At 34.8% G+C, this 144,179-nt stretch overlaps 2 pseudogenes; both read left to right on the forward strand.

Annotated features, from left to right (window-relative positions):
* The first annotated feature begins 1,268 nt into the window (after nucleotides 1-1,268).
* On the forward strand, nucleotides 1,269-2,317 carry LOC136127886 (DNA (cytosine-5)-methyltransferase 1 pseudogene; annotated as a pseudogene).
* Nucleotides 2,318-2,503: 186 nt separating this feature from the next.
* LOC136127887 (serine/arginine-rich splicing factor 3 pseudogene) lies at nucleotides 2,504-3,091 on the forward strand (annotated as a pseudogene).
* Nucleotides 3,092-144,179: the final 141,088 nt, after the last annotated feature.

The following is a 144,179-nucleotide window of genomic DNA, read 5'->3' on the forward strand; positions in this document are numbered from 1 at the left end:
GAAACGGTGCTTTGCAGATACAAAGGAGAAAGGAATTGGATCAACAGTCTCCAATAAACAAATGATATCCTAGTATTTAACACTGACTTATTTTAATTTATTTCTTAAAATTACCTATGTTCATTGAGAGTAAAAGGTCAAAACTGAATTTGGCTTTCTCAGAATGGTGTATTCTAGGTAAATTAATAAAGTCATTAATGCTTCCATATTTGCTGATTTAACAAATCTTATTTGCTTACAAACTATGCACTATAGAATAATAGGCTCTATGCAAAATCTGCCCTCCAAATTTTACTATATTCTTTTAATAATTGTGTTTACAGTAAATTATCACACAATGGGGGAACATTCTTTCTTATTTGATAATTTATTGGCAGATTTATTTGGTTAATGTTAAAAATTAGTGTGGAACTTTAGGCGTATGGCATTCAAGGCAATTCCTTATGTTTGGTGGGAAGAATTACAGTGTTAGACTAAAAAAAAGACTTAACTGAATAAATTATACCATACATCATTAGAATTATTTTACTTATTTATTCATCCATTTATAGATTTTTTAAAAAATTCCTAAAACAGCTTTAAAAAGCAGTATTTGTGTTTAACAAAACACAGTTAAATACACTAGATATCAAAACTTCTTTCAACTATTTAAATTATCCAATCTGATTCTGTGCTTCCTTATTTGTGAAATGGAATTTTACTGTGTACTTTATAGTTTATGGGGATTTTTAATTGAATTTAGAACAATTTTGAACCTGGTTCAATGTAAGTGTTCAATAAATAAATAGTTTCAATAAAAGCTATAATAATGTGATGTTCAGTATCCAGCAAGATTGTACATATTAGGAGTAAGTAAACAGTTAAAAGAATGGCAACATTATGTATGGAAAAATTTAGTTGAACTTACGCCAGATGATTGAAGAGAGTATTTATGATTAAGCAAAATTAATATTATATATATATGGCCTTTTAAAGAATAACTGCATAAGTAGACAAGTAGAAACCATTAAGGAAAACACTAATTGTTTTAACTACATAAAAATTAACATTAGTTGTGTGCAAAAAAATTACAAACAGTGTAAAATCAAAGCAATTAACTAGAAAAATCATTTGCTTAATTTATTGTAAACAATAAATTTCTGTCTCTGAAAACGCTCACAAAGCAAAACCAAAAAAAATGACAAATATTCCAGGTTAAAATTGAGTGTAAGGCCCCGCCCCTCCGCCCACCGCCCGACTGGCCTGGTGCAGCGGCCACGCGCGCAGACATGGCGGAGAAGCTGGAGCTGAGGCTCAAGTCGCCCATGGGGGCAGAGCACGCCATCTACCCGTGGCCGCTGCCGGTCTACGACAAACTCCACAATGCCGCTCACGAAATCATCGCGCCCATCCGGCTCAGAGATTTGGAAAGAGATAGTTTAACAGAAAAGGAATGCGTGAAGGAGAAATGGAATCTCTTGCCTGAATTTCTGCAGACAGAAATAAAGAATCAGTTATGTGACTTGGAAACCAAATTACATGAAGAAGAATTATCAGAGGAGGGCTACCGGGCTAAAGTCAAATCCCGTTTAAATAAAGATTTGTCCTTGAGAACGGAGCTCATGGTTTCATTCGGGAAGTGAATGGATGTCTAGAAAACGGGAGCCAGACAAGTGGTGAGGATCGCAGAGTGGAAATAGCAGAGAAAAACTAGTCCCCCAGACCTGTTTCCAAACTTTGCATGTCCAGGAGAAGCAAGTCCGATGGAGAAACAAAATCAGCTGAAGTCTCATGTAGCCCCAGGATTACAAGGCAAACTACCAGGCAGACCACCATCACATCTCATTTCACAAGGGGCCCTGCCAAACAGAAACCTGAGGAAGACCCTGAAAAAGCAAAATCAGATTATTCTGTCGATGAAGACGAAAAAGACCAGGAGGAAGAGAGACGTAGAGTTACATCCAGAGAGCGAGCTGCTGGACCGCTCCCTGCAGAAGAACCGGGAAGAGTAAGACCAGGAACACACGTGGAAGAAGAAAGAGATGATAAAGTAAACCCCGGTCACCTCCAGGAAGAAAAGAGACTCAGAAGTCAAACCGAAGGACTAACACCTAAACAGAAATCTAAGGAGGAGCCAGACAGAGATGAGAGGCCAGGAGGAGCTCAGCCTGAAACGAATGAAGGAGAAGACTAAGTTGAAAAGAGGCATAGAAGTGAACCCAAAGATCTAGCTAGCAAACGGACACCAGAAGGGAAAGAACCTGAAAGAGTAAAACCACAACTTCCTGATGAGAAAGATGAGGATGAAAAGATAAACAGATCCCAGATATATTACTGAAATATCTACAGAAGTGCTTCTAAAAAGAGAGGAGTCTCTTCCTAAACATCACCACTGGGCTTCCCTGGTGGCGCAGTGGCTAAGAATCTGCCAGGCCATTTCGTGGATGATGGGTGTGCAAGAGCATCTGCGGGTGCCACGCGGGAGGGGATTTGAGCCTCTGCATTTCTAACCCAAGATCTCGAAATGCATCGTGATTCCTGTCCATTGGAGTGTAAAGTTTATGTAGGTAATCTTGGAAACAATGGTAACAAGACTGAATTGGAATGAGCTGTAGGCTATTATGGACCACTCCGAAGTGTGTGGGTTGCTAGAAACCTTCCTGACTTCACTTGTGTTGAATTTGAAGATCCCCAAGATGCAGCCAATGCTGTCCGAGAACTAGACGGGAGAACACTATGTGGCTGCCGAGTAAGAGTGGACCTGTTGAATGGGGAAAAGATAAGTCGAAATCGTGGCCGCCTCCTTCTTGGGGTCGTTGACCTCGAGATGATTATCGGAGGAGGAGTCCTCCACCTCGCCACAGATCTCCAAGACGGGAGAAGCTTCTCCTGCAGCTGGAGCAGGTCCCTTTCTAGATATAGGAGAAGAGAGGGATCACTGTCCCAGGATAGAAATCACAAGCCATCCCGATCTTTCTGTAGGTCTCCTAGCCGATCCAGGTCAAATGAAAGGGAACAGAAGACCACTTTGCGAGAGGAGTGGTGCACAGGGAATAACTTCATTCAACAGGTGTTTGTACAGAAAATTCAAGTTTTGTTTGAGACTTCATAAGCTTGGTGCATTTTTTAAATGTTTCAGCTGTTCACATTTGTTTGTCTCTTGGAACAGTGACACATAAAGGTGTAATTCTCTGTGGTTTGAAATGGATCACATGAGGCATGTAATATGAAGAATTGTTACTTTACAATGTTCCCTTAAGCAAAATTAAATTTGCTTTGAATTTTTAGTCTTGCCTAGACTGATAATAAAACTCTAACTCCTGACCAGCTTAAAAAAAAAAAAAATTTTGAGTGAAAGACACTAATAAACACACCAAAAATAGAACAGCAAGGTCAATAAATACTTGAAAAGATATAATAAAAATATGAGTTAAAGTAAAATATTTTATTTGTATTATATTGGCAAAATTGTTAAGAGTTATTACGGATGCAGAGGAAAGATTATCCTGCTACACCTTCAGTGAGGGGATAAGATGGAGGGCAAATTCTTTCAAGAAGCAAAAAAAAACCAAGAAGTGTGCAGAAAGCCGTAAAAACCCCTTGATCTAACAATTCTAATTTCACTTAATTATTCTGAGAACATGTTTAATAATAGGAATAGTTTGTACACTATTGTTTATAAGCTATTAAAGAATAAAGCGTTTGATTTGTATTTATTGTCATGAGAATATGTGCATGTTATGCTGTTCATTTTTAAATGATCAAAAATGTATTCAGAATAATCTCCTTGTTAGAAATAAGACTGCATACATACATACACACATATATACATACCTTCTTATAGTAGCAACTCATATACATACACACGCACATATATATGAACATATATATGTGCCTATATAACAGGTTGTTAACTAAAAATAATTATCTTTAGGTGGTAACATTGATGGGTTTAATATATTCTTTATTTATTGCATCTTGTCATTGTTTTAGTGAGTCTCTATAGCTTTTAATAAGAAAATAATACAAACTATAATAAATTATGTTAAGCAAAGGAGTAGGTGAGGGTAAAGAAGATAAGCTACAAACAAACAAAACAAAAATGTAGTCAGTTAATTTATATCATGAAGTCTAAATACCTGAACACCAGTCATCACTGGTATTGTATGAATTCTTCATTTATGTTTGCTAATGTTAAGGGTAGTATAGTCTTGTCTGTTGGAAAGTATTGATGAAACAAATTTAGGTTAAAAGTTTTAATAAATCTATCTGCAGCTTCCCATAATTACAAACACATATGTGAATCTTTTGTACATAGGGATTATATAAAAGATGACACGGGCTTCCCTGGTGGCACAGTGGTTGAGAGTCCGCCTGCCGATGCAGGGCAAACGGGTTCGTGCCCCGGTCCGGGAAGATCGCACATGCCGCGGAGCGGCTGGGCCCGTGAGCCATGGCCGCTGAGCCTGCGTGTCCGGAGGCTGTGCTCCGCAACGGGAGAGGCCGCAACAGTGAGAGGTCCGCGTACCTCAAAAAAAAAAAAAAAAAAAAAAAAAAGATGACACATGCCAAACAATTCTTCCATCACTGTTGAACTTGAAAAGGTTCCTTTGCATCTGAAGTTTAAAGAACCTCTGATATGTGATTATGCATTTTTGCTTCATGAGGTACATCCCTACTTCTACTTTCTGCACCCTTCAGTTGATGCACTGACTGCTCAGTTCCCCATAGTCCTTTGAACAATAAAGTGATGTTAAGGTTAATGTCTGCTATATCATTCCTTTTGAGCCTCTGTAAACATCTTGCTCCAAACTATTTCCCATAAATATTTATTTAAGATTCTAATAGCAGGCCTTTCCCATTTTACTATATCCTTGATTTCTTGCTTGGCAGGTTGGTTAGGTTATGTGACTACATTTTGGGTTATCCTTTTTGATATTCAGCGTTGACATATGACTCATAGGTGGCCTGGTTTTGTAAAGACATGCAAAATATATGAAAGGAGTATTTTGAAAGGGTTACGTAGTATGACATAATAACAATAGAAAAAGTGTTATATGGCATGACATAAAAAGAAAAAATAATATTTTTTGAGATACAAAAGAAAGTAGAATTATATTGGTGACAATACTCTTAACAGAAGGACATACCAATCAGTGTTTTCAGTTATATAAAATTCTTCCATCTGGTACAATTCTAGCAAGAAAATAAATATTAAGGTGGAGTACTGAATCTCATTTTACAGGGTTAATAATAATAATAAAATAGAGTGGAGAAAATCTATTCTCGTGTGCTCATTTCTTTTGCAACAGCATACAGCTGTGTTCTATCTTTTATTGTGTATATTATTTAAGAATTCTATTTCTTTAAACTTTGATCATGTAATTTTCTTACATCTGGATTTATTTGGCACTTGCTAGAGAGTGTGTATAAAAGGTTAGTTGAACATGTACACTCAACTATAGTAAAAAGAGTGTAGATCTTTCATAAAATATACATGTATAATATTTATATGCAATTTAATTGCTATTTATATTGACAATAAATATCTGTCAGTGTGGTTTAAAATGGTTTAAACTAGTTAAAATTATAAGATGTTATTTTAATTCTGAATCTTACTTTTGGTTGTTGCTACCAATCTATTCCATATATATTTAATCTACTACCACATATATCTTAAAATATGTTTATTTTTTCTGTATCTTAGCATTGATCATTAAGCACTGTAATTACAGGTTGAGACTTCAGATTCTGGTCAACTCTGTGACCCTGAGCAAGTAACTAAACCTCTCATTACTTAGCTGAAAATGGGTTTAATCATAGCATTTACATCATAGTGTGATTGTAAGCATTCAAAGTGATAAGGCACATAAACTATTTAGAATGCTGGGTGGTATGTAAACACTCAAAAATGTTACCTGTCATTATTATTTACCTTTACGAATACATTGCATGTGTCCTCTTGTGAAGTAAGAATTTACTATCTCCTTAGAATCAATTATTTTAGGTTAAAGTGAATCTGTAATAATTATCAAAACTGTGTTATTCAGCAAAATTTATGAATATTGAATTCCAGGAGTTGCCCAAATGCTGTATTGTTTTTTCCAAAGTAATTGTTCTAATCTTTACTCATTGAAAGGGCATTTATTTGAATAAAACATAAGATACACAAGAACAGAAAAAAGTAGAATGGTATCGCTCTGTTATAAAAAGGAAAAATAAGATTATTCATATATGAATATTGAAATATGATATTGGAGATGAAAATAAGACCCTTAAGAGAGTCTTAAGAGTCTTAAAAATAAGAATATTCTTAATAGAATTTTTACTTTAGAACCATGTAAATTTTATATATTTGATTTATAAAAATTAAAAAGAAAAAAATGAGGCTAACACATAATGTAAACATGCACGAGAATGCATTATTTCAGATAACTTTGAAATACAGTATGGTGACTGTGCCTTAAGGCAGCTAGTCTCCAGGGAGATATATTCCATTGCTTGAAATGATAGGTACTATATAGGTTAGAGATATGTTCAATGATTTGATACCTGAATCTTTCACTTCAGTACCACAATATTATGTTTTTAACTTCAGGATAACCCCCATGAGATCTTAAGAATTAAATGATGTATAAATGAATGTTTCACAACACTTGATTTTCTTCACTTTTCAGAAAAAGATATTAATGATAAATATTTTAAAATATGTTAAAACCACATGAAATGTTACCACACAACATGACAAAAATCATTTTCAAGTGTCAAAGGCAACTGAAACAACATACCACGAAGAAAATGAAAAGGCAAGTCACTGACTAGGAGAAAATATTCACAACACATACATCTGAGAAAGAACTTATATCTAGAATATACAAAGAACTCTTACAGCTCAATAATAAAAGGACAAACCAATTTAAAAATGGTCACAAGATTCTAACAGACACTTCATAGAAAAAGATGTACAAGTAAGCACATGGAAAAGTGTTTGACATCATGGAATGCAAATGAAGCTGCAATGGGATACCACCGCGTATTCACTAGAATGGCTAAAATGTGTTTACCAGTATGTATGACTCTCGTACGTTGCTGCTGGTGATGTAAAATGGTACAACCACTTTGCAGATTTATTTGCAAGTTTCTCCTAGAGTTAAACATTCACTCTTTTTTTTTTTTTTTTAAACATTCACTCTTATAATGCAAGAGAATTAAATACATATGTTCATAGAAAGACTTTACACAAATAGTCATAGCAGCTTTACTTATAACGGCCAAAAACTGGAAAGAACTCAAAAGTCCATCAACAGGTAAATGGATAAACAAAAGCTGGTATATCCATACAAAAGAATACCAACCAGCAATGAAAATGTTTGAACTACACACAACAGTGATGAATCTCAAAATCATTATGCTAAGTGAGAGAAGCCAGATATAAAAGAGTACATATAATATGCTTCTAACATGAAATTCTAGAAAAAGCAACTCTAGTTTATAGGAACAGAAAGCAGGTCAGTGCATGCCTAGGACTGGGAATGTAGGGGATTGACAGGGAAAGAGCACAAGGAAACCTATAGAGTGATGGAAATGTTATATGTATATCTTGATTGTGGTAAAGAGTACCAGAAATATACATTTGATGAAACTCTTCAAGCTGTGCATTTAAAATGGGTACATTTTATTATATGTAAATTAGAGTTCAGCAAAGTTGATTAACATCTTCTGCACCTTATGAAAGGGGGGTTGAATTCCCTTTGACACTATTTCCCATGTTGAAAGTCAGTTTTATTCTTTTGAATATAATATGTGTTGACTTTGAATCTAAAATAGCACTGAAAATATTTTCAGAGAAATTTCTCCTATTTCTCGATCTATCTATATCCACAGCTGTCTTGTAGACATCATAAATATCTGCAGCCATTTCCAAGGACCTATATGTTTGAATTAAAGTTCTAAATTTGAAAAATTATGGATTTCTGATTAAACAGGCATTTTAAGATCACACATCATCTTATTTCACACAGAGCAATAATAGGCTAAAAATTAAAAAGAAAAATAAGAACTGCCTAGAGTTCTTTTAAAAAAGAAAAGACAGTTTCACGGGCAAACAAGAAGCAAATGAAATACAAAGTGTGTGTGTGTGTGTGTGTGTGTGTGTATGTATGTGTATTTATTTATATTACAGATCACAAAATATACTGATGTGGTAATTCACAAAGCCAGTCACAATCATCACAGTTTTTCTATATTAAGCATCCTTTTGGTGGCATGGGACTTTTACTATCTGTCCATGTCTTTATTATCTGTCCATGTCTTAAAGTAAAGAGCATACCCTTGGACTCTTTTTTGAAAACAGCATCTTTGATTAATGAGTCTACTGTACTCATTAATCAAAGTGATGTATTACTTTTTATTTATTTTAAAATTATTGGGAAAATAATTTTTCATAGGATCTGAAAGAAATAATTCAGAGAGAGTTTATATTTGTGAATGACAATAAAGACAATAAAGAGTTTATATTTGTGAATGACAATAATGACAGTAAAGACAATGACAATGACAATTTTATTTTTTTAAAATTTCTAAACACCTTATCAAATCTACAAAATAAAGAAAAAGGATGCTTCTTGGGCTTCCCTGGTGGCGCAGTGGTTGAGAGTCCGCCTGCCGATGCAGGGGACACGGGTTTGTGCCCTGGTCCGGGAAGATCCCACATGCCGAGGAGCGGCTAGGCCCGTGAGCCATGGCCGCCGAGTCTGCGCGTCTGGAGCCTGTGCTCCGCAACGGGAGAGGCCACAACAGTGAGAGGCCCGCTTACCGCAAAAAAAAAAACAAAGAAAAAGGATACTTCTTTTGATGACACAAAAATTCCAATTTTAAAAGTAACCTACTCCCTTTACAGAAAAATTTAAGAATTACAAAATGATTTAAAACAGAAAAAAGCCACTATAAATATTTCATTTAATCTTTTAAAACTATTTTACATGCTTAGTTGTGATATTCCTCATATATAAATTTATATCCTACTTCTTACCTTAACGTGACAGAATAACATTTCTATGTTAACTCTATTTTAATTCTTTTAAAATAGTTACATAATGTCATAGTACAATTTCTTACTTAAAAATTCTTGTACTAATGTACATTTAAGAATTTCCAAATTTAGCTCTAATGGGTAACTTGACCTTTTATTTTTGTATTTTAAGCAGTTTCATAAGAACAAATTTCCAGAAGTGAAAATACTGGATCAAATGGAACATTTTTGAAAAACAAGTGGAATACAAAACTGACCTTTAGTTGTTGCCGTTTACTATTCTCCAAATTACTTAAGTATCACAGCTCAAATGTTGTAGTGTTAAAAAGGTTTTCTATCCTTTCCACATCTGTACAGCTTTCTCTTTGTCATCAAATTCTACTTTTATATCCACTCATAATTCCAGCCTCTCATGAAGATGGCCATCAAAAGAAACATATAAATGCAACGAACCAGTTAGTAATTGGATCATGTTGTAAAGGTTTTTGGAAGGCAGCTGCAGAAACTGTCCTGAGTTAATTATTTAACTTTACTTTCCTCACTTGGAAAATGAGGCTAATAATATGTCCCATAGGGTAATTGCTTAGATTAAATAATATTAGACAAAGCTGCTCTTGTGCAAATGTCATTGCCTTCTCATTCCCTTCTCAAAATAAGAGAAGGCGGCTAGTCTATATGTGTATTAAACATGAACTTTGGCTCTTTTCTTTATTGAAGAAGCACTCAGGAAGGGTTTCTAAATTAAGGACCAGACTTCATAATTTAGAACATGGATAAGTGACTCAGTTACCAGTGTGTCCAGTCAGACTTCAGAGGATTCATTTGGTAATGTTTACATGTGGTCCTTTTCATGAATTGACTGGATAATGAAATTGCTGAAAATGAAGATTGTTTACTTTCTCACAATTTAAAATTGCTAAGGCAATTTTCTCTATTTTTTAAACGGAATTACCTTTATTCCACACTAAGTTTTGTTGTTGTTTTTCTGGAACTGAGGGGACTTGGATTTTTAAAAATTTTCATGTATATCCAGTTATCTTAAAATAGCATATGGTTATCTAGAAAAATAATTGAATTACAATGTCAGTATGAATATAACACAAAATTGAAATAAATGTTTACTTTTGAACTAAATATTATTTTGTAGTATTTCTATTACATACACACGTTTAAAAACTCAGTGCAAATCATTATTTAAGGAGTCTTTATATTTTGCTGTTTACGTCTAGGAAAATAACTTCTGTTAAAAGTAATGCCACTACTACCTGAAACTAACACAACATTGTAAATCAACTATACTTCAATAAAAAAATAAAATAAATTAAAAACAACTAAATAAATAAGATTTGTTTAGCTACTTAAAAAAAGTAATGCACTACTTAATACTTTAGTTAAATAGAAAATTTTTATATTTTCTGTAATTTGAGCCCATGAAATTTAATAAAACAGAATAATATTGGGGATTACTTAGGTTTATTTTTAGACTACTCAATTGTGTTTTGCAACAGAAGTATAGAACTATGAATCAAAAGGCCTGAGTTCTCAAAACTGCTATCACTTTATTATAGTATGATCTTACTTAATTCTCACCCAAAGTCCTGACATTGTTTTAATACAAAATTCACTGGTAAGACAGCATAGACTCCCAGAGATTAATTTTGTCTAAACAAATCCTTTATTCTTCCCTCGTGCTATTTTGCCTCAGATTAAATATTGGGTACAAAAGGAGTAATATACTGAGCCCTAGACTGAAATATGAGGTTTTATCATGTATATTAATCTTGATACTTCACTGTGTCCTATCATGCTCTTCTCTATATGGACCTTTTAATATTGTCTTGGAAGAAAAAAAATCAGAGCAAAGGAAATGGAGGGAGGAAGAAAAGGAGGAAGAAAGGAATGAAGGAAGGGCTAGAGTGAGACTATGGACACACCTGTCAGAACTTGAGAGCATTATGGAAAAAAACATAACTGGGGTAAATTATAAATAAAATGATAAAAGGCAGTTGACAAGAGAAATATGAAGAATAAAGAAAATACAGGAAGAAATTATTTTTAACGTACTTGATATTTTGTAAGAGGTTATGAAAAGACTGTGTATTCCACTACACACGGACTTAATGAGCTGGACCTCATATGCTAGATTCCTTCACTCCCACAAAATTCAGGCTTTCTTTATAATACTGTCATTGTCTGTCTAGATGTCTATGTCCTATCACTGACTTTGGGAAAATTTGAATTTCCTGGGATATTGAAAAAGATGGTTGTCTAGAAAGAATAATTTGAGCAAAATATTGGGCCAGTGGTAATCATCAGTCCTATTGGATAATCACTGGGCAACTGCCAAAGAGAGATCCTCCCCCAGTGCCTATAGAACTACAGACATACTCAAAGGCCCTGGAGATGGATGGTGCTCATTGGTTGCTGAATGCACAGTCTGCAGATTCTAGAAAAAATTCTAGGCTTCTTGTGCTTGGGGACAATAAAATTTACTTGGATAGAGATAGCATCAGTAGTTACTCTACTTCTTTCCATGAGATATAATCAGGTCTGGATTCCTAGTCCTATATAACACTAGCCCTTCTCTCTCTTTATTTATTTATAATCTCAGAGCTTGGAAATTTCTTAGCAAGATACCAAAATTCAGAAAACATTTTGGAAAAAATTGATCAATTCAACTAAAATGCAAACAAACCAAAAAAACCTCTGTATATCAAACAATAAAAATAATAACAAAAACCCTTTGTAATGCTAAAGATTGGCAAGAAACTCAGTTAATAGTTTATGAAGCAAAAATCTCATATAACTTGATATGACAAAAACAAATAATCCAATAGCATAAGTGAATGATGAAATGGTCAGGCACTTTATAGAAAAAGAGATTCCAGTGGCTTATACATATAAAAGAAAATACTAATTCCACTAATAATTAAATAGAAATTAAAATAGGTTTTATCTATCAGATTGGCAAGTATGCTAAGAGTTTTGATAAGTGATAGCAAAACTGTAGAGAAATTGTCACTCTCACACTGTAGTTGGAATATGAATTGGTACAGTCCTTCTACATGGCATTTTGACAATATTCGTATTTTATAAACCATATACATTTATTCACAGCAAAGCACAGCTGGGTATTTGCCCAATTAATATATTCCCAAAAGATAAATATTTAAGAAGGACTTTTGCGGTATTGTTTCTATCATCAAAATTCTAGAAAAAAAATCAAAATATTCAATATAAGATAATAATGTTTAGTATATATTGCATTCTTATGATTAAACATTTTGCTCTTTTTAAAAGAAAGAGGAAGATTTGTACCTCTGAGATGGAAGTTTTTGAGCTCTAAGTTTTAAACTTGGAAAAAATAATGTACAGGATAGTGTGGATAGTTAACTACCTTGTTTTCTTTCTGGGCACATAATACATCCCAAGTGCTTGTCTACATCTTTCACATAAATAATCACCTTCTGTTTTCTAATCCAGTCTGTTATCTGTGGCCTTCAATTTGTTCTGCGATTGGTCATCATGGGTGTAGTTCAAAATAAGTATTTGGTAACAGGGCTTATTTGTGTTCCTTGTTTTAAATCACTAATTTACAGCCTCTTAAATATTTTGTACTAAGCCCCATGTAAACAAAATAGCATACCACTGCATACATATTTAATGCCCTTTGCCTGCTTTTTTGTTTGTTTGATAAAGCCTTGGGTAATTAAACAGGTAACTAATTCAAATTACTAATAAAAAAAGTATTTTTCTCTGTACTAACCCACCAAACATGATCCATCAACTTTGAAAAATAACAATACTATGCTTTCATCCCTGATGAGCTAAAAAGTACAGTTCTTCATCCCCCCAAATTTGATAGCTTAAAAAATAAACACCTATTTCACAGTTTCTATGGGTCAAGAATCTGGGAGCAGCTCAGCTGGGTGGTTCTAGCTCTGGGTTCCTTAGGAGGTTGCAGTCAAGCTGTCAGATGAGACTGCTGTTATCTCAAGGCTCAATTAGGACTGGAGAAACTGCTTCCAAGCCCAGTCATGTGGTTGTTGACAAGCTTCAGGTCATCCTGTCTGTTGGGTGGAAGTCTCCATTTTCCCCCCCCATCCCTGCCTAAATCTCACAAGGTTGTGATTGGCTTCCCCCAGAAAAAATGATCTAAAAGAGAGTGCACCCTAAAGATGGAAGCTGCAGTCTTTTTATAATCTAACCTTGGCAGCGATACAACCCATAACTTGTGCCACATTCTATTAGAATCAAGTCACTAAGTCCAGCCCATACGCAGAGTTAGGGGAGTTAAGTCCCACTTCTGGAAGCATGGAGTGTCAAAAAACTTTTTGGACATATTTTTAAAATATCATTGCGTTGTCCTTTTTCTCTTTAACATGTCATAATTCAAGCTTTAGATAAGGCGACTGTGGATGAGAATTGATCTATAATAAACAACATAAAGAGCACTATTCTACCTGAACATTGCAGTGTTATTAGTTAATCACTAATATGAAATTTCCAGCCTTGATAAATATTTTCTTATTAGATATGAATAATATAATTTTGATGTAGGTAATTCCCTTAACACTGAAAATTTTTTATTTTTGCCCATCAATCAAAATAGCGCTTTGGAGAATATTTGGTATCTATATATCTGTATAGTTTTTAGAGAAATTGAAACCTCTAATCAAAGACTTCCACACATTTTCATAATTCTACAATTTTATTGCATCTTTCATATTTTGAAGTTAACTTGGAAATATATATTTATATATATAGTACATACAATAGTATATACATATGTATAATATATATAATTTTGTATATTTGGATAGGAATCAGTATTTTAATATTGACATATGACACAAAATACTTAAACTTATTCAAAATTAAAATGGCTCTTTATAAAGTTACCATAACTAAGTGACACTCCTGAAATATAGATATTTGAAGTTTTATTTAAAATTCGTATAATTCATTTCTATCCACAACTTTCAAATTGGATTGTTTCCCACACATATCACGAGTTAGGCAAAACTTCAAATTAATTAACACATTTTTATCTGAGGATGTTTTTATTTAGTAATTTACATTAGTATTTCCTTCTTTGTGGCACTTAGCCTATTATAAAGATAAAGTTAACTATTTTACTGAACTGCTTGTTACTCTACTCTTTTCTTTTAAACTTAGGAAAGTACATCATGATGTTGCTGTTGTTTTAACTATACACACCTGGCTCCTTTTCATCCTCATATCTATTCCTTGTCTATCGTAGTTTTTTTATACAAAATTCGGAGGTAATATTGACAAAGGAAATTCAAGCAATCACCATTTGAAACTCTTAAGTTAGGATGTCTCAAATGAATATTGGCTGGAACACTAGAGTAGGAAATCTAAAGACATAAAATATCAGGAAAACCAGGAGGAAGAAAGGGAAAAGAAAGTAGTATTTCAGCAGGATTACAAAACTGAGAAATGGCCTTGAACCAAGGGGAGAAGAATAATCGTAGTCTTTAGTTAAATTACAAGAAATGTTTCTCATATTGAGTAAATTACTCAGGTTGGGAGTTAGAGTGGGAGAAACCCAGGAGCTGGTTACTGGATCTTCACAGTAAAAGGCCTATTCAGTGCAACAAAATAAACATTCATTGGCTTGATCAGATGCTAGAGCAGTTGGATTGATTCGCTGCAGCATAAACCAAGTGCTGAATTAAGGGTTTTTTATATTTTAAGTATTTATATTATATATTTAAATAGAGAAGGTAATATATGTACTATACTGAGAGCATGAAGGACTAGTTTAAATTTTAGATTTACTACCAATCTTATATGGTACATCCAAAGATACATATATATTATTTTGGTAGCATCTAGAGATTTTCCTACATGCTTTACTGACCCATGTCAGAGGTTGATTGCCACTCTTTGCTGCAATCAGAGCCCTATCACAGCTACTTGGGGTGAAATTGGCCATAGTGGGGTATCGATGTCTGTCCCCACCCCTGTCTCTACCTGGGCCTCTGAATCTCAGGAGGATAGTGCTCTCTATCAAAGCCAGTCTGAGGTCTGCTTTCGCAGCTGGTTTCTGCCAAAAACTTAAGTTTGGGAAACTGGATTACAGACCTCCCTTCTATCTTTTTGGGAAAATTTCTTTTGTTGTACCCTTGCTTTGCTCGAAATTAAGAGGTAATTACACACTTTCTGTGTAAAAACAGAAAACACACTTTCTGAACGTTTATTTCTCCCTTGCACGTCACACATGCCTATAACTAGGATAGATTCCTTGTGTCCTTCTTTAATTCTGGTTCGTGATTGCTGCTATTCCTGAGTTACACTTTCTTTCTTCATTTTCCTATACTTTCTATCCCTTCCTACCTGTCTCACCAAAAGTTCAGGTGAGAACGGAGTGTCAGACCATGCTCCTGATAGCTACTGCTGACAGAGGTAAAAGCTTTGTACATACAGGGAGATGTCTGGGAATCTGATTCTTTCTCTGATGCTCCTTCACTGGATCTTATTTTCTACCCTGGCTTTAGAAATTTCATTTTTGTAATCTGTGAAAATGGAGACAGTTGGACTCATTGTGCATTTAGAAATCCAGTCTCTGCTGGATCTGAATTATATGGATCATTAATTGGGAATGTGAAAAAAAAAAGTTTTCTTGGCACTATAACAAAACGCTTATTTGAAAAGTTGTAGTGAGTCTGTCAGCATGACTACATGATGTCACAGGAATTGACTTGGTTTTGAAAAGTACCTGAATCAGCCATTTATTCTGAATTTAGTTAGATAGGGTGATGATTACCAACTGAATTTTTAGCTGAAAACACTGAATGCCTATACTTATTTGCCTATATATATTTCTCTAGCAGAATTTAATGTCACATAAGCATATTTATTCTTTCAACATATTTTATTATTAATCTAATTTCAGCAAGCCTAATTAATTTATGAATATTTTAAAACTTTTCAAATAATTTAGAAGTATAAAGATATACTAAAGTCTTATTCACCACTGCTTCATCACAATTTCACTGTCTTATCCAAAGGGGTTATTGTCAACAATTTAATATAAATCCTATTATCTAAATACCTTTCATTTCATGAAATTAAGTGCTTTTCATAAATAGGGCTTTATTATATACATTATTTTATAACCATTGCATTAAAAAATATATATTTTTGAAATTTTCACTTCATTATATATAACACTCCTTAATTGGATTCATAGTGTTTTATTTTAAAATGTGGGTATACCACAATTTATTTAATCATTTGTTTTTTGATGGATACTTAGGTCATTTTAATTTTTTACATTATAAAAAATCAAAGTTCAAAACTTTCAACGTAAATGTTTTTGTGTACTTTTGTAAAATAAATTTCGAGAAATGGAATTACTAGATCAAAATGAATATCATGTTAAATTTTGAGAGATAGTTCCAAATTGTTCACCAAATGAATATATATACTTGTCCTCCTGTGAAAATTATATAAAAATATCCACACTCTACCATTTTGAAATGGTCAGTATCCTGTTCTAAATACATTTTTCTACTCATTGTCAGTGAGAACATACCAATTTATAAAGGAAAATGTAATATGATGATATAAAATTATCACTGATTTTCTCCTCTCTACTTTTTAAGGAAAAAGGCATCATACAGCATGGGTGCAGGGAATGGAATGGAAAAATCCAGTATTTAGTTGACCATTGGGACAATAGAAAAGAATGAATGATCTGCAATGCAAATGACTGGAAGTTAGTGCTGCCTGACAGACATGTGTAAAGAGAAAGATGAGTGATAAATATTTAACACAGAAGTAAATAACACTTGGACATAACTGATAGTTTTTCATAAAGATGACATGCCCAAAGTTGAAGTCTCAGAATAAAGATGAAGAGAGATGAGTGTAGTAATCAACCTGGCAAGTTGTAGTTTGGAAAATACTGAGCATGAAGAAGCATGCCTCAGTGTGTGGAGAAATTGTAATTTAACCGTGAGGAATCCCCAAAGGCCTTCCACCTCCACAAATGAGATATTAAAACCTATATTGTTAAATAAGAGCCAGGATGGATTAATGGATTTAGTGAAGAAGTGAAAAATGGTCAGGCAGGATAAATACAAAAGAGCTAGGTAAAAATGTAATAGAAATATTTATTACTCCCTTTTAGGGAGATTGCTTATAATAATATCCAGAACTATTTGTTGAAAAGACTATTCTTTCCCCGTTGAATGGTCTTGGCACCTTTGTCAAAAATCAACTGACCACAGATGTATGGGCTTATTTCTGGACTTTCAGTTCTATTCCATTTGTCTATATATCTATCCTTATGCAAGTGCCACACTATTTTGATTACTATAGATTTTCAGTAAGTTTTGAAATTAGGAAGTGTGAACCCAATTTTATTCTTCTTTTTCAAGATTATTTTTTGGCTTTTCTATATCCTTTGAAGTTCCATATGGATTTCATGATTAGCTTCTACATTTCTGCAACAAAAACAATAACAAAAAGTAGAAATTTTGGTATTGATTTTGTTGAAAGTATAGATCAATATGGGGAGTATTGCCATTTTAACACTATGAACTCTTCTAATCCAAGAACATGAGATGTCTTTCCATTTATGTAGATCTTGCTTACTATCTTCTAACAGTGTTTTATAGTTTTTGGTGTACATGTCTTGCATTTTTTTGGTTGAATTTATTCCTATTTCATTCTTATTGATGCTATTGTAAATAGAATCGTTTTTAAAATTTCACTTTTGGGATTGTTCATTGTTAATGTAAGAAATGAAACTTTTTTCTTTTAATTGTGTATCCTGTAATTTTGCCAAGCTCATTATTAACTCTGTTTTGCGTGTGGGTGTGTGTTTGGATATTTTAGAGTGTTCTTTATATGAGATCATGTGATCTGTGAATATAGATACTTTCACTTCTTTTCTTCCTATCTGGATGCCTTCTATTTCTATTTCTTGTCTAATCTCCCTAGCTAGGAAATTCAGTACAATGTTTTAATAGAAGTGGTGGAAGTGGACATCCTTGTTTTGTTCCTGATTCTTGGGGAAAAGATTTTAGTATTTCACTGTTGAGTGTGATGTTAGGTTTGGGTTTTTAATAAATCCACTTATTATATTGAGCAAGTGCCCTTCTATTCACTCAAATTGTTGAGTGATTTTATTGTGAAAGGGTATTTGATTTTTATCAAAAGCTTTTTCTGTATCCATTGAGATAATCATGTGGATTTTTTGCCTTTGTTCTACTAATACTATGTATTATGCTGATTAATTTTTATACAATGAACCACCCTTGCATTCCTAGGATAAATTTTACTTGGTCATAGTGTATTATCCTTTAGCTATGCTTCTGGATTCAGTTTCCCAGTATTTTATTGAAGATTTTGCACCTACATTCATAAGGGATATTGGTTTATAGTTTTCTTGTGATGTCTTTGACTTTGGCGTCAGGGTAATATTGGCCTCATAGAATGAGTCAGGATGTTTTCCGTTTTATTGTTTTGAAAAAGTTTGAAAAAGGATTGGTGTTAATTCTTCTTAGGTGTTTGGTAGAATTCCCAGTGAAGCTATCTGGTCCTGGACTTTTTCTAGTGGAATTTTTTTAGATTACTAACTCAATTTATTTACTTGTTATAGGTCTATTTATATTTTCTATATCTTTTTGAGTCAGTTTTAGTAGTTTTTGTGTTTATAGGAGTTTGTCCATTTCATCTAGGTTATCTAATTTGTTGGCTGCTTCAAGGTCAGCAGAAGATGAGACCTTAGAACCTCATCAGGTCTTTCCTGAGCTTGCTAACAGCTCTTAACATGCATGTGACCTTCCAGGTTCCTAGGAATATGTTGGAGTTTTTCAAAGCCCTTAAAGATATATCATTCCCCAGCCTTTCCTCCTAAGCATCACTTATCAACTGTTATCTATTTCCTCTGGCAGCAGCATCTAAGAAATTAAAATTAACCTGTAAATATGTTTTTAAAATGGCCTTCCCCTGCCCTCTGGAAGCGACTTTAGCACTGGAATAGTTCTGAATTAGGCATAAAAAAAAGATAAGTCTTTTGAGCTGTTCTTCCAGGGAGCTACCAGCCAGATCTGAATAAATAATTAATTAAAATTCTTTGTGAATGAGGTCCATTGGTGAATGAGGTCCTGGTTCTTTTAGTACCAGGAATATGGACTTTTATTATTTGCCTGCAGCTAGGCGGAGGAGTGGAAGATGGGACTAGGGTAAGTTAAAATGCCACAATTTTAGTATTCTTACTTGGAATCAGCTGTTTTCTTGAATGGGTATTACCTGGGTTAATGTAAGCTTTTGACAACTTTCCAGAGGTCTGTTGACTCTGACAGGTTTTGCCCTTTTAAAATTACTTTCATGGAAGGATGTATTTTGGAGGTCCTTTCTCTGCCATTTTTCCTGATGTCACTCTTATTCAATTTTGAAGCCCTTAGCAACTTGCTCAGTAACAAACGCAATAAATGTTGGTTGAATGAACACTTTAACACATGAATGAATTTCAGGTGGCACACTTCATGTAAAAAAATGAGTTCTTTATAGGGTAAATAATATTTCAGTGGAATAGGATGTTTAAGATTTAAAATTACTTACTCCCAACATTTTAATTCCTAAAATAATATTTTCCATGAGAGCTGCACATTTTTAAGGCTGTCATTATGTATTGCTCTGACATTGGTCATTAGAGAACACAACCAGTTATATAGCTATGTTCTGTGTGCATAGATCATTCTTTTTTTCTTTTAACATCTTTATAGGAGTAGAATTGCTTTACACTGTTGTGTTAGTTTCTGCTGTATAACAAAGTGAATCAGCTGTACATAGATCTTTCTAAAATCTGTTTATAAGTAGCAAAAGGTCAATCCAATAGGAAACATAAGAAAACATGGTCAATTCTTGAAAACTGAAAAGAGAAGGGTAAGCCGTGCACAATTCAACAAAAGGAAATATAGCTGTAATCCTGAAACACAGAATTTTCAAAAAGTTCTGGCAAGAGTTTGAGGAGAAGGTCTATGCAGTGAGCATGATACCAGGAATATTGTTTTATATTTTAATAGCACACTAATGCTATTAAAACTATTGGTGAAGAAACTTCTGGGAGCTCAACAAATATCTCAAAATAAATCCATCTATTGTCTAACTATCCTGGTACCTTTAATTTATTTATTTAATTTATTCATTAATTTATGTTTTATTGAAGATGGTTGACTTACAGTATTATATTAGTTTCAGTTGTACAGCATATGATTCAATATGCACAATACAAAATTAATGCAATATTAGTGACTATATTCCCTGTGCTGTACATTGCATCTCTGTGACTTATTTATTTTAGAACTGGTAGTCTGTACTTCTTAATCCTCTTCTCCTATTTCCCCCATTTCCCCACCCCCTATCCTCTGGCAACAGCTAGTTTGGTCTTTGTATCTATGAGTCTGTTTCTGTTTTGTTAAGTTTATTAGTTTTTGTTTTTTAGATTTCACATGTAAGTGAAAGCATACTGTGTTTTTCTTTGATTTATTTTACTGTTAAATAAATATATTTGGAAAGGCTAAAATATGAATGTTTGAAATATGATTACTTTCAATGTTTTATACATGACTAGAGCCTTCTAAAATGGATTTTTGAACTAACAAATAAAAATAAGTAACCATGTAATAAAAATAGCACAAATAATAATGGATGAAATCTGATTTTAGTTGTAAACCTTATAAAGTTTTGTGAAAACTTCTTTCTAGGCTAATTTTGACTATAGTCACTATTAGGAAACTCCTAGTTTCCTAACAATAGAGTTCTGCCTGCTCTCACATTAGAGCATATAATCATTATTCCATCATTCAAACATAAATTGATCAAGGGTCTTTTATCTTTTTTCATTGTGTAATGGATAAGCCATTTTCTTATTACCATTATTGATCCTGTGATTTGCTACATTAGAAGGCTTAAATCACTGTAATATAGTGCCCTCCCCTCTACCAATTGTGGCCTAGAATTTATGATCAAAGGAGTAGATAATCTGCATAAATGGAATATCATTATACTTATACTCTACCTTACTGGAAGTCTTCTGCAAGCTTAATTAGACCTTCATTAATAACTCAGTAAGAGATATTTGTGTGTTGTTTCTACATTGGTCTATTGTGGTTCACATTGGAATATCAAGCAACTCTCTTCCTCTACTGTTGCTGATCCTGGGAGCCTCATGTTTAATGGATGGAAAAATTGAGGGGATAAGCAATTAAAAGACTATTCTTGCCCACGTAAGGAAGCAGCATCTTGTTTTATGCATATGAGAAGCAGCAGCAGGAGAGTATAACCAGGGTCATGACTAACCAATACTTTTCCTAAATAGAGTCACCTCTTCTCTTCTGGATCACCTGCATCCTGGAGGTTCTTTCTATTTCTAATCAGGTTTCCTTCTTATGCTCCAATTTTGCTTTTTGCTATTTTGTGAGAAAGTCTTAAACTATGCTTGAGGAGGTAGCTGATAGATAAATTAGGTGCTGGGTTGAAATGAGTGAAACAAATAACACCAATGTCTTTCACACAATGATGATTAAGATAATTAAGACCACCCCCTAAAAGAATAAGGAAAATTTGAGAGCAAAGCTATTCACATTTATAGTTCTAGAAAAGAAAAATCCTCTCAGATAAAGCTTCCATTAGGCCTAAACCAGCTGTACTAAATTGAATTGATTGTATTCCATGTAGTGAGTCCTTTGGATATCTGTATCCCTAGTGTCCTCTTTTTATTTTTTAATTAATTTTTTATTGGAGTGTAGTTGATTTATAATGTTTTGTTAGTTTCTGCTGTACATTAAAGTGAGCCAGTTATACTTACACATATATCCACTCTTTTTTAGATTCTTTTCCCATGGAGGTTATTACACAGTGTTGAGTTCCCTGTGTTATACGGTAGGCCCTTGTTGATTATCTGTTTATATATAGTAGTGTGTATATGTCAATCCCAATCTCCCAATTTATCCCTCTTCCCCTTTTTCCCTTGGTAACTACAAGTTTGTTTTCCACATCTGTGACTCAGTTTCTGTTTTGTAAATAGGTTCATTTGTACCATTTTTTTAGATTCCACATATAATCATATCATATATTTGTCTTTCTCTGTCTGACTTCACTCAGTATGACAATTTCTAGGTCCATCATGTCACTGCAAATGGCATTATTTCATTCTTTTTTATGGCCGAGTAATATTCCACTGTATATATGTACCACATCTTCTTTATCCATTCCTCTGTTGATGGACATTTAGGTTGCTTCCATGTCCTCGCTATTGTAAATAGTGCTGCAATATATCTGGAGAAAACCATAATTTGAAAGGGTACATGCACACCAATGTTCATTCCAGTGTCCTCTTTTTAAATTTAGATATGTCGCCTCTGCTTCCCTATCAAAATAGAAGGATCAGATATGACATTTACACTTGTTTATTAATAACTGTACTCTGAATGAAACCTACTCATGCAAATGTGCTTTTATAAAACAAAGTTTATTAGCTTTTGTCACAGTTGTGGAATAAAAACCATGATACATGAAACTTGCTAGATAATTGATTAGAGAAACTCATGAGAGAGTATACATAGAGAGGAGAGGTGATTGGTTGGTTTTGTGGTATAGTGGTATAGTCAGTTGAATACACAAATAAGCCTAAAAGGCTCCCTTAAATATGAATAGAGTTCTTTAAAAAAAAATATATATATATATATATATATATATATATATATATATGATTTGGTAACCAAAAAGCACCAAGCCTCTCTTCCAGCTGACTGAAAACAAATTTTCTTTGATCTAGCTGCAAGGCCATCAATAAAGAAAGTTAAGTCTAGCATGAGAATTGAAGGATGAGGATAGAGTTCTACGTGTGAAAACTTAGAGGGCAAATGGAAATAAGAAGGCATATGACCTCGGTGGGTAATACATGTCTCAGCAATGTTTGCCTATACTAAATACAACATGGTTTTTCTTGGTTGGTTATCAAAACTTCTTAGGATGTAAGCTAATAACATAGTATCAAGCTCAGCTTAATAAAATACATTTTATAGGGCACTAAAAAGATATGTTCCAAATACAAGATTCCCTGATGAGCTGAGTATTTTCAACTTAGGCTGATTTCCACTTTAAAAAAGTTGAAGCATTTAGCCTGAACACATTCATCAATAGAAGGCTACCTTATTTCTGGAAGTATATGCACTACCAGCTCTATGGTCATGGCAGGATCATTCAAAATTCCTTAGATTCACTTTCTTTGATTTTAAAATAGTCTTCGTAACCCTAAATTGGCAGTCATGTTTTGATTATTATATATCATAACATATATGTTGAAACTGGCTGTGTCTATTCTCTTTAGAATGGAAATCTGAGCCTCATTTCAACATAATTTCTGTTTGTCCTTGTCTTATGTATTAAGTCAGTCTACAGAATAAGCATCCTAAGAAATATCTAGAACTTTAATTGATTCAGTTGTCAATAAGTATCACTATATTGTCTGGTTCTTCTGTGAAATGTGCGTAGTCTCAACTCATTTACTTTAGGGTGGTTTCCTATGCTCTGGAAAAGGCTCTTATTTACAACAATTATTTAGAAAATAAAATGTAAAGAAAACATAGCTGTAAGATAATATAGTCCCAAATGTACTACTGTAAATACTTAACAAATCTCAAATTAATAGCTGTTATGTTTAGGACTACCTGAATTTTTTAGTGGTTTTAGCAAAATCAAAAATTTGTCAAAAATTACAAAATAAAACCCATGTCAAAGACACAAATGCAAAACTGGCAGAGGAAAGGGAGTCCATACATCAAGACTTTGGGTATTGGAAATTACTGCTTGGGAATTGAAAGTGAATTTTGTTCCAGTGTTCTTTATCCTGCTTTGCATATGAATGATTCCATATTTTTGGATTTATAATTGAATTAACTGTGGATTAATGATTGGATTAAAGATAATTTAAACTTTTTAAGGGTATTTCTCAAGACGCATCTATTCACTGTAGCTTCTTATAACCAATAAGAAATTCAATATCTTTTCTGATGTATGTTTTGTGTAATATAATGAGCTCATTCCATAATCCATGCCAAAACATTATTCAGTATCACAGTTCACTCTCAAGGGGTAGTACTAGTATAGCATGAGGCCATGTATAAAACATGCTTTTTTAAGAATTCTTTTTCTTTGGTGTTAGAATCAAGACATATGGGATGCATTTAGATCTAGTTTGCTTTTGTAAAACTTGTCTAACTTAGACAATTGTTGAAGTCATTCATCATTCTTATAATTAAAGGTTGTTTATTTTTCCCAGTTGTAATGAACGATTGATACAAATAATTGTCTTTATTTGTAATAATTAAGGCTTTTATATCATCACAAGCTAAAGAGTCCCACTTTTAGAGTTATATTTTATTACTAAAACACTTTCTCTTTAGCAAGTTAAAACCTTTAGATGAATAGCATTAATAGCATTAGAAGTCAAATCACACATAGAATACTGTGTATTATAAAGTGGATTCATCAAAACACAGATGAGTTGGGTAATTAATTAGACTAAACAATTATTTAACCTTAATAAAGTCCTACTAAAAGCTTGATAATGCAGACGTGAAGAGATATAAGACATATTATCTAATCTTAATGTTTTTCAAATTAGATTGGAGTTGGTGGTAAAATTAAAAAACAATTAACAAAATAATAATGCATATTCCAAGATCTTCATATAGGTCGTGAGAATTCAGAAGAAGAGAAAATGCATACTGTAATAGAGAAAAGGTGCTTCATGAAAAAGCAGGGAACTGAGTTTTTTCAAGAATGGGCATGGTTAAGACAATAGAGAAACACTTAAAACGGGGAAATGGTAAAAGTAGAAGTTAGGATGTGAAACCAATATGTTTTTAGATGATATCAAATCTGGTTTCTTTCAGAAGTTTGATTCAATTAGACAGGTTTAGAAACTGAGACGACAGACTAAGTTTATAGACATTATGGAGCCATAGTTGATCAGGAAAAGAGTACAATCAAAATATTCTTTAATGGACAGGATTATTTAAATGATTTGGACTATGGGAAGAATTGGATAGGATGGATTTAGAAGTGGAGAAACCAGTTAAGTGCGGGTATTGGTTTAATAGTACCCTTAATACAGATACAGAAAATATTTGAATTATAGGTTGAAAAGTTAAATGGTTCTATTATTATTATTAACATTTATGAATTAAAAATGAAGTGAATGAAATCTATGTACTAAAGTGGTACTATAATTTTTAATATTCCAAAATACCTTCAACTAATTAATGTTAAATGCATATTTAAAAAGATAATTTGGAAAATATTTTATTTAAAACCTTATCCCTGTGTAAGATCAACTTAAATCAGAGCTGTAAATAATTTTTGTAAGTATATTGTCTCAAGTGAAAAATTCTCATGTTTCCAAAGGAAACTGAGATGAAAAGAATGCTGAAATTATATAAGAATGTACCTTTTAATTTATCTTTTCAAGCCACTGGCCAATTCATAATAAAAATGCTTGAAAGGAAATTATATAGGTTATACTATATCTAATCTATTAGAAAGAGGTAAATCACTAACCAAAGTAGGGATGTATCTACTCATAGTAGATACTTAGTCAACAAATCTATATATCTTTAATACTCTCTGATTGTAAGGAGCTCTTCCTTTGAAAATTATAACAATACTTTAAATATGTTCAGATTTTTTAGGTGTAAAGTTTGTTGTATAATAATGTCATGTAATAATTTATTAGTTTATTTGGCATAAAAATGATTATTTATATAATGCATATATTTTGCTATATAAAGTCCCCAAATGGGTTTGATTTTAAATTGCATTAAGTATTTTTTTTTTTTGTATTTATGACTAGGAAGACAACACAAAGTATGATGATGATAAAGAGCTGAAACATCTTAAAACGTTGTAATTTCCCATTGCTCCTTTCTTTGGAAGTTTTTATCATTCCCTGGCTGGTAAATCCTTTTATATTTATAGGGTAGAGTGCAAGCTTTAAAAAAAATGCCATATTAAATATAAAGGGTCATTCTGAGGTAATCCTTCAGAAAGAGATTTAAAGTTTTAAGTTAGGAGTTTAATGACTAATGATTTTTTAAAATACTATAAACATTGACTGTCTCTTCTAGCAGTTCCTGTTAGGATTTACCTATTTAAGCTTTTTGAATTTTAATATTTAGCTTTACTTGGAAGATTTTTGCCTAGTGATGTGTTAAATTAAGCACTGTTTTAGGATGTACTGTTGATACTTACGATGACACGATGCCAAGAAAAATGATTTTATTTAATATTTCATGAGGAAAATAATTTATATTGTTCAAAGTGGCAATCTTTTATCCTAAAAACATATAAATATTGTTAGAATGATTATATTAATATAAAATTTAAGATTTCAGAAACTTCGTTTACATTTAACAGTAATCTATATGTCAAAGAAAGTGGCACCATGTTGCATATTTTGACTTACTCTGTGCACTAAACAGAATGCTGAAACCAGAGTTATGATTGCTATTTCCTGTAAATGAATGAGGAGAATTGCCTGCATTCTTTCCTTTTTTTAAGACTTTTTTTTTTAGAGCAGTTTTAAGTTTACAGCAGACTTGAGAGGAAGGTACAGACCTTTCCCATACATTCACTATTTTCACACAAGTACAGCTTTGCCCATTATCAACATCACTCACTAGAGTGGTACATTTGTTACAAGTGATGTACCTATATTGACACATCTTAATAATGCAAAGTACATATTTACATTAGGGTTCTTGGTGTTGTGTACTCTATGGGTTTGGACAAGTATATAAAGGCATAGAACATCGTTATAGTATTTTCGCTGCCCTGAAATTGTGCTCTTCCTCTTTATCCCCCCCAAACTCTGGCAATTATTGATTATTTTACTGTCTCCCATAATTTTGCCTTTTCCAGAATGTCATATAGTTGGAATCATATAGTGTATAGTATTTCCATATTGGCACTTTCCTTAGTAATATGCATTTAAGTGTCCTCTGTATCTTTTCATGGCTTGAAAATTCATTTCTTTTTAGCACTGAATAATATTCCATTGTCTGGATGTACCCACCTTTTATTTATCCATTCACCTATTGAAGGATATCTTGGTTGCTTCCAGACTTGGGCAATGATGAATAAAGCTGCCATAAACATCCATGTACAGTTATTTGTGTGGATATAAATTTTCAACTCCTTTGGATAAATACCAAACCCAAGAAGTTGACAGTGGTACAGTATTGTTAACTAAACTAAAAAGCACATGAATCTTAAGCGTGTAGCTCAATGGGTTTTCACAAGTTGAATATGCTATATAATTTCATGCATACAAAGTTCAAAAACAGGCAAAGTGAATCTATGTGGTTGGAAGTTAGGACCCATTGTGGGGGAAAGGGGAGGTGACTGGAGGGGGCGTGAGTGTGTGCTTTGGGGGTAACTACAAACTTCTTTTAACATTTCTTGCAGGGCAGTTTTCACTTCTGCTCAAAAGCTCTGCTCAGGTGTGCCATGATGCCATGTATTTACCTGTTTCTCCAGTCTTGGTGCAGTGGTTTGTCCGGTGTCTTCACCTCTCTTCTGGCTCCAAGAAAAATCGATTTTTCAGTTTGGTCAGCTTTTTACTTGTTGTTAGGACAGAATGGTGACTTCTAAATCCCTTACATGTGGAGCCCAAAACCAGAGTCCATTTAGAGGCTTTTTACAAACCCTTATTTGTGTTCTTTATATATAGTCGGGACCCAATATAGAACAATTTTTAAATATAAAATTATGTTATATTTTGATTTAGCTATGAAATACCTTTGAAAGTGTAAATGGAGTGGAATTCTACATTCTTTATTTAAAGTTCGAATATCCTTGGAGGGAATTTGGATAAATCAAATTCTCTGATTAGTGTTCCAAACAAGATCCCAGCTGTGTAATATCCAAACATATATATCTTTCTTCTTAACTATATTTGTCACAGAACGATTATGTATGTGAGCAAATAATATAGTAAGCAAGTAAGAAAAAAATCAAAGTAAGCAAAGCAAGCAGGTAGTACTAAGTATTACTTCTGGATTCAGATTCTAGAAGCTGAATTTTGTTACATATCTATTTTTATCTCTTTATTTTTATAATCAATTATCAAAACATGTAACCTGTCAAAACTAATAGGGAGGGCTTCCCTGGTGGCAGTGGTTGAGAGTCCACCTGCCGATGCAGGGGGCACGGGTTCGTGCCCCGGTCCGGGAAGATCCCACGTGCCGCGGAGTGGCTAGGCCCGTGAGCCATGGCCACTGAGCCTGCGTGTCCGGAGCCTGTGCTCTGCAATGGGAGAGGCCACAACAGTGAGAGGCCTGTGTACTGCAAAACAAACAAACAAACAAAACTAATAGGGACGTAAAAATATGCTACTTACAGTGGTCACCAGCTCTAAAAGAATAAAAACTGCTTTACCAAGATTGTGGATGGACTGGACCAACATCACAGTTCACTCTAAGTATATATGAAAGTTATGAAAAAATTAATCTTAGTTCAGTAAAAGGTGAAAAGAGAGGCATTGGCATAGAATATGATGCTTTCCTTTTACAACCAGTAAATTATTCATGTTATACCTTTACTAACTTTCATGTTATCCTTATATTTCTACAGACTGCTGATTTTGTAATCACTCTCTACTATGCTCTATAAAACTTTACTGGTATATGAATGAAATGTAAAACATGTGTTCATAGGATGAGATAGGTTATGAATAATTTTCACAGTCTGCTAGCTTTTGTTTTCCTGGAACTTATTTTTTATTATTTGAAGAATTCGGTTCAACTTACTCTTTGGAAATATAGTATTAAAATGACCTCAGGCCATTTCCTTTGCAATTTTTGGGGGGGTCACTTTTTGTTTTACTTTTAAGATGGAAAATACTGTGCATCTTTGTAAGCTTATGGGAATGTTTAAGTATAAAGAAAAACTGACATTTCAGGAGAGAGGAGAAACCTGAAAGACTGATACCTTTAGGTAGTCAGGAAAAGAGTGGGATCTAATTAGAGAGGCTGGCTTTACATGGGTCTTAAGAATCATTAAAGTAATAGGAGTGTGGTGGAAAATATGTAGCAATTCTCTTCTGATTGCTTCTGAGGCTAATTCATGGGTTGAGAGCAAGGAGAGGGGAAGGATTAACAGGTATTTGAGATGGAAGGAGAAACTATGAAATTAAATCATGGAGAGTAAGAGAGTGAATTGACTAAGGAAATTTAGTTGGATTGCTTGTAGCAATAACAGCAAAATTGATGTTGGGTAATCATGACTGAAAAGTCAATATAATGTTATGAAGAAAGAGTTTGGCAAGGGAGTTGAGGAGGCGTATGAGGATGTTATTACAAAAATGGGCCATGGAACCTAAGCCATGTGTGGAGGGTTTAAGAACAAAACAGAGGTGAGAAACAGTGTAAACTGTGTAGGTCCTGAAAGAGTGAAGACTATATTTATCAAAACCCATCTTATGACCATGGAGGTAGATACCTGAGACGGGATTGGAGATGACATCATTGGCAAGAAGGAGATCAGGAAATGGTGATACGAGATTGGAAGCATCCTTTCCAAGTATATTGAAATCATCAAGAGCATTTACAGGACTGATTAAGAGAGGAAATAATTGTTGTTATGAAGTTGTGGGTGTTGGTGGTAACTTTCTAGGAGAATGAGAGTCTCTGAGGGTCTCTGCTTTAGTCAGCCTCTGATGGCAGAATTGAGGTCTGTAGAAGGTGGGTGGCACTGAAAGCATGAGTATCTAGATAGAATCACTCAAATTATAATGAATTATTAATATAGGTATAAATATTAGCGTATAGATTGATCTATATTCCAATTTTGCTCTTGAAGTTTAGTTCCCAAAAAGTTCCTGATAAAAATTCCTCATTAACTCAGTTTTATAATTCTTTACATGTTTCTGATAAAACAGAGAAGAAGTTTTAAACATTTTCAAATAGTCAAAAGGAAGGGTCAATTTCTATTTTCTATTGATTGCATAACTCACACCAAACTAGGCAGTAAATATACAAATGAGCCTCACAATGGCCAAACATTGTGCTGTTACCATGTTGCTATCTTGGTATTTTAGCCTTAGTTTGGATACAGGGACTAAAACTCATTTAGTGGAGGTCTAGAAAACTTTCATTTTAAGAATATAAAGAATATAATGAAAGAAAATTACTGAAAGAAAGCTGACTTTAGTGGAAATTGGACTGTCGTGGAGCAGTTTTCTTTTCCACTCACTTGCTCTCTCTCCTAGGCTTCATTTCGCTCTGATCTCAAACTGTCCTTTCGTGCATATTCTTCCTTTATTGTCTTTTTGCAGACCAGTTCATTACTGCTGCCCAAAAAGCAGCAGTCCTCACCCTTGATTCTCCTCACAGTAAATGCATCACAGCCAACTAACTCTTTGTCTCATTTTCAAACACTTAGGCTAGAAAATTTGTTTGGGTGGCTCAGTGTCAGTCAATTGTTTATCATAAACTAACCATCTGGATCCAGCGTGAATGGGGTTGATGATGGAAGGAAGAATTGATGCAGAAGTTGTACAGCATTCAGTCTTATTGATTCCAGATGATGCGTGGGTCAGGTTCTCCAAGAAGGGATGTTAGGTTGAGAGGGAATGACTGACCTCATAGAAAAGAAAGAATTATAAGATGGTATCAATAAATCAGAGTGGATTACCATTTTGGAGAAATAAATTTATGATGCATGCACAGTTTACCAATGACATGATATATAGTTTGTTAATCTTTAACAAAATTTATTTTAAATTTATTTATTAAAAATGTCTTTAATAAACATAGTGTGTATTTATGAACAATATTGACTTTAAGTGGAAAAATGTGTTTCCTGCTCTAATTTAAACTTACTACACCAAATTTTCAGAATATGCCAAGTAATGTCTCCAGGGCCCATCCTTGAGGGAAGATAATATAATAGAATTCATAATTAGAAAAAGAAATCTATGATTGATTTTGACTGAAGATACCTTAGTTCTGTAGTACTTTATATATAGCACTAGGTATTTTGCAGAAATTAAATTTTTTCTAGTTATTATATACCCAGACTCTATGAGTTCTGCTAAATCCAGCATCATTGTAATCTATTGAATTTATTGACCTTCATGCGCTTGTGAAACATAAATTTCATGTAAGTCTAATGGAATATATTGTTCCCTAGGAGGCTAAAGATAAGAATACGTTACATGCCCACAAGTAATTATAGACCCTTACAGTTAGTTAGTTGTCACTCATAAACTCCAGCTTTTACCTGCTACTACATTACCTGACTCCCTTTAAAAAAAAAACCAAAAACTCATTTACTGTCCTTAAGAACTTCATAATATGCACTCTCACATTTACTTTTTACTTGTAATTTGATCTTTCCAAGGAACAGAGGGAGAAAAACTTCAGAGATGTTTTATGTTGAATCACTATAAATGCACATTCAGGTTATGTCTACTGTAACCAATACTATGCAGAAGAAAAATGGGATTAATTAAATCTTTTGTTCTCACCATTATGTTCAATTAAATGATTCTTTTATGGCTCTTTTCTTGATGTTTATGACTTTGAACAACATTTATGGACTCCATCTAATGAAACAAATTAAAACAGAATAAGAGGTAAAGAGAAAAATCAGAAACTAGACTCTGGACTTTGATTGTAAGTATACAAACAAGAAGAACTGACTAAAAAATTCTGATTGAAATCCACTACTTGTAAGATTCAAGTTGATTACCATTCTTAGACCTCAAACCTGTAATTTGGGAAGCTATCACCATAAAACAGTTGCACTTTGGCTAAATAATGGAGTAATCATAGCAGTGAATTAAAAAATATATTAACATGATCCAGTCATATAACTTCTGTATTAAAATACTCAATTTATAATTATTTGTGCAAATTAAATAATTATTATAACAATGCTTATACATCAAAACAAATAACATATAAAATTTTAGCATTTTAAGACTCACATGAATCCTTGGTCCTACCATGTTTTTACCAGTGAGGAACTAGAAGGAATACTCCTATAGGATGTCATATTTTATCTATCATCATCAGTCATTATCAGTTTTTAGTTTGCCCTGGCTATCCATGTCAGGCTGTATAGAATTTTTTTCACAGTACCTTGAAGCTATCTTACTCTGCTTTTTTCTTTGTGGCATTTCATCAAAAGTTCCACAAAGCTTCTGATTTTTTTACTTTCTGGTCCTGACTGAAGAGTCAGGTACCAGAGTTTCACATGAACCATGAGGTACGAATTGTTGTGTGAAGACTTTAATTACAGTAGCTGTATCTTATTGATCAAAGTCCTGACAATTCCCAGTGTGGTTGAAAATTTAGTATAAGTCCTTATTGGTTTTAAGGAAATGAAAATTAACCATACAATGGTGCTCCTGCCCCTAAGGAATAACATTCTAGGATCAGAAAAATCATATTGAAATAATGTGACATAACTTCTTGCTTGGTTTTATGCTCTTACCTTGAATAAAAGCATCAACAAACATATTTATTAAACCCTGTTCATTGATCTCTAAGATAATGGGTAATTTCCCAGATAAAGCTCCATGGAGAAAATCTTCTTCAGAGTGCATTTTTTCATCTATTAATGATATACATTTTAAAAAGGTAACCATGAGTGGAATCGAGTGGATAGTAGAATAACATTCTCAAAAGCAATCTTACACTACACTTCAACTGCAACAACAAAGTAATTACTTTTTTTTCTGATGTAGAAAAGGTAGTTAAATTATCTTTCATTTCAAGGTGCTGAGACAAGGCCATCTTATGAGAACATAGTGTGGATTATATAATTGTTCTTAAATGGTAAGTGAAATAACATTTATTAACAAATGTTTTGTGATCTCTCCACAGATATGGAATGGATCTCATCCCAATTAATAGATTGGATGCAGAGGCTGATGCAACTTCGAGCAGCAAAGAATTTGAAAGAAGGTTTATTATTCACACAAGGGACTTCTGGAGAGAGAAAGGTAGGTGCAACACAGGGTGGAAAGGCATGTGCAAAAAGCATAGTAAGAGTTGGGCCTTTTTGGTGACTAGTGAGTGGGGCTGGACGATGGTTCCATCCAAGGCAAGGGCTGCAGTATTCAAACTTGCCACCAGTGACTAGCTTTTTTTATAAAGAAAGTATAAAAGGAAGTACCGGATATGTATTGGTGGAGAAAGGAAGAGTGGAAGCCTAAATGCTTTTGTCAGTAGGTCAATGGTCGAACATCAAAAATGGAGTCAGGCTCTTACACCAAGATAGGAAAAATACCGTGTGTGTGTGTGTGTGTGTGTGTGTATTTGTGATTTTGTGACTTTTCATGTTACTCATAAAATGACATGTTTAACATCTAGCAAATTTTCAGAAAAATGGTATCATAGCATTTAAGAACTTAAAGAGGACTTTGAAATCATCTGGTTCAGCTGTTTCATTTTACAGAGGAAAGTAAAATCTCTGAGTTTCAGGGACTTATTGAAGATAACCCAGCTTGAAAATGCCCAGATTTCCAGGTCAAAACCCTGGGCTCCTAATTTCCAAGCCAGCACTCTTTCTAGTTCCATATTATTATTGTGAAATCCATTCAGAAACGCTTGCAAAGAAACTAACTTCATAAATTCAGATGTGTATGAAAAAACTCTTAGTTATATAATATTTCTGATAAAACACTTAAAAAAATTCTTTTAAGTTTCTACATTCCAATATATTGTGAGACCATTTATTTAAATTTGGCTCTGACTTACTTTTAAATAAGTCTATTGTGCTACTTCCTGGCATATTTGAGTAGTTTCATAAAAGAGCTGTATAAGAGAATTAAGCATAAATTCTGAATAGATATAATAATTAGACTGGACTCTGCAAAATTGTCAGTGTTTTCCTAATTCAAGGTGATAGGATGCAGTGCCCATAGAGGCAACAGGTACCTCTCAATATCTGTATGTGAAGACATATTTCCCTGGAATGTGGTCTAAAATAATCACTGCAGGGAAATATTCCAGTACACTATGTACACGTAGCTCTTGGGTAACTGAAGAAGCTCCCCTCAATATTTAGAAGTCTTTGATGCTCTTCATCCCACTGAGGGGTTTGCTTTAGATGAATTGTGAGCAGGTGAAAATTATAGAGATCCAACATTATTAAATAATTATATAATATATTATTTATATAAGTGCAGCTTATGAATAGAAACTAAACTTTCATTATTAATTTTATGATTAAAATGTTTGAAAGACATTTAAAATTGCATATTAGATCTCTCTTGATACCCAGCACCTAGATCTTGGTTTCTAATACCATTCTTCAATGAAAAGAACCAGTGCTCCTTGGAGAAATAACTGAATCTAGGATGGGGGCAGGAAATATACAAGATGAGCCTAGATCATCTTGTGTGCCAGGAACTAAGGAAGTGATCATAAAATGTTAAAACCTGCAATGATGGAGTCAAATAGATACAAGGGGCATCCAAAAGAGTTCCCAATGACCAAAGGTGGAAAAATTTGAGCAACAGAATAAGTAAAGTGATATTGGGTTATAATCCAAAGTATAAAATAAATATCCATAAATTTATACTGATGTAAATTAATTAATTAATCAGTTAGCTAGTTAGTAATTAATAAGGTAGAATAGGTAAATCTCCCATTGAAAAGAATTCCAAATAATTTATGTAACTACTTCAGTCTTAGGGAGGGGTAGGCATAATTCCATACTCCTTAAGTTTTAGCTTCATTTAGAGACTTTCTTCCAAAGTGTACAGTATGGAAAGTGAGAAAACAAAGGAATAACTTGACATGGAGAAACCAGACAAACACTACATCAAGCTAGGTAATCAAGGTTAACAAGTGATAAGTGATAAGTTATGCTGATACTATACCCTTGCTATGATGTGATGAAAATGGTACTTGGCCTCTGTGGTCTTCCTCCTTAAAACACACTATTCCTGTGTACTCATGTCCCAAGTTGAGGGGCATTCTACAAAATATCTGACCAGAAATCCTCAAAACTGTCAAGGTCATCAAAAAGCAAAGAAAGTCTGAGAAGATGTCACAGCCGAGAGAAGCCTAAGGAGACATGACCATTAAATGTAATTTAGTATCCTAGATAGGATTCTGGAATCAAAAAAGAACAGTAGAGAAAAACAAATACCGTACGCTAACACATATATATGGAACCTAAAAAGAAAAAGGTCATGAAGAACCTAGGGGCAAGATGGGAATAAAGACGCCGACCTACTAGAGAATGGACTTGAGGACACGGGGAGGGGGAAGGGTAAGCTGGGACGAAGTGAGAGAGTGGCATGGACATATATACACTACCAAATGTAAAATAGATAGCTAGTGGGAAGCAGTCACATAGCACAGGGAGATCAGCTCGGTGCTTTGTGACCAGCTAGAAGGGTGGGATACGGAGGGTGGGAAGGAGGGAGATGCAATAGGGAAGAGATATGGGGATATTTGTATACGTATAACTGATTCACTTTGTTATAAAGCAGAAACACACCAAAAAATAAAATAAAATAAAATAAATTAATTTTTAAAAAAAGAACAGTAGGTAAAAACTGAGGAAATCTGAGTGAAGTATGGACTTTAGTTAATAACAGTGATTCAGTATTGGTTCATTAATTGTGACAAATGTACCATACTAATGTAAGATGTTTATAACAGGGGAAATTGGGTATGGGGTATATGGGAACTCTCTGTAGTATTTTCACAGTGATTCAATAAGTCTAAAATTGTTCTAATATAAAAAGCTTATTAAAAATACTTTTGAGTGAATGATACACATATATTTAAATATGTTTCCATAATGCATGCTATTATAAAATTTGAATATGTATACATATATTTATTTTCTTTTAGGAAAAAAATAAGAAATTCTAAATACCTCTATTGAAAATTTCTTTAGGTTTGCATATTTTTCTTATTGATCTCACTATGATTTCCTGGTTTAAAAATAGCTGGCTTTGTATTCAAGTTCTTTTTTCTGAACAAATTTTATATGTCAGATAAATGAATGGCTTTTTCAGCAGTGAATAGATGTATGGTATCTGGTAACTCCTTGAAGTTGTTTTTTTTTTTTTTTTTTTTTTCCTTGAAGTTTTGACAATAGTCTGAGTACAACTGGGAATCTTTGTAAAAGTATGATTATTAATTCTTGTAATAAATAATTCTAAAGTTATATAATATTTTTGTTTTGAATATTTTGAATATCTTTGTTCATTAGAAAGGTGTTTCTTAATATCAGAAGACCAGGCACAGGGTTTTTCTAACTCATGTTTATTGGTTTTTTTCTTCCAAATGTTACAGAATTAAAAGTTCTTTTCAAATGTGAAACAGGTTTATAATTTGGAGAAAAATCCACTTAGCACTTAACAACTTATGTCTTGTATATGGGTGAATATTTGTGTATCATATGTGTATATTTATAACTCTGAGTATCATGTTCTTTCCAGTAAAATAATTATGCAGATTTAGCTGATAGAGACCTTAGACTCCAATTTGTTTATTCAGATGGTTTGTTTAGGGCAACAGAGGGTAACTATTTTTAGGTAAACTGAGTGAAACTACAACTCAGTCTTTCTTGAGTCACAGTTCAACGATCCTTCCACTCCATCTCACAGAACAAGTTAGCAGAATAGTATTAACTAGCCTGGTAGAAAATTCTATGAAGAAGGTGTTAGATAGACGATTCTTACATCACCAAACATGAGTGAAAAGTATACACCTTTTTCTGACAAGCACACTGATTTGAACTTTCATTGGTCTATGAAATATCTATATTCTAAATTCCTATAGTTAATTTTTTGTACATTTATCATTAACAATGTCAAAAACTTCTGCTTTCATATTTTTATGATTGATTCCCACTCAATCAAAATAGATCTTAGGGAGAGTCATGAAGGGAGTTTATAAATAATTTTATTTTAGAACAGTAGTGGTATTTTTTTTTTCAAATGTTGAGCCTTCTTTTAATTTATTTTTTTTTTATTTTTGGCTGTGTTGTGTTTTCATTTCTGTGCGAGGGCTTTCTCTAGTTGTGGCAAGCGGGGGCCACTCTTCATCGCGGTGGGTGGGCCTCTCACTGTCATGGCCTCTCTTCTTGCGGAGCACAGGCTCCAGACGCGCAGGCTCAGTTGTTGTGGCTCACGGGCCTAGTCGCTCCGCGGCATGTGGGATCTTCCCAGACCAGGGCTCGAACCCGTGTCCCCTGCATCGGCAGGCGGACTCTCAACCACTGCGCCACCAGGGAAGCCCAGTAGTGGTATTTTTAAGTGATAATCTAACTTTAGTTGCACATGTATTTGAAACTACTTCGTAACTGTCCTGTAGGATGTGAATGATTCTTGTTTGAATTGTTTGTTTCTTCTTGCCTTTTTTGTTTTTTAACACCTACTGGAAGTCTTGCATTTTTTCCCCCTATTCAATAGTACCTTCAAAAATGACTAGGAAAGAAAAAAGTTCCGAGGAGTGTAAAATTTACATGGTTGGGATTTTAGAAGACAAAGGAACCTCAGACATATTCCAACTGGAGAACAGAGTCTCAAATAGATTAAGTGGCTGCCTTTGTACGTAAAATGGCAAGGTTGGAACCTGGAACTCATTTTCAACTCCTGGTCCAGTACTCTTTCTGAACATTTGCATTACTGCTAGGTAATTTATAAAGATTATAATCTCTCTTACACCTCGCACACACACACATTCACAAAAACACATACACAAATATGACACAGCAACAGCTGTGATTTTTTCTTTCAGACTGATGTTTAGAAATACTTTACACAGATGCCAATTTTATATTTATAGCCGTGTAGTTTAATTCCTAGAATAGAAATATGAATACATTCTTTAGATGGCAGCCAAATTTGTATATATGCTGTTTGTGTGTGTGATTTGGAATGTGTTATTCTTACATTAACATTAAAGGATCTATAGCTGACAGACTTTGGGAAATGTCAGGTCCCTTGATAACTTTTCACTGTTGTCCACTTTCAGAATCAGTCTTGGTCATTTAAAAGGGGATTAATCCACAATTCTCTAGAGTGTGTACATCTTGTGTAAGTAAATTTTTTAAAAATGTTATCAGTCTGCAAAAAAAACCCCAAATTTAATTAAAATGATGATATTCCAATCCTCAATGCTATCCAACATTCTTTGGGGATAAAAGAGTTCCAGAATATGTAATGAGTTGTTTTTTCTTTTGTGTGTATATGTGGTATATGTGAGGGAGGAGGCGGGGTGTGTGTGGGTGTGGGTGTGTGTATGTGTGTACTCTCTAACAAACAATGAAAGAAAACCCTACTAAGGATATTTAGTCTGTCTAGCTAAAGGGCAGAACATTTATAAAATGTTGGGAAATGTATCTGAGAGTTCTCAACTTTTCTCTTAATTCTCACAGTTATAGTTTACAGGGACAGGCCAAAAGCTCACGTGGAAGGAATATTCCATTTGGTTATATAAAGCATCAAGAAGACACAATTAATCTTTGTGAGATATACAGCCTGACTCATGTATTCTAAGCTGATCTCAGTCTTATCCTAGCACAGCAAACTCATACTCCTTTTTCTGTAGAAGAATAGTTTTAATAACAAATTGAAACCATAAAGAGTGAGCTAATTAAGAGAAGAGACTTTTGACATCACCTTGAGCCTAATGGTGCCTTAGAGATGCATTTTCATCAAAACCCCACCTAAGGGTGCATGTTTTAAAATTTGGCTATTTTCCTTGCAAATGTAGTGGAATGTATTACTGGCATATTACATTTTTGCTTTTTATGAGTTGTGTGCTCCCTTCCCTAATCTCATACAGTTAAATGTCATATCCCTGAGGATTCTGAAAATATTATTAAAAGTTGGCACAAATATTAAATTTAATCTCTATTTGTACCTTAGTTATCATGGCCAATTCTAGTAATTATAGAGGAGAAAGGGCCTGCCTTTGTCTACAAGATACCTAAGAGTCTCGTAAATTTACAGTGTATCATAGAAGAAAAAGTCACATTGGCTCATGTCTTCATGTCTACCACAAATACGCACACACACATACATGCTTCTAAAGAAATGTGTATATCATGTAGAAACAAACTACTTTAGGAAAAACATTAATTGTAGTGAACAATGCTTGATTTTAGACTGTCTTATGTTTATCAAGTAAATCAAAATTTTCATATTTAATAAGCAAACTTTAATTTTATTTCTCAGAAAGAGGGATATATACCACTATATAAAGGTCTTGCCCATTCAAGCTGGGCAGGCCTGTAAACTAATCTTGACTTGCCACAAAAGAGTTGTATGATCTTGGGCAAGATTTTTAACTTCTTGGAGACTCAGTTTTTTCTTTGCTAATAGAACTGACGGGATTGTTGTGATTGTTAAATGAAACATGATACATAAAAGTCTGGTACAGTAATGGCATATAATTAAATGTCAGTGAATATCTTCTTGAGAAATAATTTTGCTTATCATAATGACATTTTTAGTTAGGCTGCTTATTATTAAAATGATATCTAGATACTATAAGTACTTTGAGGATAGGGCCATATCAGGGCAGCTTGAATTAAATTGAATTAATTTTATAAAACTTTTACTAAATATGTGTTAGCTTTTGCAAGATTCTCTCATTTGAAGGATAGTGAATTTCTTTTTCATTTCTAGAGCAAATGAAATCCATGCTTGATATGATAATTATTAATTAGATTTAATTTAAAAAGACAGTCAAACTAGGTTTGTGACTGAAGTCCCACACTGAGAAAACTTCAGTGAGAAAAGGGAAATAAATAAATGATGAGGATGTTGAACAATGGAACCTGTGTATAGAAAGATATTCCAAGGTCTTCAAATTGTTTAGGTATCCTAGGTTTATTTGAAAATGATCTGTAGATTTTATAGACATGTAGAATATTCCCACTGTAATTAAATCGGGACAGGACAACTTGGTCCAATTTAAGTGATGCTTTTATATTTGAATCTTCCTCAGATTGAATAGATGACTCAAAATAGTCACTAGAAGATTCCAAAAGAATTTACAGGAATGTTTGGTTCACTCTAATGGTCACAATGAACACTGAATGCCACTATCATTGCCTTGTATTACAGGGAGCTGATTAAATAAGTGAACCCTAGTATACATGTGCTGTGAGACTAATACAAGTTAAATTATTCTTGTAATAAATTTTGTGTTATATTTTTATAAAACCAGGAATGCAAACCAGTTTTACATAAAATAAAACTGGCATACTTTCTATTTTCATGCAGAATGAAAACCTTAAAAGTATGTGTTAAATTTTAAGGAGTATGTCTGAGACAGTTCTCCATAGTGATTTTTTTAAGCCTAAAATTCAAACTTGTCTTGCCTCAAACGTAGACTGTAGTAGTGATTAGGGTATGTGAGAATATCAGGTGAGAAACCCAGCCACTCTCAATGAGATCTCCAAAAGTTACATAATCCTATTTAATTCATTGAAGTCAATAGTTTGGACCAGGCTTATAGATCAAACATCCTCATTTTTGTCCATAGAGTTGACTTGTCTCTTTGGGATTGGCTTGTGCTTTTGAGATTTATAAGTAGTATATAAATATAAAAACCTCAAACTTCAAAGTATTAATTTACAATGAGAAGTTAGAGAACTATATTTACCATGCAATTATAGGAGCCCCCAACCATCAGAAGTATATGGCCTCTTGAGTCTAGAACAACCCTACAAGAGACTTCAGAGTATACTGTGGGCTTTGATGTGGAGAGTCTTGACTGTGAAGAAAGGGCGTGCCTCTGCACTCTTCTGTCTGACTTGCAGTGGTTGGTTGATTACTGGATCTAATACACACACACATGCACACATTTGGTGCCAAGATGATTAAATAGAATATTTTAGATTGTTTACAAATTACTAATTATTACCTTGATGCATAGTTTACAATGATTTAAATATATTTTTCATCTTCAAATATTACCTTGATATTTTAAAACTTTTATATTGAGTATACCTTGAAGAGAGAGGTAGTAGAATTGTAAAGCAGATAATCCTTAAAAATGACTAAAAATTGTGTGTGTGCACGCATGTGTGTGTGTCTGTGTGTGTGTGTGTGTGTGTAATGAAGGGAGAAAATGCAGATATTTCAGAAAATAGGAAGTCTATGTCAAGGTAAAATAATATTTAAAAAAATTATACTTCCATACATTTGTTAATCCCTTAAATTAGAAGAAAACTTTGCCTGAAGAATTTCAGAAAATCACTAAGAGAAAATATTTCTGCTAAATCCAGGATACCAGGCTCTAGTAGAAGGGAGTTACCTTCTGAGCCATAATTCTGCATCATTTTATGGCTTAGATCCATAGAAAATAGTTGATTTAAAAAAAATTTCTGTCTTGTGGTTAACAGATTTTTCTGATGAATCAGCTAGTTCTGGCTTTGTATAAAGCTCTGATCTATAGAGTTACTCAGCTTAGAAGTCTCAAAATATTTTCTTAGCAATGTGGAAACCAAAGAGTGAAGGCAACAATCATATACTATATCCTTTACGCCTTTCATAAAAAATATTATTACATAATTCGATCATTTGCTTTTGCTTAATGTTACGTTTATATAACTTGTATTCCTTATTCCAAAGTTTTGATGTCAAAACTTACATAACGTGGAAAAGAATGTAAAACTCAGAAGTGGTAAATGAATGTCTTCAAAGCCCAAATATAATATAAAGATTACTTTCTGAGTTTAATTTTCTTTATGAAAGACCATTACTTCTGTACTATTAGTGTATTACAATCTCTCATTTAAACACAGGTAATTTTAGGAAAGAAAAATAAACTTTGCATATTATTATAGACCTTTATTTAGTCATTGAAATAAAGAAAAGTTAGCAAAATTTGAGTTTCTTCAAACTACAGGCTTTCCTCATGGTACATCTACCCTTCTGAATTATTTCACCAAAGTTACTTATGCCCACTTAAAGAATAATAACTTGTCTAAAATTCATATTTCTAGTTCAGTCCATTTAATACCCATTTCTTCTTTGAACCTTTTTTCTCTCTTGCTCCTTGCAGTTTGTATCACCCTGAGGTCAACAGATTTAGTAATTTCTTACTTATTTTATAAATATTCATATTCAATACTAGTAAACATAAATAAATAACAGTGAAATAGATACTGATTGTTGTGTTACCAAATTATTTAGTATCTAAACTTGAACAATTTTGAGAGTGGGAGGGAGAGAAAATAATAAATGCTCTGGGCCTCGGGAGTAAACAGACTTTTTTCCCAGGCAAGCTGCCTTGCATGGCCATCCTAATTATGTAAATTCAACGAAGGTCAAAAGCATAGAACATATTTGAAACATTTAAGTTGGAAAAAGGAAACACATACAAAAGGTGAAAAAAATTGTAGAGTAGTGTGTTTTATTGAGGACTAAATAAGTGTTACAGTCTATATGTGTTCTCACAGGTAATAGATATAAGCATTTGTGTTTTCAAAGTGAAAAACGAACATGTTAGAGATTTTGGTTGTGAATATGCAGAGGAAGTAAAAAGAAGAGTATGGAAAAAAAATGCAGCATCAACATGAAATTTGAAGTCACTGACATCAGTCAGTTGAGTGCCAGGCATTTTGCTATGTACTGTAGATGGAAAGAGTCCATTTCATACATTGTCCTTGAAAGGCTTATTCTAGTGAGAAGAACAATAAAATTAAATATTTAAAGAAATGGTAAGTGCAATATTCAACATTCATAAAGTTCTATAAAAGCATATGTGAGGGAAAAATGTGTCTTTGAAAACTGGGAAGATGGTTCAAAGATGTTTTTTTTTGCTGAATATAGATGAAGGATGGGTAGAGGAAAGAGTGTGGGATTGCTGTATTCCCAGAAAATGAACAGCATCTTATAGGCCAAAAATGTGCCTTTAGTTATGACTGCAGTATAGAGTACATGTTTGAAAATAGCATAAGGGTAGAGATGGCTGAAAGGTCATGTAATGAAAGGTTTTTGTGTGCAGAATTGGGAATTTTACTGAATTTGAGATTTTAGTGAACATGATGGAATGAATATATTTTTATAGAATTTGAGATTTTACTGATTGTGGTAGGGAAGTTTTAAGTAGAGATTTACCTTTGAACTTCAGAAATATTACTGTTACTTTGACTATAAGAATGGATTAGGGAGTTACCATACCTGAAGCAAGAGGACAATTTAGAAGGATTTTGTGGAAAGCTATGCAAGAAATGATAAAGATATGTATTAAGGGAAATAAAGAAATATGCAAAACAGAGAGATAGCTTAAAGAGATATTAAGTAGGTCGAGTGAGCCAAGTTGGCTAAAGACGACTCCCCAGAGTTCTGGGGGAGAATGGAGATCCTAGGTGGTTGTGGTGTTTCTCAAACAAGAAAGGTTGAAGAACCTACAACATATTTTAGGTGGAGCTGTCTGGTACAAAATTAGAAATCTAGAGCTCAGGAAAAAACTTAGGATTAATTGTCAATTAAAAACTATACTTCATATTAATTTACATCCCACATATTTCTGAATATTATCCATCACCAGCCAGGACCATCTTCCATGCTCATGATTTGTTTTCAGTTAACACATTTTTGCTGTGCTGTGCTGTGCTATTGACTTGATTCTACTCTGGATCTTTTACTGATTTTTCAAGACTCTAATAATATGCCCAGTTATAGACACTCACTCTAGACTACTGATGTGAATTTCTTTCTGCGGGGAAAAAAAAAAAAATCCACTACTGCAAGAAATAAAAGGAAGACGTATTTTGCTGTCAGTACAAACAATTTTCCATGATTAAACAAAGATTTAAATTTAGGTCAACAAACATTTATCGAATCTTTCTATGTACTAGGCACAATGCTGAGATAAAGAAAAGTGTATACTGTCATTGTTGGTCCTCAAAGAGTATGCAGTTAAATAGAGAGGAGAATTGAAATTTAGATTTATCAATGCAAAAACAGAAGTATGTAAGGTATCCATGTGCTGCAAAGAAGCATTGATCAACTGTTTGGATAGAGTTCAGTTCAAAATGGAATCGACACACAATGCTTCAGTTTTTTCATGCATTTCTAATAATTTTATTTAAAACATTACAAAATACAACTAGAGAAGAAGACATATTTCTTAGAAATATCCCATAAATTTGTCCTAAATTTTATTGACAAACCACTAGGAAAGTGAAGCTTAACAGTTATCTATGTATAATAGTGATCCCTATAATTTTGCTGTAGATCGTGAAAAATGTATTCATTGAAACACATGTTTTAGGTTGTTTTAAATGCTGGGTTAAGTTTTATCAGCATCCTCTTACTTCACTAAAGGAATCTGACAGCATACATTATAACCATATGGCTTTTCTCTCATCTCAAGAATAATGGTTCACATGGGATTTTATTATAAAAATTAAAAAATTGGCTACAGAGTAAATGATTTCTTAGAACCACACCTAACCATGGTATAATATGAGATTTAAGGAGAAAGTAGCCAAGTTTTTCATAATAAATACCTAAAAAGAAACTTTTCATTCCAAAGAAGAATTCTATTTCATTTTTTACATATAAACATTCTCTCCTATTAGAATCTAAAGTAACTTAGAAAGTTGGCATAATTGTTAGTATTTGATTAAAAAATAGTTTTTTGTGGAAACACATGTAAATAGATTAAAAAGACTCCTATTGGTTCTATAAAATCCAATAAGCTACCCTGTGTCTCAGGTCTATAAGAGAACCATCAAATACTGAGATTGGAGACACTGTACCTCAAATTTAATTCTCAGTACAATCATCTATTATAGTTGTAAGAAGTATTTTTGTACTATGAATTTTATATAAGGTAAAACCAAAACACAGTGCTACTTTTTATGATATACACCAGAGGTGTCATAGTTCAAGTATGATTCTAAATATAGTTCTCTTGAGGAAAAAGTCAATTATAAAAATTATTTATTATGTTTACATTTATTTAAACTATTTGATTTTATATTTGTACTTAAAATAATGTTTAATAAAGATTTTGTTTTAATGCTTCTTACAAAGCCCTCTTATCTTTCCTTAAAATCCCCAATCTCATGCATTTATTCTACTTATATTTAGAAAAAAATTAAATATAATGGTACACACTCAGAATCAGTTTCTAAAAAATATAATGAATGCTGTGATTGATGGGTCATTTTGCTGGAAACAAGCAAAGAAGTTATTTTTGCCTTCAAATTGGTAGTAGAATTGTTATAACTTTCATACCATTAAATTGGCTCCAATAATTCTTTTCAGGATTACAATTGGAGACAGATGGTTCTGTGTCTCTGACAATTGATCATATGATTTTGTAAACAGATAAGATAATATCAACCTGGCAGAAATGATAGACACAACCTTTCATTAGCCTTTCAGAAACTTAGCCCCTAATCCAGTTTAGGTGGATCAAATTTAATGTGGGAAAGGACCCTTTCACCTTGCTAAAGAACACAGGCAAGAGGAAAGAGCTGCTGCTAAAACATTTGCATGTGAATGCTTATATGAATTGTATCTTGCCTGTTTTTTTCATGTCATGAAGTCCCTGTTAGGGATATTTTTATTTATTTATTTATTTATTTATTTTTGGCTGTGTTGGGTCTTCCTTGCTGTGTGTGGGCTTTCTTTAGTTGCAGCGAGCAGGGTCTACTCTTCGTTGTGATGCGCGGACTTACTGTGGTGGTTTCTTTTGTTGCGGAGCACAGGCTCTAGGCACGCGGACTTCAGTAGTTGTGGCACGTGGGCTCAGTAGTTGTGGCTCCTGAGCTCTAGAGCACAGGCTAAGTCTTTGTGGCCCACCGGCTTAGTTGCTCCGCGGTATGTGGGATCAGGGATTGAACCCATGTCTCCTTCATTGGCAGGCGGATTCTTAACCACTGCGCCACCAGGAAAGTCCAAAACAGGGATATTAATAGCACCTATTTCACAGGGTTGCTGTGAACAGTGCCTGTTTTATAGGTAACTGCTATGTAAGTATTAATGACCCTATTTCTCCATTTTTTTCCTCTGATAGTTCCTAGGAGCTCCAAATTCTTCTCGCTCTATTATGCTAAGCAGTTAAACTCCCCACGCTTTAACATCCAGGTTTTGTACATCTCTTAAATGCTCCTGAAATATTCTGAATATCTTCTGATATAATACTTACACTCTGATGAAATTGCCTAATTCCTACACTGTAAGACCCACTAAGACATGAACTGTGACTGTCTTGCTTATAGTTGTATGTCAAGTAGCTAACATTGATCTACTACTTAGTAAATATTTAAGTAGAGAAGAGAGTGAGGAAGGCAGGCCAGCAGACTACTGCAGCTATTAATTCATCTGTTAAGTGGAACTACCCAAGCCCTCATTTACTTAATTCTGATCTTCTATAATCCATTTCACTATAGGTCCAAAAACCTTAGACCCTTTCTCTTCACCCTTGGTGACAGATGTGTTTCAAAATTCAAATTTTAAAAATATTTTAGAGAGTTATATATGCTATATATTATGGAATACCCCTTTAAAAGAGTGTAAGCAGATCTATAATCAAAATACTAAAATAATGACATAAGAATATTTACACTAAGCTGTATAACAAGTAAAATATTGTAAATAGCCTCATATCAGTCCAAATCAGATCCACTTTCTTTTTTTTGTCTTCCTTCCTTCCATCTTTGCCCTCCCTCTCTGTCTCTGTCTCTCTCTCTCTCAACAAGTGAAAGGTTTCCTCAGTCTTTGCTACCGATGGCATACATTAAAAGTAGGTTTCAGAACTTTCTGGATTTGGGAATTGCAAGTAAAGTATTGTAAACTTGTCATGTAAGAGGAGTTAAGAAATCACAAACTGAAAATTTCACTTGGATTGGAGGACAAATATAAGTTATCAAAGGAAAGTTTTGATAAGGATTAGATTTTTTTAAAGTTCTCCTTGAGTATAAAAGCTCTTTATATGCTTAATTATAAATATAGCTACTCAAGCATGTAAGCCTAATTTATTCGTCATGTGGAATGAAACACAGACTGAACACTTTGTTTAGTATAACCCAAAAAGTCAACTGTTAAGTGAAAAACCTCCATGCCTTCCCTGCTTGGGGATAACAATGATGTTACCTTATCAGTTATATGCAAAAGCCTCTGATTTAATAACTTATGCCAGATCTCCTAATCTTCTCTTAGGGATTACCTTAGCATTATTTCGTATCTTCTCTTATACCAGTCTGAATCACTACTGGAATTCCTCTCACTTTTCTTCAAGTTTTCAGCCTTATCTCCTAAATAGCCCCAATACAGCAAGCCACTGAAAGTATTTTCTCCCCTAGATCTTGTCATGGACAGTCCATCAGATAGGATTTTTTCTTTTACCATGGAGATTTTCCAAAGGGCTTTCATTATTGATCCATATCCCTCACCCCACCATGGCTCTATCTTAAATTTTGCTTTTCAGTGCCTCCTACCCCTAGATATTGTGGACACACTTGTACCTGCCTGAAACCATCCATATAAATTATTGTATTCGGTTGAAGTTCTCAGATATATCATAGCCCCAATTTTGATATGATAGAGGTCCTCACTGTTAACACAATCATACTCAATAGAGGAAGGGGAGGGGAAGAGTGAATAGGTGGAGAGCTTAGAATTAGTTGGATAGTTGTTTTAATTTCATGCTTTGCTCAGGAGAGCTGGCTACAGTTCCACATAAGACAACTTGTGTCTCTTCTATCCTGTGAAGAATCATTGTCTTGAAGAGTAATGGCTATTGATGGGAGAATGGTTTATAGGTGCTGCATTTTTTTTTTTTTTTTTTTTTTTTTTTTTTTTTTTGCCGTACGTGGGCCTCTCACTATTGTGGCCTCTCCCGCTGCGGAGCACAGGCTCCGGACACGCAGGCTCAGCGGCCATGGCTCACGGGCCCAGCCGCTCCGCGCCGTGTGGGATCCTCCTGGACCAGGGCACGAACCCGCGCCCCCCGCATCAGCAGGTGGACCCCCAACCACTGCGCCACCAGGGAAGTCCTATTGGTGCTTTGAAAAGACTGAAAATCACTTAATCAGCTGTTGAGTGATACCTATAAACTATTTTACTTTGTTTAAAATTATGAACTCTTAGCTAGCTACTTAAATAATCCACTTTTTTTACCAATTATATTATCTGTATTGTTCTACCAAAATATACTGTGCATTTGTAACCTTCATTTTGACATGAAGAATCAATACTCACAGCTACAAAAAATATATATTTTGAGAGTCTAGCTAGGGTCAAATTCTAGACATAAGTAAACTATTTTTTCTTGTGTCATAAAATGTGTTTGTGATTTTGCCTATTATTAAAGGAAACATATCAAAATCACTGTTTCTTAAGCTAGTAAAAGAAATGTATGATGAAGTGTATTTGTTTACATTATATTAATCCTATACTCATTAATTACTCCTGAAGTTTAATGTAGAATTTTTAAAAATTATATAACTGGTATAATTAATTGGATAGAAGTATATTTCTGTACAAAAAGCATATATTTATATATGGCTAGTACAACATAATTCTTCAGATGAATAGGTTAATAATATGTATATTTACCTCCAGCTTACAAAGAGTATTGTATTTCAGAGATTAATAGGATTATGGCTCTTGGGCAACACCTGCCCTTATTTACTTATAATTATTAAGTTTAAGATACTAAAACATTTGTATTTCTTAAAGACAAATATTTCATTTTAAATCTAAAGAAAAAATTATCTAGAATAATTGTCCATAATGTTTTGAGCCTCAACCAAATGACCCTTAAGAACAAATAAAACCAGATTCAGGTGTTTCCAAAATCATAAGCAATACCAAAATACAAAATTTGAATTGACCTTTTCTCATACACAATGGGTATTAAGATATTTAAATAACAGATTAAATTCAAATTGCTTCATTTCAAGAAATCTGACTGTAAATACGTCATTTGGTGCTACACTTTCGGAAAAGCGAAGCCTGCTTTTTAAGGCACAATATAAACTTTAATGTTTTAAAAATCAAAGTGAATTTATTTGAAAGGTTAAAATTCAGAATGAGACTCAGCAAGGCAATGAGTAAAATTAACAAATAAAAAAGTCAAGAGAACAGCTGGTACCCAAGTGTATACTGAGAGACCAGAGCTCAATAAAGAGTAACAGATAAAATCCAAGTAAATTGTTAAGATTCAGAATTTTTTAAATGCAATGACCAATCTTCTTTCATTAACGTTTCCTGCTGTCATTAATGTCCAAGCTTCGCCACTGAGTACACTGTGATTCCCATATGTTTTATTCCAGTCCTAGACATTAAATAACATTACTTCTAGCCAAGGGTTTTAAGGAGTCATAAGCCCAATGGTGTGACAACATGTCAGATTCCTCTGCTTCTCTAATAACTCAAAGCTAAGTTTGAGTACACACTTTCTCACTGTCTTTCTTGACAACACAAAACATTTTGAGACTTGCTTCAAGAAACTTGACCTCAGTCTTAAACTTTTGATGAGTACTTCAGTTTTTACAGAATTGCAGCCCTGTTTTACAGAATTGCAGCCCTGCTTTGTTTTCTTTAGAGATGGGAACATTGCATCTGAACCTGGTCCTTATGACTTCTGGTTACTGTTATCAGTTGCAAGGTAGAGTTGCCAGATAGCACACAGTACACCCAGTTAAATTTGTATTCGGATAAACAATGGAATTTTTTTTTTAGTATAAGTATGTCCCAAATGTTGTTTATACTAAAAATTATTTGTTGTTTATCTGAAAGTCACATCTAACTGGGTATTTTTTACTTGCTGAACCTACTATCAGGCCTTCCTGGCACTAACAACCAGTTTAATCCTCAGTTTATTACCAGAACTCAATCACTGGACCAGGAGCCAGCTGATATCCTCTGAATATTGTGATCAGTGTTGTACTGTATCTCTAGAAGCTTCTCCTGGCACCTTCTCTGTTTACCTATTCTACTATAGTCCTGGCCTGACAGAACTTTATGTCAAAAGTACTTTAGATTGCTGAAGTAAATAACTGTGATGGTCCTTCCAACACAGGCAATTGATAAAGCTCTCAAATTAATAATAAAATTGTTTGAAGAATTTATCTTAAAGATAGATTATGATCAAGGTAGGGTTATATGAGTCATTATAAGCTATTATATGGAGACATGACTTTGGTCTAATTTTGCCTCTGTGCCTTGCCCTTCCCAGCTTAAAGCTCGGGGCAAGAGGCAGTTTAATAAAAAAAAATAATATTATATATAATATATATATAATTATATATATAATATATATTATATATTATTATTATTATAGTATACAGTTTAATAAAGTTGTATACTGTAACCAAAACAGGAATACTGCATTAATTGTATTATATAATATATATTAATATATATAATATATATAATTTATATATTATTATTATTATACAGTTTAAGAAAGTTGTATACTGTAACCAAGACAGGAATACTGCATTAATTTTTGGTTTCAATAACTCAGAAACCATGATAAAAGTAACAGAAGTTTTAGAGAAAGGAAACCAAAACCTTACTTCCCTGTTTAGGACATCTGAGAACAGTTTTAAATACATACACACAGATTTAAATACATACATACAGATTTAAATACACACACATGTGTATGTATGAAAACTAGGTCATATGTGGAAAGATAGTTATCACACATTTAGTTTCAGCATATAATATCCATGCTAGCTAGTTTAAGCAGGAAGTTTTTTAGAGATAATTAAATAATAAATTATAGAATCATTGGGAAGACTGAACAAGTATACTCTGTTTACCTTCCAGGAATGACTACCAAAGACACACCATTCAATTCTGCCACCAAAGTGGCCAGTGCCACTTCTACTATTAGGAAGCGACCACATACAGAATCACACCCTCACTGCCAGAATCAGGAACCTGACATAGTCAGGCATGTTCCATAATCAGGAAGCCCTAGCTGCTACTGCTGCCATTTACATAACTACACCTCACTTATTATAAACCACACTTGTAAAACACTCCCAAAACTTAAGACTGGATACTGAAACCACTGTTTATTTGCTTCAGAAAACTAAATACTTTCATCTCTGCACTTGCCCCCAGAAACAGTGGTTGCATCAAAAGGTTGGTCTCTGCTCACATCCATTTTCCAATATCATGCAAGGCCAATCTCATTGCCTGAATTTAAATCCCATTTGGAACCGCAGTTCTAAAGAGGTCTGGAAAGTGCAGTCTGTAATTTTCCATCTAAATGCAAGAGGTACTAGAAGGAGAGTAGAATACTTACTGAATGCCAGTCTACCATATCCATACAGAATGCCATAATATTTTTTTAAAAACCTGAAAGCATATGTTTATATCATATCCGGCAGCCACCAGACTACAAAACAATGACATTAAATAAAATGATTTTAATTAATAGTATATTAAATTTGTTAATTGGTTGTGACAAATGCTGAAAGTAAATGCAGATTGGGAATCTAAAGCTTCAAGAACTGCTTAGGTGCATTCATGGATAAGTGATCGGTTTATTACTAGAAACTGTGGATATTTTAGGTTTCGTGTTTACAACCTTTTGAGATTAATATCCGGGACAGCATCTCTCACTTCTGGCTCCTGGTATAATCACTTAAAGAACTTTAAACAAAATATCGGTGTCCAGACTACTTCTTTGATTTATGCAATCAGAATCTCTGGGTGCTTACAAATTCGTGGGTGAATCTGATATGCATCCAGCTTGATCATCATTTGCTTAGCATGAATATCAGTCCTTCTGGAAACACATCTCTGTTAAAAACTTAAAGGTGTTTAACCCATGGGTCTCATCTAGAATTGTATTTATTATGATTATTAAAAAGGGACTATATAGAGAGACTTAGGTTTTATTTTTAGGTACATTATCACTAGATTATAAGTGGGAGACTGTATAGAGTATTGTATGATCACAAATTAGACTTGGTTTGGAATTAATTTCAGAGATGGAAATTCTTATTTTGCATGGACTAATGTATTTCTTTAGAGAAAATGCATTACATTTTGGGAAAAAAAACTTTCCTTAAAATAATTTCTGTGACTTAAGAAAAAGTTATCTTACATCATTCATAAAATATGATCTATAAAAACAGGCTGTGTATTTTTATTAAAGCTGTATAGTCTCCCAGTTGTTTCTTGATTATTGCATATTAAATATAAATACATATTTTAGAATTAATTATGATCCAACACTTAAGGAAATTGTTAACATTTTATAAAAATTAATTATGAATTCTAAAATTCAACATCTAGCATGGTGTATGGCATACTATAAATATCTAATAAATTGTTTTTTTAGTAGATTCATATTGGAATTATGCAACAAGGGAAAAGAAAATCACTTCCAAGAGAGAAAAAGCACATTACTCATCTTCTTGAAATTCTCTTTACATAAACCAAAGTGTATTTCTACACAGTATTAAACAGTTTTCTAGGGTGGAGTTGCATTCCTTGTATTTTTCTGCATTCCTTCATCATTTATCAAATGCCCCAACTTGGATTTTGTAGATATTGATCATACATTTTGCTTAATAAACCTTTCAAACTTTGATTAAAAAGTCAAAAATGGAAAGATTATAAACTGTAAAATTAAGGGAGTGGTACAATGATGAAAGATAAAGGAAATATTAATTAATGGATCTTAATCTCTTCAATGATTTATAATTTTAAAGAAAACAATTAAAAATAATCCAAACTTTTCATGTTTTTCTTTAAGATTTAGCTTATTCTTGTTTTCAGCCATTTTTTAAATGTATTAACCTGAAATTTTTATCAGCCTAATTTAAAAAGTACTTCTATCTAGCTTCATCTAGTCAACAGGATTCCTCACTCCAAAAACAATTTTTAAACTTTAATATTCACAAGTAAGTCTATTTGAGCTTTGATGATTAATCAATTTTTGTTGCTATGTTCTTATTCCCACTGAAAATATTTACAATATTTAGGTATTTGGATCATTTTGATTACATTCTCCCCCCCTTATACTACTTTATGTAAGCAGAGTAGCTGACATGGACCTAAATTACTCCAGAAGATAGTGTGGGTTGGATTGCTCAATATCCACTCAACTCCCTTCTAGCATGCCATTCTAAATATGGGCAATGTTTGAAAAACAAAAAAGTAAACTTAAGAGACTCCTTTGCAACCACTGTTTTAAAATCTTCCAGGCAGAAACTCTAGTAGAGAATTAGGAGGAGAGAAGGAACAACTTGAGCTACAGGAGGAGCTAGGTATGTTGTGTAAATACGTAAGAGGAGGCATTTTGTTCTGTGGCTGCTCAAGCAGAGATTCTAGCATCTGGTTCCTGTTGTCATAGGTGCCAACTGGCATGAGACAGTGTCCATACGGTTTCCACCAGAACGGTCTTGCAGTTGAGTATTTACCTTGGCTGCCTTTGTTCTAGGCTGTGTCTAGCCACCCTGCCACCTCTAACTCCGTTAAGGATTCTATCAGCCACTCAATATGCTCTAATAAATCTCTTTGTGCTTAAAATAGTTAGACTGGGTTTTGTTGTCTTCATCTCAAAATGCTAACCACAGAGTCCACTAAAGATGTTTGGGTAACCAGTCCTACTTAAATACCTTCGGAAATTGGGACGATGCCTCAGCAAAAAAAGCCAGTAAGATTGCTCTGAAACATAGTCTAGAAGGAGTTGCATTGTGACTGGAGATATCTCAACAGAAACTTCTCCCGTCAACTCCAGAGTCTTACAGGATTTTCTATCTTTGAGTGACCTCACCCACAAAAGCTTCCTTGGCTGTGTGTACAGCCTTAGCTAAATATAGGCATGAAGGATTTTTCAGCAGTGTTTTACTTGACAACAGACAAGATTTGAAGTCACCCTCTCTCAAGTCTGTTCAGTCAGTGGGTGGAATCACCCACAGAATTATTCATTTATTAATTTTAGTGCCAATAACAGACCAAGCTTCTGATTATAATTTGGTTTAACTCCATATGTCAGCCTAGGTGCCAAGAGAAATCCCATTGCTTTAGGATCTGGTTTCTCTAAGTGCGTTCTCATAATGATATTATTTTCTCTCTTGGCCACTGAGGCTCTTTACTACAAAAGTTGAATCCCATATATATATATATATATATATATATATATATATATATTTTTTTTTTTTTTTTTTTTTTTTTTGCAGTACACGGGCCTCTCACTGCTGTGGCCTCTCCTGTTGCGGAGCACAGGCTCCGGATGCGCAGGCTCAGCGGCCATGGCTCACAGGCCCAGCTGCTCCGTGGCATGTGGGATCTTCCCGGACCAGGGCACAAACCCGTGTCCCCTGCATCGGCAGGCGGACTCTCAACCACTGCGCCACCAGGGAAGCCTAATCCTATATATCTTATGTTATAAACAGGATGAGATACAACATTTTTATAGAGCAAAAATTTTTAAATAGAAATAACTGTTGCTTCAGTTGAAACCATGTGTTTAGCTGTTAATTGCCAACGTAGTCTAAAAATTTAGCAAATTATTTGCATACAAGTATGATTTCTATGAACGCCTGGCAACTCTTGATGAGAGGCATGATCATACTCACTTAGCCCTATATAATCAGTGATGCTCTCTATTTCTCTCCCTAGGCCAGATTTCCGCAAATAGAAACAATCCTGGTATTTAGTGGACAATTAATCTATCAAATCAACCTGATCCTATTATGGCTATGATAAGGTTATACTTGCTAGTAGCAGTTAATACAAAATAAGACAAGATAGTTTATCACTGTAAAATTACAGAGGGGAAGGGCTAAAACTATCCTAAAAATAATACAGTGTACATCGATACGGAGTTTAAAAGATATAGAAACCAGTGAGACTCCACAATTTCCCTCTGCCAGCCTTGCCTCACCACCATCCCAGTACATATAATCTTTTCCACACCTTTAGCTAATATACATTAGTAAGGCAGTTCCCCTTTTCAAAGTTTTAACTTTATTATTCTAGCTGTAGCAAACAAACTGAAGACAGAATATTGAAATGTTACATGGTGACTCTGTTGACTCCTTAGCATGTAGTATCCCAAATTTGGTGTCTTATAACACTGAAGATATATGTCTTCTAATAGTATTGGGGTTGGAAAACCACCCCTGGAATAATAAGGTTAAGTATGATCAGCACGATAGTGACATTCTGGCCCAGATTCACTGAAGGTCTTATATGACACAGACTCTACAACCTCAGTTAAAATGGAAAGCCATGGCTTAATGAATTTATATCTTAATACTTAAAAGAATATGATCCACAGAGTAGTATTATCTTTACACTCACAAGGAAATCATTAAAGTTACTTTTTGATGTGAAGTTTAAAACAATTAGGAATGTTATTATTTTGGAAGAATGTACTCCTAATTATAAGACATGTTGCTAAAATCATGGCTGGGTACCAGGTTATATCCACATGTCATTATCTATTCTGATAACTGCTAGACAACAGAGTGAATCAAAGAGACCGGCAGATATTTTCACTTCACTACCAAATCTTGTGAGAACACATCTAATTTTTTTTTTTTAAAAACATCTTTATTGGGGTATAATTGCTTTACAATGGTGTGTTAGTTTCTGCTTTATAACAAAGTGAATCAGCTATACATATACATATGTTCCCATATGTCTTCCCTCTTGCATCTCCCTCCCTCCCACTCTCCCCATCCCACCCCTCCAGGCTGTCACAAAGCACCGAGCTAATATCCCTGTGCCTTGCGGCTGCTTCGCCCCAGCTATCTACCTTACTACGTTTGTTAGTGTGTATATGTCCATGACTCTCTCTCGCCCTGTCAAAACTCACCCTTCCCCCTCCCCATATCCTCAAGTCCGTTCTCCAGTAGGTCTGCGTCTTTATTCCTGTCTTATCCCTAGGTTCTTCATGACATTTTTTTCCCTTAAATTCCATATATATGTGTTAGCATACAGTATTTGTCTTTTTCTTTCTGACTTACTTCACTCTGTATGACAGACTCTAGGTCTATCTATCTCATTACAAATAGCTCAATTTCATTTCTTTTTAAGGCTGAGTAATATTCCATTGTGTATATGTGCCACATCTTCTTTATCCATTCATCCGATGATGGGCGCTTAGGTTGTTTCCATCTCCGGGCTATTGTAAATAGAGCTGCAATGAACATTTTGGTACATGACTCTTTTTGAATTTTGGTTTTCTCAGGGTATATGCCCAGTAGTGGGATTGCTGGGTCATATGGTAATTCTATTTGTAGTTTTTTAAGGAACCTCCATACTTTTCTCCATAGTGGCTGAACCAATTCACATTCCCACCAGCAGTGCAAGAGTGTCCCCTTTTCTCCACACCCTCTCCAGCATTTATTGTTTCTAGATTTTTTGATGATGGCCATTCTGACTGGTGTGAGATGATATCTCTTTGTAGTTTTGATTTGCATTTCTCTAAGGATTAATGATGTTGAGCATTCTTTCATGTGTTTGTTGGCATTCTGTATATCGTCTTTGGAGAAATGTCTGTTTAGGTCTTCTGCCCATTTTTGGATGGGGTTGTTTGTTTTTTTGATATTGAGCTGCATGAGCTGCTTGTAAATTTTGGAGATTAATCCTTTGTCAGTTGCTTCATTTGCAAATGTTTTCTCCCATTCTGAGGGTTGTCTTTTGGTCTTGGTTATGGTTTCCTTTGCTGTGCAAAAGCTTTGAAGTTTCATTAGGTCCCATTTGTTTATTTTTGTTTTTATTTCCATTACTCTAGGAGGTGGGTCAGAAAGGATCTTGCTGTGATTTATGTCATAGAATGTTCTTCCTATGTTTTCCTCTAAGAGTTTGATAGTTTCTGGCCTTACATTTAGGTCTTTAATCCATTTTGAGCTTATTTTCGTGTATGGTGTTAGGGAGTGATCTAATCTCATACTTTTAAATGTACCTGTCCAGTTTTCCCAGCACCATTTATTGAAGAGGCTGTCCTTTCTCCACTGTACATTCCTGCCACCTTTATCAAAGATAAGGTGTCCATATGTGCGTGGGTTTATCTCTGGGCTTTCTATCCTGTTCCATGATCTATCTTTCTGTTTTTGTGCCAGTACCATACTGTCTTGATTACTGTTGTTTTGTAATATAGTCTGAAGTCAGGGAGCCTGATTCCTCCAGCTCCTTTTTTCGTTCTCAAGATTGCTTTGGCTATTCGGGGTCTTTTGTGTTTCCACACAAATTACGAAATTTTTTGTTCTAGTTCTGTGAAAAATGCCAGTGGTAGTTTGATAGGGATTGCATTGAATCTGTAGATTGCTTTGGGTAGTATAGTCATTTTCACAATGTTGATTCTTCCCATCCAAGAACATGGTATATCTCTCCATCTATTTGTATCATCTTTAATTTCTTTCATCAGTGTCTTATAATTTTCTGCATACAGGTCTTTTGTCTCCTTAGGTAGGTTTATTCCTAGATATTTTATTCTTTTTGTTGCAATGGTAAATGGGAGTGCTTTCTTGATTTCACTTTCAGATTTTTCATCATTAGTATATAGGAATGCCAGAGATTTCTGTGCATTAATTTTGTATCCTGCTACTTTACCAAATTCATTGATTAGCTCTAGTAGTTTTCTGGTAGCATCTTTAGGATTCTCTATGTATAGTATCATGTCATCTGCAAACAGTGACAGCTTTACTTCTTCTTTTCCGATTTGGATTCCTTTTATTTCCTTTTCTTCTCTGATTGCTGTGGCTAAAACTTCCAAAACTATGTTGAATAAGAGTGGTGAGAGTGGGCAACCTTGTCTTTTTCCGGATCTTAGTGGAAATGCTTTCAGTTTTTCACCATTGAGGATGATGTTTGCTGTGGGCTTCTCATATATGGCCCTTATTATGTTGAGGAAAGTTCCCTCTATGCCTACTTTCTGGAGGGTTTTTATCATAAATGGGTGTTGAATTTTGTCGAAAGCTTTCTCTGCATCTATTGAGATGATCATATGGTTTTTCTCCTTCAATTTGTTAATATGGTTTATCACATTGATAGATTTGCGTATATTGAAGAATCCTTGAATTCCTGGAATAAACCCCACTTGATCATGGTGTATGATCCTTTTAATGTGCTGTTGGATTCTGTTTGCTAGGATTTTGTTGAGGATTTTTGCATCTATGTTCATCAGTGATATTGGCCTGTAGTTTTCTTTCTTTGTGACATCCTTGTCTAGTTTTGGTATCAAGGTGATGGTGGCCTCGTAGAAGGAATTTGGGAGTGTTCCTCCCTCTGCTATATTTTGGAAGAGTTCGAGAAGGATAGGTGTTAGCTCTTCTCTAAACGTTTGATAGAATTCACCTGTGAAGCCATCTGGTCCTGGGCTTTTGTTTGTTGGAAGATTTTTAATCACAGTTTCAATTTCAGTGCTTGTGACTGGTCTGTTCATATTTTCTATTTCTTCCTGATTCAGTCTTGGCAGGTTGTGCATTTCTAAGAATTTGTCCATTTCTTCCAGATTGTCCATTTTATTGGCATAGAGTTGCTTGTAGTAATCTCTCATGATTTTTTTTATTTCTGCAGTGTCAGTTGTTACTTCTCCTTTTTCATTTCTAATTCTATTGATTTGAGTCTTCTCCCTTTTTTTCTTGATGAGTCTGGCTAGTGGTTTATCTATTTTGTTTATCTTCTCAAAGAACCAGCTTTTAGTTTTATTGATCTTTGCTATCGTTTCCTTCATTTCTTTTTCATTTATTTCTGATCTGATTTTTATGATTTCTTTCCTTCTGCTAGCTTTGGGGTTTTTTTGTTCTTCTTTCTCTAATTGCTTGAGGTGCAAGGTTAGGTTGTTTATTCGAGATGTTTCCTGCTTCTTAAGGTGGGCTTGTATTGCTATAAACTTCCCCCTTAGAACTGCTTTTGCTGCATCCCATAGGTTTTGGGTCGTTGTGTCTCCATTGTCATTTGTTTCTAGGTATTTTTTAATTTCCTCTTTGATTTCTTCAGTGATCACTTCATTATTAAGTAGTGTATTGTTTAGCCTCCATGTGTTTGTATTTTTTACAGATCTTTTCCTGTAATTGATATCTAGTCTCATGGCGTTGTGGTCAGAAAAGATACTTGATACAATTTCAGTTTTCTTAAATTTACCAAGGCTTGATTTGTGACCCAAGATATGATCTATCCTGGAGAATGTTCCATGAGCACTTGAGAAAAATGGAACACATCTAATTTTAATCTATGTCTCCAGAATTCTAACTTTAAGAGATTATAAGAGGTGAAATTTTCAGTTTGGCAGTATCTGGAACTGGCAGGCACTCTCGAGGAGGATAGTACTGAGATCAAATTAATACGCAGTTTTCACACAAGTAGTATTTAATATCTATTGACCAAGACTACCTCCTAAACTACAATGTGTATGATGAGTTATACATAATGGTCATTGTAATCATCAGTGGAGATTTAGAAGTTGGAAACTAAACAGTTTGCATTCCAAAAGCACCCACCTAGTGCCAGGTGCACACCAAGGAACACCCAAGCAATGATGATATAGCTCAGGAATTCACTACTTTTTGTAGAAGAAAAATATGGGATGTCATATTGCATTAGAATTAAGTATACCTGTGAGACCAGGTGAATAACAATAGTATTAAGTTAGAGGCCTGAAAATGTAATTTTCAATGTTCTAATTTAACATTTCCCTTCTTTTATATCAAAGAGTATTTTATGCAACAATGTTAGAAAAACTTAAGAGTTCATACTCTGTTGAGTCTATAATCAGAGCCTATAATTCAAGACTCTCAAATTTAATTTATTTAACAGTTGAACAGAAGCCTCTTAGCATATGAATGTTGAAAAGTAATCAGACTTCAAACTCTTCAATATGCTTCTAAGTATTTATATTAATCAGAGAGCCTATTTATGTTTCAGAGTAAAATATATTTCAGTAGCTTACCAGAAGTAATTTACAGTGAAGTATACAGAATTCTTTCATATTCTTTAACAGGAATACACTCTCAGTATCAAGTACTTATTGGCTAGCAGCAATAAATTGGCAAGTAATAAGCAGGCCATCAACACGATTATATTTTATAGCTGTAAATTCATTCAGGGATGTTCTCACCATGAAAGAAAGAAAGAAAAAAAACAGTAGAATACCATGAGCAACTGAATTCAAACAAGATATAGAACAAATAGAAATACTAACATTGAACCACAGTGCCCCCGGCACATAGAACAGACTGTAAATGGATTTTAACAATAAAAATCTAAAATATTCTTGATTTAAAGAAAAGAGTTACTTCAGTGATTGAAGGGATATTTCAGGGATAACTGGATAAAGATACACCTCTCTGTTACTAGGACACTCAAATGTGTTAAGACTGGCTATTTTAAATATGCCTGTTTTGCCTGTTTGGGGATTAAGGTGAAATATCAAGGTAGTATATATAAAGGTTATCACAAAAAAGTGCTAAATAAAAATAACATACTAGTATTCTACATCTGTAGTGCAGTGGGTCAAATAAATTCATTTTTTCTGTTAATATTTTATCATATACATACATGTTTTAAAATATTATTAAATTAGACATTAATCTGTATGTCATTAATCTGATGATATTTAATCACAAGGTAAATGCTGTTCATCTCAACATGGTTTGATAGTATTCAGATAGGAAAAAAAAACACACATATTTGCATCTCCAAGACTCTTTTGAAGTATAACATGAAACACTCAAAATGAGGAAGGCTTGACAGAAGAGATATGCTGATAAGCCAGATGACTTTGCTGAGGGGTCACAAAGCTCATGGGATAGAGGAAACTCCGGTGAGTGGATTCTTCTGCAGGATACTTAAAGGAGATATAATTAGTGGTATGAAATGCCAGGGTACAACTTACCAAGAGCATGGCTCTGAGAAAATAAGACTTTTATAATGAGGCAGGAAGCTACTAATAATTACTATGACCAATATGTATGCCATGAGTTATAAATATCTGCCCCTGTTGAAATTTTATCTTATAGGTAGCATCAACCTTACCAATTCATAAAGGACCCCTTTCAGCAAGAATGGAAAAAAACTTTGAGACCATATACCCTGGTCCTCAGTTGCTTCAGTTCACATGGTGATTGTTTTAACAAATTAAATAATTGTCTTGGATAATCAAACGTCTCTTATTTACAGATCAGGGACACCTAGAAATATTATAATACTCGCTTAAATACAGTTAGGGTTAAGTATTAAGGTTAGATACTAGTCCTTCTGCCTTCTAATTTAGAGATCGTTTTATTACACCATGCTTGAGAGCAGACCTGCAGAGCTTAGAAAATTTATATAAAAAAAAAAAGTTCTCTGCTTACAGTCCATTTACAATATATGTTGATATACCTACCTGAAACAATTGACCATCAATTCACTAATGTAAATTCATTTGGGTTACAATGAATTCTGTATCTTGCTTCTCATTTTTGTTTAGCTAACTATTGAATAGAATCAAATGAATCTTCATAAAATATGTGAAAAGTATAAATCATTATTACATAATAAAAAGCTGTAGGTTCACCATCTATTTTAAGAAAACCCCTAAAATAAAACCATTACCTGGGAATTATTATATTTCTGTTCTTTGGATTTTCTTTAATATTATGCTACAGAAATAAATATTACAAAATAAGATCTTATTGGTACTGCACCCTTGGGGCATAATTTAGCAATTTATTATAAATGTTCAAATTGCTTAATCTAAAATTGAAATTGTTCCAAAAGCTTGCAAAAGTATTGTTTAGAGAGGCATTTTAATATTTCTATATAACTGATCTATGAAATTAAGTTGGGTCCTAGGTGAAATGAAGCTTGGGAAGAACAGAAAAAACACAAAAACACAGAGAGTGTAGTATTTCAACCACTGAGAGAAGGTAAGCCCATGAGTGAAGCCACATCATTCCCCTTGCCCTCCACAGGGACTCACTTTCCAGAGTACAACATCAGGAGAGGGTAGCCAAACAGGGCACAGTGGTCTTGCTGAGCTGGGGAGACAGATCACCGCTACTGAGCTGGCTAGAATTTGCTTGGCAAGGTAGCAAAGAGAAGGGAGCTGTGCATAAATGCTCCAAAATTTCACATAAAGGTCCCCTTGAGTACATTGCTGAATAGTAGACTGTATATGTACAGGGAGAAACTTCACAGGTTTAGGCAAAGAACAACTACTAGGGAAAAATGTATCAACCCCCTCCCAAAAAAAAACCCCACAAAAAACAACACTCTATGGAACTGTAAGCTGAACAAACACCTGAGCTCACATAAAGCTTGGATATATTTAATACTGAACTACCAGAGTGGAGAGACCTCACCAAAAACTCAGATCACTAAGTAGTGATCTCAGACAGTCCATGCCTAAGGTAGGGCTAATCTCTTTTCAAGTAAAAGATATTAAGACCCACAATACTCAAACTTAAAAACAAACATCAAAGGGTTCAAGCTGATTCACAAGTAAAGTAACTGTTTTCCAGAAAAAAACTCAGCATTCTATGAAGGAAGATAATAAAATCCAAATACGTAATGATGTAGCATACATAGCTATAACCAACCATATATAATCAAAGTAGTAGTAGTAAAGAAGTAGTAAAATGTGACATATAACCAGGAGGAAAATCTCAATTAATGATAATAGAACTAAAAATAACAGATATGATGGACTACCTAATGGAAAAATAGTTTCATAGATATAAATAAATGTTTATGGGTAAATATATAAGCTATTATAAATATACTCAAGAACTTGAAGCAAAGCAAGAACATAACAAGCGAACAAATAGGGAAATAACAGAAGAGTAATGGAAACTGTATATTTACAAAAATTAAAATTCCAGAACTAAAATATATGACATCTGAATGAAGCATTCACTGAATGAGCTGAACAACAGATTAGACACTTCAATAGAAGCGATCAGTGATCTTGAAGAAAACAAATAGGAATCATATAAACTAAAGTATAAAGGAAAAACACCTGAAGAAAAAAAAAAAAAAGGAAGAGATTGGTAGGAAAACACTAAGAGAATGAGTACATGTATAATTGAAATGCCAGAGATTGGGAAAGAAAACAATTTCAGAGGACTATCAATTGAATGCTTTCTAAATATGATAAAAATATATAACCCAAAGACTAAAGAAGATTAGCAAATTAAAGGAAAAATAAACAAAAATAAAACCACAGCAATGCATATTATAATGAAATTGAGAAAGCCAAAATCCAAAGAGAAAGTAAAAATCTTAAAGCAGCTGGAGAAAAAAAAAAAAAGATGTATTATATCAAAAATAAGCATCCTCTGATTTCTCCAGAGAAATAATACAAGCCAGAAGAAAATGCAATCACATCATTAAAGCATTGGGAAGAAATAATATATATCTTTCAACTTATAAGATAAATAAAGACATTTTTAGACAAATATATTGTCCAAAGACCTACACTATAAGAAATGATAAAGTTTTTGAGAGGAAAGGAGAATGATATCGGATACAAAACTCAGATCTACACAAGCAAATGAAGAGTATCAGAGTAGTAAACATATGAATAAGTGTAAATACTTTATCTTTTCTCATATCTTAATTTTAAAAATTCTTGTTTTCTTATTTCTTAAATCTTTCAAATGAATTTTTTAAGAAATTGATAATAATGTATTTTAGAGTTATATGTATAATTAAAACCTGTGACATGAAGGACAAGAATGAGAGAAATGTAAACAAACTAAATAGTTAAAGATCATCCAGAGTACAGTCCAAGTTCCAAAATCAGAAAAAGTCATTACAAGAAACCTATGAAAAACACTATAGTCCCTACTAAGACACAAAAATTCTTAAAATATTACAAAACCAATTCCAGCAATTAAAAAAAGGGGGCGGGGGAGGATGTGACATTACCAAATAGGGTTTATCTCAAGAATGAAAGTTTGGTTTAACATTCAAAACTTAATAAATGCAATTCAATACCTTAAAACAATAAAAGATAAATTATATGGTCATCTTAATAATTACAGGTAAGGTGTTTAAAAAATTCACACCCACTCATGTTAAAAACTCCCCAAGCTGAGAATAGAAGGAAACTTCCTCAACACGATAAAGAACATCTAAAGCAAATCTACAGATAACATCATATTTGAAAGTGAAAGACTAAAAAAATTCCCCAAAAGGTTGAAACAGAAAAATATCGTATTTTTGTTTAGCAATTTACTGGAGGTTTCAGCTAGTGCAAAAATTCAAGAAATATAACAGTACAAAATCCTAAGGAATCTGTCAAAAAACTACAACTAATAATTAAATTTAGAATGTTTACAAGACACAAGGTTAATATACAATATTTTATTTTTATATCCTAACAATGAACAACTGAAAAATGAATTAAAATATATATTATTTTTGATAGCAAGACTTCCATCCCCCCACCCTGGTCCGTAGAAAACTTGTCCTCCACGAAACTGTTCCCTGGTGCCAAAAAGTTTGGGGACTGCTGACTTGAACACAAGCACTGTGATACCTACCTATACTGTCAGTCTGATAAATGAGAAGGCTACTAAGTGACTAACGGGTGGGATAAGCTGAACAAAGGGATGATTCATTTCCCAGGCAGGACAGAGCTAGACAGCATGGGATTTCATCACGTCCCTTAGAATCCTGCACAATTTAAAACTTATGAATTGTTTATTTCTGGAATTTTCCATTTAGTATTTTCAAACCACAGTTGACCATGGGTACCTGAAACTACAAAAAGTGAAACCGTTGATAAGGGGGAGATGGCTGTACTTTCTTACTGCTGTGGTAACAAACTACTACAAACTTAGTGGCTTAAAAAATCTATCATGGACAGTCCAATATATTTCTTCAGCAAAAACAGACTGTTAATTAGTATGGTCATTGGCAGACTATCAAAGAGGTCCACACAGAGTTTTGGTTAAAAGCATCCAGATACAATTCATAATTCTGAAGTCTGTGCTTTATATGAAACAATTTTGGTAAAATATATGTTATTTTTAGTGTATTCTCTCCCTCCGAAATGTTTTTCTGTGATGTTAGCCCCAGTGATGAATTTTACCAGGCCTTTTAATACATCACCTATACTTTATTTTTCTTAAGAAATGAGCTTCATAACCTCCTAATAATAGTTTAAATGGCAAAATGTGATTTTGTATATTTTAAACTTAAAGTTAAAAAGCCAAAATATTTATAATAGTGATAGTCCATCTTTATGGGAACAGAATTGAGAGAATTACATTTTAGAGGAATTAAATAGAAAGCAATTGGCACATGATTGTTTGTATTATTGATATCTTCTTCGTAAAAATCTATTAATTTGTTTTTGAATACAGTAAAACTTGAAAAGGAATCACAGCATAGTTATGGATATATTATCTACTCTTTAATTAAGGTTAGTAAGACTTGAAAAGATATTAAGAGTATTTATGGCATGTTATTACTATTAGTGATCAAATTTTTTAAAAGACATTGGACATGGTACAATATATACTAAAAGCATGATAAACTAAACATTTAATGTTTTCAAAAACTTTATGTATTCAGATCATAGAATTTTCAACCTAATGAAAACAAGATTAAACAAGAAGATAATGCTTTTGTATCTTGTTTGATTAGGAAAAAATAAGTTGATTTGAATGGTAAATTACCGGATTTCCATTTTTCACCTTTACTTTCACTATGGTAGTAACTTTGTCTATGACATTTGAAAGGAAGACTTTTGAGGTGGGTTATTAATTTAAACACTGAATTCTCTTTTTTCTCTTTCCTCTCCTCCTTTTTCTCCACTTCCCCCCTTTTTCTCCTTCTTTCTTTTCTTCCCCATTTCTTTCCTTCCTTTCTTTCACTAATCTTTTATATATTTCTGTGTCATGTGCTTACTATGAGTAAATCACTATGTTCTGACTTCAGTGTGCTCTATCTGAGAGAAATTACGTGTAAACATAATAATCTATATCTATAACATAATTATCTGCTATAATCTGAGTGTGAACAAAGTATACTTGTGGCCATTCTAGGAAAGAGGTTGAGGGTGGTGATAGAGACTTCACAGAGAAGGAAATCCTGCTTCATATGGTTTAAAAGAAGAAATAACAATTCAACAAGCAAAGAACAAGAGGTAGATACCAGTAAATTTCTAGTAAATACCAATAAATACCACATGTGAGAAGTGCTTAGTTGCATAGGTAAGAATGAACTTTGCTAAGACAACATTTTGTAAGAGGGATTTTCACTTCCTTGTTCGTGACTCAGAGTACTAGAAAAATGCATGGAAAAATATCTGGAGTAGACTTAAAGTGAATTCTTTAGCTAAGAATTTTTAAAGACTAACAATAAAGAAAAACGAATGGAAAAACAATATCCCTAGTCTCAAGAATAAAAAATACAATTATAAGACAGTTTACTAACATAGTATACTATGTTAGTAATATATACATTCAACAACTTATAGTTGTTGTATAGTATAGAATGATCTTCAGATTTTTTCTCTAATAAGGAATAATGAAAATGGATTGCCAAGTCCAACTATAGGAATTTCCCTTTTCTCATCTTCTCGTTTCTCATTCTGCATCATTTCCATATTGCCATCCTATTTCCCTGATATCCACTCCTCTCTCAGTCCATTCTGTTCTCTCTGGAATAGTCAATCTGTCTTATCAGAACCGTTACCGTTATTCCTAATTTTAGAAAACTCTTGTTCTTTTTGTGGAACATTATTAAATATTTGGATTTTAGATACAGAAACATTACCTAATGAATTTAAAATATGCTGTTTTCTTCAAATACATTCCATTAAATGCTCTCAGTCGTTATTCGTTTCCTGGAAATTGTTTCTGTCTTTTTACATGGACCTGTAGCTTTAAGTTTCCTTTGAACAGTGTCTGTTAACTCATTCCCTTTTTTGTGTGCTTTATGCTTTGCTAAAGTTGGGGGAAGGCTGTTATTACTGGCTTTTTGAGATAAAACAGTAATTTCTAGATACTGAGCTGAAAACAGATCTCTGACTGTAAAGAAATATGGATGCCACTGTGTTGCCTATTAATAGTCTCTCTTTCTTGCAGAAGCTTGAAATTTTGTTGTTCAACCTTCTGCATCCACTGAGTGGGCTAACTTCACCACAGATTTGAAAACATAAAACAGCATGATCCATTCAGGAAATAGAGGGGACATTTTTACGGCTAGACCATCTGAGTGGCGAAACAGTAGGAGACAAAGCTAGAAAGGAAAATACGGGCTTTGTGATGGTCTGCTCTGACATATCTGCTAAACATTTCTGCTTTGTCCACAGTAGACAGTGCAGACCTACTGAAAGATTTTCAACAGAAGAGCAGTGTTTTCAGTTTTTACTTTTAGCTGTATTACTCTGGTAGGGGAGTAATTAGTTTAAAAAAGGTGAAATTTGCAGAAATAGAGGTAAGTTAGAAACTACTCTGAGTACCTGCTTGAGAATATATATGTGAGATATTGGTGAGGCCTTCTTGACACAGTATATTTAATGCTGGGGCTTTTGGATTCAGCCGATGATTGATTGAATAATGGATTGATTGATCTTTCTAGATATATATAGATATACACGGCTAGATAGATAGAAAGTCTTAACTTACACTCCTTATTTCTTGTTCTATCTCATTGTTCAGGAATGGTTTTTATGACCATATCTGACAACCCTCAAACTCACCGCCTTCATTTAATATCTATGATTCTATATTAAAATATAAGAAAACAAAACCTGTTTTTTACAACCAGATAACTTGCATGTTTTAGGTCCTAATTAAAATAATTATGAGCAACTGAAACACATTTAAGCGCATTTGGCTCAAACAAATGATTGAGATCCTAAGATCACAGCCAAAGCCCTTTATTTCCATCTTATATTTAGGAGATTATGAAAGAACAATTATTTACATTGACAAAAAAATAAATAAACCATGATTTAGTTATTCATTGATAAAAATCAAATTCTGAATTCTGACTATTGGGATACTTGAAAATTTAATGATTGGGCTCTATGAGTTTATTCTGGAAGATAAGGGAAATGTGAGCCTATAAACAAATGGAACAGCCACCTCAGAAGTTTTCAAATATGTGAGAAAAAAATCTTGGTTTAAAAGAGAATGATGGATTTTCACAGATATGGTTAGTGCTGATTTAGTTTTATACAATTTGCTTTTGCTTTAATGAGTGATTAGAGAAAGGCACCAAGGAAGGGGAGAAGGGAGTAGGGAAAGCTTAAGCTTGTAGAAGAGGTAGGGTCAGGGAGATCTTTTGTACAGCCTATTTGGTGATTTTAAAACAACAACAAACCAATACCCTCATATTTTAATATCACTATGTTGACTGCAGCAAATTAGTAGAAAAAATTGTGTTGCTTCAGATGGAGATTTAGAATCAAGGTAGTGAAAGTAAGGATAGAGAGGAACTCAAAGATAGGGAGGCATTGTTCAGCTGAGAAAATAAAAGGTGATATATTTGATATGGAAAGTGAGGAAGGAGAAGTCGAGAAGTCCAAATAACTCTCAAGTTTCTGATTTTGGAATTAAAAGGATTGGTGTCTTTTATTTTACTGAGCATCTACTGTGTGCCAAGACTGTTCCAGATGTTGGTGATAGTGCAGTAGACAAGCCAAGTCTCTATCTTCTTAGAAATTTTATTCTAGTGATGGAGACCAATTATAATCAAATAAGCAAAACACTGGTTTTATAAACAAAGATAAAGTTTGATGAGACAGATGTGAAAGAAAGGGATATAAGAAAGAGTTATTTTCAGAAGAGAAGGAAGATAGCTCACTGAAAACATGACATCTGAGCCAAGATTTGAGAGAAGTGAGGATATGAATGAATCGTATTTCTATTACTTTTGGCCTAATTGTATTCATATCCTGGACTTTGGGACTGATTCCAATTTGCATGACAGTCTTAATGTTCCTTTTTTTTCTTTTTTTTTACAATGCAACTGGGGAGCTACTTTTCATCACTCGTTAAGCCAAGTTTTGAAACCTGTGCAGCTGGCAGGCTGTTTTATGCTTTCTGTTACAGTATTACTGGTAACTTCCTTTTCCAAACTTTGCATGCTGTTCTAGGCACATTTTACCTAAATCATGATCTCCAGAGATGGGTAATCATTTTTTGTATTCCAAGAATGTTGAATCTCTAAAATAAGGAATCAGGGTATTAGTCATTTCTCATCTCTCCCAATCACCACCATACAGGTATGAGCTTAACTTAGTCTTACATTAAGACCACAGGCACACTGCTAGTTTCTTCCTCTAGAGGTTTGTTCAGATTTTCAAAAATATCTTGTCCAAGCTCTGAAATTTTCAAATGGATTTGGCTATGAATGAAAAAAAACAAACCTTTGTTGTAATATTTTTGTCCCTGCTATACATTTGGTGATTTAAGGAGAATAAAGAACAATTACAGCTAAATTTAAGTTTGTGTTCATGTTGTTATTGATGGGGTTAGTAAACATGTATAGTAAACATACGTGTGTGTATATAAACATGCATATGTATATATGCTGTATTATCTATATATTTATATATATATTTATAGATGGAATCAGATGGATAGATGAATTCAAATTTTTCATACTCACCAAGTAAATTTCATGAAAATTCCTTTATTTCCTGTTTGTTGAAGTTTATCAGTGAGTTACTTAAAGTGTTAGAAGTTATGCTTATTTGGATCTGAATTCCTACTAAAACTAAAGACATAAAATTATCTAATAGGACTGGCCTCTGATGGTGACAAAGCAAAATTAAAAATCATATTGATAGTACATGCATAATATTACTTTTCCTCCATTATTCTGTTATTTCTTCTGTTGTTTTCTCTTTTCTATGATCTGGCACTCATCAGGTCTGAGGTTAATATCAATAATACTCTCAAGACAAGTATTTAGCATATACTAGAAAAGAAATATTTGCATTCCAGGGATGAAAGCCAGTTTACAAATAATTTAATTAATATGATGCACTGCTGTGCGAGGAACAAGTCTATTGCTGGGCTCTGTATAGCTCATTTATCTGTGTTTTATGAATTTTAAATAATAAATGTTTATTTTGCTAAACAACTTTATTTCAGTTAGTGTGCAAAACAGAAGAAAAAATTTACCAAGGAAAGCTTTTAACCATTTTTTTATATTATTACACACCATGAACACCATATCTTCTACAAAGCCTAAAGTTTATAGTATCTGGCCATTTACAGAAAAAGGTTTGCTGACTCCTATCTTAAAATGATGATCATTTATAATTTCTCATGGTTTCTGTTAGTAAGGATTCAAAGCAGCCAATTCAGTGGTTCAGCCTTAGGGTTTCTCATGAGGCTTATAGTCAGATGTTGCGTGAGGATGCAGTTATCGAAAGGTTTGACTGGAGCTAGACTACATCCCCAGACAACCTCTGACCATGAAGCTGACTACCACGGTCCACCCTCTTTCCTTCAAATATTCATGTGCCTTTCTAGAAAAAGATAGACCCACCCCCATCCAAAGGCCTTGAAGTCTCCACCCTACAAATCATCAACTCAGATTCAAGGATCTTATCTTCTAAAAGAGTGACAGATGTCCCCTTGGTCCTTGGATCCATTTCCTCCTGATCTGAAGGCCTGTGAACAAAAATGGCCTAGTTATCTGGTCCCCATATACTCAACATAGAATGGTGGGACTGGCATAGCAAAATAATACAAGACAGTCCTGATCAAAAAGAAGGAGGGAGGCATATCAGGAGTCAGTTGGTCAGTAGCACTTCTGAAATCCAGCTGGCACAGTTGCTACAACCACGCAGGTCTCATTATATAGCCAACTAGGACCTGGGCTGCCAGTTTTTATAGTAAGGGAGGGGGGATACCTGTAGTCTCCAAGAGCATAGAGTGTGCAAGCTAGTTTGAGAAATTCCAGGAAACTGAACTTCTTCAGGAGCCTGGAGGGATTTGAGGAGTCTGAGATTTTGCAAATTTGGCCAATGGAGGCTTAGAGATATTTTGTCTTCTTAGGGATAGTATGCCTTGTTGTGCTACTCAATTTGAAATACAAATTCAGATGTTGCAAAAATCAGACTTTCCACTGAATAGACTGTTGCATTTTTTATCTTACGGAGGAAAAGAGTAGTAGTAAATAATTGTTTTAGGGCTTCCCTGGGGGCACAGTGGTTGAGAGTCTGCCTGCCGATGCTGGGGACACGGGTTCGTGCCCCGGTCTGGGAAGATCCCACATACCGCGGAGCGGCTGAGCCTGCGCGTCCGGAGCCTGTGCTCCGCAACAGTGAGAGGCCCGCGTACCGCAAAAAAAAAAAAAAAAAAAAAAAAATAATTGTTTTAACACCCCTCATGTGTAGCCTAAACATTTCCAAGAGCTCTCTGACCTTCACAGTCCTCTAGATTTCTCCAATATCTTTAGATTTTCTAGACTTAGGAATGATAAATTAATGGTGAACTTACTGAATAAAGTTGAGAAAGGTTAAATTGAACAAAGGTAAGAAGACATCTAGGTCATTACTCACATTTAAAAAAAAAACTATTTCAGAACCATAAGAGAGAAATGAGATACCATACTTTCATAAACCACCTAGTAAACAGACCCACAAATAACCCAAAGATCTGATATTTTTTCAAATTGGACATAGCTTTTTACCTTCAAGTAATGTATTTTTAAATCAAAACATAAATACATAAAATGTTATTTTAAACCATTTGAAATAGTTATTTTAAAAAATAAACAATATAAAGGTATATAATATAAAAAGTGAAGCTCTTCCCTCATGCTTCCTAATGCAGAAGTAGCCACTTCTCACTCCCTTGTGTGGTTCAGTGTGACTGGATTTTGTGCCACATAAGACCTCATCCTTAAATAGATGGTATTCCTAAATATATATTGTTCTGCAACTTGCATTTCTCATTTTGAAAGCATCGAGATCCTATAGGTTACCTGCATGCATATACTTTAGCCCATATTCCTTAATGACTCAAATCTTTTAAAAGTTCAGTCTGCTTTATCCACACCACATCCACCACACCAAATGATGTGAAGGGATTTTAACATTTCTCTGATATCCTATACATTATGGTCTAGATAATAATTATTTTAGAATTATTTTCATATTTATCCCCCTTGTAACTTTCTTTATGACTTCTCATAATTTGTTGGACATATGGAAAGTACTCCATAAATATTTATTGTTCTATGCTGCATGTCGTTTAAGCTGAGTTAGAGCCAATTCACTGTAAAATTTAGAGTACTGGCTTTGGTCAGAATCATCTAATTTCAGACCCTGGTTCCGCCGTTTTCTAGCTATATGATCTTGGGCAAGTTACTTAACTTTTTATGGATGCCACTGTGTCCTCATCCTCATAAAATGGTACCTATTCTGATTAGAACAGTTTTCCCCATCTCTATTTTGATTTGTCCCTTACTGTTTGAGAATCATCTCATCTCTTAACACTGCTGGCTGTCTGTTCTTCCCCTGGGTAACCACAGGAACTACAGAACAGCCTCCCTTATTCGAGTTGTATTTGAATAGCTTACCCAACACTAAGAGTTATCCATGACAGAACAGTGGAAAAGGTTCCAGCTTCTCCCACCACTTTCAGACTCAGATTAAGAGCTTCAATATAAGCCTCATATTGAAGAGCTGGGGCTTAATACCCTATGGAGAGAAATTTGACCAGTGACAGATAAGACGCAGGAGGAGTCCACAGATCAATTTGTTTCCATTACTCAGAGTTAATGTGAGAACCTAGTACCTAAAAAAATGTCTGTACTTAAAAAAATTATTGCCTTATAAAAGAAGGCAAATTGTATCTTTAATATAAATAAGTGGTAAACATATGGTATGGGATAGTAAATATACTTTATTTAGGTATAAGATTTCATTGGAAATCCATATATAATAATTTACAAATTATTCTTAGTCTATTCATAAAGAGAATATATTCATATTCAGTGTATTTATTTTTAGATCCAGTAATTCAACATCTTTTAGTTGCTGTCATAATTGAATTCTTCCTATTTTAATGAATCTTTTATCTCTAAGTATTTTTTAATTTCCCCCCAAATTTCTATTATAATATATCAAGATGTAGACATAATATGAAAAGACCAGGATTTTACATTCCCCAATACTTACTGTTATAACCCTCCAGGGAAACGTCATTGTCTAGTTGAAAAAAATAACTAAACTAGAAGCCAAAATTCTGAACTCAACTCACCATCCCAGCACTCATTACCTGTTAGATGTGTGCTGCGGCCAGGAACGTTCCTCTTTGAGTCTCAGATCCATGACATGAACTCTACGAGATGGCTTCAAAAAGGCCTTCCAGCCCTAATACATTATGAGGGTTTTTTTTTTTTTAAATGATTGTATTCATACCTCCACCCACACACACATTCCAACACATAGCCCAATATATTTATCTTGACCTCCACTTTAGCTCATTCAACTTGATGTTTATCCTATCACAGATTTTTTTTTCTTTCACTAGGAAATTCATTTACTATTCATCAAATAAATATCAAGTAACTACAATTGCACCCTTCATTAAAAGTTGTTGGGAATACAATGGCAAGTAAAACATGGTCCCTGCCTTTCCAGCTAGGCCTCCTTACATTGTTCCTTGGGCCAGTAATCTTCAGTTTGCTTATGGCTTCTAGCTGGTAATACTCAGGTGTGTCTCTCACAGCAAATCTCTGGGACTGCTAACCTGTGAGCAACCCCTCTTCTTAGACTGGGATGCATCTAGTCTCTCCTCGTTACAGGTGCTAAAATAGAGACCTGATGTCCTTGGCTGGGATCCAAACAGTTGAGGCAGCTCAGAGAAATGTGGTTTGTAACCACTGTTGCTGTTCCTTGCTGTCCAGAGTGTCCAACTCATCACCTCCAGGTAGCGCTTATTTTCCAAGTCTTGGTGGCTTGTTACAATATGACTGAGGTGATTTTTTAAACATAACTTTCATTAAGCTTTATCATACAGCAGAAACTTTCCTTTATCCCCAAAATTATAGTTTCAGTAATCTACCTTTCAATATTCACAAAACCATTTTTCCCAAGGTGTGTCAGGGACAGACAGGTGGCTGGATCAGGAGAATTGTCTCTAATTAGCACTTGCTGACTCCTGACACAGTTTGTTCTTCTGACAAGTAGAGTGTGATAATTTCTATAATCAGAGATGCCCAGAGAATTGGTATCTAAATCAGACAGAAGGGCAAGAAAAAGCTTAGCACTTTAAGAAACCTGAAAATAATTCAATAGAGCTGAACATCTGGAATCAACTTGAACTGAACTTTACTATTCTAGACTTCAAGCAAATGGCATGTAGGGCATTGTTCAGAAAATTCCTAAATGTAACTAAAATATTACTTTTTCTCATGGGAGTCATTTGTTTAAGTTTCCAATTTCAGTTATTTTACAACACAGAAGCAGTGATATTCTAAGATGATAGTAGTACTAATATATTATTTCACAAGTGTCAGCATATATTTATGTGTATATAGGTATACAAAAGCACATTGTAGTATTTAGTGCTCTGTTGTAAACCTCTATTTCAGTGCTTATCAACATACTTTGAAATTGTTGTTTACTTTTCTGTTTCCTCCGTGGATTCTAGACAAGAATATACAGGGACTGTACTTGTTCAAAATTTTGTTTGGTAAAATTGTTTGACAGAAGCTACTAAAGCTAAATATACATATGCTCTGACTCAGACATTTTGTTCCCAGATATATACCCAGCAGAATTATATACATATATGCATCAGTAGATTTGCACATGAATGTTCCAAACTAGAGAATGTTTAATAAATACTTTTTGTGTGACCTAATGAACTGATGTGTTTTATGTTTGACAATGTACTAACAAAAATGTTGAAGTATAGAATTTGAATTCTGTTTCAAAATCTTATATCTCACCAAAATATTCTTGTCTGTTTCTAAAGATCATCATAGCTAAGTTTCTTTTTTCAGTTCATTTAATATAAAAACATAGATGAATTAGAAAGGCTTTTATTTAAAATGCTTAATCTGACAATTTTGCATTTTTTTTTTTTTTTTTTTGCGGTACGCGGGGCTCTCATTGCTGTGGTCCCTCCCGCTGTGGAGCACAGGCTCCGGACGCCAGTGGCCATGGCTCACGGGCCCAGCCGCTCCTGCGGCATGTGGGATCTTCCCGCACCGGGACACGAACCCGGGTCCCCTGCATCGGCAGGCGGACTCTCAACTACTGCGCCACCAGGGAAGCCCATGACAATTTTGCATTTTAAAATGCTTAACTGACAAATTGTCAGTTTTAATCTGACAATTACGTATGATTGATTATTTCAGAGAAGATATCCAGTCTGAATTCACTTTTCAAAACAAAAATATGGAAATTATTTGTCATTTATCCTTTACTTACTGAAAACGTGTTTGTTAGATTTTTAAAAGAAGACTAGAAAAGCACTGAATGCTTATGAAAGCACTGTTTGTGTCTTGGTTATCAATATGATATAAAACTTCTGACAACATTCAAAGAATATAAAATGAGACCAAAAAAACCGCCAAACAAAAAACTCTTACCTTCAGTAAGAGCCAACTAATTTCTTTTTTTAATTAATTTTTATTAGAGTATAGTTGATTTACAATGTTATGTTAGTTTCTGCTGTACAGCAAAGTGAGTCAGTTATACATATACATATATCCACTCTTTTTTAGAGTCTTTTCCCATGTAGGTCATTCTGGAGTACTGAGTAGAGTTCCCTGTGCTATACAGTAGGTCACCATTAGTTACCTGTTTTATATGTAGTAGTGTGTATGTGCCAATCCCAATCTCCCAATTTATCCCTCACCCTGCCTCTCCCCCCTGGTAACCATAAGTTTGTTTTCTACATCTGTGACTCTATTTCTGTTTTGTAAGTAAGTTCATTTGTATCATTTTTTAGATTCCACATATAAGCAATATCATATGATATTTGTCTTTCTCTGTGGACTTACTTCACTTGGTATGACAATATCTAGGCCCATCCATGTCACTGCAAATGGCGTTATGTCATTCTTTTTATGGCTGAGTAATATTCCATTGTGTATGTGTACCACATCTTTATCCATTCATCTGTCGATGGACATTTAGGTTGCTTCCATGTCCTGGCTATTGTAAATAGTGCTGCAGTGAAGGTTGGAGTTCATGTGTCTTTTCAAATTATGGTTTTCTCCAGATATATGCCCAGGAGTGGGATTGCTGGATCATATGGTAGCTCTATTTTTAGTTTTTTAAGGAACCTCCATACTGTTCTCCATAGTGGCTGTATCAATTTACATTCCCACCAACAGTGCAAGAGGGTTCCCTTTTCTCCACACTCTCTCAAGCATTTATTGTTTGTAGATTTTTTTGACGATGGATATTCTGACTAGTGTGAGGTGATACCTCATTGTGGTTTTGATTTGCATTTCTCTAATAATTAGTGATGTTGAGAAGCTTTTCATGTGCTTTCTGGCTATCTATATGTCTTCTTTGGAGAAATGTCTATTTAGATCTTCAGCACAATTTTTGATTGGGTTGTTTGGGGGTTTTTTTGATATTGAGCTGCATGAGCTTTCTGTATAATTTGGAGATTAATCCTTTGTCAGTTGCTTCATTTGCACATATTTTCTCCCATTCTGTGGGTTGCCTTTTCATTTTGTTTATGGTTTCCTTTGCTGTGCAAAAGCTTTTAAGTTTAATTAGGTCCCATTTGTTTATTTTTGGCTTTGTTTTCATTAGGAGGTGGATCAAAAAGATTTTGCTGTGATTTATGTCAGAGAGTGTTGTGCCTATGTTTTCCTCTAAGAATTTTATAGTATCCAGTCTTACATTTAGGTCTTTAATCCATTTTGAGTTTATTTTTGTGTATGGTGTTAGAGAATGTTCTAACTTCATTCTTTTACGTGGAGCTGCCCAGTTTTGCCAGCACCACTTATTGAAGAGACTGTCTTTTCTCCGTTGTATAGTCTTGCCTCCTTTGTCATAGATTAGGTGTCCCTGGGTGTGTGGCTTTATCTCTGGACTGTCTATCCTGTTCCATTATTCTGTGTGTCCATTCTTGTGCCAGTACCATACTGTTTTGATGACTGTAGCTTTGTAGTGTAGCTGAAGTCAGGGAGCCCTCCAGCTCCACTTTTCTTTCTCAATATTGCTTTGGTCTTTTAGGGGCTTTTGTGTTTCCATACAAATTGTAAATTTTTTTTGTTCTACTTCTGAAAAATGCTATTGGTAATTTGATAGGGATTTCATTCAATCTGTAGATTACTTTTAGTAGTATAGTCATTTTAACAGTATTGCTTCTTCCCATCCTAGATCATAGTATATCTCTCCATCTGTTTGTGTCATCTTTGATTTCTAAGAGCCAACTAATTTCTTAAAAACAAATTTCTTGATATTTCTAGTTAATTTTCCTAACTTTATTTGTATTCCTACCTGCACACCATAATAGAGTTAACCATTGAGTTTCTTGATCACATTGCATAGTGGGTTTCAAATCAATATTTTCAATGCAAGACAACTTGTGACAGCAAATACTAAGTAAAGCATTTCACTGAGTTATGAACACCAGATCTAAACACTTTCTGTGTATAAGGATATTGTTGACTACCATTTCTTACCCTTCCTATTTTTTCTTAGCTTTCATTTAGTATAGAATCTGGCACATAAGAAACATTTAGAAAAGTTGCTAGTTGCTATTATCATTGCTCTTGTTATTGTTGAATAAGATATTTTGTATTTATTATTTTAAACTAAACTTTTCATTGAATATAGTACACACATAAAAGTTAGCAGATCATAAGTGAAAAGTGATAAACTTTCAAAAGCAAAATAAATTAAAACCCTTGTAACTTTCACCCAAATAGAGAAATAGAACATAACAGTAGCCCAAGAATCTTAGTCATACTCCTATTTAGTAAACAACCCCACAGTTAATGATTATCCTGATTTTTAATCACTATAGACTATATTTCTTGTTTTGAACTTGAGATCAGTGGACTTATGCAGTATACTCTCCTTTGTGTCTGGTTTATAGTGTTCAACATTCTGAGATTCATTCATGTTGCCTTGTGTATCAGTGATTCATGTGTTTTAATTTCTTTATAACATTCAGACACTTCATCAAAGGAGATATATGAATGGCAAACAAGCACATTAAAAGATGTGAAAATCCTTAGTCATTAGGCAAATGGAAGTTAAAAGCATAATAAGATACAACTACACATCTATTAGAAAGTTAAAATTTTAAAGACTTACCATACCAAGTGTTGGCATAGATGTGAAACAATTAGAATTCTCATATATTGCTAGAATTTAAAGTAGTACAAATACCTTGGAAAACATTTTGACATTTTCTTAAAAAATTAAACATTGACTTACCATATGATTTAACCATTCAAATCTTAGAAATTTACCCAAGAACAGTGAAAGCACATACCCTTAAAAAGGCATATCACAAGAGTAGTGATAGATGTATTCTTGAGAGTCCCAAACTGGAAACAACTCAAATGTCCATCAACAAGTGAACAGATTTAAAAATTGTGGTATGCCCCTACTAAGGAATTTTATATTCCATTCAGAATTCAAAAGGAATAAGCTCTTGTTATGTAAACTAACAAAAAGTATTTCAACATAATTCTACTGAATGAAAGAAGTCAGATCAAAGAAGAGTACATACTGTTTTATTTCATTTTTGTTATATTCTGAAAAATGCAAACTAATATATGGTGAGAGAAAATAAAGCAGTGGTTGCCTGGGAAACTGGCAGCAAGTAGTTAAAGGAGGGAGAGATTACATAAAGGCTTGAGGAAACTTGAGGGTGATAGATTTATTCAATATCTTGATGTAGTGATAGTTCTACAAATGCATAATATGTCAAAGCTTATCAAATGAATAGTTTGTGTGCATTTTGTTGTATAGCAATTATACTTCAACAATGTTGTTAAAATATTTTCCTCAATAGTTTAAAAAATAATTTGATGCTAATTAGTAATTATGATCATTGAAAGAATAAATGAACTGAAATATTCGTGTCTAGTGTTCTAAAATTTTGGTTAGCTTCCAATATACTTGGAAATAAGTAACATTTTATAAGCTGAGTGAGGAATTGATATGGGTCTGAGAAGTCCGAATGATGATAAGTAAACATAGGTTTATCCATTTGTTCCACAGATACTTCTTTTTTATTTAATATCTGCTATGAGTTAGGAGTTCCACATGCACAAATGAACAAGTAACTCCTCTCCTCAAGTTGAATTCTACTGAGGAACAACTAAGCCTGAATTTCTGCTCTGGTTTGTGTAAAGTTATGGTGTAAATACTGTGTTACAAGTGTGCTTTTTGAGGGAGAGGTCCTGCCCAGAGGTGAGCAAACATTCAATTTCTTTAGGTAATTGAGAAGGAGAGAAATTCTTCTGGACCAAGAGAAAGTAGTGGGAGAAGTGGATTTAAGGAAGAACCCCAGTTAAAAATTATTATAGTGCTTGAAGAAGATACAGAGAGACCTTGGAGCTTATGAGATCTCCAGTTTATGCTGGAAGTTGGGATCAGGAACTTTAGAACCTGTAGGTAGTAGAGAGAACCAAGTGTGTGGACAACGTGGTCTAGGAAAAGTGTGTAGAGGAAAAAAGCAAGGTAAGAAAGGTTAAGGCCAGCTCTTCATTATAGGCACAAGAAAGAGAGCAAGCAAAGGGTCTAAGGAAGATCAGTCAAAGAAATGAGTAATCAATAGGCAGAAAGAAAATGGAGCGGAGAAATACACATCACAATAAGAACATAGTGAAATTCACTAAATCCCCACTATTTGAAGTTTGGCTATGCAAAGCATATTCTAATGGTTCTACTAAAGGGAAAATGGCATGCAAAGACCTCTTTTGTGATCGAAACTTGAGCCAATCTATATATTCCAATTTTTAAAAAAAAGTTTTTTCCATGGAGCCCAAAAATTAGCACTTAAAGCTAAATTGAATAGTAATGCAATATAAAAACTTGATTTTTCTATGCATTCATCAGATTTTCTTTCTCATCATCTGACTCAAATATTAGCAACTCTTTGTTTATGAGCAAATATCTAAAACCTGTAGCATTAGAAACATTTTCCTACTAATTTTATTTTTGTGCCTAAACATTTCCAAGTGCTAATGAGTGACTGAGATAAATGTGACTAAAATAGTTTCCAGGATTTTACTAGTTCCTTATCAAGTGGAAAAGCCAGCTGACACTTATAAAAGAATTAGAGGGAGGGGCTTCCTTGGTGGCGCAGTGGTTGAGAGTCCTCCTGCCGATGCAGAGGACACGGGTTCGTGCCCTGGCCCGGGAAGATCCCACATGCCGCGGAGCGGCTGGGCCCGTGAGCCGTGGCCGCAGAGCCTGCGTGTCCGGAGCCTGTGCTCTGCAACGGGAGAGGCCACAACAGTGAGAGGCCCGCGTACCGCAAAAAAAAAAAAAAAAAAGAATTAGAGGGAAATGGAAAAGTCAAATGCCAAAACAGTTTGAGTGAATCTAAAAAGCATTTTCTAAGAAAGTTGCACAAAGGAAAGTGACAATATTAAAACAAGAGCTAATTGTTTTAGTAGTTTCAAAATCTTGAGCTTAGAAAAGGATAGAGAACTTAGACTTTAAATCAAAATAAATAAAGTTGAGGTAATTTGTATCTTTATTATTGAAGTACAGAATATTTATTATCCCCTTCCCCCAAAAAATAACAAAGGAAACTTTGAAGTTTCAGATTCATTTATATCTGCTGAATGGGATTTCTGAACTTCTTCAAAATACTCAATATATTTTTATTTTATAAATATAGGGAAAAAATGGGAGAAAATTACAAAATTTGTTTTTCACAGCAGAGAAAGAAGTAACTTTGGTATGTTTGCTATTGCTGAATAATATATATATATTTTTCTACATTAATAGTTACTAGGTGATATTTATATGTTCTTGTTTACATATGCCATGACTTTCACAAGATATGTTGAATAGAATGTCTAGGATAAGCATTTTAACTATATGTTTCAGAAATATTTGCTTGGTTTCAGAAAACCAAATGTCAGGAGTTCTTGCAAAAATTTGTTTAAAGAAATCATTTTGCCATTCACAAAAACAAATCAGTATTATGAAAATGAAATGTTTGACATTTTAGACATAAAAATTTTGCTATAAAGTGATATTTGGATTAGACTGGAATAAACAATTCTGTATGGCATGGATAAAACTCTCTTTGCCACAAATATGGCTTTAAAATCAAGGTTCAGTTATTCAAAAAAAATAAGAGAATTTCAGGTTCTGCCAAGCAGATTTGCTGCTTAGCTTTTCCATATCTCAGAGCCTTATAAATACCTGTCTGTGTCTCCAACTGGAAGCAAGCCAGGCAAGAGGTGAAATACTGTTGATGACTGTAGTCCCAGTTGTTTCAGGAAGCACAAAACACTGGTCTCCTGATGAGGGAGTTTCACATTACTTGCAATAATTTGAAAGCATTTGTATATGAAAATAACCATTCAAACTATTTTCCTTATGAAATCCATCTCTCTCTCTCTCTCATGCCTTCTGAGACTACAAAAGATGCTATCTTTTCCATTTACCTCAGACATTTCAGTATTATGTTTGATGTTCAATGTGTCTGAGTCTTTGGGACTATAAATTCTATCCATACATTCAACATCAGGGGCAGCCTCAAGTTTAAACCTGTTTTTACCTGACTTTTAATATTGCACTTTTTAATGTGAAGCCAACAAAATGAAAAGCAGCCAAAGCAGATCTATGTCTACTTCCAAGGAACAATAACACATATGTAAATATTTCAGAATGAACATTGGGAAGGCTTACTTAATTCACTGTGATACTCACAATGTGGATTTATAGGCCTTTGGAAATGCTGCCTATTGTCATCTTTCAGCACCCTTTGAAATAAGTTCTTTCATGGCAGTTCCAATGCAGCACGAAGAGGGATGAGACATTGTTTTACAATACAATCCTGGCATCACACTTTTCAGTTTTCTTCCATGGGAAATATGGAGGGTGGTGCAAGGCAGAGAGTGAGGCATGGGGAAAGGGACAGGAGCAAGAGCTTCTCTAAAGGGAGTCATCTGTTTTCCTAGATAGTTTGAAACGTCTCATTTTGTTGGTCTAAACAGTCAGTTATGTTTTCAGGATATGTTGGATCAGTGTGTGTTTGTATTACATGGTTTATATGTGTGTGTGTGTGTGTGTGTGTGTATATATATATATGCATATACATGACATAGATATATGCATATATGCTATATATACTTCATAGTATATATAATGTACAAAGGAAAAGCTCTATACTACTTCTCCCAGGGGGACACACAAATGTTGAGTTTATGTTTTCTCTATTTGGTCAAGTTTAAACTTATTTTTAGCCTGTTTTATATTGTTATTCACAGTGGTCCATGCAATTACCCTCATATCTTTGTTCCTATAATGTGTATCTGTCTTTTCCATGAAGCTTACTCTGTTTCTAGCAAATACAGATATCTCTTTCACTGAACTCACTGAACTCTGATGTCCCATCATGGTTATTATTTTAGACAAAAAATACAAGCAAAGGAACACTTGCACTCTAAAGGCACAGAGTTAGAACAATCTCAACCTGAAATGTAAGAAACTAGAACTTTGATGTCAAAATATTAAGCATATGATGGAGCTTATATTGAGTAATAAGATTTTGGGCCTTTAAAATATACAGTATTTTATATTTTATCATGTGAGAAAAATAAGATTTATTGGCCTTAGTGGAAACTATAACTTACTGGAAATGGAGGTATTTGCTCCTTTTGTTCAATTATTAAATTCCAATAATGTGGTTATTCATTTCCACTCAGGATCCACTCCCTTTTCTTTCTTTTCTTTGCCCATATGTTGAACTGTTTTGTGCTTCATACCTCCCATATCATGAGCATGTTTGGGCAACAGCTGTCTCTTACTATGATCCACTTGTTCTTACTGTGTCCAGGTTCTCTATCTGAGTCTATGGAACATATCAGAAGTGATTTAGTCTATGAACTTAGTCATTTTAGGTTAATTGGAAAGGGCATATAATAAGTCACACTTTATCCTTCCATGTTACGTCATGATCATGTTAATTTGTTTTAGCTCTGTATCCAGTACTATTTGTGACATGGCCCGTTATTAGAAAAATGAGATATTATTAATATTATACCTCATCTAATTTCTCCCTCAGTAGAAACCATGGAGGAGAGAAAAGTTTAAAGTTAGGATTTCCAAAATTTCATTCACTTCATTTAATAATATATACAGAACTACTTTCATTTCCATGATTGTTTTGCACTCTTTTAGTATAGGTCTAGATTTTTGTTCAAATTGTGCTGTCTTCCTACAATTTACTTTTCACTGCAAATATCACAGAGAGTTCAGGTCCCAGCTTAGTCAGCATTTCTTTCAGGATAATGTTCCTGTCCTTTTCCTTCCTCATTTATTATATTTTAGTTTATTTCCCTAGTATCATGAATTTCTGCTCTCATGGCCTTTTTTGTATTATATTTTAAATGATTGCCCATCTTTTCCACTGGTCTCAGAGTTTAAAGTCTGGTGGGAAAGAGAGACGATATTTTTCTCCTCCATTGTGCCCAGTTTTTGGCTCGATATAGAGGATCAATAACTATTTGTTGAATAGTGAATGTATGCAGTAATATATAAAAACTTACCAAAATGCATATTCTATACTTTGATTTCATAAATGAAGCACATATGTATAACTTAAACTATCGCTTTAATTCCAGACTTTTACCAGCAGGGCTTCATTTCAATAGTTGGAATTTTATTTTGTAAAAAAACAGGAAAATATGTGTTCTTGTAAATTATCAGTATGATAACTGAATCATTTTAATGAATATTTTTGGTTTATAAAATGTAAAACTTCAATTTAATTATTTAACAAGGTATTTAAATTTAATACTTTCCATGTTCTAAAAAATAACTTTTAGAAAGGAAGAATTCATTTGGGTAAATTGTGAGAAAATATATCCCAAATAGATTTCAAAATTGTTTTTCCAAGTTTAAATTTTACGTAATGCAGTAAACATTTTGTTTTCAATGACTCTTCATTTGGTATAATTCAGCTTTATTGTTACATGGTAATAAATCTTATTTTCAAAAGACGTGAGTATGCATTATTTATGTAGAAAACCTACTTTTGTGAATAATAAAATTTAGTTTTTATTAAAATATTTGGAAATAGATGTCGAAGGTCTAACACACATATTAGTCTACAAAATCCACAGAGAATTATGTTTATTTTTCCTCATCACCAAATGATTAAAAATATTTTTTAGAAAAGTGGCTTTTGAAATTTTTAATAATTTAATAAGGAATTTCTTGATTTTAGTCTTTAAGTAATGTCTAACATTTATTGCTGTATACTCCCACAAATTATTTAATCTCTATAAATTTCAGATTTTACATATTGAAAATAGAGATAATTTGTGATACCAGAATACCTCAGAGAGTTCTAAGTAACAAATAAATTATATAAATAAAGCCCTTAATGCAATGCCTGTATCATGATATGATCAAAATATTATTATTATAAAATTTTACTATAATTATTTTGATATTGAAAGTCAGTTTGCTGTCATTAAAAACAATTTAAATAGTTTTCAGAAAATATCATGGTTTAACAATTATACTAAACATTCATCCCATTATTTTTAAATTTTAGCTAGAAACATTAATGAAGAATCACATTCAATTCATATGAGACCTACAAAAATATATAATCAAATCAGGACATGTTAATAATGATAGACTTCAGGGAACAGCATTAAGCAGTAGGTTATATTAGGCTAGTTGGCATAGTGTATGGCTTGTTATCTAAACGATAAAAAAGTTTTCAAATTTCTTATATTTTAGCCTAAAAGACATAATTCTAAAGCTAGCTACTTCAAATCATAAACTCCCAATTACTTATGAATATTTTCCATTTTTAACCAAAATGTAAAGGACAAAAAAGTGTGAATTGATTCATTGCCAAGTTATTTATGTTTTCAAGTTGCATAGCCTATTTATGGTGTGTTAATAAGATAACCTTCAATGTAATGTTACTATGTAACTGTTAATATTTAGGAGATATTTTTTATTCCATTAGGGAGATATATTATCGTTAGGTTAATACAAAGAAGATGAAAATCCTACAAATTTCTTTTTCTAAATGAGGTTTAATTAGATGTATTATTTCTGATGATTAAAATAATGTAAACCTTCATACAGTAGACACAAAATAAATTTTGCATTTCCCCTGTGTTTTCTTTGGGGAGTTTAATAGTTTCAGCTCTTATGTTTAAGTCTTTAATTCATTTTAAGTTGATTTTTGTATATAGTGTTAGGAGATAATTTCCAACAAAATACTGGAAGCATTGTTTACGTCTAGGGGTTAGTATTTTGGTCTTTTAAATTTTCTTCATAGTGTTCTGTATGCCTAAGATTTTCTCCATGTTTTCTGCATAAGATTTCCTACTATAATAAGAAAACTTAATAAAGATAAGTTTTTTGACTTGTAAAAGTCAAAAAAAGATATTCAGGGCTTCCCTGGTGGCGCAGTGGTTGAGAGTCCGCCTGCGATGCAGGGGACACGGGTTCGTGCCCCAGTCCGGGAAGATCCCACGTGCCGCAGAGCGGCTAGGCCCGTGAGTCATGGCCGCTGAGCCTGCGTGTCCGGAGCCTGTGCTCCGCAATGGGAGAGGCCACAACGGTGAGAGGCCCGCATACCGCAAAAAAAAAAAGAAAGATATTCTCCATAATTTATAGGACTGAAGACTTTCACATAGTGTGTGTGTGTGCGCACCTGCGTGCATTGTAAAATTTTAATGGAGGAAATGCTGTCAAACAGATAGCCTTATTTCTTTCAAATATGAAAGACAGGAAGGGAACAATCAAGAATATGATGAAGTTTCCTATTATGAAAGGACATGATCATTATTTGCCTGAATATACCCTCTCAAAGACAGTTATAAAAAGTTTCAACAGTGAAAACTATTTGATTGTTTCCTTAATTATAGGTATTTATCTCATAAATATTTTTTTAAATAAAAAATTTTACTTGTCTAATCTTAACTATGAAAATTCTACTTCCAATGACCAAAATATCCAAAAGAAAATCAAAGACCTTCAAAAAATTAAGGACAAAATAGTATTTTAAAAATTAGTTTGTCCAATATTTTAATCTGAATTAGTCATTCAAACAAGATACCATAGTGGATATATTTTTTTTTTTAATTAAGCCATTATAATCTCAGAAGTGTGAGTTTCTGGTAGAAAACTTTAACGCTATTTGTTATTATATTTCCTAGCAAACAAATTTAAGTTGCTGACATTTTACAGTAACTTTTATGTTTAGACAGTTCTCTAAACATAGGATGAAAAGAGAATGCAGCTTCCAAACCAACCTTCAGGCAGATTGATAAATCCATGCTTACCAACCTCAGCTGGGTCTTTAACATGCCCAGCGATCCTATCATGCTTATATAATTAGCTCTCTTGTTCCCATTCTCCTCAACTACTATTTAAGAATTTTTCCATTCTCCTCAAGTCTAACAACCTTCCAATAATTTCATCTTTCTTAGCTATTGATATCACCTCCTCCCTTAGAGAGAAATGAGTGTTCAGTGCACCACAAAATCTAACAATCTACTGGTATCACTAGTGTTACAGTGATAACAAGGTTATAACCTATTATAAAAAGGTTTATCCTAACAAGGGTCCCTATCTTCCTTTCTTCTCAGAAACCTTTTTCTACAAAGATGATCTTTCTCTCGTAGTTCTTTACTTCTACCTGGTACTGTCTTATTAACAGTATTTAATTCTGTTTTTTTTTTTCGTATTAAAATTTACTGACCTACTCCCCTCATCTCAGATCTTCTAGCCTACCATCCTGTAACTCCTCTCCACAGTAAGTCAGGCAAACTTCTTGACAGACAGCTCTATTCATTTTCTCCATGTCCTTACCTAATTTTCATTTTTCAACCTAAGACTAACTACCTCCATGTCCACCATTCCACTGAGAACTGTACTTGACAAAATAACCTGTGGCTTCCTTGTACTTAAGTGCCAAGGTCCCTTTCGGTATTTACATAACCTGGCCACTCAGCAGCTTGGGGACTGATTATCCCTGCATTTCTCTTGAATTGTTTTTACCCTTGCTTCTCTGCCACCACAGTTCTTTGCTTTTCTTCCCAATTAGTGGGATCCTCTTTCTTAATCTCCTCTGCACACTCTGTTTCCTTTATATGCTATATTTAATACTGAATTTCCTCGGTCTTCTATTTTAGGCCCTCTTCTTTCCTCACTTTAAATTTTCTCTCATACTTTAAAATGTCATTTATAGACCCAACTCTTTATATATTTCAAAATACCCTGGACAATTTCCTAAACAACCCCTTTGATCTCTAGACTAGGAATACAGATTATTTACAATACTCTTAGAAGGCAGCCTGTCTAGCACGGAACTCATCTTTCCAACCAAAAAAAATGTGCCTGCCAAATAAATAGAACCAACGTTTTAAGTATTTGTCCAGGTTGAATATCTTTGCATAAATCTTCTTTCCTTCATTTCCTTCACCACCAAACCAATTCAATAATTTGTGGGTTGTACAAAACAGTAACAACAACGAAAACAACAACAAAAGCCCTCCAAAAATCTCTCAGATTCAATCATCAATTTCTCTATATTAGTAATGCCTACCCTATTATTTCTTAGACTCTTTCATGAAGCTTCTTAGTAACCTCTTTGCTTCAGTCTTTTTCGTTGCTGTTGTTTGGTGTTTAAACCCCACTAGTCTTGTTTTCCTCCAGTCCATTTCCAAAAGTGCAAACAGGTTTAACTTTATGACATACAAATCTGAAGCGTATATGACCTCATGTAAAACTCTTCAAGGTTTCTCATTAGCCTAAGATGAAGAACAAAGTTCATACTAGGATTTATAAGTTAATAATTTCCTAAATCATACTGTAACTCTCTAAAGTTAGTTCTCAATTCTTCAGCCATGTTTTAATTTCTCAATTACACCAATCTCGTTTTAGTTCAGGTTATCACATGTTCCCATTAATTCCTTCTGCCTAGAATTATCTCAACCATCCCCAAGTTGCTCTTCATTTAATTAATTCTCACTTATTATTTAAGTTTTAGCTTCAAAATCATTTTCTCCAGGAAAACTACCCTAATTATCCATGCAAATTGCATTCATCAACTTGATGCTCTTTTTTCATACTGCATTTGGACTTCAAAACAGTCCTCTGAACTCCATTGTCTTTATCTTCTACTTCCTGTTTGATATGTTCCCTTGGACAATGCATAGGCATCTAATAATTAACAACTCCAAACCTAAACTCTTCCCAGAACCTGCTTCTCACAGTTTCCCCCACAAAGTAATTGATAATTTTATGTGCTAAATATCTTAGGATCATTCTTGAATCCTCTTTCCCTTATACTGCGCTTCAGTGGTAGTTGTGTCTTTATGTTTCCAGATCTCAGCAGTGTCTCACTGCTTCCACCACTGCTCTCCTAGTCCAAGCCATTGTTGTTCTTACATAGATGATGATAGCTGCTAGACCTGTTGCCCTGCTTCTGCCCTTGCTCCTTTCAGTCTTTTTCCAATACAAGGAGAGGACATGGATAAGGTTTGAGGTTTAGAGGCAGAAACTTGTAGAATTTTCTCTGTGAAGTAAGAGGAGAGGCCAAATGATGGGTCGGTGTAAGATTTAAGGAAAATGGGCAATAGTTGCAACAGTAATTGTGATCAATGTGTGATCAGTGTTAAATGGCCAAGTTGTGAATGATATTGGGAAAATAATAATGAAAATGCTAATACCAGGCCTCCAAGCAGGGTAAGAAGAATTATAAAAACAGGAGTAGTTATATTTGAAATAAGGAGTTTAAGCATTAATAGGTGTCCTGCTAAAGTCAGACAACATGCATTTAGTAATGACTGATAGAATAAGACGTGAAGTCTGAGAAGTGTATGAATTTGTCAGACGCGAAGTCTGAGAGGTATATGATTTCACATGTAGAACAATATCTGTTGATGCTGCCTGGCCATTAGGGAAGGCTGTGAAGGGAAAAGACTGATCTTTTTGGAGCCAAGCAGTATTTTAATAAATGGCCACTCAACAATATTTATTTAATCCCTACCATGCTAGGCACTGGGAAATAAATTTTTTATAAAAAGATACGGTCTTCTCTATAAAATAATTTTGTATTTAATAAGTAATAGGGGTAAATACACATAATAAAAATAGAATAAAACACAACCTATAAAAGAAGTAAAGAAGACATTGCTCAGGATATAACCAGTTCCACAAAAGCTGGGAAAAGGATAGAGAGTCTCAGAAACTTCTGATATAGCAAGTCTTCTCAAAGCATATTAACCAACGGCAAAGAATTTTAATAGAATTAATAGGAAGTTAACTTAAAATTAAAAAAATAGAGAGTATTCAATACCTGATAAAGTTACTTAATTATAAACAATAAGAGATATCTTAGTTCTTTACTATTCATAATGCAGCACATAAATTCTGTGAAATAGATAGGAAGACCATATAGGTATTAGTTAAAATCCTCCTCTGAAAGCATTACTCCAAGGTATCTGGATTTTCAACTTAACAAATAGATTTTTGCATGTATATCTGAATAACTAAAATTAGCTAAATTTAATTTAAATATGAATATATTTGAAAATTGAAATCTGTCAGCATTAAGATGTATGTTGCATGGCTGATAGTAATTTTTTTTAATTGATTTATTTTTTCCAGAAGATTCAACAGCATGCCTAAAATTGTTTGGTAGTACTTCCTATAAGTATATGTGGTTAGATGGCAGACTGGGTCAAATGGAAGGACCATTTATTCAAGTGAGGATATATAAATATTTATAGAAACTTTGCTTTTTTATTTCAAAAATATAGACATTCAAAATACTGTAATAAAGACAGTTGCTAACAAGACGGCTCTAGTAACAATTTTTTCAAGACAAAAAAGCTTACAATGGCAACTAGCAAAGTCTTTTTTTATTCTCTGCGATGTACTCTGCCAGCTTTCTTCTGTACCAGCTGCTGTACAACATTGTCAGCCACATGCTCTTAGAGTCTCAATATGTCTTTAGGCCACAGAGTAGTAGAGCTGATACAATATCTGCAAAACTTTAAATTTAGTATATCTGATTTCTTGGCTTGACAGGAAAATAATAAACTTTAAACCCATCAGTGAAAACAAAATTACTGATCAAATTTTTTTATTATATAATGTCTTACTGTGGTAAGACATTAAAAGGGAGGCATGAGGTGAGTCTTCTTTCATTTTGTTTTGTCATGAGTTGTTACACACGTGAAGTAAATGTACAATCTCCTCTCATCCGCGGTGGTGAAAAGGGCAATACAGATAGTGCTCAGGTAAGTCAATTGGTTCAACATCATATAAGCTTTAAAAAACAAAACAAACAAAAAAAAAACCTGCTGTTCAGAAGCAGCAAGACTAAAGGAATTAAGCTTCAGATATATGGAACATTGCCTTTTATGAATCTAGGCCTTTTTAAAAAATGCTTTTACCGGCATTTTTTTTTTTTTTTTTTTTTTTTTTTTGCGGTACGCGGGCCTCTCACTGTTGTGGCCTCTCCCGTTGCAGAGCACACGCTCCGGATGCGCAGGCTCAGTGGCCATGGCTTACGGGCCCAGCCACTCCGCGGCACGTGGGATTTTCCCGGACCGGGGCACGAACCCGCGTCCCCTGCATCGGCAGGCGGACTCTCAACCACTGCGCCACCAGGGAAGCCCTACCAGCATTTTTAATTCTCCATTCTGTGTTGGTCAAGCAACTATGAGAGTATTCTGTATGATGAGATAAACTTTAAAGAGATTTAGAAAGACAAAAATGTTGAATTATATTCAAGTTAAATCTTTAAAGAACTCAGTATCTAATGTTTATGTAGTTTGGTGTCAACTGAAATTTAAATGCAAAACCTAGCATGGATCTCAATGAGTTTTCTTTGACATTATAAACTAGGAAACTACTCTAATGGAGAGTCCAGGTCACATTTATGGTTATTATTTCCATGTAAATAATGATAATCTTGGGCTAACGTTTGACCCTGGAAAAAGGTCAAATACTTTTACAATGAAACCTGTCATGGAGGAGAAGGAAAGAAAGAGTAATGGCAGTGGGGCTGTTTTAAACGTCTATGCTTTTAATCTCTTTTTCCTATACAAGGGAAAGAAATATTTTGTTTATGTGCCATATCAACAAGGCTCAAACCAACTGAATGAGGCAACAAAGTAAACTCATTCAGATCTGATCCAGTAAAAATAAGACTGAGTAAAGTATTTCGTGTTAAGTTTGGAAAATATTACCACCAAACTGGATAGGTTCCTGAAACCCCGGGCCATTTTCTCATCTGGCACTATGCTCAGAAATCTGTTCCAAGTGTAGCACTCAATCCCACCAGCCCACCAACTTTTCAGAAACCACACTTTCTAAATGGTTCTCGTGAATGAGGGAAGAACTAGACATTATGTCAATACGTTTGCCATCAGGACAGCTTCATGTTCTTATTTGTATCTTCAACAACAATCTTCCGTGTTGTGTTAAACTTACTTCTGTCTGCCTGCATGTTCTCTCTTTTGCTTTTTCTCTGCAAAATTATTTAAATACTTCATACACAGGAAGCTCAGTTCTAATCTGAATACAAATTAACAATGCGTTTTTAAAAATGTGGCCAGACATTGCAATTTAGCTGACTTAGTATACATATACTTCTTTTTAAGAATCTCTTGGCTATTGCATTGGCATTTATTTATAACTATTGTGTTGCTATATATACAACTCTCCCTTTTATTTATTCTTTCAATAAAAGAGCACTTAGAATAGATTAATTGAATAAAATGTTAAAAAAAAGTGTCAGCCACTAAATTTTCACTAGTAGTAGAAAGTCAGTTAGCTATGGAATGGACCTTTATAGTGAAGTGTATTAACTTTGATTTACACAGTGTTTGAAATCAGAAACTTGTGAGCTGGACTGCTGAACTCCATTTTCCTTTGTTCTAAACACTTCAACAGTCCAACATTTGGGGAAGAGATGAGGGCCAATGGTGAAAACATTTTAGAGCTGACAGTTGTGTGCCAATGCCAGGATTCTTTTACAAATGGAACAGTATTTAAATTCAAAATCGGTTTAAACACAATGTTGTTTTTTAAACATAGCCATTTAAATATTAACCTGTGAGTATTGGGGGGGGAAGAAACTAACAGAATATGTTTGTCTTCTGCAGAATTCAACCAAAACTACTTTTTCTACCACATTTTCTTATTGGAATAAGAATGTCTTATTGGAATATTCTTAGCAATTAAAGACAAAATACCAAAAATCACTTAGACTCCTCCTATTATACCTTACCCCCGTATCCAATAGTTCTCCATTTTATTTCTATTTCATCTCCTAACATCTCACAATGCATCCTTAGTATCAGTTTAGGGCCTCAGTGTCTGTCCTCATAAATATTGCCTGCAGGATACAGCAGTGCCACTGAAGTCTAATGGTGCCCCTAGAGCTGTATAGTGCATGACCTAGGTGGGTATATGGGATGATCATAATTACAACAGTAATTACTGGCACCTCTACCCTATGCACCTGTCCTCTAATCCTCCATTAGAGTTTATTTTTTAAGTGAAAATTGGATTTATAGCCTCCCTAGTATCTGTCTCTTAGTGACTTCTTATACAGGATAATTCTTGTCACCACTTATGGATTAACCAGTTTCATCCATGAATGCATTTTTTGCTGTGGTGTTACCAAACTACTCTGAGTCGTCTTAACATGTTTCTTGCCTCTATTAGGCCATGTAACTTTGTCTGAAATGCCAATTGCACTCTTGTTCAGCCAAAAAATACAATTTATTCTTCAAAACTTTACTCAGTTTCCATCCTCATTAAGGCTTTGCTTTCCTGATTCCACAATAAATATAATCAATCACTTTTTCCTCTGTGCTTAATCTGCTGCTTGAGCATACTTTTACTAATAATTCCACTACACTGTATTGAAATCTCTTAAAACTTACCAGGGAGTGAGTTTCTTGAAGGCAAGGTAAATGCATTTCATCTTTGGATGAGTTCTTTGAAACTAAAATGACTTCACCTATAGAACATACTCACCAATTTTGATAGAAACAAATCATACATATAATAAAATCTTAATATAGAAAGTAGAAATATAGAATCCTCTTCCTTGTTATCTCCAAAGAAGTACAGTACTTTCATATAATTTGACAGCCAACTCAAATTCTTTTGAAAAAAGATGAAACATATACATTTCAATACATTCAAAACACATATCAAAAAAATAAATTCTTGGCCTTCCCTGGTGGCACAGTGGTTGAGAGTCCGCCTGCCGATGCAGGGGACATGGGTTCGTGCCCCGGTTCGGGAAGATCCCACATGCCGCGGAGCAGCTGGGCCCATGAGCCATGGCCGCTGGGCCTGTGCGTCCGGAGCCTGTGCTCCGCAATGGGAGAGGCCACAACAGTGAGAGACCCGTGTACCGCAAAAAAAAAAATTAAAAAATAAAAATAAATTCTTGTCCCTCAAAGTACATCTCTTTTGTTCTGTATTTATTTTGGTATGCTACTTGATGAAAAGAGAGCTTGAGGATTAATGCGGAAAGCCATGTATGTTATCAGCATTCATTTAATCCACCCAGTTTATTAATAAGGATTAATCAAGCAGTCGTTACATGTATAACACTATGAGGCAACATGGGAAATAAGAGAAGTAGAGGACATGATTCCTGACTTGAAGATCTTAGTGTACACTTGGAGAGACACAACTACTATGTTTAGAATATAAGTGAGGTAGACTCTAATCTACATTGGCAAAATGTGTTCAGTGCCACAATAGAACAATATTAGAATGTTACATTGAAGCTACACTCTTTTATCTTAAATTCTGCATTTTTTCTAAGTTTCGAAGTATAACATAAAAAGCCAAGCCGTACTAGAGACTGAGGAAAAGGGGAAAAATCTGTAATACCCTGTTTTTATTTAATTTTTTAGATTTTATTATGGAATTTTGGCATTGTTATTTTTTAAATATCACACTAGATATTATTTATCTTGATTACTGAAGGTTTTGGCATTCTCTTAAATTTTGCACCCAAGGTGAATACCTTACTACCTTCACCCTAGTCCCAGCCCTGCATACTTATGTTAAATGCTCTTTTCCCTTGTATTCCTTGCATATCATCAAGGATTTCCTAATTAAAAAAAAAAAAAAATTACATACGTAAACATGGAGTTTGTATTTTTTAAAAATGTTCCTTGCCTTTTATGAACTGCTAAACTCCACCAACCCACAGAGCAAATTAGACTTTTACTGACAAAGTGGACAGTTTAGATTAATGCTAACATCTCAGCTTTCGCTTGATTTTTGTGTTTACTTATTCATGTGAAAGCCTTGAGCAAAGCAACTAAGGCATTTTAATATCTTTGTCAGTTTTGATTGTGAAATGTTTATAAAATGTGTTTTGAAAGCATGACTGGGGTATCTTGGGGGAAAAAGGTGGCTTATGAGAAGAAAGTGCATTTGCTTATTGTTAAGTTTTTAGACTGTAAACCTACAACATACAGCCTTTCAATCAGGAAACTTTTTTATTTGATACATGTATGAGAATACATGCGGTAGAAAAATATTAACTTAGATTTCATATATTTCGGGTATGAGTCTGAATTGTTGACTTACCAGCATTCAGTAATATTCAGAGGAGATTTTTTGCTTTGGCTGGAAGTCATCTCGGGGGGGAAAAAAGCTAAAGTGATCATACGCCCCTGTCTGAGAGGATATTCATCCTTACCAAATTGCTGTGTGCTGTTTTCTCTCCTTGACATTCCTGCCAAAGACTGCCCTGGCATTAAAAGCCAATTATTTCTCATTCTTAGAATCCTATAAGATTTCCAGAGCCACCTCACAAAGAGGCATACAAACCCCCTACCATCACTGTGCTATGGGATTATTTCACGGTATAGATTGGACTAATATTATAACCTGCAGGACTCCTAGCTTCTTGGCGTGAGGAGAGTTTCTAGTATTTTGCAGAGCAATTAGTGCAAGTAAAAAAAAAACTTTACTCTTTAAGATCCTTTAAAAAAATTCTCTGAAAATATTGTTGTCTTAAAATGTTTTTTAAAAATACTTGTTGCTGAATTTGTTTTTGTGGAGCTTTAAAGTGAAGTAACTGCATTGATAAAATATTTTACTGACCATTGCATGGTACAGGCTACATTTTTGAATCATATAATCAGAACCTTATAAATGAATTTCTTAGAAGTCATCTAGCTAAATATCCTTATTTTTAGAAGAGGAAACTTAAGCATCAACAAACTAAATGACTTATTCAGTGGCTCATATGTACTTAGTGACAGAACCTGTATTGGAACTGAGATCTTCTGTCTATAACTGCAAAGTGCAGTGATTGCATTTCCTGGAAAATTGAGTGGTAATTTCAATATAACTTCATCAATGATATAAATGCTTAAGAAAAAGATGTCCTAGGTAAAAAAGTTGCTTTTTTTTTTCCTGACTATCGTGGAGCCATTAAAAATGGTAGATGCTATGGACTGAATGTTTGTGTCATCCCAAATTTCATATGCTAAACCCCAATGTGTTGGTATTTGGAGGTAGGGCCTTTGAGAGATGATTAGGATTAGTTTAGGTCATGAGGGTAGAGCCCCCATGAAAGGATTAGTGTCCTTACAAGAAGATGAAGAGACCAGAACTTTTTCTCTCTGCCATTTAGGATACAGGGAGAAGGTAGTTGCCTGTGAATCAGAAGGTGGGCCCTCACCAAGAACATGACCATGCTGACACCCTGATATCAAACTTTCAGGCTTCAAAACTGTGAGAAATAAATGTTTCTTATCTAAACCACTCAGTCTATCTAAACCAAGAGGAAATATTTACTGGTAAAATCACAAGGATGTGGGACCTCTTAAGCAAAGAACTTTAGCTCTAGTCCACGTAGAATAAAGAGACATGAGGAGTTTCAGTCTAGAAGAGGGATATGGCTCTTTCGTTCAAGGTCATACCAGCTACATGGGGTGAAGATGTTTCTCCACCTCTTTCCTGCTGTCTTTACATCTCTGCTTCCTGTCTTCTCTAGGTAACTCTTAACTACAATACACACTCTCACAGGCACTTACATGTGCATTCACCCCAACCGCACATGCATACAAACACACATACACAGCCACCCACCCCTCACTTCTTCCATAAATAATACTCTTCAGATATAATACCATCAACATATATATTTAGAATAATATTTAGAATATTATTTATTTATTTCCATAAATAAAGGTTTATGGAAGATCCCATAAACCCAAAACAATAAATATTTCTTTCACTCTGCAAGGAAGCAGTTCTGCTAAACAAGCACCCCAGTGTTTGACTGTAACCACTATTTCAGTAAGTTTTAAGTCATAGTCACTACTTAAGTATGAGATCAATCAAAAATTCGTTTTTTTCCAAGAACAGTGGATGAGAAATTGATTTATATTTATAAATATAAGAATAATTCTAGGGATTTTTCCAAAACAAATTGATTTCTTCCAAAGTTTAATTGCTGTATCCAAAAAATTCTAGAAATTTTTAAATTACACTTTGAAGCTTCAAAAAAATTTATTTAGATTCCAAGTTACCTGGATATATAATATTCTTAAAGCAAGACTTGATGGTTAATTGGTGTAGTGTGGTAGGGGTTAAATGTTTTTGGCTTGGACAACTAAATGGAATGTGGTACCTATAAGACAACCCAGAACTTGTTTCCATGAAATCACTGGGTATATGTGACTTGGAACTTAGATGAAGGAAATGGGATAGAGAAAATACTAATGGATTCCTCAACATACAGATGGTAACTAAAGCCAAAGGAGTGGACAAGATAATGAGGGGAGAGTGGACAGAGTTAGAAGAGATGGGTGCAAAGGACTATGCCCTGAACATCATAAACCTTTAAGGCACAGACGTAAAAAGAGACAAAGGGGCCAATAACATAGGATAGAATGCAGGGAATTGTGATTTCACAAGAGTGAAAAGAAAGCCCTTCACAAAAGAAAATCAGGTCAATAGTATCAAATCTTACTAAGATATCAGATAAGATATCTAAAAATCTTCTACAGAATTGGGAGAAAGGCAATAATGTGACACTTTGTGGAGAGCAGTTTCATTGGAGTTATTAGAGGGTAACATAGATGGCACAGGGCTGTTGGTGAGTGAAATGTGTCCACCTTGGACAGTTAGTGTTTAGACTTTATTTATTTTTTTTTTTGCGGTACACGGGCCTCTCACTGTTGTGGCCTCTCCCGTTGCGGAGCACAGGCTCCGGACGCACAGGCACAGCGGCCATGGCTCACGGGCCTAGCTGCTCCGCAGCATGTGGGATCCTCCCGGACCGGGGCACGAACCCGTGTCCCCTGCATCAGCAGGCAGACTCTCAACCACTGTGCCACCAGGGAAACCCTAGACTTTAAATGAAAGAATCCAACAGACCTGTAGCTGAAAGGGGAGGAGTTTCATGAGGGGGTGGTAGATCAAGATTAGGTATTTGGATTTGTTTTATGCTTCTCATCCTAACATGGAAAAAGTTTGTTTCAGTTGAAATACAAATGGGAGGTAGCCCAAGGAAAGGGAGAGATTGAAAATCCCAGAAAGAAAAGAAAATCTATGGAGTAAAGTCTCTGGGGAAATAGACCCCAGCACCTAGGCCTTAGATAAGGTGGGAAGGCTTCTCCAGACAAGGAGAAAAGGAGAGTTACACTTGCATATCAGTTTGTAAGATTGGTTCCAAGCTGTTAAGAAGCTTCCTTTTGTTGATTTTTTAAGTCTGTAAATAAAGAGGTATGGTTATTTTCTAAGAATGAGGTGAGGGATTATTAAGATGAGAAGTTTGAGCTATATATATCTCCTCAGATGTCTTTCCATCATGTAAAATTAAGTTTTTCAGAATTATTCTTTGCTTCAAATAGTCTCTCTTTTTTTTCTTTACTCTTTCTGTAATGTTCAATTCTCCAGATTTTCTAGCTTTTTTAGACTCCTTTCTCTCACTTTGAGTCTACTCCCTGTGTACTTTCAACTCATCTAGGAAGTCAGCAGTCTCATTGTTTCTTTCTTCCCAATGTCTTGCATTGCATTTTTCATTTCTCTTTAACCATATTGGTATTACATCTATAATCAATAAATTCCTGTGTCATTGTTATAGCTTTCCTGGTCTTAGCAGCTCCCCTTCTTTCCACATCATCTCCCGCATTGTTGGCAGATTACTTAACACTGCATCAACTTGTCATTCCCTTGCTAAAACTTTCACTCTTTCCCCTGTGCTGACAGGATAAAACCCAATCTCTTTTCATGAAATACAAAGCTCTTTATTATGGGCCTAAACTACCTGTAACAATTTATGTTCAAGTAATGCCAACCAGATTGGCAACTTCGACAACAAGAATATGTTCTTTTGATCCATATCTCATTTCAGAATTCATAACACTGCTTTTGTCATCCTTTTCCTCAGTTTGGAATGCAGTCTAAATATGACCAGTTCTATAAAAAGCTGACCTTTCAAGTACTTTGTATTCTGAGAAATCTACCTAGACTCTCTTCCACCAATCTCCTTCCTCTAACTTAAATAACATTATATATGAAGACGTACAGATGACCAAGAGGCACATGAAAAGATGCTCAACGTCGCTAATTATTAGAGAAATGTAAATCAAAACTACAATAAGATATCACCTAACACCAATCAGAATATCCATCATCAAAAAGTCTACAAACAGTAAATGCTGAAGAGGGTGTGGAGAAAAGGGAACGCTCCTACACTGTTGGTGGGAATGTGAATTGGTGCAGCCCACTCACAATGCCTCTTCCCTGTGGCACTGCACATACTTCTAGCAGCAAGCACACTCCACATCCTACTCCCACCCCATGTAACATCATGTTCACAGCAGGAAGAAATAAAAGTGACTTTGGGGAGTTTACAGAGCATGGTCCAGACAGGGAACAGCTGAGATCACTTGACTGTGCCAGTGAGTCTATGTGTCCATGCTTTCCTGAGTGTGTGCCTGGCCACATGTACAGCATACGGTTATATAGTTCAGGGTTCTCCCTCACTGCGTCAGTTGTGAGGACTAGTACTGTTCCTGCTTACTCTCAAGCTCTCACACAGGTAGAACATGTTTAGGCTGTGAACATGTCTGATAAAATGACATCCATGGAGTTATGAGGCCCTTATGCAGGGCACAACCCAGACAGACACAGGAAGAGCTTTTATGTTATCCTTCCATTTCTCCCTATCCTACTTCAGGATAAAATCTAAACAATTTGTGGCATTTAAATTACTTGACGGTTTCGTCCCTGCATCCCCTGCTCCTATACACAAAGAAAATTTGAATCCTAAAGAACTGTTTTCAGATCACCAAGGAATGTTATAATATAGTATAGTGAGATGCTAGTATAATGATAAAATCCCCATTTCATCACATATTTGTTGTGTGATCTTAAACATGTAACATGTTTCATCTTAGTTTAATTTCATAGAATTTCATTTTTATCTTATGTTTAAGTTTATAAGATTTCTTCTGGTTAAAATACACATTGCTTCCTTTTGCTTGTTGAAAATTCCTACATATAATTAAAGTAGGCATTTTGATTGAACATTGATAATACAATCTGAAAAATAATAAGGAGCCATAAAACAATTTTACTTAAAATAGGGTGGTAGGTCAAAGGCACGAGGGTAATCAGAGAGGGCTTCAAGAAGGAGGTGTCACATAGGATGGGCCTGAAAAGAAGATAAACACTAAAGAGAAAGGTCACAAGAAAGGAGCATTCTATTTAGACAAAAATATGCTGAAATACAAAATATTGAGATTTGTAAAAGGAAAGAGATAACTGCTTTTCACAAAATCCTGAGATATGAGAAAAAGAGTAGAGGAAATAAAATAGAAAGACTGTTTAATCCAAAACTGTGGGTTCTAGTTTAATAAGGTTGACCTTTGTCCTATGGGTGATAAAGGGCCGTACATTTTTCTTGAGGAGAAGGTAGACATAACCAGAGTTGTACTTGAGGAAAATTTTTTTTTTTTTTTTTTACTTTCTACATATTGCTACTCCAAAATTTCCTTCATGGTATGCTGTTAATCAGTCAACACCACCACCTCCATCTTCTACTACATACATCCATAAACACAGACCAAATTTGTTACCAATTCTTGGCACTGCTTCTTACGAACAAACTGCCTTAGGTAGTACCTTGCTTGTATTAAGTATGTTAGGGTTAACCACAACCACTGTGATCTGAGCCATAACCATCTTTCTCCAGGATTACTGTAACATGCTCCTAACTGGTTTCCCTGTTTCCATTACTGACCCTCCTGAGTCGGTCCCCATTAAGGGACCTTCTGCCCTGTGTCTTGCAAGCCAATAGAACAAAACCCAGTTCAGTTCAGAAGCAAAGGAAAGCTTTATTCTTTGATCAAAGAATGGAGAGTTGCGAACCCGTGCTCTAGAGTACATGCAGTCCAGAGAGGCTGGGGGCAGGGCTGCTTTAAAGGGATCTCATCAGCGGGGCGGGGCCGGAGTTCTCTCAAGGCTGGGGCGGGCACAGCTCTGCTATCTGTTCAGGCTCCAGATGGACGTGCTGGGCACAGTGTCTCTGCACACAACCTGCTGTCACCATCTTGAATTGAGTGTCGTGCGCAGCACTTCTTCACCCGGCCTGAAGAGCTGAAGTGTCGTTGGCACAGACATTTCGTACCAGGAACTCTGGTCTGAAGTGCCAGGTTCAAGGTCTCTACGTGGGGCACTCTGTGAGCAAGTAAAACTAGACTAAGCACAAAGGAAGAAAGCTTAGACTTTATTACCCAGATTCTATTTTTTTTTCACATCTTTATTGGAGTATAATTGCTTTACAATGGTGTGTTTCTGCTTTACAAAAAATGAATCAGTTATATATATACATATGTTCCCATATCTCTTCCCTCTTGTGTCTCCCTCCCTCCCACCCTCCCTATCCCACCTCTCCAGGAGATCACAAAGCACCGAGCTGATCTCCCTGTGCTATGCGGCTGCTTCCCACTAGCTATCTACCTTACATTTGGTATTGTATATATGTCCATGCCTCTCTCTTGCTTTGTCACAGCTTACCCTTGCCCCTCTCCATATCCTCAAGTCCATTCCCTAGTAGGTCTGTGTCTTTATTCCTGTCTTACCCCTAGGTTCTTCATGACATTTTTTTTCCCTTAAATTCCATATATATGTGTTAGCATACGGTATTTGTCTCTCTCTTTCTGACTTACTTCACTCTGTATGACAGACTCTATGTCTATCCACCTCATTATAAATAGCTCAATTTCGTATCTTTTTATGGCTGAGTAATATTCCATTGTGTATATGTGCCACATCTTCTTTATCCATTCATCCGATGATGGACACTTAGGTTGTTTCCATCTCCAGGCTATTGTAAATAGAGCTGCAATGAACATTTTGGTACATGACTCTTTGAATTATGGTTTTCTCAGGGTTTATGCCTAGTAGTGGGATTGCTGCATCATCTGGTAGTTCTATTTGTAGTTTTTTAAGGAACCTCCATACTGTTCTCCACAGTGGCTGTATCAATTTACATTCCCACCAACAGTTTAAGAGGGTTCCCTTTCCTCCACACCCTCTCCAGCATTTATTGTTTCTAGATTTTTTGATGATGGCCATTCTGACTGGTGTGAGATGATATCTCATTGTAGTTTTGATTTGCATTTCTCTAATGATTAGTGATGTTGAGCATTCTTTCATGTGTGTGTTGGCATTCTGTATATCTTCTTTGGAGAAATGTCTATTTAGGTCTTCTGCCCATTTTTGGATTGGGTTGTTTGTTTTTTTGTTATTAAGCTGTATGAGCTGCTTATAAATTTTAGAGATTAATCCTTTGTCAGTTGCTTCATTTGCAAATATTTTCTCCCATTCTGAGGGTTGTCTTTTGGTCTTGTTTATGGTTTCCTTTGCTGTGCAAAAGCTTTGAAGTTTCATTAGGTCCCATTTGTTTATTTTTGTTTTTATTTCCATTTCTCTAGGAGGTGGGTCAAAAAGGATCTTGCTGTGATTTATGTCATAGAGTGTCCTGCCTATGTTTTCCTCTAAGAGTTTTATAGTTTCTGGGCTTACATGTAGGTCTTTAATCCATTTTGAGCTTATTTTTGTGTACGGTGTTAGGGAGTGATCTAATTTCATACTTTTACATGTACCTGTCCAGTTTTCCCACCACCACTTATTGAAGAGACTGTCCTTTCTCCACTGTACATTCCTGCCTCCTTTATCAAAGATCAGGAAGAAATAGAAAATATGAACAGACCAGTCACAAGCACTGAAATTGAAACTGTGATTAAAAACCTTCCAACAAACAAAAGCCCAGGACCAGATGGCTTCACAGGTGAATTCTATCAAACATTTAGAGAAGAGCTAACACCTATCCTTCTCAAACTCTTCCAAAATATAGCAGAGGGAGGAACACTCCCAAACTCATTCTACGAGGCCACCATCACCCTGATACCAAAACCAGACAAGGATGTCACAAAGAAAGAAAACTACAGGCCAATATCACTGATGAACATAGATGCAAAAATCCTCAACAAAATACTGGCAAACAGAATCCAACAGCACATTAAACGGATCATACACCATGAGCAAGTGGGGTTTATTCCAGGAATGCAAGGATTCTTCAATATACGCAAATCAATCAACGTGATACACCATATTAACAAACTGAAGGAGAAAAACCATATGATCATCTCAATAGATGCGGAGAAAGCTTTCGACAAAATTCAGCACCCATTTATGATAAAAACCCTCCAGAAAGTAGGCATAGAGGGAACTTTCCTCAACATAATAAGGGCCATATATGAGAAGCCCACAGCAAACATCATCCTCAATGGTGAAAAACTGAAAGCATTTCCACTAAGATCCGGAAAAAGACAAGGTTGCCCACTCTCACCACTCTTATTCAACATAGTTTTGGAAGTTTTAGCCACAGCAATCAGAGAAGAAAAGGAAATAAAAGGAATCCAAATCGGAAAAGAAGAAGTAAAGCTGTCACTGTTTGCAGATGACATGATACTATACATAGAGAATCCTAAAGATGCTACCAGAAAACTACTAGAGCTAATCAATGAATTTGGTAAAGTAGCAGGATACAAAATTAATGCACAGAAATCTCTGGCATTCCTATATACTAATGATGAAAAATCTGAAAGTGAAATCAAGAAAGCACTCCCATTTACCATTGCAACAAAAAGAATAAAATATCTAGGAATAAACCTACCTAAGGAGACAAAAGACCTGTATGCAGAAAATTATAAGACACTGATGAAAGAAATTAAAGATGATACAAATAGATGGAGAGATATACCATGTTCTTGGATGGGAAGAATCAACATTGTGAAAATGACTCTAGTACCCAGAGCAATCTACAGATTCAATGCAATCCCTATCAAACTACCACTGACATTTTTCACAGAACTAGAACAAAAAATGTCACAATTTGTATGGAAACACAAAAGACCCCGCATAGCCAAAGCAATCTTGAGAACGAAAAATGGAGCTGGAGGAATCAGGCTCCCTGACTTCAGACTATACTACAAAGCTACAGTAATCAAGACAGTATGGTACGGGCACAAAAAGAGAAAGATAGATCAATGGAACAGGATAGAAAGCCCAGAGATAAACCCACGCACATATGGTCACCAGATTCTATTTTTGTTTCCCAGGAATTGTTAATGGGCTTTGCCGGTGACAAATCCCTCCTGTACCTTTTTCCTGCTTTTCATTCTTGAGGGGTGCAGAGGGACACAGTTTTGTCTTCTGTAACTACTTATTGCCGAGTGTGGATGTCATCATAACCCCAGGTAGAGGAGCAGAATTTTTTCCAGCCGCCTTTAGATGTGTTTGATGGTTACCAGGCATCAGCCCTACCTGTTTGTATCTCTGAGCGACCATCATTTGTCTAACCTTTTGGAGACAAAATGTCCAAGTATTAGCAAGAATATTAGAATAATGGTCACATGTCAAATTTTTTTCTGAAAATGAAGGTATCTAGGTTTTTTGCCTGTGCCCTGATGTTGAGGTCACTGCCATGGCCTGAATATCCCTGGTTACACTTTGGTTGTTTTTTGCACGAGAAGCTTCAAGTCAGAGAGAGGTTCACATGAGTAGTCAAGGGGATTCATTGGCCCAAGTTGTCTCTCTGGAGGTTGGGGCCCAGGGCCCTCTTCATTCCAGTGTGAACTCCCCTACAACTTCAGAGGAGAATGGGTGGTTAGGATCACTAAGTAGGATCTGTTCCACTTAAGAGTGAGCTGACTTTGTGGGCTGCCTGTTTTCCAGGTTTTTAGGTGCACCCCATCTCCTGAAAGGGGTGGAGGGCCAGATTGACGGGCATGGGCAGCATCCGGTCACCATATTCTGTGGGAACTTTCATGGTCACTCCTACCTGAAGGGCACACTTGAGTTGTTCCATTTCAAGGGGGTTAAGTTGTCCCTTCTCTCAGACTTGGGGAATGGTTCTATTGTAACAGGAGTTTAAATGCACTTAACTTTAACTTATCCTTTGGGACTAACTGCATGCGGAGCAGGGCAATCAGAAACAACTTAATCCAGTTTTCTTGAGTTTCCTAACATAGCTTGACTAAGGCCCGTTTCAAGTCTGATTGGATTGCTCTACTTTCCCCAGTGATTGGCATCTCCAGCCTGAACGCAAGGTCCATTTTCTGCCCAGGGCACTCGTTATCCCCTTCTTCACTTGAGAAACAAATGCTGGACCATTATCACTTTGTAGAGATCCTGGGAGTCCAAACCTGGGGATTATTTCTTTTAGTAGTGCCTTAGCCACTTCAGCTGCAGTTTCAGTTCTAGCAGGGAATGCTTCTGTCCACCCAGAAAATGTGTCTACTAGCACCAAGAGATACCTGAAATTGCCCAGTACCCTTTTCATGACAGTGAAATCCATCTGCCAGTCTTCTCCAAAATATGTCCCTCTGGTCTGATAGATCTTATCTGGGGGTTCGTGCTGGGGTTGTTCATTGTGCAGATGGGGCATGTGTCAACTATCTGATTGATTACACTTTTCATGACAGGAGTTATCATGACCTCAATTAACCAATTATATAGCGCTTCCCTCCTGCAGTGAGTTCCTTGATGAGCTCCCTGATGGCTTGTGCAGTTTGAGGAAAGAAATATTGCCCATGTTCATTAACTAGCCGCCCATGGCCTCCTAGAACTCTATTGAAGCCCCATTTTGGGGCTTTATCTAATTCTCCCTTTGTGCAGATTGGAGAATAATTGGATGGATCTGCCTTTTGCAGTGTGAGGAAGGGTAGTTGCCAAGTTACTGGCTCTAGGGCCACCCTTTAGCAGTTGTGTCTGCCTTGTTGTTTCCCCTTGTCACCTCTGCATCTCCTTTTTGGTGAGCCCTACAATGAATCACTGCCACCTTTTTTGGAAGTGGTACTGCTTCTAAGAGCTTCAATATGCTTTAAGCCATGTTTCACACGTTAATTTTCCACAGTAAGCATACCTCTTTCCTTCCAAATAAACCCATGTGCGTGTAGGATGTCATATGCATACCGGGAATCTGTGTAAGCATTTAAGATCTTCCCTGTCCCAAGCTCTAAGTCTCAGGTGATGGCTATCCACTCCACCTTTTGTGCAGAAGTCCCTGAGAATCGGGTTCTTGCTTCTATGACTTATGTCTTCTATGACTGTGTATCCCGGCAGGCTTTTTACTTCTCTCATAAAACTGCTCCCATCTGTGAACCATTCCTCTTCAGCGTTTGGGAAAGGCTCACTTCCTAGGTCAGGTCAGGACATCTAGAATAGATCGTGTCTATGGTTTCTATACAATCATGCTTCAGGGCCCCTTTTTCTCTGGGTAGTAGGGTGGCAGGATTTAGTGTGTGACAGGTTTTTATGGTAGCCACTGGGGTGTCTAAAAGCATAGCCTGAACTTGAATAGGCCTTCTGGGGGATAGCCATTCATTTAGAACTTACTAAACCTGAACCTGTTGCGGAGTCCATATAGTGACTGGCTGACCAAACATTAACTTTTCATCTTCCTTTAGCGGGGTTGTTGTAGCTGCTACTGCCTATAGGCAAGGAGGCCATCCCTTAGCAGTTTGATCTAATTGTTTAGAGAAAGAAGGAACCACCGAGTAAGGGGTCCCTGTTTTTGAGCTAATAGTGCTGATTTCCTTTCTCTCATGAATGTAAAGGTCAAAGGGTTTAGCTAAATCTGGGAGGACCAGGGCAGGGACCTGAAGAAATTGCTTCTCTAGTGCTTGAAAGGCCCCTTTGCATTCTGAATTTCATTCAAAAGGGTCATCATCCTTTCCTTTCAACTTTTTTATAGAGGCCTAGCTATTAGATCATACTTAAGATATGCAGATGTGGCAAAAGCCAGCCATCCCCAGGAAACCCCTAAGCTGTCTTCTAGTTTTAGGAAGGCAAGGCTGCAAGTGGCTTCTTTCCTTTCCTGGGGTAGGCTTCTCTGACTTGTGTGAGTGTGAGAATGAAGCCTAGACAGGTCACCCTAGCCTTTTTCTTGGACACCTTATATCCTTTATCAGCTAGATGGTTAAGGGTGGTTACAGTATTTTACAGAGGCCTCCTTAGTAGGGCTGGTTATCAGAATGTTGTCTACATACTGGAGGAGGGTTAGGTCTTTAGCTAAAGTTTCTCCAAATATGGGGGGGAGTGGAATTTTTAAACCCTTGGGACAGGACTGTCCAGCAGTATTGTTTTTGTTGCATGTTTCGGTATTCCCCATTGGGTTTCTTTACAGGGAAAATGAGGTTATTATAGGCTGATTGACATGGTCTAATAAGGCCCTGGTCAGTTAGGCCTAATGGTTCTATGAATGCCTGTTCTTGGGCCTTCCCTGATACCCCCATAGTTTTACAACTCTTGTGAACAAATTTGCCTGATCTGATGTTCAGAACTGAGTAAGTGGCTTTGGTCTCTACCAGAGATTCAGCAGGCTTTCCCCCTATATCCAGTGTCATCCGGGACTTCTCAAGGGTCAATTGGAGTGCCAGCTGAGGGTCAAATGGAGCTGACTAGTCCCATTGGTTTTTTATCTGTTTGGACCATCTGCCTTTGAGCATAGTGGCCAGGATCTACCATTTCCATCCCCCTTCGGGTGTGGCTAGGGCATTCTCTCTTCCAGTGTCCCTCTTGTTTACGTATGGTACACTGATTGGATCTAGTTTCCTTGGCTTGCTGTCCCTTGGTGGTGGCCGGGGGTTACTCACCACAGTCCAGAGCCTCTGTGGGTGGCCAGTCCAGATTCCCATGCTGACTGGTTGACATTGGAGGGCAATAGCCACATACCAACCTTGGGATGCTTTTGCACTCATGCATCCCCGGTGCCTTTCCCTGAACTTGGATCAAGTGCCCTCATTCCATTTTGTCAGGCAATCCTTATTACCTGGGCCTTTTCCCAGTCTCGCCACTTGTCTTATGTGGCTGGCCACTTTCCTTTACCAAACCAAAAGTGACTATGGAAAATGCTATGTTGACCTCTGGATGTTGTTGAGGAGGGCAAAAAGCCCTGATGCAGCCACTATTGCATTGTACAGGGGTCAAGAGGACAGCACTACTGGTGAGACAGCGGGCAAGACTGCTGTGGCTCCCTCTTGTCCACAGATCCCCATGTCCCTGGGGCATCCAGTATCATGGGAAGGCCAGCCAGAGGCAGTGAGCAGACATGTGATGCCACAGTATGATCCCCTCAAGGGGGCTTAGTTCAGATTACTCTGGGGGCTACACTGTATGCATACCACACCTGGGTTCAAGTTGCTCTAGAGTTTACACTCTCCCTGAGAGGTTGTGAGTGGGGCTGCTTTATAGGGTTCTGGTCAGCAGGGAGGGGAACAGAGTTCTCACAGGTCGGTTGCAGCTGTGCTGCTCGTGATGCTCCAGGTCACAGTACCAGGTGCAGCATTTCTGCACACGGTACACTGTCGCCACCTTGAATTGTGGTGGCATGTGCACCTCTGCGTGGTCCATCAAGCTGAAGTGTCAGGTGCAGTTGTTTCTCAATAGGAACTCTGGTCTGCAGTGCCAGCCCGATGCAAGGCCTCTGCACTTGGGACCCTATGAGCAAGTGAAACTATGCTTAGCACAAAGGGAAAAAAAGGTTGGACTTTATTACCCAGATTCTATTTTTATTTCCTGGGAATTGTTAGTGAGATTTGCCAATGACATTTCAACCTTGATCGCCACAGTATATTCTTAACACAACAGCCAGATCTTTTAAAATCATAAATAACATTGCTACTTTGCATAGTGCAAAGGCATCACATTTTACTCACAGTAAAACCTATAATTCTTACAATAGCCAACATCTTTTATTACCTAATCTCTCTCTCTCTCTCTCTCCCCCCCCCCCCCACACACACACCCCTTGCCTCCTACTCTTTACCTCACTGATACAGCTCTAGTCATACTAACCTTCTTGTTGTTCCTCCACAGGTCGAGGCCTTTTCCCTAGTTTAAGACCTTTATGATGGCGATTCTGTCTGCCTGGAATAACTCCCACATCTCTCTACATATCTTTCTCACCTTTATAAGGCCTGCTTTGAATATCCTCTTTAAAATTTCAACCTGCCCTGACCCTGTAACTATTTATCACAGTCATCTGGTTCTACATATCACCTCTTTTCTTTTTTTTTTTCTTTCTTGTTTTTCTTTCTCTGACATTTATAAATTTATTATTTTTAATTTATTTATCTCTTCCTTCTAAAATGTCAGGTCCATGAGAAGAAGAAAATTTTATTGCTGTTATCCTGTTCAATGATATATCCCAATCCCTAGAGCTTCCTAGGCATGTAATAGGTGATAGATAAATATTTGTTGAATTAATAAATTAATTTAGTTTTACTCTGTCAAATAACTTTACAATAATATTGAGAAGATATTCATTAGAAGGCATTGGGTTCCCATAGTAGGAAATTCAACCTAAGCAGTTTGTTCAAATTAGATACTTACTTACTGGTGATGCTAACACTGAAAAGATAAATGCACTCCAGGAAAATAAGTCTTTCCGTTTGTAAAATGCCCAATCCTCTCCGCCCAGTCAAGGAGAGTTGATGTTGTTAAGATGCCATAAGCATTAATGGAATTAAATAATTATTAAAATATTTATTCAATAACTTACGTGACATTCGGTCTTCTGGAATTGCGCTACAGAAAGGGAACAAGACAAAAAGATCCCACTGACATAAAGGTTAAATCTAGGGAAAATACAGGCAAAAGACAATTAAGTGAGCATGAAAATTTTAGGGAGATGTGTTGCTATTAAAACGGTAAAACAGAGTAAGATGATAGAGAGCAAATCAATGTTAATGAAGCTAATTAGAGAATGTAGTCAGGAAATGAAATTTGAGCTAAATCCTGAATGGTGAGTAGATGTCACCAGTGCAGATACCTGAGGAAAGAAAGTCACAGGAGAAAGGGACAGAAGTGCCCAAAGGTCCTGAGAGTAGCTGGCTTATTTGAAGTGCAGAGAGAATGTCTGTGGTTGAGAGTGGAGCACGGTGTGGGGTCAAGGGGTGAGCACAGCCAGGGTTCTGGAGATCACTGTAGACATCTTATTACTTTTGGGTAATCTTTTTTTTGCATTTCTGATAAAGAAAGGCTTAAAGCACTTTATTTGGACTACTATATATGTTTAATAATACACTTGGAGTCATTATGAAATAGGCATAATTAATGTTTTCTTGTTAGACTTTTATTTTTGATATGTTTTTCTTCTGAAATTAAATAGACTCTCTACTTTATTTTTTCTTAAGCTAAATTTACTTTTCTGTGGCTAAAATGTTCCCTTTGTTTGATATTTTCTTCCCAAATGTAGTAAGAAAGCCAGTCCATTACTGTATATAACTGTCTTTCTGAGGTTTCAAAAGAAGACATTATGCTCTAATACCATGAAGATTTATTTGTAAAACTTCTACAAGGAAAGAAGGGAAACCGCAGAAAATTTTGAAGCAGGAGATGAAAAGTAAACACAGTAGCTTGTTGAAATATGGTTAGCAAATGATGAGGTGAACTGTAGAATAAGAACTAAGAATTCTCTTCAGGCCTAGAAAGTTGTTAGAGTTAAGAACCCATGAACTGATAAGTCAGGGAGGGAATGTTTCAGTTAAAGTAAAATAAATAGATTCCAAGAGAAAAGGAAAATTGTGAATCTCTTCAGTCTTTGACTATCAAAAACATACAGTTCTTTTCACCTCTTATTCTTTTAAAACATTACTCAAAGTAAATGTTTTTAAACCTAACTTTAAAAATCAGCTTTAGTCCTCAATATTACTAAATTATAGAAGGTGGTTACAGTATTTAAATATATATATATATTTTGCCGATGGTCCTTGGTTTCCTAAAAACATTATCTTGGGTTATAAAACATGTTGTTATTTTAAGAGGTAGGAGGAATGAGACTATTTTTTAAAAATAATATGTTAGTGTCTAACTATTTCAAACATGTAAATTAGTTATTTAAAAAATAAAGTTGACCCCAGTTAGTTTTTGTTAAGAAAAATCTATTTATGAAAGTTTTCTGATCTTATTTTCTCATTAAGAATTCTTTTAGAACATACCTAGAAAAAATAGAATAGGCAAACTGCATATGTCCAGACAATATATCTAGAAAACTCACAGATTTTCTAGGATATATCTGTGTAAACTAGAATACAACTAGACAAAGTAGATATATCTACACAATATACCTGGATGTCTTATATATTGTTCTTTAATTGAGATAATTAAATGTGGGAAATGTGGAAAATTTATTTTCCGCATTGAAAGAAATTCTTAAGATCTCAGTATCTTTTTCTCATTTGTTCTTGAACTGCCCTGCCACTCTAAGAATATCTTTTCTTATGTTTGGCTCATATATAATGCAAATGATAAGAGTAGTTAACTTTAGCGCTGTGGAACTAAGGACAAGGGAAAGATGGAGGGTGGAAAGAATCTCATATTTTACCCTTTATACTTAAAGATTGGGGCTTTCCTGGTGGCGCAGTGGTTGAGAGTCCACCTGCCGATGCAGGGGACACGGGTTCATGCCCCGGTCCAGGAAGATCCCACATGCCGCGGAGCGGCTAGGCCCGTGAGCCATGGCCGCTGAGCCTGCGCGTCCGGAGCCTGTGCTCCACAACGGGAGAGGCCGCCACAACAGTGAGAGGCCCGCGTATGGCAAAAAAAAAAAAAAAAAGATTGATTGAATTTATTATTAACATTTATTAATTTGCTGTCTTCTTAAGGATGAGTACAAATATTTCTGTTAAAAAAAGAAAACAATCTGCACACAGATGTTTATAGCAACTTTATTCATTAATTGGCAAAACTTGGAAGTAACCTACATATCCTAAATTAGGTGAATGGATAAATAAACTGTGAATGGACTGTTATTCAGTGCTAAATAAAAATGAGCTATCAAACCATGGAAAGACATGGAGGAAATTTAAATGCATATTAATAGGTGAAAGAAGCCAATCTGGAAAGGCTACATGCTGTAGGATTCCAACTATATGACATTCTGGAAAAGGCAAAACTATGGAGACAGTAAAAAGATTAGTAGTTGCCAGGCGTGGGGGTTGATAGGGGAAAGGGATGAACAGGCAGAGCACAGAGGATTTTTAGGTCAGTGAAACTATTCTGTATGATACTATAATGGTGGATACATGTTACTATACATTTGTTCAAACTCATAGAATGTTCATCATCAAAAGTTAAGGTAAGCTACGGACTTTGAGTGATTATGATGTATTCATGGAGGTTCATCAGTTGTAACAAGTGTACCACTCTTGTGGGGCATATTGGTAATGGGGGACTTATGCATGCATGAGGGAAAGGAGTGTGTGGGAATCACTATATTTTTTTCTTGATTTTACTGTGAATCTAAAACCACTCTTAAAAGATAAACAAAAGTAACTTTAAAAAGAGATTTATGAGATATAAAGAACATATTTAATCTTTGCCTGAGTATAAAATAACTTTTTTAAGATGTTAATTTAAAGACTGAGAAAAGCAATCTAACTTGGGAGGGGGGTAATCATAATTTAGAGTCTCATAGAATGACATGTACAAGGACATGCATTTTTCTCAACTACACAATGATTAAATCCCCAAAGAAAAGAAAGCTCTTTACTGGGGCTAATTCTTGTTGGAATATGTGGAAGTACATTATGAGGACTTCATGGTGATTTTGTGACAATAATGATGGGAGAATCAAATGAAACTAAAGATTGTTCCAATAAAACAATAAGTCTGGCCTCTGCATGGAAAATAAGTGTCTCTAACATCTACAGCTAGAAAGCTTTTTTTTTAAAACATAGAATTGGGCGCACAACCATAATTGATAAGATAAACCGTACACACAATGGTTTTGCAAATATGGAAAATAATTTTGTATCTCTGAAATCAATATCTTAATTGGAATGCCTCATATATGTTTACATGTTGAATTAAAGGAGGTTCTATATTTTTAAATATTCTGTGCTTATATTCTGCTATAATTCTAACCCTGAAAGACCTTATAAATGTCTTAGCAATTGAAAACTTTCTACTTTATATTATATTTTACTTTTCTCCAGTACAGAATGAAAGACTGAAAATTATTTAAATTGTAATTACTGTTATGTTCGCACATAATATTTTACATTCTTTAAGTAAATGTGGCTTAGTACTTATGTTCCAAGCCTTGCCCTGTTCCATACCTGCAATCATTAGCTTTACTATGTGCTGGTAACGTACTCTAATCCTATTTACTCACGCTTCACCATCCCATAAAACTCGAAAGACAAGAGTTGTCTGAGTATGAATATTGGCCATTCCTCAGAGACCCCCCAATGTGGGATTTTCAATCCTTTCTATTTCTGCTCAGTTTCTGCTCTTTTCATCACTCTCTCTTTAGCCAGTATTAGATCTCCTCAACCTTCTCTGAATCACTGGAGGTATCTTAAGGGACTTCACATTGATTAGAAAGCCTTAGGTCGATATGTATGCAAATGTTCAAACTCATGGTTTCTGTTTCCCTGAAAGCAGAGTAGGCCTAATGTTAAAAATTTCCCCGGATAAGGGACATATTTCTTCTAAATTTGTGTGTGCCTCTTTGTGTGTGTGTTTGTGTGTATGTGTACATGGGGGTGGGGGAGGGTGTGTTAAACATTGTTCTTATGAGAATAAAGGAAAAATAAAATAGTTGAATTATGTTGAAAAAGCATATTCTCTGTAAGTGCTACCTAGGACATGAACAACTAAAAATTTATAAATATTCTTAAAAGAGTAGTTTTCTTGGACCAAGTGGGGAGGGGGATAATTTACCAAGCTATTATGATGATATGAAGATATGAAAATATGGAAGCATGTAAGTGTGATAGGAATAATAAGAGCATGTGATCACTAGTTTTTAACCAGTTAAAGTTAACAGACAGATGTGGTTACTCACCTTGGACAGGGTCTATGTATTTTATATTTGTGAAGATTTAGTCATTCATTTAACAAAATTTGTCGAATATCCCTAGCACTGAGAATAAGTAAACAAGACAGTAGTGGTCTTTATGCATAAAGAGTTCAGAATTTAGGACTGCCATAAAGCTACTGTACAGCTAATTTAATAATATCATTTTGAGCAAGTAACTGCTTACATTTAGGTGTTTCATTTCCATGACCCTGTAGTAACCTCTGTTCATTAGTAAAGGAACATTTCTTAGGGGGAAAAAAAAATCTTATTTTTAAAATAGGAGAAGCTGTTGTAAAATCCTGAGTGGAAGTCTTCTATCACCTTCCCTTGGGTTCACTTCCATGGGGGTACTCTGATACTGTCAAAAGGGCAGGAAACCTGACTTACTGAGCACCTTTCATAAGACACTTTCTTCAGTTATAAATTGAAAGAGGTAGAAGGAATCTGAGACACTGGCAAGTCTCTCACTCTGTGATTCACTAATAATATGGTGGACTATTTTTATTTAAATTATATATTATCAGATAAGTTAGGGTAGAACTTTTTATATTCTTTAGTGTTCCAAATTATATTAAATTTCTATTCAGAAGTTCACTCCTGAATCACTGTCTGGTGAGTCACAGTATTTGCTCCAAATTCTTGGCTTGGTGGAGGAGATTCAAGAAATGAGCAACTTGTTGCTGATTTCCTGGAAATGTCTTTGGTTCTATTATTTCATGATTTTCTTTTCAAATTGCTAGTGAACAGAAATTTGGGACCTGTGAATGGTCTCTTCATATAGCTTTCCATTAGTCTCTCTGATTTGCATGTTCTACTTTCCACTCATAATCTTTTTCCTTGGACTGTATCTTTATAATATCAACTAAATAAGATTGGAAACAAGTAATCAAACTCAACAAGAACTCTAAATTAAATAGACAGGAGTCAACTTTCTCTTACCAATGGTGTTTGCCCAACTCAAAGTTGAAGCAGATAAGCAGGGTAAATGTCCAACAACTAACTTTTCAATAGTTATTTGTATTTCAGACCTTTAATCTGATCCTTTCATAAGCAGCTTTCATATTAGCATAGCTGACATTCTTATCTAAAATCCAGAAAGCCCCTGGGAGAGTGAAGGTTAAGGGAAGTAATTTTAAGGAAACCATCTTTCTCTTGAAAGTAATCAAATCTCTAAAGGCTTTTATACAAGTAACTTAGTCAAAAGATCACTTATTTGAGGATTGTGTTTGTTTGTTTGTTTGTTTTAATCCCCAAACCCAAAGGTGAGATTAACTTAATTTGTTTACTTGTTTTTATTTACTAGTTTACCTTAGTATGCTAAGTGTCCCAAATGCCTTCAGCTTTCAAGGCTTTCAGCTTTCTGGACATAATGGATGTTCAGAGGCATTAATATTAGAATATTAAATTAATATTATTAATATTAAATACATTTGCACCTAAAAGTAATTGGTTCTTGATTAGCACTTTGCAAATATGCAGCAGGCAGCCACCCCCTACCCCTGCCAAAAGGGAAAGATAAATGTAAACTGTGTCGTGCTCTATATTTCAGTGTGTCTTCTAATTAGATGTAATTAGTCAAAAGGCAAAAAAAAAAAAAAAAAAATTCAGACCTTGTCTCTTAACTGAATGAATTTTTAGTACATTTATTAATGAATGTGTTGAAACAAAAGCAGATAGCTGGAACTTATTTTAAAGCTTCCAGTTAGTTCTTTTTTTTTTTTTTGGCTGCGTTGGGTCTTCATTGCTGTGCGTGGGCTTTCTCTAGTTGCAGGGAGCAGGGGCTACTCTTCGTTGCGGTGTGCGGGCTTCTCATTGTGGTGGCTTCTCTTGTTGCAGAGCACAGGCTCCAGGCACGCAGGCTCAGCAGTTGTGGCACACAGGCCTAGTTGCTCCGTGGCATGTGGGATCTTCCCAGACCAGGGCTCAAACCCGTGTCCCCTGCATTGGCAGGCAGATTCTTAACCACTGCGCCACCAGAGAAGCCCTGTTTGAAGTTCTTTAAGCAGATCAACAGGGCTCATACTTTAGGAGGGTTATGTTTACACTTGTGGTCCTTTACCTTTCTTGAGATACAGAGCTTCCTGAGATTTACAAGGACTATTGTTCCCCCTACTTAAGAAAATAGGACATATGTATATACACATAAAATGCTGACAGACCTCATGAAACTCAGATTATCTGATTTTGAAAAAAAGATGAAATCAAAATCAGATGCACATAATGCTTTCTGATGCACATGCATAGTTTTTACATCTAAAGAGGATGTGAATTCCAGTGGCTCTCTAAGCCATGTTATTTTCTGAATGAGTTATTTACTGTTTTAGTATTGATAAAGAAACTTAACATTTAAAAGTAACTTTAAAGGTTATAAACTGGACTATTTTGGAAAGCAATTTGGAAGTAAAGATCACTGACTTTTGAATGAGCAAATTTACTTCCAGAAATAATCTGAAATGCAGATTCGTGTACAAAAATTATAACAATATTACATTATAATACAAGCTAGCATGTATCTAATACTTTCTTAAAAAAAAAAAAAAAAAAGCTCAGGCTTTTCTATGGGTTTTAAGTCACTTAGTCCTAACACCAATTGCCATTAGATACTATTTATTATCCGTCATTTTAAGAATGAAAAAGAAAAATACCTGAGGGTTCAAAGTATTAATAACTAACCCCACATTTCAAGTAGTAAATGGCATAGTTGAGACATGATCCAAGTCTGCCTGCACTTATGCTTTTACTAGTGCACTTTTCAGGTTATGCATTATATTAATGGAAAATCAGAGGCAGTCTAAATGTCCAATAATAAAGGAAAGTTTAAGTACCACATAATTATAAGATGGAATATAAGAAAGATAAAAATTGAATTTAATCAAATATGGAAATGCTTAGAAAAGGAGATTAAGTGTATGAAAGGGACATAAAAAATACTCATATTGGAAAAATATATGTGCAATAATTTTGTATGCCACTTAACAGAATTTGCCAAGTATTAACAAAAATTGCTTTTGGATTTTGTCTCTTTATCATCTCTACTACATTGTTGTCTATAAAAAGCATGTATTCCTCTTATAGTAATACAAATGAAACTTTTAGCTATTTTTGTACTTGCTACTGATTTCAAAATTCATCACCTGTTACCAGGGCTGCTTAAACTTGAAAATGAGAGAATTTAGTACAATCTTTCTGATAAGAAAGCAAAACATGCCCCCTAATGGTCACCATGTTTCATAAATTCTTTGTTGTCTTTTTCCTGTGAGGGATTCTAGTTTAGTTTCACTTGCTATTTAATGGTGGTGGGAAAGAAGTGGGCATCAGAATACCAGGATGAATGTCAATGGTGAATTAGGATTTGAGTTGTTTGGAACACTTTACTTGTACCCCACTTTGGAGAAATTTTTAAATCAGATCAGTCAATTTAAAAATGGATATTTAGCAATTTAAAAAACTTGTACTCGTTTCTGTCTTTGTCTGCTACCATTTTAAACATATCTTTATTTTTAGGATTTTCTAGAGTGAAACATAGCTTTATTTTTACACAGGCTAACTTCACTGCCATTTAAGTACTTTATTTCTGAAACCAATTTATTCAACGTTTAGGTATGTTTTTATATGTCAAAAAACAGACACACACACACACACACACACACACACACAAACACACACAATGGAATATTACTCAGCCATAAAAAGTAATGAAATCTTGTCATTTGCAACAACATGGATGGACCTAGAGTGTATTATGCTAAGTGAAATAAGCCAGACAGAGAAAGATAAACACTGTATGATTTCACTTAAAAGTGGAATTCAAAAAACAAAACAAATGAACAAATAAAACAGAAACAGAGTTATAGATACAAAGAGTAAACAGGTGGTTGCCAGAAAGAAGAGGGGATCAGGGGGAAGAAAGAAAGAGATGAGGAGATTAAGAGGTATAAACTTCCAGTTGAAATATAAATGAGTCTGGGATATGAAATGTACAGTGTGGGGAATATAGTCAATAACTATATAATATCTTTGTATCGTAACATAACTAGACTTAATTTTGAAATGTATAGAAATATTGAACTACTACTGTGTTATGTAACAGGAGCTAACATAATATTGTATGTCAATTATACCTCAAAATGGGAAGAAAAAAACAATTTACATCAAGAAAAGGATTAAACGATCCATAAAACAGTGTAATATATATTTATATATTTAAGGAGTTACTTATTTACAGAAGAGAATTTGGAAGAATATAAATCTAGTTGTTAATTGTTTTTTGTTTCTGTGGAATAAAATCAGGTAGGAGGAGGGATTTTCTTGACATATCTTTGGATGTTCAAGGAGCATATGTTAATTTTGTAATTAACTAGCATATGCATGTGAAATAAATGGAATAAAGAGAGAAACTGACAATTTCAAAGAGAAAACTTTGCATTCTTTTTTAACATATGGCTTAAAACAAATTTGGGAGTAGGTCAAGACGGAAAAAGAAGATAGAAAAAATTGCCATGGCTCAGGCAAACAACTGCATTCAAATATTGTATTATTGTATCTATAAATGTATATTTCTATGTGTGTATGTGTATCACAGTTATTAATTCCTATCCAGTGTGCTTCCCAGTTGTTCCTGGAATCCATCACTGTCTTTCCATCATTGCTACTATTGCCCTAGCTGAGTCAAGGAAAGACAAACTGTCTTTGGGACAGATCAAGTACACAGGCAAAATTTGTTCAAACCAGATATTATACTTAAAATTTGAAATAAGTTAACAAATCATAAAATTACGGGATTTATTTTTTTGCCTTCCCCTATAGGATTAAAAGATCTCAAATATTTAATCCACATTTCCACATAGCAATTCACTTCTGGAACTGAGTAGATGATATCTCCCTTAGATACAGTTTGTGCTTTCAGTTTTCCATAGTCATGACCAGCCCTGTTTCATTAATTTAAGTTACCTGCTTGACCTTTGATATTGACTGTCATAAACAGGTCTCTTCAAAGTATTACTGTAGCCTTAAAACAGGTCTGGAGTTGCTCCAAGCTGCCAATCCTATTCTGTTTACCAAAGATAATCATGTCACTCTTGGATTAAGATGAGGCACTTGCAAATCTGCCACCATTCCTTCTCCATCACTTATTTTCCTTGTACATCCCTTGCTTTGTCCAGAATTCCTGTTTTTCTCACTGTTTTCCTCTGTGCTCCAAATGCACATCTCGTATCATTCAGTGACGTAAATATTTGAGTACAAACCACATGCCAGGCTCTGTGCTAGATGTTGTTGATATAACAAGTTCATAGCCTAGCAGGGGGACATGAAGTATGTTATTAATTACAATTAAATTGCTGTAGTTGATGATAATAATAGAGCTCTTAGGAAAATGAGCTAATTTCGCATAAGTCAAAGAAGGCTTAATGAGGATGAGATGAAATTATTCAAGAATTAATTGTTGGAGATAGGTTGGAATATAAACTGAGAATATGATAGTCATAATATATGGATTGACTTTGTCTTGAGTGATACCTACAAGGTAACTATTAGGTTGTAGCTTAAAAAGGAACATTTAAAGGTAAAACAATCATTACCTGTATTTTCAATGCATATCATTTAAAAATGTGCAGCATAGTACATTAACATCATAAAAGCATAAATGTTGAAATATAATTACTAACGATCTCTATTACTATATCATTATTTTTAAAAATATTGGATAAATATAACCTATCCATTAATTTTGGAAATTCCAGAATCCAGTAATGAGTGCATAATATATTTATAAACATAGACGTCTCAGGGAATAAGAAAAATAAGTGTGTCTACAATCCTCAATTACTTTAGGTTCAGCAATAAAAATGATGAGAGAAGGAAGAGTAGTAAGTACTAGTACATTCTAGAGCTCCATCTGCTGCTTCATCTTATTACTGCACGTTGCTTTTTATAAATTCTATAAATTTAATAAGATTTCAGTCTTTGAAGGAAAATGTCAGAATGTTAGTAAATGCACCCTCATAAGTTTAATAGCATTGTAGTGTTGTGTAATTAAATGAATATTCTCAGTAACATATATAAGCTTAAATCTAGATATTTTTAGAAGATTTTTTTAATCCAAAAAATTAAAGGTAAATCAAGAAAGTTGGCACTCTGTTTATCAGAGAATCCTCAAATATAAAATATATTTTAAAAGATATATCAAGATTACATATTTATTATATAAGTTTTACAGATACATGCACACTTTTCTTTCCTAAGTCATTATATATTTTGCTTGTTTTTCATTACATTTTAAGTCATGCTTTCCAAATAAAAGAATAGCTCAAAGAAAGAATGCAGAGGGATTCTAGTATTAAATGCTCTAAACCTTTTTAGAGAACCAACAATAGCCTCAGAGGCAAAAATAGGAGAAAATATGCCATGAAAAAAAAAGAATTGCTTAAGCAAGATATGGACAGATGTTTATACATAATATGATTTCAGCGAGAAATTCAGAACAGCTGAAGCATGGTGTTGGTGTTAGAAAGTAGGGAGAAAAAAAGTAGAAAAGAAGTGGCAATGTATATCTGAAGAATCCTATGTATCTAACCAAGGAGTTAGTTCACTTTTATGTGAAAAAAAGTACCATCAAAGTTTTCAAGGGGGAAAATTGATTATATGTATGTATAATATTATTGGGAATAGTATTTTTGGAGGCAGAAGAATTAATAGACTTTCACTCTCAGTGTGGTTGTGGGGAAAAATGAAATAATGCATCTTATATACAGTTTATTACATACATGCGAAGCATTACGTCTTCCATGATGGCAGGTGACATGCTGTGGCTGAAGAAGCAAGTTCATTGGAGCTAAGCAGACCTGAATTTGAATCCTAGGTATAACTTGGGTATGTTCCCTGACTTTTCTGAGTCTTAGGTAACTGTTTCTCAGATTTCCTCACATACCTAAACTCCCCATTGATCTTGTCCACAGAAGATTTAACTCTCCACCATCTCCCTACACCTCCTCCTCTGGTTTAGGGCTTCTAGACCTCCCTGTTGTCACCAACCCCCGTGTCAGGATGGGCTCTGAATTTCCAGTTGAAGGCTAACTCATTCCTCAGAAATGCCCTGCTATACATTCTCTCCCTTCACCTGTGCCACTCATTCCTTCTCTCTTTTATACTCTTCTTTCTTATACTATCTCTTACATGTTTTGTTTTTTACCTAAATATTTCCAAGCTTATGGCAAGGTCAGCACACCATGTTTCCAAAAATATGTGTATCTGATTTTTATCATAGCTGACCCAATCATTATCTGATAAGAATTTCAACGGCCATATAAAAATTTGAACTATCAATATTTATTTTTCTCTTTTCCAGTGAGCCTGTTGACCTGAAAGCAGGACTCCCTGCAAACACTTTACTTTGAAAGTAAACTTTTCTTATTGTACAGTTTTGATCCAGAGCTTTCCTTTAAATTCTGCGTATTGATGAGTCTTTTCCAAAGTGGTGTACAGACATGTTTAAGTCCCTATCTTAGTTTTTAGAAATAAATAAATAATCCAAAATCAAACCTAGAATAACTCTTATATGAACCCATTCATGCCTCAAATGCCAGTCATATATTTTTTTCTCCCATTTTGAACCCATCTCTTTAAAGCAGCTATCTGCTCTCAATTTTTTCACTTCTTTACTTTTTACTTCCACTTCCACTTCTGCTTCTGTCATCAGACTCTACATGATCTTCTTTGGTATATCACCAACCATTTCCTTATCCTAATCCAGTACATGGTGTTCGGTCTTTACCACTCTGGATCTCTGTTCCTTTTGGAGTGGCTGATCCTTCACTCCTTCGAACTCTCAGATTTTTCGATTAGCCTTTCTCATTTCTGTTAATCATCTTACACTTCAAATCTAGATTTATATCTTGCTTCTTTACTCACTTTGCAGTTTTAGGCAAGTAATCTACTTGATCTTTCTAAAATTCAGAGTTTTTCTGTGTGAAAAATGAAGATAATGATACCTATTTCTCATAACTATTGAGAAAATTAAGTGGCAATGTACATGAAGTATCCAGTGGCATCTAAAAAAGACTCTTCTCATTATTTGTTTTTCTTCTGCTCACATCTGATTTAGAGAATAATTCAGTAAAGTATTCCAAACCAAATGTGAATTAGAAAAATGGACTAAGCTTAATTTGAATTTCTTACAAATTCCAACCTAGGATAAGAAATGCAACAGATTTTTTTATCTTAGAATATTTATTTGGTTATTATTATTGCCCGAATAGCTTTGAACTCTTTTGAGAACATCTTTATTTAATCAATTATGACATTTTAAGAATTTTGGAATTGGAATAATGTACAAAAGAAACTAAATATGACTAAGATCTCAAGCATTCGTTTTTTAAAAAATGATCTTACTACAAATGCTTTGTAAGAGAAATCTGCATGTTTCACTTCTATTGGCATCTTTCTGTTGGAGTCCTTTCTTTTGTCAAAATGAGGATGCCCAACTGTGTACACTAGTGAAGTTATAAAATGTAAGCCATTTTTCATTAGCTTCATAGCTTTGAACAAACTTTCTCACATGATCTTATCTTAAACAATCTTCTGCTCTAAAACAGAAAGAAGGCTGTTAATACTGATGATATGACTTTTTAACACAGCACAGCCACATCTGGCCATCATATGTTCTTTCCTCTTTCTACCCTTACCTGTCGAGACCACATGCCTGTCTTGTCTCTATCTTTGTATTTTTCTAGAAAAGACAATCTCTTTCTACGGCTGTAGCTGTCCTATTAAACACCTTCAATAAAACATTACATAAAGAAAAGGAAGAAAATTAAAATTTAAGTCTGATTAAAATGCTCTGGCATTTTCAAACTATCATTTTATTACATTCTAATACAATTATGCAGTAGTTTAATGAGATTGAAGGACTATTCAACTGAACATATTATTTTGTATTGAATTAATCTCAGAAAGGGGTGTTCAACTCTGCCTTTTTCTTGCTGTCCTCTCCTTTCTGATTCTCTTTCCTCTGAATTCTAGCCACGTTGACCTTCCCGAATTCTCAACTCTGTCTCATCCCTTTAACTCAGGCAGATCACCAGGCTTTGTTTAGGTTCCACCTCTTGGCACTGTGGACTGAAATTCCAGACAATGAACTGTGACAATCGATTGAAGAGCTGACCTTGTTTGTTTCCCTTCCCTCAGGCATCACTGTTCTGTGCTGCCTGTTGCCCAGGCAACAATTGCATCATATATTTTGTCTCGTTCTTTTAGTGTTTTTTTTTTAAGTCAGGTGGGTAAAACCAGGCCTGCCTACTACATCTTGAACAGAAGTGAGTTGAGAAATGACATATTTTAACTATAGTAATTAGCCTAACACAACTGAGGGTTCCAAAACAGAACAAACTGTAAATATTATAAGCCCTGATTATGTCGAAATGACATAAATAAGAAAAGAAGGAAGGGGAAATAGAAGTATTATAAGAAAGCTGTTTCCCTTATGTTTTATTGCCAGGAGTAAATGCCAATTATATAATATGTCAAATAATAGAGGTTATAAAGGTAACCACCAAACAATCAACACAATTAACTAAAACGGGAGGGTACAGATATGGGGAAAGAGAAGGGAAAGTAGAATGTTTTAATTTCATCATTGCTTATAGTGGGGAGTTAATCAATAATGTATAAATAAATAGAAATTTAAGTACGTTATACCTTATAGCTGTAAATATAACTACTAAAATAAATATACAAACCAGTTGTCAAAATATACGCATAAGGATTATACGAAAAACGAGGGGGAGTAAAAGGAAAAAGCATTATGTAAAATATGACCAACGCTAAATATGTTTACCATATCAGTAAATGTTGATTGGCTAAAATCATAAATTGAAGAAAAAAATAGTCTCTCACTGAATTATAAAGTAAAAAGCTATGCAGTTGAAGGAAAGTTCAGAAAGGTCTTGGGGTAGCCATGAGCCAAGTTGCTGGTCCCTTTTCTATGAGGAGTGGGTCTGTCACTGCCTTCAGTCCTTGGCTGGGAGCATTCCTTGGGAAATGTGCCCTGGGCACACACATACTCATTGACAGATTCCAGAGTTACAGACACTTAGCCCTCGGTCAATTATGCTCCCACAGATGGAGGTCTGTGAGGCCCATTCTCGTGGGCACTATAAAGAAGCATTTTTTTAGAGATTGAAATACAAACAAAAGCAAAAGCAAAATACCAAAATACTATTCAAGTTATGCAACTGACTCAGATTAACTTCCTGAAACCATAGATCATTTCATGAGGATGTGATGGATCCTCCTCAGAAGCTCAGTAGTGATTTGTAGTTCCCTTTTGGCATGTTTCACACTTATTTTAATGCTTATAATGTGTATAAATTAATAAACTTACTTGATATTTTTCATTGGTTTATTAAATTATCACAGATAAATAGGCAAAGTAGTCAGACGTACAAAATGGCAGGCTTTGATTTTATTCGGGGGGTGGGGGGGTTAAAATTAATGATTATTCCCGCTTTTTTTGTCATATTACTTGATCCTTCACCGACGTTACATGAAGAAAAATAGAAGTTAAATGAATTTAAAAAAAAGAAAAGTTAAAAAAATGGAAAAGTATTAGAAATTGAATACAACAAAAATAATGCTTGTAAAAAATTTTTAGAAAATTGTATGCATTATTGTCTTTCAAACCAGCAAAATATATTACCACATACAATGGAACACTGAACCATTTTTTTTCCTGTAAGGGAGACAAATGCAAATTACATTCCAAATATGTGTATAGATAAATGTCTCTGTAACAGCGTTTCTACTAAGGTATTACAGAATGGGCTAGCAATACACTACAGATTCTGGGAATGAAATGCACTATGATTTTTTTTTTTATTTCTATAGCAGATACTTTAACCAAAATAAGTTTTTTAAAAAAACACAGAAATTCAAAACAAAGGATAAAGTCAAATGAGACTTTTCATATATCCCAGCAACATTAGAAATCAAATTTCAACACCGTCCACCTGGCTTCTAAAACAGCTTAAGTTTAGCTCCCAAACTCTCGATTGCTTGACACAGTCTCCCATGAATGAATACTCAAGAGAGTTCTTCATGGGGCTGATAAATCATCACTGTCTTTGGGAGAAGTAAACCTCTTCTTACACATGCTCCCTGTATGTGTAATGGCACCTCTGTCCTCACATTCAGTCTTTCATAGTGTTTGCTACCTTATCCCCTGTGGTACTAACATTAGCAAGTTCCCTATACTTGAACTCTGTAGTCATCAAATGATGCTTCAGATGATGGCTACAGTATCTAGTCTAAGAAGATCACATCACTTTTGTCTCTGCTTTGAATTCAATGTAATTAACTATCCTTTTCATTTGTTTTTTTCATCTTACTATACTGACCAATATCATCCTTAAATAATGAACGTTCACAGGCAGGTATCTAAGTACTAAATAAATGGATATGGCTGTTCAGAACCTTCAAGTCTTTAGCACTACCAAACTTAGAGATCTGCTGCAGGATTGCTTGCCAAGTTATGCCTTTAGTGTACTTAATACATCACTGTTGCATTATAGCATCCTGGATTAGCAACCTCCTGATGAATTTCTGTTTTCTCATCTTAGGGCTTAGTAGTAGGAGTGGTTTATGGTGCCACATCTGCAACTTAGATAAACCGGGTCACACCCAGACTTTGATTTTTAATTAAGCTGCTTCTCACTGTTCAGAAAGCTCTTGGGTGGGTAGAAACAATGATTTATGTACTATTTTTTAGAGATGGTTAATGATTCTCCAGAGGCTTTGTGTAAATCAGCTAGGTATACATAAATCAATAGAAAATTGGTCTTGCATTTACGTAGGTGACAGAGTAATTTGTAAATAAAATGATCTCATTTGTACCATTGTAATTATATACCACGTGCATGCATAATTTTTTCAAAATTAAATAATCCATTTCAAAATTTTATAAATGTTGAAACATACCTCAGAAGCATTTTTTTAAAAGAACTTTTATTTTATATGGTCTTATATTTATAAAAAAGTTATAAAGATAGATCAGGAATCCAGATACACTCTACTCAATTTTCCCTGTTTTTGACATCTTATATTGTATAGTGTATTTGTCACAACTAATAAACTGACACTGATATATTATTATCAGTGGGGAGGATTATCATATGGGGAGGATTAGCAATGGAATGACAATTCCTTTTAGTCCCATCTATTGCCTGCTGTAATTATTAACAATAACAGTAAAGAATAATAAAGTCCTTCTGGTGAGCCTTCTCAGAGTTTAATCAACCATATGTTGTTAAGGGGAGAAAAGAGTAGGGAGCTGTGGGCTACAGGGACAGGATAACACTAAAAGCCTAAGTCCCCAGAATTCTTAGGGTGCTGAGCTTTGAGCCAGCAGTGGAAATGTGAACTTAGTATACAATCTGTGCAGCATGAAAAATTAAATTCAGTACAAAAAATGACTTTGAGAAAACTGGTTTACAATATGATGAAAAATAAAATTGTTTCCTTACCTTGTACCTTAAAATTAATTCCTGGATTGTTTAAAATCTAAATAAATCAGCAAATGCTGGCAAGGATGTGGAGCACTGGGAACTCTCATGCATTGCTGGTGTGAATGCAAGACAGTTCGGCGAAGTTGTACAAAACTAAGCATGTGAATGTTAGCATGTCAATCAGCAATCACGCTCTTTGGTTTTCATCCAAAGAACTTGAAAACTTATATTCACACAAAAGCCTGCGCACAGATGTTTTCAGTACCTTCATTCATTATTGCAAAAACTTGGAAGCAACCAATATGTCATGATTTTTAATGAAGATAGACTTTGAAAAAATAATCTCGTGTTTACTGAAATCTTAGGACATTTATTTTTTAGCTATGATTTTTAAATATCCAAATCATAAAATAGGGTATTTTCTTCCATTTCTTATGTTCTACGTTTTCAAATTATATTAGCTTTAATATAATACTAATTCATATCATACAAATCAAGGTGTGTTTTTGTTGTTGTTTTGTTATTGTTGTTGTTAACTCTTTGGCACAAGCTCGTTTGAGTTTAGGGTAAAATTCTGTTCTGGTTTTCCCAAAATGCTTTGTTCTCTGACAATGTAATTTACATCTGATTATAGTTAGCAATCATTGTTTGAATATCTGCTACTTCCAAATCACTTCTTCTTATTGTAGTTCCATGTGATATATGCAGGGTAGGAAAAACAACAGAATTCCATTTCCAATTCCAATGTAAAGTGACTATCACAAAATAAGCATACCTATCTTTATCAAATAAAATGTAATTCCCCACTTCTTTAGTACCAGTCTTTAGAAATGTCTGTGGAGATCTTAAAATTTATTTAGAAATGACTTTCCCTCCAGTTTTATTTTGGAGATATAACGTTGTCTTCTACCTTTATTATTTCTCTGCAGAGGTGATTTTCTTGTTACAGAGCTAGTCATTTTCTTAGGTCACCTGGTCACAAGGCAAGAACTAGAATCATCATGTTCTCTGGTGTTAAGGTCCTTGTTTCAGAGCACAGGACCAAGTTTACCAAGGCTTTTCTATTCTGTCACAAAATTTTCCTATGTCAAATGTGATGCATGAAGAGTGGGGATGATCAATGCTTTAATTCAAAAGTTGATATATGTTAGACAAGACAGCTGGACAGGTTGTAAAGAAAGGCATGGCAAGAAATTCCATGAAAATTAAACTTGAAAGCTTTTAAATTTTGTATTTTTTTTAAAAAAAGATCTAAAAATAGTGTGGAAACTGAACTAGTCTAGATTTTTTTCTAATCTTACATTTTCACAATTTATTATTGTATCACCCTAAAAGCATATTCTTATTAGTGTGTCATAGGAGGAAAAGGCTTCTGGTTTGATAATCTTGTAGTTCAATTTCTTGGGTGAAAATTCAGGCTTAAATACATTACATATGATTTGATGACATGATAATCAACTTTCTTATAACGTTTTATCCATCAAACAATGCTTTGTAAGAGCTTTAGGGGAAAAATTCTGTTTTGTTTTTCTTACAGAGTGACATATATAAAGATTCACAAAGATAAACTGAGAAGTGTAGAACACTGAGAAATGGAGACTGTGTGATCAATAATTTATAAGTGAAACTTATTTTAGTGCCACTAGATGGCATATGTTAGCTGTGAATCTGACTTGAATTGATCAAAGATTAGGAGATTCTTGTTTCCCCAGGATGTCCAATACACTTTCCCAACTGTCTTCTCTTTCATCCTTACTAATTTTGTGACGTTGTTTTAAATTAACAAACTTTTACGTAATTTTTCAAAAATGCTAGAATCTGGTGCAATTATTTAATAATTAATATCACATGATTATTTCTATATCAAGTTAAAATAGAGGTTTTATATAGATTTTTTAATGTATGAATTATGTAGGGAAAAAAGCGTGTTTCCTCTTGATCCTTCCTTGGAAAAAATCCTCAAACATTTTCAATATGAAGCTTTAGACAAGTAGGCTAATTTGGATGAAGTCTTGAAAAATAAATCATAAATCTGAAACGAAGGGAAGGCTTTTCTTTTTTGAAATAATCATATTAAAAGATTGTCATTTGGGTAATAATTAGCAGGAAGTCTTTCTGATGATTTTTTACTTTGAATGAAGTCATTGTCTGTATTTAGGAAATAGGCCATAAAAACACAAAATCCTTAGAGGGGCTTTCCTTAATAATCAGTATTAACATAAGCAAGCATCAATTGAGATAATTCTCACCTATCGTGAGAGAAGAAAAAAGAAAACAAAAAGAAGGAAATATTACACCCAGAGCTTGGTACTATGTTGAAGGATAGATGGGCACCATTTGAGGCTTTCATTTGTCATCTTCAGCAACCAGAGGTCAGATAAAGTCAGGCTCACTCCTATGGTATATATATCAAGGTAGTGGAGCTCCAGTGAAATTTTAATTCTCAACCCATGCACGTCTGGTCCATCAAGGTCAGGACCTTGATTGGGAAAAAAAGTAAAACTTGGACTCAAGACATCTGGGATGATACACTTGATGAACTTGAAACAAGGTCTCCTTTGAACCTCTGGGCCTATAGAAGTGGCCCATTTCTCCCTGTCGAAGATGAGCATTCCCCATTGACTTGAAGACAAGACAACATCTTGCGGTTTAACTTGTGGGTCGTTTAGGATTAGTCTCCACCGCCTCACCTGGCTACCAGACCAGTTATTAGGGTCAAGTCAAAATATACTCAACTGGGGAAATGCTGATTCTGTCAGGGAAGGAAAATGGTTATCTACTAGAGAAGCTGCAGAACTTAGTATCTTAGTGCATTCTGAATTCTATAACAAAATGCCATGTGAATTTTGAGGAGACACAAACATTCAGACTATAGCGCCTAGCTAGCATGTGCTAGCAGAAGCTGCAAGAGTGTATCTGACACTAAATCCTGAGAGTGCAGAGGCTGATGGATCTAGAGCTCTAGAACATAAAATTATTAAGAGATAATTTATTGATACGACAGTGGTGATTAATACCCTGGCAAGGACCACAGGAAACAGTGTTAACATGCTCCTGGAAGCTTAGAAAAATAAAGAGCCACACTAAATGAAGTAAAAATTACAGAAATTTCTTGCTTCAGGAAGGGACCAAGTGGCATTCTAGAGGAGATGTACTGTATAAGGGCAGAAAATCCACCTCCCAGCTATAATCCACAGGAGACCCCAGAGAGATCTGCATTTATTAAATCAATAAGGTGTCTGTTGGTGAGATGGCATCCCACTGAGAACCTCAATGGTGCCTGTTTTTTGTAGGCTGGGCTGATAGTAGGAGTTTTTGTTACAGAATTGAGCACTTCTATTGCAATGGGGGTAGGGTAATAGGATACCAACGTGAGAAAACCTGTGCACTTAAGAGTCAGAAATAAGAAACATTGTAATGAGCACCATGGTCACAGTAGCAGCTGGAAATACCTGGCCCACAGAGGGTTACAGAGATGGTTACTAGGACACGTTACTCCATGTGCAAGATAGATGGACAGCCAATTTGGGTATTTTGCAATTTGTACAACTGAAAGAATTCAAGGACCCATGATCTGGAGATTTAGGACAGCCATCTCAATAAAAAGTTATGAGTCCATGCCCAGTACTCAGAGCTGAGGTAGTTTGAAGATCCAGAACCCATTAACTGAAGAAGCGGCTGCATCCTCATGAGGAAGAAAAAAACCCATTAATACTACAGCATGTATATGTGGCAATAATCCCCCTAGTAGCTCTTTCTCCAAAGAAAACATAGGTCATTTCCTTCTCTACGTGATCAGTGTCAAAAGGGGAACCAGACATTTTGACAACTGCTGAATACAGAATTCAAGTTAAAATTAATTCTTAGGGTCTGAAACATCACCATGGCCCCAGATTTAGGGCTTACAGTTACCAGGTAAGATAAAGGAAGTCACCAGCCCAAGTTCCCCTCACTTTTGGTCTACTCAGCTCACTCCCACTTTGTGAGCATTTCCATGGTGCCCAGATCTACTTTCACAATGGATATACTCGGTGGCTGGAAAAACTATAACATTAGTTCCTTGGCCTGCAAAGGCCAAATGTTAGTCTCTGAAACTGCCCTTTCCCTGGCAAAGATAGTAATTAAAAGACAATAGCATGATCTAAGAGAGATAGGACATGACAGGGATTAGCGCTGCCCTTAAAATATATGAAGGTTGGTGATGGTCCCCATACAAGCCCCACTTAATTCGCAAGTCTTTCCTTTATAAAAATTACATGGCTTCTTGTGGATTAGAGGAAACTCTCTAACTCAGACAAGAAGTAGCCTCAGTTTTAGCTGCTGGGCTGGATCTGCTTTTCTGGCGCAGATCAATATAGTCTCAGTTAAATGATATAAGGACATTTATTTGGTGAATACATTATTTTTATCCATATGAGAAATGAGTTTGCATTCATGGAATAGACAATAATATATATTTATTGTCCTGTTCAGGTTTAGGTTATTCTCTCACTTTCTGTCATAATATCCTCCAAAGGGTCCAAGATTGTCTGGACATAAGATCACACCATTCTCTTATATCTATGCCATCATGTTAATTATACAGATGAGCAAAAAGTGGGAAGAAAGTTGGAGGCCTTGGTAAGATACATGCACATCAGAAGATGGGAAATGAATCTTACAAAGGATCAGGGGCAGGCTACCGTAGTAATTTTTTTTAGACTTCTCATGGTTTGGGGTAGCTGAGACATTCCGCTAAAGTAAAGGGAAATTGTTTCAGTTTGTACTTCCACACCAGTGTATTTACTAGGTGACAGTAAGAGCTAACAAATATGAGTGGGGCTCAGAGCAAGAAAGGGCTGTGCAGCAGGTCTTGGCTGTAGGGTAAACAGTCCTGCCTCCTGGGTTATGTGACCTAGCAGGAATCTGTAATACCAAAGGAGTCTGTGGTGAGAAAAGCATCATGTAGAATTTGTGGAAAACCCCAATAAAAGAAGGACAATGTAAACTTATAGCATTTAATGGCAAGTCCATGCCATCTGTGGGAGAAAACCCCACACCATTCAGAAAAACTGCTCCTGGTGTGCTAGAAATAATCTCAGCTATCTGGTCATGGAATGCTAAGTGACCATGGGGCTACAGCTGCCCATCATGAGCTAAGTTCTATCAGACCAATCAAGTCAAAAGCTGAGTGGAACCAACAACAATTCAGGGTAAAACTTAAGAACATCTATGATCAGGCATGCACAGAGCCAGAGGGCACAAGTTAGCTGCGTGATCGATTTATTGAGTTAGCGGCCCAGACCTCCATGTCTCACTACAGTTGCACTGACACTGCTCTCTCAACTTACATCTAAAGCAGCATGGGTTGGAGGAGCAAAAAGACTTGAGTTTGCTTCACTGGTGAGCTAGCTCAGTATATGGATGTAAGCAGAAAAGGGACTTATGCTGCTGCAGTTAGTCTGAAAGCCGCAACTGTTATTTCGTAACTCCCTTCCTTACTACCTATTTTAGATTCCTTTCACTCTAGGCTGGAACCCCTGATGAGTCCTCTGTTGAAGTGTATCACAGTTCTACTTCTTCTCTCACTGCCTTAGGTGTTGTTCCCCAAAGCACTCCTGCAGTAAACCTCCTGCAAACAAATTTCTACTTGAGAATTGTTTTTCAGGGAACCTGACCTAAGAACTCTCTGACTTAGGAAAAACCTAAGCAAGTGTAAACTGGTTCTTTTTTTTTTTTCTTTCAGTATTGCTACTCTCATAAAATAACCCTAGTTTTGTGGTAGAACTCTAAAGCTTTTGAAGTATGTTAGGATACTGGGACTAAGTAAGCACATGGGTTAGTCTCAAAACTTATCAGACAAGTTCATCATCAGAAATGTATGAAATCGCTTGCCACTTAGATATTTGATCTTGTCCTTTGAAAAAGAGAATCAAATCCACTTTCTGAGTAGTCTAATAAATAATTCAGTCTAATTTCATGATATATTCTTTAATTTATAAATTATTTCATATGAATGATTTCTATTTTTAAATGCCTTAATTTAATGTTCATTATTGAAATACAATCACAATCTGAACACAGTTGGAATCCTCAGTTTATTTTCTATTGGTGATTAGTCTATTATTATAAAGTTTTTAGCTAAAATAATCACATATCTATAGCATATAAACTTTAGAAAAATTGCAGCAGTAAATATCAGATCTATGAAAATACGACAGTTATGTTGAAAAATAGGTAATGTTTTACTGTTAAAGCTGTATTTTCAGAAGACCTTTTCAGGTATAGCAGGTGACATGACGATATGGTGATCTTTATGCTGGTGAAAGTCAAATGTCTTCCACTGGAATCACTTTCTTTTTTAATTGTTCAACATCTTGACTTCACCTGTCTGTCTGTTGAATAGATATTGCATTCCTGCCACTGAAAAGAAGGAAAAAGTACTTTGTTAAAATATTTATAAAAAGTTGAGTGACTGCTAAAAATTGGAAATGTAAATTTGACCAGTAAAAGGTAATAGGTATATAGATATTTTATAAAGCTAATATTTTGAGGATATAACTTTTGTAATTAATCATTGTTCCAGCAGCTGTGTATACTTGACACCTGGTTCACCAATAATTAACAATATCACAAGCTCTTTATAACTTATGAATAAGGAGAAGAGGTAGGGATTTGGATTAATATATATAGTGAAAACTGCTTATCACTCCACTCGACTAATGAATTTCCCTGACTCTCTTCTAATAAACCTGGCAAAGTCACTCTATATTCTTGAATGCTTAGCTTATCTTTTTGAGGAATTCTTCTCTCAACTGCCAGTAACATCTTTTGACTCCATCTCCCAAGACTCTGAAGAAATTTCTCATCGAAAGAAGTGAAATCTTTAAGATGGTGCAAACACATAGTAGGTGTACACATATGCACACCCAAACAATATTGTGAATCATCTAAAGTAATCTAACCCCCATTCACTCATTCATTGAATATCATCTTGGAGAGATTGGGATTGTAGGCTCTGGAACTGACCACTGGGATTTTAATCCTGTTTCCACCATTTACCATGCATATAACATTATACAAGTTACTTGACCTTATTCTGCCTCATTTCTTTATATGCAGAATGGGACTAGTAAATAAAGCACCTCCCTCCTAGGTTGGAAGTGAACATTAAATGAGTTTAGGAATATCCTGGTACATAAATCAGTAATCTAGAATTTTTTTCAATTGATGGTAGAAGGGAAATTTTCTACTCTTGTGTACGTATTGTCATATGTAGCTACTCACCTGCAAGACTTGAAAGGTCTAGCTCACATATACCCTTAATGAAGAAATGAATTAAGCAGCAGAATGGGCAGGGAGGGAAATAAAGAAATAATGAGGCTAAGATTGAGAAAGCAGTGAATTTAACATTTAATATTGGAGACGCTGTCCAAGAATTGTGGCATTCATTGAATGAACATTTTATGGGGTTGGGGTGGCTCAGTTTCTTTGTAGAATGTACCCTGGCATTTAACATTGGGAATCACTCTTTTCCCTTCCTCTTGAAATGGTCATAAAATGATACATTTTAATAGCAAACGTGGTATACTTAACATACCCTTTCACGTTCATTAATCTTTTTCCTACATAAAAGTCACAACTGTTCACAAAGACATGGAACAATGAAAGAGAGGCCATGGTGAACAAATCCAAAGATGAATGAACTGTTGTCTGAGTAAAGAAAGCACTGTGTGGTGAATTGGGCCCCACTGGATGAGAGCAATCACTCTACCATACTGGCTAGGAAAAAACTATGCAGAAACTGTACTAAAACATTCACAGTACTAAACCATACACACACACACACACACACACACACACACACACACACACACACAAACATATGTGAAATAACCATTGGTCTTTATTAAGACAGCATTATTCCAGGTCTAATTACAGTGAAGGAAAGTATCATGATGGAAACAAGAATATTGTAACAATTGTTCCAGATTACACAGGGGGATATTTGGAGAGCTCTGAAAAGGAAATCTGGGAGGAAAAAAGTTGTGTTGGGGTTGGATTATATATAACAGGCACAGCTAGAAATAAAATTAATTTGAGCAATTAGTAAAATATGTTATATTTTTGGTCAGTAAGAAAATAAAAGTCAAGTAGAATCCCTGGAAACCCCAAAAGCTATTTCGTTAAGTCATGTTTCAAATATGAAGCACGCTAAAGCACGCCTTAATTACAGAAATGGATAGAAAGTAGGAAAAAGAATGATTTGACTTTGATGATAACAATGGCCTCCTTCATGTAACACAAGGTCTGTAGAGCAATGGCCTCCAAGACTGGGGACACACATGACAGGGGGTGCACAAGACAATCCAATGACTGCAGAAAGTATATTGGGAGTTTCTTTTCTTATTTTAAAAATTATATTTTTCTATGCTTTTGCACATAATAGTACAGTACTTAACACACAGACATCCATGTATAACATATAAAAAACAAAAACATTTATTGAGGTTGTTGCTCAAGATTTATTTTCTTATAGGATTGCATAATGAAAACGGTTTGGAGAATAATAATGTAACAAATAAAATGACACCATTGTATATTATTTGGCTTTTCACTGAGGGTACTGATATAGTCACAATATAGCATGGCTTATAATTCATTAAGTTTTAGAATTGTTATTAGAATCAAATTATGGTTACCACTGGAGACTGATTGGTAGAGGGGGTGCCATGGGATTAGGTAGAAGACAGTTTCTTTTCATTATAAGTTCTTAGGTACTATATTAGTTTTATCATGGTCATATATTACTTAGGAACTTCGAAGAAAACCGTGTTGTTTACTTTCTTAAACTGAGTTTAAAGTTAGCTTTTGTGCTCTTATGGGGACATCATGTGTTATATTAGTTATTATGTAATTAATGTGGTACATTCATCAAGAAATTAGGCAATAATTCTGATTGGTATTTCCCAACTATTCCATTCATTACAATAATTCAAGATAATTGTTAGAAATATACACTTCTGGGCTTCCCTGGTGGCGCAGTGATTGAGAGTCTGCCTGCCGATGCAGGGGACACGGGTTCGTGCCCCGGTCCGGGAAGATCCCACATGCTGCGGAGCGGCTGGGCCTGTGAGCTATGGCCGCTGAGCCTGCGCTTCTGGAGCCTGTGCTCTGCAACGGGAGAGGCCACAACAGTGAGAGGCCTGTGTACCGCAAAAAAAAAAAAAAAAAAAAAAAAAGAAGAAAAGAAATATACACTTCCAAGTCTCCTCTCCTGAAGATGTTTATTTAGGATGGGGCCCACAATTCTACTTTTTGATAAGTATTGTAGATAATTCTTACGATTAGGAAAACTTGGAAAAATTGCTCCTGAATACACTTAATGAATTTTTTTTTTTTTTTTGCGGTACGCGGGCCTCTCACTGCTGTGGCCTCTCCCGTTGCGGAGCACAGGCTCTGGACGTGCAGGCTCAGTGGCCATGGCTCACGGGCCCAGCCGCTCCATGGCATGTGGGATCCTCCCGGATCGGGGCACGAACCTGCGTCCCCTGCATCAGCAGGCGGACTCTCAACCAGTGCACCACCAGGGAAGCCCCACTTAATGAATTTTTAATGTAGACATGAAATTGTTATTTTGACAAATTTTCTGTGGCATACATGATGCCTATCTAGATTTGTTTGATAGCATATAAAATTTAAAATTAACATAATAATTTTAATTACGCATGTCATATTCAAAGTATGCAATGACTAATATATAAGTAGTAGATATGCTTCATTTTTTGTTTTATTTATATTTTATTCCAAAGTCAGCCAATGTAATACTTCTCTTCACCTACACATAAACTTTTTGATGTCTCTCTTCAAATAGCATTCAGGGAACAAACAACTTATTCTTACTACTGGTTCTCTAACTGTCATCCTTAGTATTAGATTCTGCTCACTTCTTTTACTTTCTTTCACCTTTTAGAGTTCTGCTCACTTGTACCCTCTGATGGGGTCCACCTTCTCCAATCATAAGCCAATAATCAGCACTTGAGCAAGAAAGATATTAAGTGTCAACCCCTCTGCATAGAGCAGTGCTTCTTAATCCTGGCTGCACATTATATTCCCCTGAGGGGCATTTGGCTTTTAACACACTTCAGTCCTAGTCAAGGAGAACTTCTGTGAGTTGGACACGGACATCAGCATTTTTAAAATAAGAATATTCTTCTTATTTACAAGTGAGGAAGCTCAGGTTCAGATAGACCAAGTGGTTTCCCCAAGATTATATGGAAATTAAATGATGCTGTGACTCTAACTTACCTTTTATTCCCTAACCTATATCCTTCCTTCTGTGTCTTTAATACCTGAACCAAACATTATCTGTTGTTTACTTCATCTGTGATTCTAGGAAAATTTTCCCTTTAACTTATCATTATAAACACACACAACACACACATATGAGAGAGTTAAAGATATGCACAACTCTACCCTATTCTAGAGTAAAAATATTTTGTAACTATCGCTTGAAGTTATTTATGTTGCTCTACTCTTCCATATCTTTCTTCACTTCTGTTAGAAAATCTCTGGAAGGAACAGTTTACACCTGGTTACTCATTTCCATTAAGTCATTACATGATATTTACCTTCTGAACGGTTACCAGCACTAAATCTCCTGTTTAGCAAACATGATTTGAGTGCCTAGTATTTAATTGGCACTGGAGATAAACACTGAATTAATATTTCCAGCTGTCCTCCAAGAAGTTTACAGTAAGGAAGACATAGAGAGAGATCAATTGTATTATATATGGTGATAGGCGTTTTAGGAGTAAATGGAGGCATACGCATTCAAGGAAGGTTATCCAGGGAATGTCATGTCTGATTTATCTTGCTTTGCAACTAGGAGTTAGTTGTTGAAGAAGGGTGAAGGGGGTCAGAAAAGGCATAAAACAGAAAGGTAGTATAAACAGAACATAAGCAATCAAGTCCTATGCAAAAGAATAAGGGATGACAGACTTAGTGAGCTACAAGTGGTGTTATAGTCCCAGAATTAATGGTATATATCTGGGATTGTACATCTTTAGGGATAGTGAAGAACATGTTTGTTTTCATTAGCTAAGAATTTGGAATTTTGGCAACATGAAATTGGCCCCAAATCTCTGTTCCCTTATAGGTTAACCTTATAGGCTTCCTTATAGGATAATATTGCACACCTGGCCTGGCACTTAGTACATGCTCACACAGTGTTCTCCATAAATATTTTATGTCATTATATAGTAGCAATGGAGTCAGTATTTGAAGATTTGAAGGAAATGTAGGAGAGAAACAGTGAAGCCAGTTAGGAGACTACTGCCGTGGCAAGCAAAACATGATTAATTAAAGCTATTCAGGTAGTAATGAAGATTAATGGGGGATAACAGAAGGCATTTAAATCTACTTTGTATGGGGTTTGTGAATTTTTAGAATGCAAGTTTCAAGAAAAAGTATCTCAAGAATTCATGAATCACTGTAATTAAGAAAAATTAATGAACATTTGAATAGTAGAACAATTTATTACTATAATGTACTTGGACTTTTAAGCAAAAATAAGCATTTATAATTCCCTTAATTTAAGCATAGTTTGCATAATTAAAACTTGACAGTACAATAGTTAATCACTCCATAATCCTTCTCCTCAGTATTGTGAAATCTTTTCCATGCGTTAGAACACTTTTTAAACATAGGAACATTGATACTGTATTCTGCTTCCTACCAGGATCAATTGCACATCCATCATAAACTATTGATGGCTGGAAGAAAATAATTTACAATTATTATTCGGTGCTAAATTTGTATTCCTATATATAGATGTTGACATTACCAGTGACCTTATAATTCCTAATAAAATTACTACTTTGTAATTCACAAACCCACTATACTGGGGTCATTTATTCAACAAGAAATCTGATAACTGATTAAAATGATTGTCTTGTTTACTCCTGTTATTCATGTATTAAGTAAATACTTATGCTGAATACTTCCTCATAGTTGCATAGCAATTTGCTTGTTGATATTAAAGCTTTACTCAGGTGTATCCAAGACACTGGCCAGTATTACACTGTCTCCAGGGCAGCTAGAAAGAGCCTAGCCTGTCGCCTTCTATTGACTCCTTAACATTAGACTTAGAGAAATCACAGGAGACATTGTAGGAGGTGTTTCAATTGAATGTTAGAGAACAACTCCCCTTTAGGGTGACTTGTATTATTTTTAACATGAACATACTGCTGCTTACGTACAGTTATAGAGCAGATAAAAATTGGATTTAATCAGGGTTGAAGTTTTTTTCCCTAAGTGAGTTTGAAGGAGGCCAGCAAACATTAAGTGTTTACAAATAAAACAATAATACTGGACAATGGATCCAAGCCAGATAAGAAGCAAAGTAACACCTGAGAGTAGTAACAGATAAAGAGAAAGTAGTAGGGCCATCAGCATGAAGCATTTTGGATAAATAGAGAAATACCTAAATATTTTGGATTAAGTTGGGTAAGGATCAGAGTGGGATATTTGTCAGCTAGATTTTCTAAAGTGTTACAGTTATTGATGATGACAAAGTCCTAAAGGTAACCATGAGAGTGGGTATCTGGAATGGAAGGACAAAGAGTAGGGGCAGAGAAGTTAAAAGAACTGAATCAGCCTTGACACTGGTGGATCATTTTCGTGGAGGTTCAATATGCCATGAAATATGCCAGGAAAAGTGCTGGAAATAAACCCAATAAAGTCATTGATGAATTTGAGGATAACAATAACAACAGTTAATGCCTGTTAAAATATGGTGATATACACCTCAAAGAGCAGAAATTTATGAAGGAGAGAAGAGACATATGCTGGAAAAGAAACAAATGAGAGGGCAAGTCACTTCATCTCTGGGTTCTGAAATATTAGGGTGTGTTTGCAAAAATAACATCCACAGCAGTGTTCTTCAAGGTAAAAAAAAAAAAATCAATTCGTTCAAGAAGGTGAAAGGAATACCATGGTGGAAGAGACTAGCACGCATATATTTTAATACAGTGTCATAAATGCTATGATGAAGTATAAGTAAGTTTCTACAGATGCGTCTTTTACTACATAGTGTGATGAAGAGGGTAGCAGTGAGGATATCTGACTCTAGTTCCAAAGTATCAGAAAGGCAAAGAAGGGAAAGCTGGTTCAGTTCGAAAGAAAGCTTGTGAAAAGACCTGGAGTTTGTAACACCATACTTAATGTCAAGACTGTGCAACCTCCTCCCCACTGTTCTCCATCTATGAAATGATACCGGTATTAACCCATGTGAATCCCAGGGTTAATTCTTCTACAAAGTTTCCTCTGACTGGTCTAGCTCACAAAGACCTCACTATTCTCTGAATACCTATGAAGCTTATTGTATGCGCTGTGCATGTTGGCAGGAATTAATAAACTGCCATACATTATTCCCTACAATATTTTACTTATATTTTTTCCCAGATGGAGTAGGTTCTTGGTGAGTGAAGACCATGTTTTATACTTCTTTAAATTCTTCCAAGTAATCTGCAGGTGAACTCCACACTTAAGCATTGCATAAAGGCCTGTTGAATAAATCTCATTTATTAAATTAATTTAAGTGGAAATTGCTTTGGTATTAACTGGAAAATATCTTAATTATCCAAAGTCATTGAGCCAAATATAGTGTTACATAAAAATTAGTTCTGTAATTCGGGAAAACCTTTGTTCTTTACTTTCAGTGTTTTACCTCCAATTTGGAATAAAATATATGATAAATGAATATTGTAATGGAAGAACCACTATAAAGCAGTTTGTCCTATGGTATATATTTGTTCGAATATCTGAGTGTTATAAGGTATCATTTGCCATACCTCCCCTAGATTATCTGTGTAACCTAATTTAACCTTTTGGCGGGGAAAGACATCAAAAAAGAAACAAAAAAGGGCAATAGAAATTTGAATGCCACCTTACCAATACACACAATCAATTTATACTTCCACAGATATATCAACCTTAGAATATTATTTTCCTTATCACTGATATCAAGAATGTCAATTACTTTAAATTGAATGTTAGCTCTTTTCTCCTTCAATTTCCATTTCCATAAATTCTTTCGTTTCTCTTTATGATTTACCATTCACTGTAATTTATTTGCAAGTACTTTTTGTTGTCTGGACGTTATGAAAAACTGAAAGGGTAACTATTGTAATACCTATGACATGGTGTTTCTCTTTGGCCTTACCTGATGATTTCCAGGCAGCAAGTTTGGCTTTGGGTCATTATTCTATAAGTTTCCATGCCTATAAAAAACGTTAAAGATATAATGGAAATATTTGTTTTTATCTTTAATACAAAAATACATATTTTAGCGCTTATAAGTATAAATGATCCATAGTTTACTTTTATAAATAAGTAGGTAATCAAACACTAAATAATGTTGTATTTAAATGACTTCAGTTGGCCCTTCATAGCCTCCCGTGTGTAATAAATCATAATCGTTTATGTTCTTAAGTGCAAATTAATAAAAGTTTTATTTTTAATAATAGTTTCAGATAGCATCTCTTATTCTAGAGAGAGATAATGGATCTTGATGCTGTTCTAAGACAAAAATTTATATATTTCATCTTACATTCTTGAAAAAGGTGTATTTGTTCTTATTCCTGTGGCATTTATGCCTCCCCATCATTAAATAAACAAGTTCACTTGAAAATTGTTATAATGTTATACAATTGGCAATAGAATACCGGTAGTAGATCTTAGCATTCATCTGTAAATCTGATTTTCCTTTCTGCTGTGTCCTCATGCCTGCAATAGTATTAGGTAGTCAACAAATACCATTGAATGAATGTACAGCTACTTTAAAAAAAATACTTGATAAAGAATGTATAGGTGAAATTAAACCTTTTTAAATGCCAATCAACAATTTATGGCCTAAACTTGAAATTTAATGGAGCATAAAGGACACAAATCTTAAAGCCTAAAATTTCTTTCTTTAAAGCATCAAGTTGGCTTTTACCTTGGTACCTGCCTGGGCTCGTTGGTGTGAGCCTTGGTTGGACCTGCTGATGTTTGTGACAGTGAGGAAAGAATCTTGAGCAGGCAGAAATACTATAGATAAACGAACAAAAAACAAAGAGCGATATTTTGAAAAGAAACTGAGTGCCTATTTTTTATTCAAAATTATCAGGTTACCAAAATCAGTTATCTGCTTTGATATTAATCAAACAGCATTGAGCTTCTCAGTTAACACTGCATGTATGCACACACACACAATGTAATCTAAACAAAATTACAGTAAGTATTTCTCTTGGATATGAAAGTGAAAATGATATCCTTAAACCATTTTAATAAACTTTCCATAAGAAAATATAAGCTCCTTAGATGCTAAAGCTATTTCAGATTGCTCTGCCATTTCTGCAGTGAGGAAAAAAAACTATGAATATAGTAGATGGCATTGGAATACTTGGGACGATGTTTCTATTTTTAAAAGATGCTATGTTGTAGCAATATAATTTGGTCATGCTCCTCTTGGTGGTAGCACATCTACACATCCCTTTATATGATACAGGAATTCAGATCAGAAATCTGTTATATAGAGGAAAATGGAAGCAGAACACTTTTAAACCCACTTATTACCTTTCTTAGTTACGGTTTTTAGCTTGAATCATTTGATTGATGGCTTAAGAAAAAGAGCATTATTTTTGGAACCAGAAGATCTTGGTTAATATGTTGTATCCAAATCTAAAACAGTGATGCTATTATATATCTCTCAGCTTTGTTGTGATTATCAGCAAGGATAACATATGTAATGCATAAAAGTAATAGGTGCTCAATATATTTTTCCCAGTCTCTTCCCTCCATGACTTTCACCATGACCTCTTTAAGGCATTCTTGATAGACTTTATGAGCAATGAACAGATTCAAATAGAAGCAGTGATCCAAATCTTACTCTTTGAAGAGGCACCATGCAATAGCGTAGAGACACGTCACAAAGAGAACTACCGTTAGAGTTGACATTGCAGGTATCCAGTTATCAGGGCTCCAGTAATATGAAATATTTATTGACAGAAGTAGTAATCTGAGAAATATAATAAATATCAAGTATTACTAGCAGTGTAGTACACAAAAATGAAGAGCAATATACACTGAATAGAGCATTTTGCACATTTTACTGTTTTTGTATTATTAAAATATGCTGATACTTACTTGAAAAATGAAAAACACAAACACAGCAAATTGCAGGGTGTAATAAACTAACATCTATTTCTACCACCAAAAAACCAAATGTCTTTCTTTAAAACACATGTCTTTGTTCATAATATTGCCACTGGCTAGAATCCTCTTTCCTGTCCTGGAGAACTCCTAGTGAATCCTCCATCATTGCTTTTACAAGCCTGACTTCTGGGTAGTAATTACTCCGCCTTGTTCATTTATCTACTGTAATATCTAGAATAATTTAGTACATTTATTTCCTTTAATCATGACTCTTCTACTGGGAAATAAATTCCTGTTACACGAGGACCATTACTTGCTATATCTATATTAATATGGATTCTACAGAATTCCTGGCACAGAGACGATATTAATGAATTTTGGCTAAATGACAGATTGAGTGAATCAGCAAGTTATTTACAGGGTAAAGTATTATGTACCTAACAACCTTAAAAAGTAGGTTGTTGCCTTTTCTTGTTCCCTATCATAAAAGCACAAAAAATATTTTTTGTCAGATAGATTCCCATGAAATGTTTCCATTTAACAAGCTAGTAATATAAAGTTTGATATCAATTTAAATTTAATTTCCCTGACTAAGCTCATGATATTCCCAGCAGATGGCAGCATAGGATAGGATAAATTTTATGAACATAGGCATTAGGCGTGCCATTTTGTAAGGCAACACAAGTCAGGGGGCTGATTTCACAGAAATGAAAAAGGGAGAAAACAAGGAGCCATCAACAGAGATGGTAACAGAGATAGCACTACTTATATATGTCAGGGAGAGGAATCCTGTTTACTTTGTTGAATGTTGGTAGTTGTTGAGATTAGGTATTATATGACTAAACATTCTATTTTATACTACAACAATCTGGGCATGTCTGGACAAAGAAGTATCAAGAAACTACTTGGTTTTAGTAGTCAGTTGAAATACTGTGGCCAGTTTTCCCAATAAATAATATACTGTATTTCCAAGTGATAAACAGACCAAAAAGATAAGTTGGCTATGTCTTAATTACCTACCTCTATTTTCAGCTCATTAAGATAATATATTCCTACCAAACACATTTGGGAAGAATACCACTAATATAAAAAAGAGATCCGAAGCGTAAACCTATTAAGTTAGCTAGCTTGCTTTCTTATTCTTTCTTTCTCCATCCTTCCTACCCTCCCTCTCTCTCTCTTTCCCTTTCTTTCTTTCTTGCTTGCTTGCTTTCTTTCTCTTTCTCTTTCTCTCTTTCTCCCTTTCTCCCTTCCTTCCTTCCTTCCCTCCCTCCTTCCTTCCTTCCATCCTTCCTTCTTTCTTTCCTTCCTTCCTTCCTTTCTCTCTCTCTCTCTCTCTCAAAAATATTTATTGAGCACTTACTGTAGCCCAATTAGTGTGCATCAGAATTGCCATACAAAGGAAATAGAAAACCTTAAACCTGAAAAGGGTAGGACTAGCATTTATTTAATAGCCACTCTATGCCATGATTGATGACCTTTTAGCTATATTATTTCAGTTTCCCCTAATGCCAATCCTGAAAGAAAGGTGTTTGCTGTTTCCAATTTACAAAGGAAAATTGAGGCCCTTGAAGGTTTTGTATGGTACCTAAAGTTCCACAGTAACTAAGTGGCAGAACTGGTGTTCTTGTCTAGATCTGCATGTCTCTAAAGACCATGTTCTTTCTAGTAGGCAGTGCTACCTCCCAAGAAAATGAGAACATTGTGAGAGTTCTGAGAAAAAATTAAATTCCTGTATCATATAAAAGTAATTACAGTTTTTTTCTCCCCCAGGAAAATTCAGCAGGATAGATCCAATTAAAGATATTTGAAAATTCTTAGAGGTTAGATGGAAGAATCATCTTTACTTCTTGTACTTAGTTTGCCTAACAAGGGTGGATTTCCCAATTTCTTTATTCTGTTTTTTTTTCCCCTCCTTCTCTCATGCATACACATCAAAGATGAAG

Source organism: Phocoena phocoena, chromosome 9 (genome assembly GCF_963924675.1).
Source record: "Phocoena phocoena chromosome 9, mPhoPho1.1, whole genome shotgun sequence".
Lineage (NCBI taxonomy): Eukaryota > Metazoa > Chordata > Mammalia > Artiodactyla > Phocoenidae > Phocoena > Phocoena phocoena.